Source organism: Macrosteles quadrilineatus, unplaced genomic scaffold (genome assembly GCF_028750875.1).
Source record: "Macrosteles quadrilineatus isolate MER2022 unplaced genomic scaffold, UCM_ALF_1.0 Scaffold_7__1_contigs__length_78375512, whole genome shotgun sequence".
In the NCBI taxonomy this organism is placed as follows: domain Eukaryota; kingdom Metazoa; phylum Arthropoda; class Insecta; order Hemiptera; family Cicadellidae; genus Macrosteles; species Macrosteles quadrilineatus.
The window spans coordinates 65,875,674-65,995,560 of record NW_026542600.1 but is presented as its reverse complement, the minus strand read 5'-3'; the positions used below and the strand labels follow the sequence as shown (position 1 = coordinate 65,995,560).

The 119,887-nt window shown below is 34.1% G+C and overlaps 4 protein-coding genes and 1 non-coding gene across 6 annotated transcripts; 2 read left to right on the top strand and 3 right to left on the bottom strand.

Annotated features, from left to right (window-relative positions):
- Positions 1-3,700: 3,700 nt before the first annotated feature.
- LOC128998330 (uncharacterized) lies at positions 3,701-21,079 on the bottom strand. Its single transcript, XM_054424432.1, has 6 exons — positions 20,712-21,079; positions 15,440-15,629; positions 12,787-13,008; positions 9,609-9,764; positions 7,692-7,891; positions 3,701-3,896 (listed from the first exon to the last, which is right to left on the bottom strand). Exons 1-6 carry the CDS (start codon positions 20,949-20,951, stop codon positions 3,855-3,857), a joined length of 1,050 nt encoding a protein of 349 aa, XP_054280407.1. The 5' UTR covers positions 20,952-21,079; the 3' UTR covers positions 3,701-3,854.
- Positions 21,080-22,978: 1,899 nt separating this feature from the next.
- On the top strand, positions 22,979-43,721 carry LOC128997926 (uncharacterized protein KIAA2013 homolog). The gene is made up of 11 exons (XM_054423759.1): positions 22,979-23,164; positions 25,917-26,047; positions 26,989-27,460; positions 28,175-28,307; positions 28,940-29,062; positions 31,127-31,392; positions 32,138-32,225; positions 32,910-33,049; positions 36,277-36,426; positions 37,906-38,030; positions 41,652-43,721. The coding sequence occupies exons 1-11, from the start codon at positions 23,106-23,108 to the stop codon at positions 41,858-41,860; spliced, it is 1,896 nt and encodes a 631-aa protein (XP_054279734.1). The 5' UTR covers positions 22,979-23,105; the 3' UTR covers positions 41,861-43,721.
- Positions 43,722-44,132: 411 nt separating this feature from the next.
- LOC128997927 (uncharacterized) lies at positions 44,133-50,674 on the bottom strand. The gene is made up of 2 exons (XM_054423760.1): positions 50,541-50,674; positions 44,133-45,945 (listed from the first exon to the last, which is right to left on the bottom strand). Exon 2 carries the CDS (start codon positions 45,943-45,945, stop codon positions 44,464-44,466), a length of 1,482 nt encoding a protein of 493 aa, XP_054279735.1. The 5' UTR covers positions 50,541-50,674; the 3' UTR covers positions 44,133-44,463.
- A 5,003-nt stretch (positions 50,675-55,677) lies between these two features.
- LOC128998659 (uncharacterized) lies at positions 55,678-97,510 on the bottom strand. Of its 2 annotated transcripts, none has more exons than XM_054424885.1 (20): positions 97,376-97,510; positions 80,749-80,834; positions 79,817-80,078; positions 76,051-76,180; positions 74,599-74,750; positions 74,012-74,144; positions 69,106-69,248; positions 67,153-67,467; positions 65,980-66,105; positions 65,176-65,693; positions 64,107-64,231; positions 63,141-63,307; positions 61,737-61,915; positions 61,143-61,282; positions 60,256-60,492; positions 59,634-59,784; positions 59,308-59,457; positions 58,745-58,917; positions 58,156-58,293; positions 55,678-57,316 (listed from the first exon to the last, which is right to left on the bottom strand). In XM_054424885.1, exons 1-20 carry the CDS (start codon positions 97,449-97,451, stop codon positions 57,106-57,108), a joined length of 3,612 nt encoding a protein of 1,203 aa, XP_054280860.1. In that variant the 5' UTR covers positions 97,452-97,510; the 3' UTR covers positions 55,678-57,105. The 2 variants fall into 2 exon arrangements, with proteins under 2 accessions (XP_054280860.1, XP_054280861.1); XM_054424886.1 differs by having other exon boundaries at positions 67,153-67,455.
- Positions 97,511-103,047: 5,537 nt separating this feature from the next.
- On the top strand, positions 103,048-103,185 carry LOC128999186 (U4 spliceosomal RNA). Its single transcript, XR_008491247.1, has one exon. It is a non-coding gene; the product is annotated as a U4 spliceosomal RNA (small nuclear RNA).
- Positions 103,186-119,887: the final 16,702 nt, after the last annotated feature.

Sequence of the window (119,887 nt, the reverse complement as noted above, 5' to 3'; positions counted from 1 at the left end):
AACATTTTTAAATATTGCTGTTTATTCTATTGTTGGGCCAGCAGTATGACATATGTTTGATGCATAACCAAAACTTCACCCTATTTGGCTGGATATTTAACACTTTTTGTTTGCAAAGTACTTTAGTTTCATTGACTTTCATTTACATATCAGCTTAAAACATCATTCTTATCAAAACAAAGTGAAAATAGTTTATTTGATGTAAAACGGACTACAGCTAAATACTATTTACGTACAAAACCAATGTTATAAGGGCATGATTGATATTTATGTTTAATTAGTCTTAGCTATATTTGTACATATTTTAGAGTAAGAATTTATAAATACATATTGTTTAGCAATAAAATTTTCATAACTATGTAGAAAATTAGTTTTATTATGTATGTTTTATTTTCATCTACTCCTTTAGTTCCCTTAAGTTTTAGTGGTTTAATTTCATCTACTCTAAAAGCTTTCAAAAATGTCTTCCTTGCAATTTGTTGCAGCACTGTGTTTTTAAATATTAACAATTAACATCATATGTCATTCATGAAGATGCCTATAGGGTTTTATAGACTATCAATTTGTTGTTGTATTTGACAATGGGCAAGACCTGAAACTAGTAATCTTCAGACTACTATTATAAGACTAAAGACGGACAAAGAAACATAACCTAACCTATCATATATATAAACAATGTCTATAACAGTCAACACATAAGGCCAACCTTAAAGCCACTATTTACTATTATACATAGCAACTCTGCTTTAGGATATCCAAATCAAGTTTCGGTGCTGTTTAAAGATTAAGCAACAGATTTTGTGATTTAAGATTTGTGAAATTTAGTTGCGCTTGTCTTCAGAACAGTGAAAAAATGTGCGCACATACTCAGCAACTTGTGCGTGGGTACATAGAATCAATTTCATAAAATTTAAGCCATACATTCCACAAATTTCATCAGCCTGAAATTAAGATTGTCATCTGTTTTATTGCTATGAACACAACTCAAGAACCGAGAAGTTTTACTCATTGGAACACTTAATATTTTTGTTGGATGCCTTGTGTTAACGAGATAGGTATTATCATTGACTATAGTATGTATAGTCAATGGTATTATAAATATGTATTTGCCTTTTAGCCTGTTAGGCCTGTTTGTTGCCTGTTAGGGATAGTAACTCTTAGAATAACAATGAATTAATTATTGTTGAAGGATACTTCATCAGAAATTAAATATACAATTTGTCAATTTTGTATTACTGTCTAGTAACCTCAATCATTACTTAATTTAAATCTTACGTAACCCATTGATGCCGGAATATTTGTACATACCTTTTTCCCTATTTAATTTTTTTACGTTAGGCCATATGCCCATTTATTTCTTTTATCATAAATATATTTCAATATAATATATCTAATTTAACAAAAATATAAGTCAAAAAAGGGAAATTCGGACCCTCCTCCTCCAAACTAATATAAAAAGAAGTAAAACCGGCGATGTGTGCAATCCTTATTAAATTCTCTAATGCCGTCAACATCAACCCAAGCCAGACACTGTTTATGTAAGGTTGGTCATTCACTCCAGCTAAGCCGCACATTAGTCGAACCCTCACGAGTAGAAGCACCTCAATGCTACACTCATCAGTGCAACGCCTTAGCCAACTGAGCTATCATGCAACTGTCGGCTGAACAGGTTGATTTCCACTAAAAGCACATGACAACACTAGCGCTCATAGGTTTGATTCGACGTACTACTTGAGAGCCAGTGAGTTAGCAGCATGACTATCTCGCGGAAAAATGTGGCAACGAGCTATACCCACAAGTCGTCAATGGGTTAAGGCAGAATAAAATCTTCCTTAACATAGTAAAACTACACAGAAACTGTTATAAAGACTAAACTTATTAAGAATATGTTATTTAGTAAAGTAACCAACAAATTGCAAGAAAAGAAGCAGGGCCGATTTACCGAATAGGCAAGGTAGGCACGTGCCTAGGGCGCGAGGCAATTGGCTTTTTTGGGGGGTGCCAAAAAATTGGAAAAAAGAAAAAAAATTGTGGCTGTTTTTGCATGCGACCGCGGTAAACTGATAATCCCTTGCGGCCGTGAAGACACCTTAACAGTCTCCCACAATTGCGGCAAGATGTTAATTATTTACCGCGGTTGTATATACGTCATCATCGTCCGTCTCCCGCGATCGCGTCAAAGTTCTGACTATTTCCAGCGGATGTGTGGACATGATTATCGTCTTCCTTGATCATGGCAATATATGAACACATCCCGCGGTCGTGATGAGATTATCACCGTCTACCGCGAATGAGGAAAAATTGTAATCTTTTCCCGGGGTCGTGTGGACATTATCATCTTCTTGCGTGATCACGATAAAATTCTGATAATCCCTCGCAGCCGTGTAGACATCATCGCCTCCCGTGGTCGTGAGGCATTGTCATCCTCTCCCGCCATTGCGGCAATGGTAATCATCTCCCGCGGTTGTTTGGAGATCATCATCGTCTTTCACGAATGAGGCAAATTTCTGATCTTTCCCGTGATTGAGTGGACATTATCATCGTCTTACGCGATTGCGGTAAAATTCTGATCATCCCTCGCAGCCGTGTAGAGTAGACATCATTATTGTAACTCCCGCGATCCTGTAGACATCGCAATCGTCCCCCGCTGTCGTGAAGACATCATATAATCGTCTCCCTCGGTGGTGAAGACATCGTAATCGTCTCCCGCGATCGTGAAGACATTGTAATCGTCTCCGCGCGATCCTGAAGACATCGTAATCGTCTCCCGCGGTCGTGAAGACATCGTAATCATCTCCCGCTGTCGTGAAGACATTGTAATTGTCTCCCGCGATTACGGCAAAATGTTAATAATATCCCGCAGTTATGTGGATATCATTATCGTCTTCCGCGATCGTGGCAAATTTCTGACTGTTTTCCGTGTTTGTGTGGACCATGATCATATCCCGCGGTCATTTAGTCATTACCATAGTCTCGCGAGATCGCGGTAAAATCATGATCATATCCCATGGTCGTTTAGACATTATCATCGTATCATGCGATCGCGGCAATATTCTGATTATCCTTCACGGCTCTGTGGATCTCATTATCGTATTGCGCGATCGCGGTAAAATCATGATCATATCCCGCGGTCGTTTAGATATTATTATCATCTCATGCGATCGCGGCAAAGTTCTGATCATCTCTCGAGGCCTTGTGGAGACATATTATCGCCTCCCGTCTCCCGTGGTCACGGAAACGTCACTGTTGTAAATTGTCAATTCCAGGTAGAAATAGAAAATTAACACATAATTCCTGGTTCAAAAAATTCACGCTTGGTTCCCGGATTTCCCGGTTGGTGGTCACCCTGTTATATATTGCAAAGGGGCGCTACTATTAGTTGTGCCTAGGGCGCTGACATGGTCAAAAACGGGCCTGAAAAGAAGACTGGATCTGTTAACAAGAGTGAAATTTTACAATTTTGACATGCCATGATTAGAGTTACCTGGTAATATGAGAGAGGCTTAAGAAAACTATGCCAGTGAAGTGTATCAGTATTAATTCATTTGTTTTACAAATTACTTCAAATTAAACTGCACGTATAAGGGGAGTGATCTGGTCTAGTGGTAAAGCGCTCAAGACCCAGCCTGAAGTAATGTGTTAAACGGTTTCAGGCTAGAGCCTGGTGGGAGGTAAAGGTGGCGCATAAAAAATACATGTATAAAACTGTACATATAAAAAATGTATTCTAGGTAGTAGTGATTGTATCACTTCATTAATTCAACTTAACTGTTCAAGAGGTTAGCAAGTGATCTTTTTGGTTATGTTGCACATGATGTTCCAAATAACTTTTTCAGCCACCGCACATTTAAGTTCTACAGTTGTTTTATTAGGGCCACTGCACACTCTACCAAATCCTGGAAACAAAACAAAAAGTTAATTATCAAAATCATAAATAAGGCTTATAAAGCCTGAACCTTAACTTAAAAATATAACTAAATTTGTCAATAAATCTCAAACTCTGCTTAGTTTTAGATATTATTTTGTATAGGTACATTATTATTCTTGCTTGAATAAACTTAGATTATCTCACTTTCCACCCTAACTGTGGTCAAATAAGCACCAAGTTAGCATGCTGTTCCTGCGTGGTATGACAACCTCTTTCCCAGCCCTGTCAGGAGATCTTTAGTGTCAAGAGCTTCAGACACCTGCACTTGACTGTATTTTCTGATTGTTTTAGTGTGCTGCGAACCAAATGGTTTGCATATATCTCTGCTACCAATTTTGTCTACATTACAGCTACCTATGGCTGAGTAGACGAATGTTGCTTTGTCTTATTTTTCTACTGTTACATTCTTGTGTTTTGTATGTTATTGTTTTTGTTTTTATGTTATTTCTGATGATGTTATGGTTCTGGTTTCAAAACAGAAAAAATAAGTGGTTTCAACGGGGAAAAAACTTAAAGTATTTAGGTTTGAAAACAAAGTGATTAAAATGATGAATTCTTATAATATGTATGGAATGTTTATAGCTTTTCTTATCATTTTCAGAGTTATCACACCTTATTGCTTATTTTACCTTGCTGTGGACACTATACTGTACTGCAAATAAATGAAAATTAAAATGTTAATTAAGGGCATTTAGCGAGAATTTTTATAAATTTTTAGCTTTTTGTAGTAAAGTTTGGCTGATACAAGGCTGTATAAATACTAATTATACAAAAGACCCTAAATAAGTTAACCTTATAAAGACCCTAAATGACAGTGGGATCTTTGCCCTAGGCTATGCTGATGATGTTGCAATCCTGGTGGTTGGAAAGTTCCACGGAACCATCACCTATCTTAGGGCCATGTCATACGAGCACTATCGCCGTCGCGCAGATGCCGTCGAGATAGCGCCGGAAAAAGTACATGTCATACGTGACGGCAAATGCGTCGCGTTGATACTGTCCCGCCAACGCCAGGTGCCTGTCATACATAGCGTCTTCAGGGCGCATTTGCCGTCACGGCAATTATGTTCATGATGGACACCATCCAGTTACGTTGTATCAGCTTTTTGCACATTTTAGATACATATGAAGAGTATTATCAGAAGAATCCAAGACGATGGGGAACCCATCCTGTGCTTTCTTCTCGTTTGTCGACAGGACAGTTCCATCCGATGTTCCAGGAACACAGGAAGTATGAAGATAAATTTTTTAGTTACTATCGAATGTCGGTTGCTTCTTTTGACGACTAAATAAATAATAAATTTTTTTGTATCAAACATTGTATCAAATATCGTAATAATCACTCCAAAGGTGTTCCAGTTGTTCTGAAAGTGCTCACGCGGCAAATGCGTCCCGCTGGCGCTAGCGCTCCGTATGGCAGGGTCCCGCGTCAGTCCGCGTTAGCTGCGCTCAGCGTCCGGTTAACGCGGACTCGCCGACGGCATTAGCGTCCGTATGACATGCTCCATAAGAACCCCGTTGCCGGGTTGGAGCGATTTTAATGCGACGGCATCTGCGCGACGGCAATAGCGCTCATATGACACGGCCATTATGAACAGAGTTTTAAGGGTGGTTAACCGTTGGTGTCTTGAAGTTGGGCTCTCCATTAATCCCAAAAAAGTTGTAATGGTACCCTTCACAAGAAGAAAACTGGAAGGGATCAGCCCGCTAATACTGCAGGGCACCGAACTCGAACTGCAGAATCAGGTGCAGTATCTAGATGTAATTTTGGACAGATCACTTCAATGGGGACATCTTCAAAGAGTCAATGACTGTGGTAAGTGGTCCCTAATAGCATGCAGGCAACTGGTAGGTGAAACATGGGCATTACAGCCCAGACTCCTGCACTGATTGTACGTATCTGTTGTACGACATGCCTTGACAAATGGTTCACTTGGGTGTTGGGCCAAGATGGAATCTACTGCAGCAGTCAAAGCTAAAGCAGGAGTTAGGAGACTTACTGGTCTTATAATAATTGGGGCAGTAAGCAGCTGTCCTGGAGCAGCCCTTGATTGTCTGCTTGATATGCTACCCATCGACATTTTTACCAAGGTGGTAGCAAGAAAAACAGCATTATGCCTAAGATGCAAAAACTTATGGAAAACCACAGGGAACAACAAAGGGCACTCCAAAATTGTTCAGGTGGTACACAGCGATGAGTAGGACCTGCCTTCAGACCATATGTCCAAAAAATACTCCTTTGGAAAGCCTTTTAAAACAATATTACCAGATAGGAAGGAATGGCCAGATAATGGTGGAAAGGGGCCCATCCCCGCAGGTGATTTAGAATGCTAAAAAGATAGTTCTAAGATCGAACAAGGGGGCTCCGGAACAGGTATGTAAAAAAAGGCATTGGCGTTAGCCTTCCCATGGGGGTGTACCCGACAGTTTTTCAAGCGGAGGTTGCACGGCAATCTTGGTTTTTGCTTGAGAGAATCTTAACAAAGAGATCAGATACATAAAAATTAACATCTACACTGATAGTCAAGCTACCTACCTTAAAAGCACTAAACTCATATGAATTCAGCTCAAGGCTCGTGTGGGATTGTCTTGCTTCTGTGTCTGAATCTGTGAATTCGAATTGGGTAGGAGGAATGATCATACGCTCTGCTGGGTGCCTGGAAACTCAGGCATTGAAGGAAATGAAGCCGCAGACAGATTGGCAAACGCTGCCTCAGCAGCAACAATGATTGGTCCATAACCCTTCTGTGGTATATCGCGAAAAAACGTGTGCACCTCTATTACCAATGAAAAGTGCCAAAAACCTTGGGTTGATACTCCCCTTCTTAGGGTTAGCAAGCTTACTCTGTTTAGGCATTCCAAACGGGTTGCCTCTGACCTCTTGAGACTAGACAGGAAAAGAATTAAATTAACAGTGGAACTGATAACTGGCCATGGGCGATTCAGGAAATATTTACAACGGATGGGCTTATTTGATGGTGAACCAATCTGTAGGCACTGCAGTTGGTCAGAGGAGACAGCCGATCACCTGCTCTATGATTGCGATAAGCTCTCTGACGCTAGAAGGATAACTGTTAGCAATGTGGTAGGAGGTAGATATCTTCCCTAGGAGGAACTAATCGGAAGACTACAGGCTTTCATTGGATGCCTGATTTTGTAGGGTCCATCAATGAAACAACTGTCTGAGGTGCGCAATAATTTGACTTTTTGGATGAAGTGCTTTATGGTTTCGGCCTGCCCCTGTTAGATAAAATAAGATACTAATTAGGACCTAAGCAAAAAATATAGGCCCATTTCTTAAATTTATCCAAAGCCCATGGTTGTTCTGTTTTTGCAAATCATTCTGAGACATCTCCATTCAAACTTTCAAATGAAATCCACAGCTTTTTTTTATTTATATTTACATACTTTTTGTGACGTTGACAAGGGTCAAAAGTCTTAGCCGGGTATAGACGGAGTCGCTGCGGCATCACAGCACGTTTTAGTGAAACCCAAATACTAATAGAGCAGTGAAGGGACACCATTATGATGTTTATATGATGTCGTGAGTAGTTGATATTTGACAATCCCGATGATTGAAGTTTTGATAATTGGACTTCTACTGCATCAACAATAATTCTAATTCTACATGTTTCATAGGTTTTTATAGTTTTCCGTTTTAACCGAGGCCTGGTCCCTTAAGGGTCAGTTAAGAGAACATGTACCGGTATTGTAGGCCTTTAGTATATATTGTTCATATTGTACATAATAATTAAGCTGTTACCTGGGTTTCAGGATCAGTATTTATCTCGGTGAGTGTAGAGAGGTAACTGTCTAGATTGTGTTGACGACAAATCTGCTGAGCGGCCGGATTTTCTCTCGTTATTGACAACAGACAGCGCAGAATGTACTCCTTGACAATATTGTCACTGAGACGCAGAAGAGTGATAAGATTTACAATCACACCAGACTCTGTTAGATTCCCTGAAATCAACCATAGCTGTTAAAAAAGAACAAGATTGAATCTAGTATCATGAAATTATCTTTATCTTTAGTCTTTAATACAAATTATGTAGCCAACATGATTGTCGTAATTGGTACAATTCATTACAAAATGACTTGGTTAACATTTTAAATCTTAGTGGTTACAGGATATTCATCATAATATACATATACATTTTTAACGTTTTTGATATATTTACACTTACACTGTAAACACTTATAAGACGCTAAATACCCATCAAAATATGTTACAGCGGAAATGTGTGTTACGTTTACCGCCTTGTCCATGTTTACAGGATAAGTATAAAAATATAAGTTAATGTTGGAAGAGTATAATGCTAATAAGTAACCCTATTATTTATTACCAAATTCTACAACATAACTATAGATAAAATACAAATAAGGTTACCGTACATAAATTTTGAGAGTGGATTGGTAACAAACTTCTCATTAAAAAATTTGACAACACTATAAATGGGAAATGAAGATAAGTTGAGTACAGTTTACATTTTTGAAATTATTTTGTTTGTCTATTTTTTTAATGAGATGACAGATTTCTCATAAAAAAATCACCAATATATGATGTTTCATTTTTTAAATTCTTACAAGTAAAAAAATAAAACCTGCCTATTTGCCCTATTTGCCTATTTGGAGTGTTTTGTTTTTCCTAATCCTTAAATGTATTTTGAGGAGTATCCACCACGTAACAGAGTAATTTTTTTAGTATGGTTTAAATGAAACCTATAGAAAGATGATTTTGGTTTTATTTACCATAGACGGGAACTGTACGTGAATTTTGATGACTGGGAAAAAGTCTGTGAATAATTAATTGTTCAATTGTACTCCTATAGTCGAGCGTCCATTCATCAATGTTTTTCGTTGGTACGGCCTACTCTATTAAGGATGTTATGTAGTAATAACGCAATTGCAGTAATCAATAACATTGTCCTCAAGATTGTGGGGAATGATCAAAATGTTGTTGTGATCGCAGGAGCAATATATAGCTATTTACAGTTATAAAATACACATACATTTTTTTACCATATTACTGCATTTTTGGCTTATCCAAAAAATTGGTAGCCCAAACAGTCAAGTCACAGTTGAACCGTAGTGTAGGTGTTGTGTTTTTTAAATAGATGAATAATATATAGACATAGACATATTTTATTTGCACATAACATTCTTTACATGTGTTGGTAGATACAGAATAGGTGCATTGTCAGAGTTAAATTATCAGAATATAAAAAATAAAATAGTAATCAAGAAGATAATGTAAATTAACAAAATTGAATGATAAAACTATTCTAAACTAAAGAGGTATTATGAAAATCTGCAATAAAATAAAAGGCTCTGTAAATGAAAAGTTCACCTATTTTATCTTTAAATGATTTTTTTTAACAATTTATAGTTTGCAGGCAGCACATTGTACAGCCTCAGCCCAGCATATAGCAGACTTTTTTCATAAATTATTAAATGGTGCCTTGGAAATCTAAAAATGTTTTCATTTAGAGTATTATATCTATGGTTGATTTGTAAATTGATTGTTGATATTGATCTATTGTTAATATTCCACAACAAATTACATTTAAAGATAATTTAATTGTGTTGGTGGGTGCATAGATAAGAAAACATACACTTCTTTATCATTATTAATTCATATTGCTAAAAAATTAAAAATTAAAATATTAGGCCTACTTACTTTTTACAGTCTCGTCGGTGTCGCACAGCCCCATAATTAGGAAAATGGTTTTGTTCACAATTTTTTCACAGCCACTATTTAAAGCCTTTTCAACCATTTTAATCCCATTATACTTGTTGAATTGACTAATTCCAGCAGGATTTGATCGAGCAATAGCTGTAAAAGTTACATTAAAATGTATCAACAATTCACATATCTGATACATACATCCTAGGTTTTAATGTGTAAAAGAGATTACTTTTACACTCACAGAGTATCGGCAACAAACTGTTGTACAGTCGTCGCGATATATCTGGAGCTTTGGCCTACGTCATTAGTAGGAGGAGTCTGCTCGCCCGCTCATTGAATGGTAGGCGCGCGACGTTGTACTAGCCGTACGATAAACATAGCCCCACTCACACTGACACCACACCTTCCCCCCGCACCCTTCTTCAGGGGTTGTGTGCACATCACGGCGCTGGGCAGACACATTCACCTCAATAGACGCCGCTATGTCTGAGTGCTGCGACTGACAAATGTGGTGGCGATCACAGAAATTTTATTAAATTTAAACATATTTTAATACAAAATATTGTAAGTGAAATAATACACCGTTTTGAAGTAAAAAGTGACACACTAGTCCTTTCTATATATTTTAAATGTAAAAAATTGCAAATAAAATGCCAACATTACTGGGGAAAAATACATTATATAGGCTATATATTATAAGTATAATGATTAGATAAAAAATAAAATAAAAACTTACATTCAACTTCAATCAGAGTCACATTCCATGCCTTCGATTCCTGAGGGATCAGAGTCAGGTTCAGGTTCGTCAGGGTTGTCACTGTTGGATGCATCCTCGTCGTCGTCACTATCAGGACCACCCAATTCAATAATTATTGGGTCAATGCGTTCATCCATAATGTGATCGGATTCCCAGTAATCGGCCTCAGTTTTTAATACATGACGACAAAGTGGCAATCAGTCATTTTCCGTCATGGAACCAAATTTGTCTTCACACAGCTTTTTTACGTCGGCGATTTTGTAAGTTGTGTTTCGACTGGCAACCCAACCCTTCACTATTGCCCAAATGTTCTCAATCGGGTTGAGGTCTGGGTGGTAGGGTGGTAGTCTCAAACAGGTATGATTATGCTTAGACAATATTTCGTCGATTTCATACCCTTTATAAACCGGTTTGTTTTGACATATCAGTGCGTAAAGTTGGTGTTGGTTTCAACATGTCATTGGTATAAGCAATGTTCATTTTGTCCAGCCAATTTCTCATCTCCTGCTTGGTAGATCCACTATTAGGGACTTTTTCAATAACAGTGTTATGGTAGGGGGCGTTGTCAACAACTACCACGCTATTCGCAGGTAGATTAGGGATTAACAGCTCTTCTAACCATTTTTTATAATTTCCCTTATTCATATTGTGATGATAATCACCAGTAGTTTTAGATGATTTCCACATCAACAATGCATTTGGTATGAATCCCATTTCCCCTCCTGCATGAATGATTATTAGTCTTTCTCCTTTAGATATTTGTTTCACATATCCTTGGCTGGAATTGTCGCTCCATGATTTATTTTGGACGTGTGACGAAAGAATGTAAGTTTCGTATAAATATACTATAGGTCTTTTTTCTTCCCTGTACTTTTTAATTTTTTGTAAATAGTCAATTCTTTTTTGGACAATATCAGGTTTCTCAATCAAGATTTTTCTATTACTTTTGGTTTTTTGCCACTTAAATCCCAATTTCTTGATTATCTGCCTTACACTAGTGTTTTTGCCTTGGAAATGTATACTTTCTACCAATTTCAAACGAATTCCATCTACAGTTGGACATCTTTTTTCGTCGATGTAGAAATTGTGTATGATTCTTCTCACTAGTGCTTGGTCAAAATCGTCTTAATCAGTAATATAGCATTTTTTATTTCTTTTCTTATCAGGTGTCACAAACGATGTACTTGCACCAGAATCGACTACAGCTTTTTCCCGTTTCCGTTTCACTGTACTTATTGTACTTATTGATGTGCCCGTAGCCCTGGCCGTTCTCTCCTGACACTTTTGAAGGGGAATGGTTAATGAGCCGTTTTCCACTTCAGATGACATGAAATTTAAAACATTGGCAATAACCTCTTTGGTCTGACTATGCATTTTTTTGTTCTTGACTTTAGACACAATGGGAGGCATTATTTGTTACTTTCAGCACTCACAACACTGACATAAACTATAACACAACAAAGTACAACACTGAAAACGATGAACAGCGGTAAGCATAGATGTTAAAACAGCAATGATTCGTTAGACATACAGCAGGCGGCTGACAACAATTGAGCGCCGAGCGGATGTTTTCAAGCCTGTGTAGTACAAGGTAGCGCATGCGCTGAACAACCTCCCCACCACGAGTCATTGGCTGCTGTTCAAATTACAACCGTCGTCACAGCTCAAGATATACCGCGACGACTGTATATGAGCAATATTGTACAAGTTTAGTTTGTGATAAATTAATCAAAAGCTTTACGTGCTACTATCTAATACACTGTGAATAAAATCATTTTTCAATTTTAAATGAATAAAAATCTTAAAGTTCTTCAGTGTTCTTAAAACTTACATAACAAAATCCATTAGAATCTTGATGATAATTTACAAAAGCATTGCTTTGCAGGAACCTTTTTTCAGAATAACTGTAGTATATATATATTACTAGTAAGTAACAGAGCCTGTTGTGTTTAAATAAAGCGGTTACTAGGAAAATAATGGTATGGTTATGAAATCCATACACCAGTTAAGTCACTAATTATTGGTAGGCCTATAGATTAAGCAATTAAATTTAGAAACACACATACAGTAATATAAAACACACTTTAACCACAAATGCAAATTGTGAACAACAACATCCAAACAAGGAAAAAAAGTGTGATTTATTGCAATGTATGACTGTACTAATACTAAATATTGCCTTTTTCTGATGACACGACTGTTTTAGCATTCCCTCTATAACCACAATTGCAAATATGACAGATTTTAGGAGTTCTACTGTAATTTAATATTCAATAAATGTAGTTTTCAAACACTATTACCAACTCAAATTTGGTATATTTTTTAAATGTATCGCTCATAGTCTTCTATGTTAGATAGAAAGGAATAACGACAAGATTCAAACTATGAATAGTAGTGGTTAGGATTAAATACCTGATACAGCAGCAATGGCCTTAAACATGGCATCTTTATTTGGATCTGAGGAAGCCATTTCCATCAATGGTCTGAATACTTCATCTGTTACTGAGAGCTCTTGACAAAATGGGTTGTTTTTGCAGCACTCAAGTATGATGGCTGCTGTTGAACTTCGCAAAGAAGCATGCTTGCTTTTCAGTAGGGGAGCAATAATGTTAAGTCCATCGATTTGATAAAATACTGAAAACAGAGACAATCAACAGTTTTTCTAAACAAGGTTGCTTTAAAGTAACTCCCTATACTAGGCCTACATCCCAAAATACTGGGCTAGAAAAAAAGAATGGTGCTATAATAAGCAGTTGGTACATCCGTATCTGTGATTTCAAACAGTTGATTGTTACACCAATGAAAAAGATGTATTTATAAGTTTGTTTTGACAAGGTTATGTTTTGTCTCAGTTGCTTAGTTGAGTACCACAAAGCCTGCCAATAAATGACTAATACAAAACAAGAAAAACAATTTCATATTTTTGAATTTTCTTGTATTAATGCTATTGTTAGTGTTCAGCGGAACCTTCACATCAAACTTTGGAAGGAGACTCCTCATCGGAACTGCATGGCTCGTTGGATAAGGCAATTCAAGACAACTGGATGTCTGAGTGCTGGGATGAGTTCAAACTGTCCACAGACTCCTCCAGACGCTGTGGAGAGAATCGAAGCTTAGTTTCCTTCAAAAAAGCTAAGAGTCCAAAAACCTCAACAGTCAAAGCCGGTAGGGAACTTCACATACCGCAGTCAATGGTAGCTTAGTGATAAGTCAAAACGCACACTTTTGCCATGATAGCTTCGTTTCTTGTTGACATTCCTCGATTTTGATGACAGGTTATGTGGTACTCAACAAAGCAACTGAGACACAAAAAACTAATAATCACGCCCTTTCCATTGGTACAACAATCAGCTATTTGAAAGCACAGAAACAGACGTACCGACCGTTTAGTTTTGCACCATTATATTTTAATAACATCTGTAATTGTAAAGAAGTTTGATTTGTTACATTCTGATTCATTTACCATATCTTATTATTAAATTGTCTTTTATAAGTTTCATTTTTTCAAAAGTAGTAGGCCTAATATGTGTTTTGTGCTATAGTTGCAAAAAGCTTATAAGGCAAGAACATTGCAAGACCCATAATTTTCCAGCCCGTCTAATTTAGGCTTTCCAAGTATGGGAAAATCAAGAAGGTATAAGATACTTAATTTTAAATAAACTCTCTTGGAACCACATAATACAATATCTAGTGTCCTACTGTCCTTCCTCTAGATAATCACTCTAATCCAGAATAAATAATAAGGTAAATTGCAATGATCTCTATAGTTACGGAGACTGTATACAAACGTCACCTCTATAAGAAGATGAAGGAATGCTCTAAGGAATGAGTCTAAAGTGTACCTATACAGGTGTTGACATTTGAAAAACACACATTATAAAGTTAACTGGGGGTGCCCAGACTTTGTCTTGCTTCCTCATCTTAAATTAAAATGGCCGCCATTTTGATTAGGGTGCGATATTGACCTTTGGTTTGTGCTATTCAATTTCTATTGATAAAAACCCCCTTTAAAATAAGGGGTCACATGATAGGTGCTTACATTTGAAAATTTGGGGCTGCCCCCGAAATACCCAAATTTGGGAGCTGGGGCAAAGTTGTAACTTTGATGAAAAAGTGCAATTTCTTATGTTGTAAATATGTGCCGAGTTTGGTTTTCCTACTGCAACACGTTAAAAAGTTAACTGGGGGGTTCCAGACTTTTGCCTAACCCTGTATAGATCAACAAAATAGAGAGTGTTGACGTGACGTGTCAGAAAAAGCTGATGACAGGTTTGCCGAGGTCAGATAAATAGAGTCTTATTATTTTTGTGCACGCAAAACTAAATACTTTAATTATCCCATTAATTAACATTTTTTTCAAACATGCAAAGTGAAAAGCAGTTGAATATTACAAACTATTTATCCAGTAAGAAGCCAATGAATGTACAGTAAAGGTGCCGTTTGTTTATTTTTTCAATTTTTTTTATTCATTAATTTTGTTTGCTTTATCAACCAACCAGCAAGTATTTGTTTGCTTTATGGTTGATTTCCATGTCTAATATCAGGGTGTCCACAGAAATTTTGTCAATTATTTCCCTGACTTTCCAAGACTATACATGACCATTAACCATTGATTTCCATGACTCACGCACTTAACTAAAAAATTATAATATACCATACACACACAAATAATATTGCCTAGACAAGTTATTTCACAGAAAATACTGAAATACATATTAACAGATAACAATGGAGTACAATAGGTACAACAATGAACTAAGTTTTTGCCTATTTCCATGACTTTCAATGACCAGAATTTTCTTCCATGACTTTCCATGACTATCCCTGACTTTCCAGAATGTGGACACCCTGAATATACTCCATATAGTTCAACACCCCCTTAGTCCACAAAGTGGACTAAACTATAAACTATCAAGTCTATTGTAGTTTGAATAGGACTATTACTTAAAAATATTAATGTCAAATCATAAAACAAAAATAAAAAAATTGGTAATAACTTATTGTAAGTTATAAAGTTACAAAGTTGTAAAGTTATAAATAGAAAATTGTATGATCAAATACTTACTCTGGGCAAGATCAATTTCATATAAAAATTCGACCAACTGCTCCAATGTTTCTTGATACTTGGCTAAATTTGTGTCAACAAAATTTTCTGGCTTTGTTTGAACTTCTTTCAAAACTTCAAGTCTTTTTTGCATCTCTGGTACCAAATCAACAGTCATGGCATTCAACGCATTTTTCAAAAACTCGGCTTTCTGAAAGAAAATAAGAGCAAAGTAAATATAAAAGAAAATTACTTTGTTAAGAATTAGAACCTACAAAATGTAAACATAACTATATTTGTGAAATAAGAGCAAAATTTATTTTTTCATTATTTTTTATTTTCAAATGTTGACAAATTTGATTTTAACTAGGCCTACCCAAATCTGACCAATGTTTTAGCGAACTTTCCATATAGGGAATAAGCTATTACCGTAGGTCTCATACTAAGACCTGGACCTGGGACCGATTTACCTTTTGTTTTAGAGGGGGGGCCAACAAAAAGGGGGGCCCCAAAAGGCCAAAAATACCCTCGGTTCAAATTCATATATATGTGAAATATATAGGGAAAAGGATCCGAATTTAATGAAATTTGGTACATTTAATCTAAGAAAACCTAAATTTAATCTAACAAGTTTGCGAACCAACATGATCAGACTATTAGAACGAGGGTTTATGGGGGGTTTTCTGGGTTAAAAATTGGGATTACCCATTTTTACCGTAAAAACATAACATTTCTCAACTAATTTCCAAACCATTTTGTATGCCTCAAAAAAAAAAATTTAGTATTTTAAAGCGCTATTTTATGCCTAAGGGGTACAGAGAAAATTAAAATAAAGTGTAAATTAAAAATTCCCCATTTTCTTATGGAGAGAACAAATGAACCATTGTTGATTGTTTATGGATATAGTTTAATCACCATTTGGTATTTAGTTTATTTCATACCAAGCTATCAACATTTCAATAAAAGAACACACCCCATTACCTTCCCACGTGATTTCTCATACTACTGGGTCTAAAACTTGGGTTTCGTTTACTGGACGTGCCTGTAGCAGGTCTTGAGGTGCAGTTCGGCTTTTAACCGCTTCCCCTGAGAAGACAAGTCAATGACATTGTCTTCCTTTTCAAGGTGATAAATTGGATCATTGACTGCCTTGAACTCTTGGAACAAAGTGGATTTTGACACTCCCAGAGGAACTCGATCCAGGGCTGTGTTCAAAAGGAGATATCAGCCCAGAAATTATACTCTTAGCCACGGAATCTCCAGACTGCTGAGATTTAGCGAAGATGTCTACCCCCACACCTAGACTTCTTTGGGCCATCACTAGCATCTTTTAAGCGTGATATAAAATATCTAAAAAATGGACTGAAGCAAACAACTTTCGTAAAATACCTAAAGCAAATCATAGTTGGTCAATACTTGGAGGGCTGTGATAGGCAAAACCAACAAATTCATAACTCCAATAGTGAATTTACTTTGGGAGTAAAAACAAATACAACTGCTTTTAACACTGATAGAGGATTACAACAAGAACATCAGAGAAGAAATATGAAACACAATCAACCAACACTGCCGCCAGTACTCGACATCTACCCTGCAACTGAGTCAACGGATCTACCTTCTCTACCTGAATCCTCCGAAAGTAAACAAGAATCTGAGTTGACTGTTCTGAAAATGTTAACAATCAGACCTTTGCAAGCAATGTTTTAAACTCCCAAGTATGGCCAGGGTTACCTGTGAAGTAATTGAGCCTAATTCTAAAGCAACTAAGACTGTATTAACAAACATAAATAAGCAGTCTAGCATAACTGTCTTCCACCAAAACACAGGGCCTGATTAAGGCTCTAGTCGCCAGTAGGCTGACGTTTTTTCGCGCCCCCCCCCCTCCTCCCTACCACTAGCCCTCCTCTCTGCCACCCCTTTCAAAATTTCAAAGTATATGAAAACTAATTTTGAATTCAAAAATTAAAAATTACCAAGAAGGCATTATACTACTATTCAGTTTATTTAAAAACAAAAGAAAGCTGATTTTGTTACGCCCCCAGTCCCATCTTTAAGTCTTAGCTGTCTGGCGCCCCCCCCCCCCCCCTAAAACACTTGGCTGACTGGTGCCCTAGGCTCCAGCCTAATTAGCCTAATGGGTAATCAGGCCCTGCCAAAACATACAATGTTTAGCTACTAGAATTGATTCATTACCTAATTAATACTATTGAAGAACTAAAGCCGCAAATCATGATTTTAACGGAACATAAATTAAACCAAAATGAAATTATGACACTCAAAATACCTGGGTTTCAAGTGGCTACCCTACCTGGTTTGCTAGAACTAATTTTAGAGGAGGGGGTGTTTTAATACTGGTATCAACAAATATCAATTTCATAAATGTATCATTTAATTCTTTGACAGCACTTAATCAAGATAAAATATTTGAATCTTGTACACTGAAATTAAAATTGGGAAAGAAAAATTTTTAGTTGTGGGTCTTTACAGAACCCCATCTGAAAATGCTGAAATCTATCTAGACAAATTAAATGAACTGTTGCGAATTTTAAATAAAATTAACCGTAACATTCTACTGGGGGGCGATTTTAATATTGATGTTTTGAAGGAAGACAAAAAGAAAAAAAAATTGTGAATATAATACAAATGCATGGTTTTCAATATACTATTAAAATACCAACTAGAGTTACTGAATGTAATGAATCAGCTATTGATAATTTTATCACCAACATAGATGACAAATGTTTTAAAGTAGAAAGTTTAATCACAGCTTTGTCAGACCATGATGGACACCTCTTCAAAATTTTAAATTTAAAAAGTAAAAACAATATAAATTCTAAAATACATAAATTTGAAAGAAGATTTAAAAAAAAAAACCTGAAACCATTAAACTCTTCATTCATGATCTCTCCAAGGAGGATTGGACAAAGCTTTATAACTGTAATGTTGAAGACAAATTTACTTACTTCTATAACACACTTAAATATTATTTTGATTTACATTTTCCAAAAACTAAAATAGTCACGAGTAATGTAAATAACGGCTGGATCGATGATGAAATTATCAATGAGCACCGTCAATTAATTGCAGAGCACCAATTGTACAGGAATGATAGAAGTAACATTAAGTTAAAGAATTGTATTAAAGAACGTAAAAAAAGATATAGAAAAATTATAAAGCTTAAGAAAAAAAATCATTTTAACAATAAAATTAGGAACTCGACCAATGTTAACAAAACTGTTTGGCAGATTGTGAACTCTGAAACTAAAAGTAAAAAAGATAAGGTGCATAATAATGTTATACTAATGCAGAATGGTGCAGAAATAGAGGATCCATATGCTGTTTCAAATATATTTAACAATAATTTTGCTGATATGGTGGAACATCATGTTTTACCAAGTCTGAATAAAACCCAAACTAGTTCTGAAAATTTTGCTTCAAACACTAAGTTTAAGTGAAAAACAATTGATGAACCAATTTTAATATCCATAATAGACCAATTAAAACCTAAATGGTCATCAGGTTATGATGAAATTCCGATTAGAATAATAAAAGAATCTAAATCTGTTTTATTAAAGCCACTTTTACACGTCATTAATACTTCACTTATAACAGGTGTTTAACCTGATAAGCTGAAAATTTCAAAAATTATCCCGGTATACAAAAAAGGAGACAAAAAAGATCCAAATAACTATCGACCAGTGGCAATTCAACCAGCTCTTTCAAAATTATTTGAAAAATGCTTTCTTTTTCAGCTAGTGGATTATTTTGAAATTAATAACTTATTAGATAAAGAGCAGCATGGTTATAGAAAAAACAAATCCACCACTACAGCACTTATATCTTATATTGAAAATGTGTTAGAAAAGTTGGATGAGGACAATAAAGTAATTGGTGCCTTTTTGGATATGTCTAAGGCATTTGACAGTGTGCACCATTTAAAGTTACTAAATAAACTTAAAATGTATGGAATTGGTGGCAAAGAGTTAAGCTAGATTGAATCTTATCTGGAGGGACGCCAGCAGTTTGTTAACATTGTTAATTTAAGTGGGAATAAAATGTACCATATTAAATCTGAGGTTAGAACAGTAAAATACTCAGTGCCACAAGGATCAGTGTTGGGCCCATTCTTGTTCTTGTGCTACTTGGGAGGGATGCCAAAACATTTATTGGAACATGTAGAAAATAATACTCTGTTCTTGTATGCTTGTATGACATAAGTATGTCGATTTATGATAAGAACATGGAGCTTCTTAAAAATAAAACTCATAATTCACTCACAATAATTAAAGATTACTTTAATGAAAAAATCTTTTACTAAATGAAAATAAAACAACGTTCATTGAGTTTGAATCTAAAAAATCTAGAAAAGAACTGTTTAATAATTTTGTTCATGAAACTAAATTTTTAGGCCTCACCTTAAATAGCACACTTTAATTGGCCCTCACATGTTGACAACTTATGTAATAAAATCAGCTAAAGTATTTTTGCTATTAGACGCTTATAGGCCTGTCCATTATGCAACAGAGAAATCTTAAGGAACGTTTACTTTGCTATTATTCACTCACATATTTCTTACGGTATAGAAATTTATGGAGGAACAAGTAAATTCAATTTAAACAAAATTTTACATTTACAAAAAGAAGCCATTAGGTGTATCCTTAATCTCGAAAACGAATCCTGTAAAAATCATTTTAAAGAATTAGAGTTCTTTACCGTTTTCAGTCTCTATATTTATAAGACGATAATGTATGTTAAAAACCATGAATCAGAACTTCAAAGACAGAAAGACGTACATAATTATAACACTAGAAACAAACTAAACTTCATAACTAAAAAACATAAAAAAGAAAAATTTAAGGAAAGTCCTTATTATATTGGAATTAAATTTATGCATTCCCTCCCCAGCAGTATTAGAAACGAAAGTAGCGTAAATAAATTCAAAAATAAACTTAAGGGGTTTTTAAATGATAGTGAATTTTATAGTTTAGAAAATGTTGAACACTGTAACAAAAAACCTGTATGACTAAGCAAGTAGGGAAGTAGGCCTAGGTGAAATCATGTGAAATAGTTTTAGGTTGATGACACATTCATGTACACTTGTTTTGTATGTATTGAATAAAGATTGATTGATTGATTGATTGATTGATTGATATCCAGAGGCTGCTCTTCTGACACCTCTCTGTTTGGTTACTTGATGGAGCCTTTAAAGGGCCACACACTCAATAGTGAGGAGTAATTACAGTGATACTTAAATCTTATTATGATTTTATATGGATTGGTTTGGATTACATACCTCTTGTGAAATCTGTTCTGGGGGTCTGTCATTACCCTGAAGACGAGTTGATATTTTAAGTAAATCTTGCAAAGTGTGTGGCTGTCTCATATCTTGTACTGTGGGTTCAGTAGTTGGATTGCTGATACTAGGCAACTGTGTTTGTGAATTAGGATTGTCACTGCTCAGATTACTATTTTCCACCGGAACAAGACTAAAGTTGTTAGGCCTATTAGATGCCTCACCAGGATTTCCACTCATTGTAAAAATAATTTTGCCTTAAAGGCTTACTTCCTTGTATTTATTTTAAAACACTTCAATTGCAATGGCAATTCAATGGCTATGGCAATACCCTACCACCTACCTACCTAACTAACCTAACAATATAACATAACCTCAAAGTTGTTTATTTTGACTTTTGAGTTTTTTTCTTTTTTCTAGCAAGGAAACAAAAAATGTCATGTAGCTTTCACAATAACTTTTTTTAATATTTTGCTTAAAAAACTGCAATCGTCATAGATTACTTTTGACCCTTGAATATTGTATAATAAATGTGGTTGTATTTAGCTTATCCATATTAAGGATATAATTAATCCATAAAGGCAAGAGTGTGCTTAAGGCGTTTGAGCCCTAGCGTTGGGTTCGATGTGCCCTAATCCCATAACTTACTTACTTCTGAAAACTGTTCCTCCGATAACTCTAATACTTCGACGTCTCATAAGATCGAAATACTATTAACATTGTGACATAGCCTCTAAATCCTCCTTATGACTGTCGTAAATGCCTATATCTATCAATCTTTGTTAGCGATTAAGGACATGGAAGAAGATCTTGTTTGTAACAAGGATGTCCACTTATATCTTACAAGAAATAGAAACAATGTACATTTAAGTAGCAATAGATTGAGTAAAACTAATAACTGTTTTCCTGTTGCAGGCATAAATTTTTACAATGCTCTCCCGGAAAGTGTTCGGTCATTACGGAAGTCAAAATTTACAAAAAATGTAAAAGATTGACTCGAAACGAATCCTTTTTAAGAATCTGTTGAATTTTATGATGCTCTGATGGCTGATTGTTTTAATTTGTAATTTTTATGTTTATACTCAGGTATGTGTCACAATTTTCATTCTCTTTTGTTTTTTGTCATAACTGCATGGTTTGCTGTTTTGTTTTGTTTTTTTGCTGTGAAGATTAACTAATTTCATCATGGTTTGTAATGGTGAACATTTCATTATTTATATGCATTGGTTTGTTTATTTTTAGCATAGTTTTTTACGTTACCTATTGTATTTATTACTTACTGGTACAATAAATCTCTTGAATCTTGAATCTCTTGAATCACGCAGTGTCTTCTTTATTGGACATTTATCTAAACTACAACTTTCAAATTTAAACTCTCGTAACATTTAAACTGGAATCAAAATATTGAACATACTGATATATCGCAGTAGGTTTGTTGTTTTGCATTTTAAATTGTAGTACAAATCAAAATATACCTACTTTATTTGAAAAAAAAAAAAAGTTACACAGTGGAAAACATGAACATAGACTTCCAGTGAAACAAAAATCTAACTAACTATTGCATGAAATAAATTAAAAACAAGGTCAAATCAAAAGATACAAAGAGAATATAAAATGCATGCAGATGAGGATAACTATAAGAGAAAAAATTACAAACATTACTCAATATATAATGGTCTAGGAAGTTCTAAAAAATCGTTAAGTTTGTAGAACGGGTTCTTTAGCCACATATGAATTTTAGCTTTACAAACTTTGTAAGGAAGTGATAGCAATTTGTTGGGCAATTTATTTAGACAAATCAATTGAAAATTAAATTAAATCAATTGAAATAATAAAACTCTAGTACCAATTTTTTTCTAAATTACTAATAGTTAAATTTCAAACCATTTGTAGATTTCTTTGCTGCGAGCTGCGACGTTATGTTACTTATAGCGTTACACAAATTCGAAGTTTCACGTATTTTACGCCTTACACGGAAGAAGACTTAAAGGCAATACATTTTAGTAAATCGAAAGAAATGTAACTTTAAATTCAAATGGATTTAAAAATTATTATTCAACTTCATAAACGTCGCTGAAAGGTTTAGTCTATTTCTGCTTACTCCATGAAGTCTCAAACAAGTGCTCAAACACCATGAAATCGGCTTGCTTGAATCTTTTTGATGGTTGGTTAACCTGGTTAGCCCTAGCCCTAGCCAGCCCACTGCCCAGCCAGCGAGCCAGCCCTCCTATTGGTAAATTGGTATGGTACACATTGGATTGGAAGGACAAGGAAAGGGAACGAACGGGAGATGGGAGATGTCAATTGTTAACCTAACTCTGCTGATTGTTGATTGTTATCAAGACATGTTTTAATTGATGTTTTATTTATTTTCAGTCTATAATCTGAGCAAGCATGGACTTTGTTGATTATATGAGAAGATGTCGAAGGCGAGTGTATGAAATATGTTCCAGGTATGAAAATGTTTCTGTCACTTATATTTCCACTTGACCCTAGCCTAGGTTGGAGTTTTAGTAGGCCCCTATAAGTTTCCCCTAATCATCTTCTTATAAATACTTTTAATCATTGACATTGTTCTAGCCTATCACAAATTACTTACTTACTTACTTACTTACTCCTTCTTCATCTTTTACCCAAAAAAGGGATAGATTGCGTCTCGACAAAAAAATAAAACATTTCTTTTACACGCACAAAAGAAAAATAAGTCCACAACGTGTAAAACCGTTTAGATATAAAAAATCAATATATATACATATATACAAGTTAAAAAATGACTTCCAGGGATGATGGAAAGGATGGCTACCGCATGTTTGCTATTTCCTTATCATCCATGAACTCAAAGATGCTGTAGTAGGCTCTCTCTTTAATTAGCGACATTAGCTTGTCCTTGAGATAACCCCTTTTCCAGCCCCTAATGGCCATTGGCAGTTTGTTAAAGAACTTAAGCCCCTGAATTTGGTATGTAGCAGCTGTCTTGGAGAGCCTAACCCGGGGAACATCCAGCATGTTTCTCTGCCTGGTGTTGTAGGGATGGACCATTGCACGGGACGTAAGGTCTCTATGTTTATCCCAAACATGAAGAAGGCACAGGAGAACGTAATGACCGAAGACAGTAGGTATTCCTAGTCTCACAAAAAGGGGCCTACTGTGAGCCCGTCTGTCACTAAAGGTGATGATTCTTAAGGCCCTTTTCTGAATCTTGAGAATCTCCACTGTGCCTGGAGAATGTCCCCACAAAAGCAGTTCATATGTAACGTGGCAATGGAATAAAGCAAAGTAGACCATTTTAAGGTAGTCCTCAGTCACAAATGATCTCAGCTTTAGAAGGAGGGCGCAGACACGAGAGAGTCTATTTATAGTCTGGTCGATGTGCTGATCCCAACCTAGCCTATTGTTCAATACAATTCCCAAGAGTTTGGGAAAATTGATTTTGGTCTTCACAGTTAAGTTACTGTTGGAACATAAGTTAGTTTATTTATGTTCCCATACCTAATTTAGTTTACCTCCAGCCATACACCTAACTTAGGCCTACCTAACTAATTTTAGTTTTACCAGCATTTCTATGTTTATGCTTACCCAACAAAATATTTAGTATAGGCCTAACTTATTTAGCCTTGACTTGCTTCATTACACACGATTGTTTTTTTAGGTCTAAGGTAGACTTTGTTATTTTGTCAACATTTTGTCGAACCAAGTGTTATTTAAGTTAATAAGTTATCAAAAGATGTAGGCTACATTCGTTTTGTTGTCCTAGGCCTGGGCCTATGATATATCAACTCATAGGCGGATATTTATCATCTGACTCCCTCTTATTTACAAAAATAATGAAGCAAAATCTATCAGTATCCATAGTGGTATTAAATCTATGATTAGCCTACTCAAGGCATAACTTAGGCCATTTTGCCACTCATTTCACTAAATAAAATGCTTTCACTGGGTACGCGAAATAGGCTAAATTAACTTTGGATCTCAGTAGGCCCTAACCCTAACTTAGCCTATGTTAGAAATCCCCAATCTCCAAATTCAGTCATAGAGCAAAACCCACTAACTCCTCCGGTCTCGGAACTGGATTACGAGCCGCGCTAGTGTGGGTTAGCAGAATCTGACCGAGTATGGAAGTGGCTGACCTAACTCTCGGCAGAACTCGTAACTACCAATGAGAGGCTTTGCATGCTTCCCAATGGAAGCTAAGCACGAAGAATATTGACCAAAAGCACCATTGTTTTCAAAAGTATCGTACCTCTGTCCATATGGATCCCATAATATTGCAAGTTATTTCACAAATTAAGAACCTATGTCTATAAGTTTATTTACTGTAACTTAGTTTATGCTTTTATTCAAATAGGACTAGCCTAGCATTTAAAGGTACTAGTTTATGCGTGTTTAAGTAGATAGTTTGTTTGATTCTTCCCAAATATTTTATAAAATTTGACAAAATTTTTATTGGCAGACATTTGTTTGTTACGCTCAAATATTTTCATTTTCACTACAGCATATATAATTTAAATATATGTTTAAGATCTTACTTTGCTGAATGGGATTGTTACCGAAGAATTGTGATTGACCATAGGTGTATCTTTGAATTAGGCCTATTCATTTTCTGTTACCCGGACGCATTACGAGTTTGTATATCTTTGTAACCTACTTCGGTATGAAAAAATTAAAAATCTTAAATTATTAGCCAAAAATTTTGAAACTTTTTCTGGATATTATTTCTCACGCTTTACAAGGGTTTACTAGATCATGTACGGATAAGAACCCATAAAAGATAATGGATAACTTTCTAAGGGCTTTCTAAAGCACGTTCTATTATCTGTAGAATGGGTTTTGTTCGAATTCAACAAACAATGGTCCTATATAACATTTTGCAATGTTTAACTAGGTTTTATGTAGAAAATTAACATAAAAAATATTATTAAAATATGTTCTATTAGGATTTCCTTCAAATTCATCCTACGAATAATAGAATTGAACAAGCTGAACAATAATTACCAGACATCGTCTTTAATTTTTAAAGTAACGAATCCTGGTATCGACTCACATTACTCCAACAAATTTAATCAAAATTTTAACAAACAATTTAAGATATGGTTGTAGTTGCAAAAATCTTTCTTCCACCCATCCTACACTGAGCACTGCTTACTCATTTAGATCCTTTAAATTACTATTATTTTATATCAATCACTGGTTGTTCTTCTTTTACAGTTCAGTATTCAGGAACCGGAAGTTTCTGCTGTTTCTGGTGATCGTAATACCAGTCTTGTTTTACACCTGGTCAAAAGCAAGGCAAATGATGGGACCAACCCAGGGAATGTGGAATGATCATCCAGCTAAGTGTAAGTCCAGTAACTTCAAATTCAAAAGTTGGCTATATTTGAGTAGTGTTACTTTATGTAGATCACTAGTTAACACAGCCACGCATCCCAGTAATCTAATATTCTACAAATACATTGAGATATTTTCACTGTGACAAGAACTGATTTGACTTGGATGATCAAATTGCCGACAAATTTAACATAGGGATGGAATGTCTGGTTGTATCAATAGTCAAAGGTTTCATGTATTTATTACCGTATTATTACCCTTTAGATGGACAAAATAAGAGTTATGGGCAGTTTTAGTGAGTTCTTATTTACTTTACCTCTGTGTTGAAAAAATATCAATTTCTGCTATTACATAATGCATGGATCCATATAAAATTTAATTAGATGGAAAACTACATGAAAGTTGTTGCAGCCTACACAAAAATTACTAAAGTTTTAATGGTACTTAAGTATTATACGGAGGCCAAACTTATACACACACTGCGGTGGTTATGTTAGGCTGGGTTATCTTAAATATAAAGCATGACTCATTTGGTATCGTTCGATTCATAACGAAACGAGGAAAGTCCTACAAACATATATAAGATAACCCAACCTAACATAACCACCACAGCGTGATGTATAAGGGTGGCCTCCGTATAATACTTAAGTACCGTTTTAATCTATACCGGTACCCAAACAAATCATATGAAAATTTTGATAAGATTACCAGGCGTTGCTAAGAATTAACAGAACACTTTTGTTTCCATGCCAAACAGCACGGGCCTTGAAATCTTAACGTTTCATGGTCAAGAAACCTCAACGCACTATTCCAGCTCTTAAACCTCAGCCTTTATAGGGAGCCCTATATATGGGGGGGGGCCTTCAGGGGGGTATGTGTTTTTATGCTCATTATTTAGCGTAAACATTATGCACTTTCTGTTGCCTATTTACAATGCATATTTATTTTCCAGATCTATTAGAACTAAGCTTGGAAAATAGACTGACAGCTTTACGCCAAAGTGCTGATGACTTTAGTGCACATATTCAACATCAACCTAGACTGAGTGAAGAAAATGGATATGAAAACTTTATCGGCAATGGATTTTTTGGAACTTTTATAACTGTCAATAGCGAATCATACATTTATATTAGAAATGATAGAGTCCTCAATCTCGATGTTCCTTATCGACCGCTTGTCAAGGTTGAATTTGAACATACATTAAAATCTGCCACTGCATTGGACTATGTGAATGGGATTGGATATTTAATCACTTGCTACATGAATGATATTTGTATAACTTCCGAGTATTACGCTCATAGAACCCTTCCCAACATATTAGTTCAAGATATCGAAGTTATTAATCCAGCTAGCTACAACGCCAAGGTTTACTTATCAAGACACACCTATCACGAGAATGCGTGGCTCCATGTATCATCACTAAAGTAAGTATGAAGCAGAGCAAAGTATTGAGTAGTGGTGAGTCGGTGGCTCAGTCGGTAGCGTCGCGGACTTTGGGCCCAAGGCAGCAGTGTCGTGGGTTCGGATCCTGGTCACTGCCACTAACTTTTATCAGTACAGTTCACCTTTGTACTGTACCGGCTCACCCCTTGCTTTGCTGGATACGTTCCACGCACAGATCTGTAGTCTATGTGGACGGGCAAATGCAAGGTTAAAAGAGGCCGCCAACCTCTTTATAAAAAAAAAAAAAAAAATTACTTGTACAGATGATCAATGAAGCTGTATGAGCAAAGAGGTTTTCCCTCTTAAAATTTGTTTGCTATACAGTATTGACATAGTGACCTTAATAAGTAACATACTTTTCACCTCTAGCAAAAATGATAGAATAGGCCCTTTGAGGGTAAACAATTATATTTTCCACAAAAACGTTACCTTCAGTATTAAGAAGTTAAATAGTTTAACTGTATGTACCCACCTTGTTGTTCTGTTGGTATTCTGTTGTAAGCACTGAAATTTGGTTCTTTTAGACTTTTTAACAGAAGGTATAGGCCTAATTGTAGGCTGTTGTTATTTTGTGAATAGTTGATAATAATTTACAATCTACAAAACAAAAGGAGTATTACCTATGTTTTGAATGTGTCGTATGGTTTTTTATATAATCCTCTTGTTTTATATTTTATTTTCTCACTTCATTGCAGACTTTTAAAAAGTGACGTGGGATCAAGAAATGAATCGGAAGATTTTCATACATTCATTGGCACAGCTGCAAATGTACGTGGAGAAGAATTCTATGTTTCAATAATTTCCATGAAAATACCTACTCATTTTTATGTAAGTATCAAATGTCTGGGTTAATTTATATTCTATATCATTGCTAGTTAAATATCAGTCTTTATATATGTCTTTATTATCTTCATGTAGTGGATTCCAAACTTTAGGTTCCTGTTGATACAAGTTCAAAAAGTACATCTCAGCTTAAATTTTTAATCCATACACTTTAACACCACTACACTCAACAACACAACCAAATGCACTCCAAGCGCTTTTGCTCTAAAATTGAACGGGCTGTGAGAATAGTGTGTCTAGCAAAAACTATAGAGACGCTCTATGACCAAAAAAAGTCTTTTCGCCTTACAACCCAGAGGCCTTTGATGTTCCATGAGTTTGCCGACTAACTTGAAGGAAGTTAAAAAAAAAAATAGTATCCCAGGTTCCATTGCCTGATTTAAAGGACTTACCAAAAATGATGTACTTACATTTTGATTAGGCCTAATATTAATATGAACTATCTCCAGTCCTATGTTGACAGTCTGCATTACAAGTTGTGGGATGGTTTTCCCTTGGACCCTCTCCATTGGTTGGAGGTTCAGTTTGTTTGTTTAGGCAAAAAACCCAAACAACACAGATGGCTTTAATATTTTATTCCTAAGAATATTTGTAATTTTATATTATTATTTTTCTAGGTGAAACCTCGAAGTAAATCCTCATGGCAGATTTTGGCTGCTGTTTGTGAGTCAGATCGTGACCTGCCTACTATTGTAGATAAAGTACAGTTAAAGAATGATCTTCTTGATGAATGCACTAAGGTATATGATTAACTACAATCATAATAATTTTCATTGTATGTATTGTTTGAGCTGTTGGTTTTATTGAGTATAAAGTTTTGTTTTCACAAAATAATAGTAGTGAGTAGCAAGCTATGTTGAGAAAATAGTAACTTGTAGCTGTAACATACTTTGTTTTACAAGTAGAAGTTGTGGGAATCATTAAACGACATACAGGGTGAATAAAAAGTCAAGACCCCCCCCTCTAATATTTTTCCTAGTAAATATACAGAGATATCCTTTTGGTGGTCGAGCAATCTTAGCAGGAAGTTTCATTTTATCATTTTGAAATTTTCGAGTGTCCCCCCAAAAGGGGGGATTTGGGGGGCAACTCAAATATTTTAAATGTAAACCCCCTTCAAGTGACACCTCATTTTGAAGTGTTTACAAAAACTTAAAGAATGGTGAAAACTAGAGGTCGCTATCTCTTCTCTATCCAAAATGGTAGCCCGTCAAATGTTGTGGAAAATCAATGGTAAAATTGTTAATATTGGCTGCCATTTTGGATAGAGAAGAGATAGCGAGCTCTGGTTTTCACCATTCTTTAAGTTTTTTTAAACACTTCAAAATGAGTTGTCACTTGATCGGGGTTTCTATTGAAACATTTTTAGTTGTCCCCCGAATCCCCCCTTTTGGGGGGACACTCAAAATTTTTAAAAGTAAACCCCCTTCAAGTGACACCCCATTTTGAAGTGTTTACAAAAACTTAAAGAATGGTGAAAACCAGAGCTCGCTATCTCTTCTCTATCCAAAATGGAAGCCAATATTAACAATTTTACCATTGATTTTCCACAACATTTGACGGGCTACCATTTTGGATAGAGAAGAGATAGCGACCTCTAGTTTTCACCATTCTTTAAGTTTTTGTAAACAATTCAAAATGAGGTGTCACTTGAAGGGGGTTTACTTTTAAAATATTTGAGTTGCCCCCCAAATCCCCCCTTTTGGGGGGACATTTAAAAATTTCAAAATGATAAAATGAAACTTCCTGCTAAGATTGCTCGACCACCAAAAGGATATCTCTGTATATTTACTTGGAAAAATATTAGAGGGGGGGGGGTCTTGACTTTTTATTCACCCTGTATGTTTTTTGTTTGTTTGGTTTTCCTTGTTTTGTGTATACATACATGATACATGATCTCTCCGTCCGTAGTCCTTTGCCTTCGTCTATTTTTGGGAATAGAACTCAGCAATATTTTTAACGTAGATTTAATTTTTTTTTTTAGTTTAAGCTTTATTTTGATCGGTTCATATACAACATTGTCTTCAATACATTATTACAAGGGATAATGAAAGGGATTTTTTTACAAGGGAAAATGGATGACAATCTATGTATTATAAAGAATTGTAAGAAAGGAAATGTGATGAATGCTTGGGAAGAATTATATATTTATAAGACAAATTTAAAAATAGAAATAAGTTGATAATGAACAAGTAAATTTTTACTTTAGTTGTATTTATAAAAGCTTCTTGACCGGTAGCCAATAGTATATAAGTAGGGACGCCATCATGGTTCTTGTCATTCACCCATTGGGTCTGTAGAGGATTGGAGTGTCCAATCAAAATTGATCACCACTTACCATATTTTATAGGAGGTCACGAATTGTGGATATTTATAGGCATGCACTGTGAATACGATACTCCCTGGTGTGGATTAAAGTCCGCACTAGTGAGTACTACGACTATACACATTACTATCCTGATAATTAGACCAATTCGTTAATACCAAGGCATAAATGTGGTTCGTATTTCACTATAAATTGTAGGTCCCTTAGTTGACATTAGCTGTATGGGCTATTAATTAACAGCTGTGTCTAAGGAATATGCCGGGCTTAGTCACTTACAAGACTACAAGATCACCCTACTCATCCTACACTCATTTCCATTCTTACTTGGCTTAAAATACCTACTTTGTATGGTCGCCATTTCATTGAAAAGTATAAAAATATTAAAGTTCATGTATTTACCGTCTTGTGAGTCAACAGTACAAGTGCAAAAATAATATTAAAATGTTATTTTTTCACTTTCAAGATTTTTTTGTTTTAGCGATTGAAAACTGCCTTAAAAAGACATCCAGTAAAGCTCAGGGAGGACCATGTAAATGCATGGCAGCAATCGTGGAATACAGGTATATCAATAAGTCACTCCAAGGCATCACAGGCTTTAAATGGGGATCAAATAAATGCTACTATGTACTACGTTCTGTCCAATGTTCGCTCTCCTTTTCACGAGGAAACTGGAAACGAACCCCACACTCACAGCTTGGCTATGCTCAGTGCTCCAGGCTGCTATGGAAACATACATCACACATTGTAAGTATAAGCTTGCAACTTATTTTGACACCTATTTATTTTGTATTTATTTATTTTTTTTTAACTGTTTCTATATTTTTATCTAAAGTATCCAAGATGCTTGGTGGTCTGACGCTTACACAGTTTTCTTATTGAGATCTCAGTGCAGTTAGAAAAGCTAGTACTGTGCATTGGAATTTTAGGAAGTTTATAATTTTAATAAAATAGCCTTTAGGCGTAGTTGTAGATTAACCATTTAAAAGAAATGCAATGGTTGTTAAATGTTGTAGTGAAGCCCATAGTTTGTAAGACAGTGAATAATTCTAAACAAGAAACATTTTAAATTTATGGCTATGCTCAAGTGACATTTTCAACTCCCAGTTGTCAGATAGCTTTTCTTTCACTAGGTCTATCTTATAGTGATGCAACTTCAGGGTTCAAATGTCACAGGAACAAAAAAGATATTTCTATGCAAGAAAAACTATGTAGGCCTATCAGAAATATTCCTTCATTAAAACTTAATCTTGATTTTGAAATTGAAATATCATGCTCCCCCAGAACTACAATATTTGAACAAAATTTAAACTAAATTAAGCTAAATTTAAGCTAAATTAAAGGATCAATACTGTACCTACTGTTTTAAATATCTTTCCTCTACTTTTGAGGAAATTAGAGATCCATCGGATGAATAAAATAGTCATTACCTACTACTTAAGTTTCAAAGTGTTCCTATTGCTTTACTTAATTACACTCTTTATGTTTTTAGACAAGCTACCAATCTATGGCAAGGACTTACCTCATTCAATGAAGTAATGAAAACTGTTCATTCGTGGCTTCTCACACTAGGAAAACAGGTAAACTTGAGCTGTTTACACTGTATACTACTGATTTTATATTACATAATTGCATATATTCTATATTCTAAAGACTACTTCTTTTTCTTACATTAGTTCTTGGGCAGAGTAGGCGCCTACCCATCAGTGGCGGATCTAGAACAGTCATAAGGGGGGGGGGGGGGGGCGAACCGTGGGGTATGGGGGTTTTGGGAGTACCCCCTCAAAAAATTTGTGTAAACTAAGTCTCCAAAATGGCAGTTTATACCATTTCTTTGTTCAAAGTTAGTGTGACAAATTATTTTACGCAATGTGTATTCACTACTGTATTACATGCAGTAAAAAAATACATATATGTATGCCCGAGGGGGGGCGGTCACCTCTTCGCCCCCCCTCTAGATCCGCCACTGCTACCCACTCAAACGTGAAAACTTAAAAACCCATGAATGAGCCATAAATGTTAAACCTGGATAGAGCTGGAATTTCACGGTTAATCCTAAATAAATATAGACACGGGCTGATTCCGATCCTTGAGTCTTCTAAACTCTCTATAACGTACTACCAAGGATCCTCCATACCTTGAATTAACGAATCTCCCATGCCATTTATGGAACATCAAGGTCATCTCCTGTAATTGTGTTATCGTTGTAAAAAGATAAATTGTGTTGTTTTTTATAACTGAACTCATTGTGTTCTAAATGATAGGGTTGTGACAACTTGATTACCTTGGGAGCTTTGGGAGTGACACAAGCCATGGTCCTCAGTTTTGGAAGCTTCAGATTCAGCAAGCAGCACCTGGAATTCAACATGCATCCAAAATTTCTGCACCGGGACTATACATTTAGGTGAGTACTGGTGCACACTAATGCCTGCAAAACTGTATTCCTAATATGAATACCACTTATGAAAATCGTAGAACATAGGCCAACAGATTTTAAAACATTATTCTTCAACTGTAACAGCTTTGGATCAGTAGGTCTGTAATTGATCTTTGTCCACTTTTAAATCGAAGCACGGTTAACTTTTCAATGCAATAGGCAACCCATCATTGTCTTGAGTGTACTTTTAAGCTATGGTTCCACAGAATGCGGAATCTCCGCCATGCGGTGCGATTTTTTTCCGCTGCGGAATTAAAACGACACTGGTTTAATGGAGTTCCCATGTGTGCGGTTCCACTGACGTGCGTTTCCGCATCCCGAAATTTCGGTTCCGCATGGCGGACAAATCATACTGGTCTGAGAGCAGTGGCAGTGCGGATCCCGCCAGCGGAGAAGAGACATCAATTAATTATTGTGAACTATCCTATAAGTTATTGTGATAATTTAGTTTCCTAATATTATTTCAATAACCTTATTCTTTTCGGGGCTTGTATTTTTTATTCGTGTATCAATGAAACAATTGTTATTTTATTTATGTTTACTATCACCATCCTCATAAAAAATTAATAAGGCGATTTATAAGAATTAGGTCTAAAATTAATTGACAATAAAAGTAACCACAATTAAAAATAATTAAGTCTGAATATTACCTAATATTATTTTATGGTATTATATTTGTGTTCCATACTCGTCACTAGTTTGCACAGAACTTAATTTCCGCAACCTTATTTCCGCAGTCAGTGGAACCACCCCTCCAGATTTACGCTACGTAATTTTCCGCAGCGGAAAATTACGCACCGCACGGCGGAAGTTCCGCAGTCTGTGGAACCATAGCTTTAGTTGGAAATGTATATGTTCCCCAACCATTGCTGGGTAGCTCAGTGAGTATAGTGCTCGCCTAGTATTCAAAACGTCACTGGCTCAATCCTGAGACAAGTGTAGCTTTTTGATAGTTCAAAACTGGACCCAGCTGCCCTTGATCACCGGGCTTTTAATAAATGGTCTTGAATATTGAAACAGCTGATCTTAGTCAGTAACAAAGCAACAAAAGGCATAACACTCCATTCTACATTCATCCTTTACTCATATTTAGGTTAAAAACGCACCTAGGTGGCGTCCCCATCTCAATTGTTGATAATCATAAAATAGAAATGTACTATTGTAAGGACATTCTATTAAGATAATTTTATGTATCTTACCAGTGGCAAGAACTAAAAAGTTATCTTAAGCCTTTGTTCTTGCAGGATGAAGTTATATTTCTATAATTCTCCAATATATTTCACCACAGTGTGTGGCATGATTGATGACAACAGTTCAATCATTTTTAAAACCATTTATGATATAGAAAATACTGCACCAACCGGCAACAATGTAAATTTACGAACGATTTGGCAACCCCGCAATAGTTTCACTATAGTTCCCTACCCCAACAAAGCTTAGACTCTCAACCTGCAAAACCAACCCTCCCAGGCAGTAGGTCAGTGAACAAAGACAAAGACAGCTAGTGTGATCAGTTTTCCTTCGCGCGTCGGTGCTCGCATCCGCGAAGTCGTCGCGATGTAAACGTTCCAATTTGTGATATGTATATATGACGATAGGTAAACTGTATCATTTTGTGTAAATAGAACTTCTTGACTCCCTGAATATGCCACACACTGTGGTGAAATATATTGGAGAAATATAACTTCATCCTGCTAGGCTTAAGGTAACTTAGTTCCAAAAATTAGACATTCTATTTGCGTTGCAAAGTCTTTACATGTCTCAGTGGTAGCATCTTGGGCTGACTAGCCAGACACTGGTGGTACGGAACCAGTTGCCTGCACTATACCTTATCACCTGACCGTAGTGTTTAGCTTGCCTGTGTGACTTGAACCATCACTGTCTTTGGATCACTCACAGACCAGCAGGTCGATAGTCACAGACAGTTTAGGTTCTTTAAAAATAAATATGTAAATTTATTTATAATGTGCCTCCAGGATTGATTAAATGGCATAAATAAGGTTACTGACCTGTCGTCAATCAATCCTATAATTTTTTGGATGACTAGTTTTGGGGTTTCAACCCCATTTTCAAATCCTTTTTGTCGTCAATAGTCAAAACAATCATTCAGAACTTGCTGTTGTCAAAAATACTTAATACATAAAATAACACACAAGGAAACATTTAAATTTACAAAATTGATAAGATAAAAAATTCCGCAAGCGGTTGGATCCCTCACCGCTTGACCAATATCATTAATAATCTCAATCGGTTTATTTTCCTTGTTCTTATATTTTTAATTTTCTTTATAGTTTGCCATATTTCTTTGGATTTCTTGTCAGAGCCATTGATTTCTTTTAATATCGGGGCTGATTTTGTCTGTCTTATTTGGCATCTATATTTTTGTATCATTTGAAAGTAGAACTGTCTCATGTAATGGGTTGAGTCAAGGTCCCCAACAAGTTCTGGTCAAGGTCCGTAAATTGTTCTTGCAAAGAAAAATTTTAGTGTTCAGAATTAGTACTCTTGTAGCCAGATTAGATTCTGTGTTACTAAACAGCATGTTACACAACTAAACTGCAAAGTTTCCAGTGGCTCATTACGGACTTTGCCATTTGACATCAACTGCCGTCAAATGGCTGCCCGGATTTAGCAATTAAGTATTAATTAATGAGGATTTACTGTTTCTTCAAAATGTTATTACCTACATGTTTCTTATTTATTACGCAGAGGATACGCGTCCGGTAACCGGACGTGGATTAGGCGTCCGGCAGTTACTGTCATAACCTAACCTAACCAACCAAACTTGCTGATAGTGAAAAAAATCAAATGAAGGTTCAATTCCCTTCATAACATAAAATTATAAATGCCAAAAATTCTAACAAAAGATGTACAGTTAAGAAGAAATTACATTCAAAGCAAAATCTGTGACAAAAAGTTCTAGTTACCGATGGGTTTCGAACCGGGGACCTCTCGCATATCAGTCAAGCACTCTATCCACTTCACCACGAACACTGATGGCTGAACATCGTATCATTGTGGTAATGGCGTTCCGGGACCCCCTACCGGACGCCTAATCCACGTCTGGTTACCGGACGCCTAATCCACGTCTGGTTACCGGACGCGTATCCTCTGTGTATTTATTAACCAAAATCAAGTTTAGGAATGTAAAAAAACTTAGAAATACATTTTATTAGCATTGTGACATATTTCAGGAGGATACAATATGGCAATGGGACACAAATAAATGTAACGGTTCAACTGCAAGAAGACAACAAGGCCATTTTGTTAGTTGCGTTGGACAAGTTTGATCGTCCTTTCTTTGCCTGTGATGGAGGGTGTTTGGATGGCCCTGTACAACTTGGGTAAGGAGTTCTTACGTACAGAACCTTTGTTATGATATCAAACAGTTATTAAACTTCTATTGGACAATACCTAAATCTGGTAATTTCAAAGTAGCTGTGTATACTAACTTTATGTATTATGTTTTGAGTAGGTTTTAGTTTGACAGCAGTTTTGTTTTCTATAAAAATATCCACTTTACAATCCAATAAGGTTTTAAGACTGGAATAATAGTATAAAGGTACATTTGCATCCAACCTAATCTGTAGTAGGATTGGTGCCAGAGATATCTGCTTCAAGTTTTGTTTGAAAACCAAACCACCCAAGAAAATTAGACTCCATGTAAGACAACTGCAAGATGTGTTTAAGATACATCCTGCAACATATGCATAGAAATTATTAAAATCAAAATGTACCTTTCTGGGTAATTTTTTAAATATAATTTTGCAAATTCAGTTCTTTTCAAAGTTTTTTAGAATTCCTTGAGTGTTTTGGATTTTTTTGTAAGAAAAAAATACAAAATACAAGCTATTGAAAAGATTTTTGATCTCGTTCCAAGCTATTGGGGTGAAGCCTCAACCAAAATAAGCTGAGGTAAATGCCTTTGGATATTGTCCAACCCTGAGACAACAATTCAGCTTTAGTATCACATTTACAAGCACACTCTTTATTGTTTTTTAGTGAAATATTAACATTCCACAAAAAAAACAACAATATTTTTGCTGTTCAGTATGAAATAAATAAATTTTCCACATTTGATCAAAATATGTTCATAAACAAACAAACTACAACTGTGTACTATTTTTCCACGAAAATAACATGGGAATTTGAAATTTAGGGTTTTTTAAATTTTCTCCTTACCCATTAAGCGCATAACAGTGCTTTAACAAACTAAATGATTTGTTTTTTAAGCTCTACACAATAATTCAGGGAAAAAACTGCAATATTTTATGTTTTTCCATAAAACTCTCATTCCCATTAGTCCGATCATGCCTGTTCGCAAAATTTGTTAGAATAAATGTAGGTTTACTTGTTTGTACCGAATTGCATGAAAATCTGATCATTTTTGCTTCAGTTATCAGCATCGTGCTGACAGACACACACGCACACATAAATATGAATCTGAACGGATGGTGTTTGCGGCCTCTGAAGCCTCAAAACGAAAAAGTTAATGATACCTACAGTAATAGAATATGACCTACTGTATATGAGAAATTTTCTAAAATAAAAGGAAATACAAAACCTTACGGAGAAATTAAGGCTGAACGCTATGAACAAAATATAAATTAGAATAGAATGAAAATCAAAATTATAGTTTTATAGTTTTTACTGACTGCATTTTTTACCTATGAATAATTTACTTATATGTCTTTAAAAAATTATATTCTTTCTGACTTAGTAGGCTACTATATAATCTTTGTGTGGATGTACGTTGTGACAGATAAATTTGATGATGGTTTTAATTAATTTAATACCTATTTGTAAATGAAATTGCCTTGCAGCCAACAGAAGATCCAGTTTCCCGTAAAGTTGACAGAACCAGTAACAGCCATCCTCTATATCAGTCCAGACCGAGACCATCTTGAGGATTTACGTCTCGCAATCCACGTTCATGAAGTGGGCGAGGGTAAGTCTTTAAAACATATGCAATATATTTTATGCAGTTTAAATATGTTGTGTGTCCCAATAATATATTCTCCTGTACATGTAACTAACAAATATTATCCTCATTAAGGTATGTCCCGAAAGTATAAGTTAGAGGAATTAGTGAATCATGTATTAGATAAAACTTGTTTATTTGTTTATTTATTTGTATATTTATACTTATTTATTGTTGGCCTACTCTTGATTATTTATTTATTTTATATATTTATTACATGGTATAGCACATATATACAATGAATTTACAATACAAAACTGAATAAGCCTTATAAAAAGGCTTGTCCGTAGCGGTTCTTATAATACTAATTATCTTTTCCATCTTTATCTTGATCTTGAGTCAGTGTGAACACAAAAATATAAATATATTTCCTACTTCTTAAACAGTAACAAATTTGGCTTATGGTTGAAACAAATAGGATGTCCACTGAACCAAAACTAAGAGTGTTCTTATGTAGAAACTCTGATAAATAGCAACTCAATAGTTCATTGTGATCCCTAACATTCAAAATTACTGTATAATTGATCTATTTTATGAGGATTAGCATTGTGATATTTTGGCTTTGTTTATTTGCACATTCAACACATTTTTAAGTTTAATCAGTTTTAGTTTAATCAGCAGTTTTGTTAACAATTTTGTACATTTCAAACAAAGTACAGCCTAACCTACAATTTGCCCTTTATATGCCAGATCCTGTGTGCACCTGGGTTTCTTTGTTGTTAACCTTCTTTGCCTTATCCTTATTTTCCTTGTTAACCTTTATGTCCTTATCCAAATGCAGAGCATAAAGATAGAAACATCCCAATACCATCACTCCTTGTAAACCACTTGTTGTTGGCCAACGAAGGAAATGGAAATAACAAAATTAAGAAGAACTTTAGAAAATACAGTAGCCACAGTAAGAAGAACCTGAGAAAAGACAGTAGCCAAAGTAAGAAGACTCTTAGACCCTAAGAAGTAGAAAGAACAAAGCAGAAATTAGAAAAAGAAACAATTATATACACATTTTTTATTAAAATGGTGTAAATACCGGCTTTATGATAATCTTTAAAATTGTTCATCTCAACTAGTTTTGGCACCGAGTTGATGCCATTTTCAGGCTGTACAAGAATATACTGGGACCGTCAATTCAGCAAACACGAAACAATATATGGTTGGAGAAGGCGGAAGTTGAATCTAGACTGTAGACTTGTTTGGTGGTGTGGTATACTTGTAGACTTTAGACTTGTAATCTAGAGACTCAACTTCCACGAGCTTCGCGTCCGACTAAATCAGCTAGTATTTACACCATTTTGATATTTATCGGTTCTCCGGAGTCTATAACACCAGCCTGAAACAAATTTCAGCTTTCTCAGCAAGTATAATATTTCAATATTTCCGATAATAATTTATACATGCATTCTATGTCATTTTCCTATCTAACTTCATACCATACAGTTACATATTATTGGATCTTGTTTTCCCAAACACCTAGACTATTTCTAGTACTGTTCAGAATGCAGCTTAAAATCATTATCAGGTTATCATATCATTATTCTATTTCAGTAAGTATGCTTATACGGGATGGTGCATAACAAAGGAAACCCAAACGCTAAGAACTATTTCATGAATATTGCAACAATGATCGATCAGCTGATCGTCAAAAATTGTTGAATGTGTTGCTTCTTTTACATTTTAACAGTTTTCACGAAGGCTAGGACTATGATGACTATGGGGAGCGAGCTGGCGTAGTGGTTAGAGCGCGGGACTTCAGTCCCTGAGGTCCCGGGTTCGATCCCCGCCAAGTCACCAATGGATTTTATCTAAGTGATAGTGCCGCAACCCCTAGGTCTAGCCTGAAGTAATGTGAAAAACAATTCCAGGCTCGTGACTAGCGTCTTAGGAAAAAAAAAAGAAAAAAATGATAGCCATGCCACAGCACAGTATTCAAAATCGTGTTTGCTGTGTTGAACAATATTTCAATACCTATGGAACGTATCGAAATTATGGGCCGTCATTAGCAGCTGTGAGGGAAAGGTTTGAAGAGATTTCCGCCCAACAGTGCTCTGAGATGGCCAGCAAGATCATGGACCGAATGGAACATGTTGTTACTAACGAAGGACGACACGTAGAACATGTTTTTGTTTAATTAAGCAATTGTAAGCTTTGTTTTAGTAAACTATTATTAATTTATTTTTGGTTTTCCTTTTTTTTGCAACACCCAGTAAAACCCTACAATAAAGTAAGCCTACCACAAACTTGGCACTCAATAACCTGCCAGTCTGGATATATTCCCACATATTAGACACAGGTGTTAATTATGACCCTGCGAATGTTCTTGCGGTGAACAACACAACTGTAGCTTCAATAGTTAGACAGTACATTACCTTTAACATTCAGAACTAGTGTACTTGTGGACATATGACTCTGAGCCTCGTATACTCAGAGGAGAGATGGTCACACATAACAACAGAAGAGCTTTGCCAGCAAGTTTTTCTATCAGCACCATAACCTTGAGGTTGAGTGTGTTTCCTTCAATAATTTAAATTTATTTATTTTATTACAATCATTTGGTGTCTTAAATGTAGTATCATGAGAAATAAAAGCAAAATGTGCTATATTAAGTCTCAGTTAATTTAATTTTTATTTCTTAATACTTTTTCTTAGAGGCTTGCGAGCCTGAGTTTTGATTGAGCTGAGCTCTAGCCAAGCTTTTATATATACTGTATAATGAATTTTACATAATATACCTACAACAGTTAAATTCGTCACAAACTTAATTTTCAAAAGTATAATGTAGGGTTAAATATTGGTTTTTTAGTAACTTGTATAAAAGAATGAAACAACTTACCAAGTTTAGGATTTGAACGTCATCTCATTTTATTTGCCTTATAAGACAATGTTTTATACGTCAAAGACAAATATACAACAAAATTTGGATATAAAAAACTAATTCAACAATAAATTACTTAGTTTATTGAAAATCGTTTTCTTTATCAAAATGAACTTACTAATGCATTAGCATACATTTTGGTCATTTAACAGATATGTAGGTAAGTACTTTACTTTACAACCAAATAAATTTTATATTAAAATACTCATTTAAAAAAGAACAAATTTGAATATTAATTTAAATTCTAGTACCTCTTTATACTATCAACAACAACTACAGGGTTTAAATGTTTGTAATTGAACTTAACTTAGTGTATCTGATTAGGCTATTTCCCAAGAAATTCACAAGTTTGAACCAACATGGTTGTGTAGACATCATCATCCTCTCCCACAATCGCAAAAACTTCGTCATCCGTGATTAGCAAATCATGACATTTTTGATGTTTGCACTTTGCTGACATCTTTTACGTTAGTGATTGTAACAGCTCGGCCCGAGCTCGGTTTTCTGACTTAATGCTTGATCTCTCAAGCTCTAGGCTAGGTTCGGCTCAACACGAAAATCAAGCCGCTTGCATTTTTCCTAATAATCCGGCAAACTCAACACCAAAAATTTTTTTAAACATCTTTTCAATTAGGATTACGATCATTATTCTTTTATGTATGTAAACTATTGTCTTGTGTGTGAATGGTTTGAAATTATTGTTGTCCTGATTTCAGCTCCGGCCCATGAGCATGGCATCATTGCTCTTCACAAACATGGTCATCATCTTGGAGGTCTACCAGGTTTTTTCTGGGTATCAGTTTGTATATTAATTGTAATATTTCATTTGTTTCTATTTAAACTCATCTATAATGAATATTGTGGAAGTTACCAAGAAAAGAAAAACTTTCAAGACAAACAAAAAGTTCGTTATTCAAAGTTATAACTCGGATGAGACTTGTTTTGTACTTCTTCGAGAGATAATTCTCTAATGATAGACTGGAAGTGAATAATTTTATACAAACTTAACTATTTTTATATGCAGTTAGTCATTTTGTTATTTATTGTAAATAGTAATTTAAGTAAATGTTTTGTAAGTACTTCTTCATGCAGTGGCCTAAAGTTGTGGTGAAGTTTGTAAAGTTAGGTGTGATTTATAGTAAATGAAGATAGAAAAATCATAGCAGAAATAAAATAGATAATTATTTAAACAGACTGAAAATCTTTTTGAATAGGTTTAACAGGGAGTTTATAAATACCTTAATGTAGTGTTTGTTCCTGTTAATAAGATATAATAATCAGTAGCCCTGCAAATTTAAAGAAAACTCTGCTTTTGAGTTTGACCAAGTAGTGTCTTTCTAAGCTTTATATCGCTAACAAATAGTGCAGATATATAATTTGTTGGAACAATGTCACAGTTGACATAAGTCTCTTGTTTGTTTTGTGGTTGTTTGTTTATGAATTATTGTGATAACATAGTTTTAAGTTTGAACAATGAGTGAATTAGATGGTAGTTTTTTTTATGTAAAAAGCTATCAAAACCACACTGTGGAATATTTTCTTTGTTGTTTTTTTACCTAAGTAAGTTCAATATCAAGTTTTATCCTGTAGATATCTCTGAATTTGATTTTAAAAAACCTGGAATTTATAACATCAATAAAGATAAAATTTAGAGTCAGTCATTTTTAAAGCTATATGATCCAAAGCGTTTTTAAAGTTCATAATTGCGAAGGATAATAATTTGATTTTAATTTAGTTCAATGACTTTTTCTATGCTACATAGGAAATTTAACTTAGCGTAGGAAAAGTCAATGAACTAAAATTAAAATATTAAAATAATCAATTGAACTTAAAGTAGTGTATACATTATTTTATAATCATCTTAAAAGATCATGTTCATGATTGTGCTGTAATAATTTTTGCTTATATTTTGTCCGGAATAGTTAGTTACTCTGGTCTGAATATCAAATGTTTCTGGAACCATAAAGTATTTCTGATTGTATACATTTTTTTTTATTAAAAACCATGTTTTTGTTTAAATAATTATGATTAGTTATCTTTTTTATTGCTGTTGATTACTGCTCTGCACAAAAGCTATGTGTTATCCAAAGTAATATTAATTCTTCTCCAACCATAGCACAGAAAACGTACTACTATAACCCAGAATGCCAACCGCATGGTAAAAAGCATTAAGCGTTTTGATAGAGCTTTGCCTGTCAATCCGTAGGCAGCGCCACCAGCGTTGCTATGCTATAGCATGGCAACGCTGGTGGCGCTGCCTACGGATTGACAGGCAAAGCGCTCCCAAAACGCTTAATGCTTTTTACCATGCGGTTGGCATTCTGGGTTATAGTAGTACGTTTTCTGTGACCATAGCCATAAATGTATTGTCTTGCAGACAATGTTAGAATTATTTTAAACCAGTAATTAATAGTCTTTAAAACATTCCTTTGTACAATGTGTATGATGTTTCAGCACCTAGCAAGTAGCAAACATTTCATTTCTAACTCTTTTATCTTAACTGATTCTAGAAACTGAATCTAGTCTGTGATAAACATTGTTTGACCTGTAAAGTATTGAGAGTACCTGCTTGTGTTTTCAGACCTGAAGTAGCTCACTGGCTTTTCGTTTAAACTTGATTTAAATATGTTGAGATGTAAAATGCTTAGCTGAAATAGCTATGTTAACATGTATAATAGATAGCTGAAATATTTATAATGTTGTGATTGTTTTGTTAAAGGTCCAATTGTATTCTGATAACCAAAGTTTATTTCTTCTTCTTGTTCTGTCAAATAAAAACCCAAAGCTTTTAAATGCATTTTTATTATTCCATCTATCTTAATTTCTACTAAATATGAGAGTTTTTAGTTTGAAAACGTAAACAACCCGTCAGGCAAGTTTTCATTTTATTTAAGTTTCTTCCCATAATCAGTATGTCAAATTTAAATTATTCAAGTAATGTTTCCATGACCTCAGTTATGTGAAAGATTTCAACAATAAATGATAGCTAGTACATTGAAGTATCTTCCTTTGCCATGATAAAAATTGCACATTTTGACTTGTGAGCCATATATACTATTCAAAATGCTACAATAATGAGAATGAATCAATGTAATGATTTTTTTGTCTTTCAACAACTAGGATTGAGGTTAACATAGCTTTGACTTCTGGCCTTTGTATAATCAACTTGAATACATCATCTCAATAAAATGCCAGCATTAAACCAATAAACTTTATTACATAAAATACTATAAAATGTAACACATGTGTTTACTATCTACAAGTTTAATTTTTATAAATCTTTATTGTTCCTTTTTCATACAATGTACAAACACAGAGATACAGATTAATTTACTTTAATTTAGAACATTATCAAGCTGTACTGTGTTATAAGAAGGCCTGCTGTGTTTGGACCAAGTACTATTGTCCACAAAATTGAAATTTGAATTTGAAGCGTGAAACGGTTTTTTTTTGTAAATGAAGCTACTCAATCCAGAATTTTGCAGCTTACAAATGTTATCCAGTGTTAATCTAAGATCATGTAAAAAATCAAGCCTTACACATGATACAATAATAATGGTTTTTGAAAATTACAGGAGACTCCTCATCACTTACAAGATTCAAACTAGGTTTCAAACTAGAAAAGGGATTTAACATTGGCTCACCAACAAGAGAAATGGTTTGAGTTTGTTTCACTCGCTGCACATCCAAATGCACTTCTTTGTGTGTATATGCAGTTGTGAGTACCGGACAGTCTTGATCAAACATGCTCTCTATAGTAGGACTCCACGTGTCCTCATTGTTGAAACCAGTAGTACGATATAATCCTGGGTTGAACACACAGATCAGATGAGGCTTGGAAAACTTAGGTTTCTTAGAAAATAAATGATAAAGATCCCTATGAAACTTGAGATTCATAGACTTTTTAGCTTCTTTACATTTAGAACATACTGTAATAGTCTTTTGCTCTGGTGTAGGCCTCAATTCCGGACCGATGAACTCAATCTCGAGATTTTTCAACTCTGGGATCAAGTGTAAAATGAAGTATTCCCACTTTTTAGGTTGATTTATCTCAAAATCTGCTTCGGCACCAATAACATGAATTGTAACCTTTGTTCGTTGTCTGTCAGTTTTCATATCCAATAAAGCATTCAGTGTTGTAAGTGGATATGTTGTTATTTCAGCCAACTCAAAATACTCATAAGTGTTTTTATAGTTCAAAAATACTTTAAACAACTGCTTCATATCTTGCAGCTTTGGTAAAACTTTTGACAGTTTAGTTCTTGGTACAGATGGACAGACAATACCGAATTTGCTTTGATCTCTAATAATATTTTTGTATCGTAATAAAAACTCACACCACTTGTTGTGATCATTAGTTCGATGATCTTTACAGAATCCACTGTGTTTGCAACTGCTACAAATGTCCAGAGTTTTAGAATCATATTGGTGGCAGATACCACAAACGTTGGGAAATATGAAAATCTCCCTCTCCCATCTGTCTAGAGATCTGCCCACCTTAGCTTCACACTCCACCATGTTCCGGAACCTGAAGATCCTAAACTCTTCGGCTGAGCAGTTGAGTGAACCTTCCATAATATGGTCTGTTTGTCTGTCTGTGCATAATTCTGTTATTGCCTTACATAGATCTTTGTGCACATTCCAATGTTGTTTTCTGTGGTTGTCTGAACAGTAATTTACCAGTTTACATTTTGGACACAACACTCTATTATATAGCTCTTCTTTGCATACCTGGCATAAGGAGTGGATGAAATACTCTCTACCCACTACTCTTTCAGTGTTTAAACGGTTGTTTTCAAACAAAATTTCAATGTCAGTCCCATCCATATGAGTGTCAACTGCAGATTTTTCAGTTTCACTTGATGTTCCTAACCTTGATTCACTTTCTTCAACCAATATCTGAGTTTCTTTTGAATTACTATAGCTTATTTCTTCATCTCGGTCATTTGAGTTATCTGCTTTGTTTGATGGAGTTCTATGTCCTTTTGGTTTACTCTTCTTCCTCCCCATCTGCAAAAAAACTTATCATGAGTAATAATTCACTTCAACTTTGATAGATTTAGAAAACTGTCATCACGTGTATCTAAAGCTGCATGCTCTTCAAGGGTGAATGTACAACCAAACAGATTTTAAATTTTACTAATTTATAAAAGTATTTTCTTACCAAAGGCTTATTATTGACAGAAATATACACAATAAAACCAAAAATATGTATAATTATTCCATTTTATATTGAATCTTATAAAGTAGAACATACAGTGCAACCATGATTTTGAGGGGATTGGGGTAGCAGGCAAAACGGGGATCAACCTAGGATCAAAAATGTGTACATTAAAAAAATGTTTATTGTAAATACTTAGAAGCATTTCCCAGATTTGTTTGGTTCAGATACACAAAATTATATACACTTGTGCAATATACTGTGATTTATTATACAACCACGTCACAACACAATTTATTTGCCTGTTAGTGATTAGAATACAAGGGCGTAGAAGCCAGTGACTGGGCGATCATTAATCACGAGAAGCATCATAAGAAGAAAGTCAAGGAACAAGTTTAGACGATTTTACAGGTCAAAACTCCTACTAAAAACATACAGGCTTTTTTAGTCCTACTGCTGATTTGAATTAGTAGTTACAAAAAAAAACAATTTTTGAGATTCAAATAAATATTTTTTTAGATCAGCAGCATTAATATTAAGCATATTTTACATCTCCCATTTACAATGTTTACTCAGTATGAAGTAATTTACTCAGAAATTATTATCTTGTAATCTCTTTCGAGTTTATTTTGCACATTTTACCGTTAAAGAGAATGTTTACAGTCTACCTAGTAGTATCCTAGGCTTTCTGTTGCTGGCATTTGTTGTCAGTTGTAAGATGCAGACACAATCACTGCTATTGTCTTTTTGTTTTTGTACTTGATTAAATTATATTACATTTACATAATAATATTTTGCTAGAGCTGGTCTAGACACTAGAACTGCCAATCGGTCATTTTATGGCTACTTGGGTCCTCTGTGAAGTGCCATGGGTAATACAGATCCAGTATTTGACATATACGAGTATTAAAGCTCATAATTAACTTATTGACTTATTAAGCATGGATGTAAAGTTAACGATGTTGGCTAGCAGGATAGCCATTCGGTGGTATATTTTATAGTGTTAGCGGTTGGATTCTTGTTTCCTTTGTCTGCTGACTTCAAAATTCAAGGTCAGTTGATTTTATAATAGTCATTTATATTAGTCATATCAGTTTTATTAGTCATAAAAAAAAACATTTAATTTTGTCGAAACATGTTTGACAAACAAGACTTATTTTCAGGTAGAGAAGAGTTCATATAAAATGTATATAATAAATTTTATATTTAATTATGGTGATGATTTTTTATGACCCATAAGAAATACATATAGTAACTTCAAACTACATATAGTTCAATAGTATAAATATAGGCCTAGAGTATGAACATTTTTGGTACAACCTATTAGTAAGAGGTTATAAATTTAAATTAGGTTTTATTACTATGCAAATAACATAATAATTATCTGTATTTCTTCCTGAAAAAAATAATTTTTAATAATATAGAATAACCATAATTAATAATAATATTTTTATTTTTTATTCACCTTGAAAATTCATTTTCATTTCACCTTGAGCTGATGAGTAATTTTATAAACAAAAATAAACGGTGTCAGGAATCTGACACATACTTTCTCCCATTAGTTTGTTAACAACCTTTATCATGGGTAAGCGGTGGGAGTAACTACGATATTTTATAAAACAACAAAAGCTGCAATAACTTTTGAATTGTAATTTTTACTGCAATGGGGGATTGAACTATTTTGTTTAGAATTATAAAGGCCATAACATACTAATTTTAATTTAATCAAAACCGGCTTTTAAAAAAATCAGATTTTTATGTTATTTTATGGGTTTTTATGGTAAAATAAGATTAGTTACAATATCTTTTGAGCCGTAATTTGTACACTAATGGCAGTTGTACAATTTTGTTCAAAATTTAAAGGACTATAACATACTATTTTAAACAAAACCAGCTTTTATAAAAAAATTCAATTTTTTTGTTATTTTTTTTTTGTGTGTTTATTTTATTGGAAAAATAACATTACAGTAGTTACAATAACTTTTGAAACATAATTTTTACGGCAATGGGATTTGTACCATCTTGTTCAGAATTTGACTATAACATACAACATTTTTATTAAAATCGTTCGGGCCGTTATTGAGAAACTTGGATTTTTCTGTTATTTTATGGGTTTTATGGGAAAAATCACCATTAAAAATAAATACCCCTGCCGTAGCAAACCTGCCGACTAAGTGAATTTCCATTTGTCTGAATTGATTTTTAATTAATCTATTTAAATAACATTAGGTTTAACACGTACCTAGGTTTGCTGCTACAACTAATAATGTGTGGTTTTTAGTAAACTATTAATAGCTTAGTACAAAATAAATAACTTTGCCAAGTTTGATAAAACAAGCAAACTACAACATTTTACAATATTTTCCATAAGAATAACATGGGAATTTTAAATTTTAGAATTTTCTCTGTTACCAATAACCGTATAAAACACTTTGATATACTAAATTATTTGTTTTTTAAGCTCTTTAAAAAGGTCTAGAGAGAAATTGGGAAATTTTGTGTTTTGAGAGTCGAAAATGAGAAAAACCAAATTTTACCCTATAAACCCCCCGTAAAACCCCGTTTCCATTGTCCGATCATGCTGGTTTGCGAACTCATTCAAGTTTATCCCGCCTTACACCTTAAAACCAAATTTATATATACATATAACTATATATATAAATTAAATCGGTCCCGGTCCGGGCCCACCTACGGTAATAGCTACTTCCCTATAGGGAAATTCACTAAAATTAAAAAAAAATGCCTGGAGATACCATGGATTAATACCTACTTACATAATTTCATCAAAATCGGACTACAGGTGTGGTCTGTAGCCCTGTACACATCCACACATACAAACACACGGACAGACAACTTTTCAAAAACCACTTTTTTGGGATCAGAGGGACCCAGAATGGATATATCCACTCAAACTCGAAAGTTTTGACGAAGACAATAATTATTTCCAAATTGTATAAAATATTTTCCATGAGATGTATACAATGAAATGTATATATAATTTATTGTGCATTTTTGAATAGTCCATAAAATATACATATATAATATGACATTTGGTACAACCATAAATAAAGAGAACATCAATCGTGGTTAAGTTTTATCACTATACTAAAGGGATATGTAGTAGAAACATGTGTTGACTGTTTTAATGTGTAAACTCTAAGCTTTTCTACTAAGATTTTTCCATGTTAAAATGTATACAGGTTGAGTTATAGACAAAATCGCTCCTATTTTAAACAGTTTTGTCTGTACAGAGGAATTAAGCATGATTGATTGTTGCTGAAACATGAAATATTTCTTTTAAGACTTAGTTTAATCAGAATAGCTGATTCACTTGTCATAAAAATTAGTCTTAATGTGGAAAAGAAAACTATAACCTTATTAGTCCAGATCATGCCAACCCTTTCATGAAATCATAGGCTTAAAAATAAGGTCTTGAGAATATTTAAATTCAATACTAATAAACAGTGTCTTAGCAAACAACATCTGCCGTTGAAAAACTTTAATATAAGTTGGATTGATACATTAGCAATATGCATGTGCTTGCAACAAATCAAGATACGATACATCTACACACTTTCTACACATTTTCTATAGTTTGTTGGGATTTGAAAGAATGTTTTTTGGAATAATGCCATTTGACTAGACACTAGGGTACTAAGTAATGTTAGCCCATTAGTCAAACTTCTTACAGAGTTGGCATTCCTCTCACCGACAGATATTACACTCTAACTGTTTTTTAGGACTTCTAAATCTAGTGTAGGCCTATATTTAGGGAAATAGTTTTCAAATTAGTATATCATCCAGGGTCTCGTACTAGAGGTATCAAGAAAAAAATTTTTCCATCAGGGATATTTAATTATTTTTTCACGATTCAAACTACAATCTAACATTAAGCAAGACTGTGTGGACGAGGTTTAACAGATTTTACCCACAACGCCTAAAACTACTAGGATATGTCTATGAAATACATCAAAAGTTTATACCATAAAAAAATGAAAGACAAACAGATAACTTTTCGACCATATGTGATTAAATGAAAATTTTTTCTAGTTAAATTTTTTAGTTTTGTCACAATATTGTGACGTTTTAATGCAATATTTAATATTCTTTTAATATACTATACTATAGCTATTTCTCAAATTGTTTAATTGTATTCTTTTATAAGCATATGTAATTAAATATAGAATATATTCAAATGTGTACCAAAATATGAAACCAGAGTAAAAGTATTGAACAACAGATCAATAAAGTATATTTGGTTCTTTAATATTAAAATCACAATGTTGTTGTATTAGTAACTTAGTTGTATTTTATCTGATGTGTGTAACATCCAGTAGATCTTTGTAAAAATTAGGAATATGTGTGTATTTGCTATGTGGAATAAAGCAATAATTCATTCACTTGCTAATTCATTTTCAAAATATGAAACTCAATTTATACTTACTTGAAGATTATTTAAATCCGTTCAAATGTATCCAACTATTCGGGAGGCAGTGGCACTACAATGGGCAGTTGAGTTGGTTAGTGGCAAGATCCGCACAGGACTGGACAATCATTTCAAGAATTAGTGTGGCAGTGAGCTGTTGGCAGAGGAAGATAAGAGTCCGCCAATAGCTGATATATCCAGCATGCAACGCAAACACCAACTTGATTTTATCAAACATGTCTTTTTTACTGTTGTTCAAACACTCTGAAAAATATATACTTTGGCTATGTAAATTCTTATCCTTTTTGGGATAGCTTTATACGATAAAAAATTAATATATTTTTAAACAGTGAAAAAAAATTATAGTTCTTGAGCAATATATTTTTGAAGACATTGTAATTAAAAAAAGATCCAAACAGAAAATCCACAAGTCATGGAATTGCAACAAGCCACCCCTTACCTACAAAAATTTGAAGTTTCGCAGGTTTAAAACCGTCCAAGGCAAGTCAGAGATTTATCTTCTATGATAACAATTTAAGACGTTTGGTAAATTACTTACATGTTATACATTTTAAATTTAAAATTATATAAAATGAAAAATGAATTAGGTACTCAGAATTAAAATTATTGTTGTAACAATAACAAAAATTGCTATAAATAAATCATCTTCAAAAGATTAGTTTGTCTTATACAGAGTGTCCTGGAACTCTCTACCAAAATTTTAGAGCATTGTTCCTGAGTTAGAAACATATGTAAATACCATATATAAATTGGCCGGAAGTCCTTATTTTGTACACAGCCGCCATTTTGTTTTTTTCACTTATTTCCTTTTTTTAAAGATCGGTTTAACATACCAAGTTGAAACTTTGCACAAACATTAATGACAACCAAACAAAGCTAGAAAAAAATTATGAAGATTTTCCAAATTCATAAAACAAAATGGCGGCGATTTAAATTTTTTTTTCTTAAATAACTCAAAAACCGTTGATTTTATAAAAAAAAAATCAATGGCCACCATTTTGTTTTATGAATTTGGAAGATCTTCATAATTTTTTTCTATCTTTGTTTGGTTGTCATAAATGTTTGTGCAAAGTTTCAATTTCGTAAATTAAACCATTCTTTGGAAAAAAATTAATATGTGAAAAAAACAAAATGGCGGCTGTGTAAGTAAATAAGGATTTCCGGACAATTTAAATATGGTATTTACACATGTTTCTAACTCAGGAACAATGCTCTAAAATTTTGGTAGAGAGTTCCGGGACACCCTGTATAGTTGCTGGATTAAAACTGTTAATTCATTATACTAACAAAAAAATTCCAGATTAAATAATGGTTACTGTACTGAGCTTTACTTTGGAAAGAATATTTATTTTTCCTCAATTGTAATCCGTTGTTTGGACTACAGCCAATCTAGGACTGATGACAGATACCCTGCTATTATAGTCCCTTTGTTGTAGCAGAGCTTTCCAATGTAAATTTAGAACTCAATTTCCCACTATCAATGTGACTCATATTTTAACACTGAATTAAAACTGATTTCAAAAAACAAAATAATTAAGAAATAAAACTTAATTGGTTGTGCATTGTCATTTAAGTTTCCTTATCAGAATAGGTTAGGAGGTTGGATATTAGTTGTACCCTACAAAATTAACTTACATAGAAATTATTATATTTCTAGTTACACTCACAAGATTGATAAATGCTGTTAATAATATAAATAAGGAGTTAATGATTTTGATGAACAGCATATAAATGTAGTCATAACTCAAGAATCTTTATTAATTTATTTGCACAAAAAAGAATCATTTTAATTCTACAGAAGAAAAGGATCAGCCGTAGTTTAGTTATAGCTTAGCTTGCTGAGAGAAACATGATATCATTTCAAGAAGCTAAAATACATTACAATACATTACAAAAGTAATGTTTAAGAATTGAGGACAAGAGTTGACAGAAACAATCAAATGCAACAATGGAATTAAATATAACAGTTCAACCACACAAGTTTGTGAGTTACTTGCATGCATGGAGTTTTTTCTTGTTATTGAAGAGAACATTTTCAACGTTGCCTTGTTTTAGAGAATTTCCCATACAGGGAGTATTAGCGAATTTCCCATCTAGGGAATATTAGCGAATTTCCCATCTAGGGAATATTAGCGAATTTCCCATATAGGGAATAAGCTATTACCGTAGTACTCATGGTAAGACCTGGACCCAAGACCAATTTACTTTTTCGTTTTGAGGTCCCTAGAGGCCAAAAATACCGTCCATTCAAATTCATATACAGGGTGTTTTTTTAAAAACTTGCATCTTTATTTATATAAAAACCGCAATAGATAGAAATATGCAGTTGGCGGGAATCATCTATTGACGTAGGGGGCACAATTTTTTTGAATTCAACGTTACATTCACATTCCCCCCCTTTCCCCCCCCGGCCACCAACTTAATTTTTTAAAATAGCAAGGTACCCCTTGTGACATATCAAATAAAAGAGCATGAAAAAAGAAAATGTTTGATGAAAAAAAATTTAAAATCGGTTCTTAAATTTGCGAGATATTCCCCCCCTCCCCCCCCGTAACTTAATTTTTTTTAAAGCAAGGTACCCCTTGTGACATATCAAATGAAAGAGCATAAAAAAAGAAAATTTTTGGTGAAAAAAAATTTAAAATCGGCTCATGAATTTGTGAGATAATCCCCCCTCCTTTTCCCCTACCCATAACTTGTTTTTTAATAGCAAGGTACCCGCCCTTGTGACATATGAAATGAAATAGTAGTTTACGCAACGATTGCGTTAAGTGAGTCTTTACGACACGAGTAGAAAATTTAAGGCACGAGCCTTGGCGAGTGCCTTAAAAACTTCTACGAGTGTCGTAAAGACTATTAACGCGAGTTGCGTACACTACTTTACCTACGACCGTTTTTTAATTACTATCAATCTGGATTTAATTACTAACAATAACTACTCATAACTTTTTAGAGAGGTTATGTTTTCTTGTATTGTCATTGCCACTGAAAGTGATGCAACGACTTGTTGTATAATCAGCTGATTTCCTGTAATTACGTGTTTGTTAAACTTCGTTAAATATTACATTACTAGCAGCATTCTTACCATAAATAATATTGTATCAGGTACAATTCGGCAAATATTTCATTTATTTTTGGACTTCCACCAACTTAATTAAGAATGCGCGAGTATCAACATGAACAAGTCGGATCAACAATTAAATTGGTCAACTGATCAGCTGATCAGCTGATTAGTTGACGTTCGAAGCATTACAATTTTAATTCTTTTCTCTCAATACTTGAACCTCATTGGTCCGTTACCTGTGTGGATATGAGAAAACTATGCGGATATGAAATGAAACTATGCGGATATGAAAGTAAACAGCTGTAAAGTGAAACTTTTCAATTCTAAGAACTGGACTGAAATGGCTACTTTAAAAAACGGTCGTAGGTAAAATAAATTTCACCAAACATTTTCTTTTTTCATGCTCTTTCATTTGATATGTCACAAGGGGTACCTTGCTATTAAAAAAAAATTAAGTTCCGGGGAAGGGGGGGGGGGAAATATCTCGCAAATTTATGAACCGATTTTCAATTTTTTTTCATAAAACATTTTCTTTTTTCATGTTCTTTCATTTGATATGTCACAAGGGGTACCTTGCTATTAAAAAAAAAAATAAGTTGGGGGCAGGGGGGGAATGTGAATGTAACGTTGAATTCAAAACAATTGGGCCCCCTACGTCAATAGACGATTCCCACAAACTGCATATTTCTATCTATTGCGGTTTTTATATAAATAAAGATGCAATTTAAAAAAAAAACACCCTGAATATGTGTCCGTTAGCACGATAACTTGATCAGCAAAAATGATCCGATTTTGACAAAATTTGGTATAAGCGTGTAAACCTACATTTATTCGAACGAATTCGCAAACCAGCATAATCGGACCTTGGGAACGGGGGTTTATGGGGTAAAAATTGGTTTTTCCCATTTTTGATACAAAAAACATAAAATTTAGCAATTTATTTACAAACCATTTTGTAGAGCTTAAAAAAACAAACAATTGAGTATGTTTAAGCGTTATTATGCGCCTAATTGTTACTGAGAAAATTCCAAAAAATTGTAAATTTAAAATTCCCATGTTATTCTTATGGAGAATAAGTAAACTGTTGTAGTTTGCTTGTTTATGAACATATTTTGATCAAATTTGGAAAATGCATTTATTTATTACTAAACTATTAACATAAAAAAACACACTTTACCCTCCCTGTTGCAGCAAACCTAAGTACTCGTTAAACTAATTCTATTCAAATAGGGAATAAATGTAATATTTTTAAGAAGACATTTTAGTGTAAATCCAATCAGGCAAATGGAAATTCACTTAGTCTGCAGGTTTGCTGCGGCGGGGGTATTTTTATATCTTTATTTAATGATGCATCACTGGAGGAATCACTGAGTTCTACTGACTATTAATTTAATCATACTTGCAGATATAAGATGATTGGTTGAATTTTAACATACCCACATCTCACACCTATCATCTCTACATATCTTGCTGAAAAAGTGCACTCAGTGTGTTTTGAGTTGGTAAAGATGCAGGTTCTGGTACTCAATGGACATTGACTATACATTTCACATGGGTATGAAATGTCTGTTTATTCAGATAAAAGTCAGTGATTAAATCTTTCATTTGTAGTCTTAAAAATACAAGGTGAGTTAAGGAGTTTATTAGTTTCACCCAATCCAAATTTCAATAATTACAGAGTGATTTGTTGTACATAATCTATGTCACTTGTTGTATTTCTGAAATAAACTGATTTGATATTGTCCTAATCAAATCACAAGTAAATTTGGGAATAATTTAAAATTACATCCCTGTCAACAGTATTTTATTTTTAACTCGTGTGTGTTTTTTTACGCCAGTGGCTTTTTTTTATCTTTTGAAAGGGAACGGTCCAAACCATGGTCTTGTTACTATCTAATGTTGACCTTTTTGTTAGATAGCATTATTAATTCATAGTATCTACCAAACAACGGTTTTTAATCGGACATTATATCAAGTTGTCCAACTGCCCAAAAGCAATAACAACATTTTCTATGTCAACACATTGAGGAGTTTCAATTTAAATGATTTCAACATAACGTGTATTAGTATAAATATTTATTAGATTGTAAATCAAACACTAACAATATTATTAGATTTAGTTCATTGATATTTAACATTTAAATCTTATTTTAGGAATTAATTCATTATACAAACAAAAGTAATTACAACATTAAACCTAGAAGTAGACTTACAAGAACTTTAATTATAACTAGGTAATATCTCAGTTATAATCTATAACAAGCTGTAACCAACTGTAGGTGGAAACATTATTTAAAGACATTTTTACAATTTTTATTCTATGTAATTTTCTCTTGTAAATTACTGTAGTTGCATTCGGTCCATTTGGTTAAAAGTGATTCAATAAAAGGTCATTTCTTGTGCAATTATACAAACTGATGTCCCCTAGTAAAACTAAGACATTTGAAGAGTCATAATTGACCATTTAATACTCGGCAGTTAATAGCTGGCAGTAAGTAAACGGCAGTGAGATGGCAGTTGATCTGTCATCTCGGTTTAATAGAAAAAAATCATACGGCAATTATTCATGAAACCATGCTGTTGATTAATCTTAAAAGATTTTAACTAACTAAATTTGTAGGCCACCATAGCACCTTTTTTCATTTTTGCAATAGAAATGTAAGCCATATTATTTTTAAAGTATACTTTTAATCATATTATTATTGGAGCTTGGAGACATAGTGGTATGAGTGTAATGATCAGTAAGAATAACAACTGATTGGCCTGTTGACGAAAAAGACATCACTGATGTGTGGGTAAAGATCATTCAGTTTTATGAGACATATTACATCATTATGTAAAATAAATGTTCATATCATACATAGTCTAATAGCAGTTTTTATATAAGTTATTTTAATTCTGAATTATTATTTTGGCAAATAATGTCTAAGATATCAGAGGTGAATGAAATTTTTTCTATAAACAATTACATTTTATAACCTATTGCTCTTAACGAACTAATATTAAAGCAGCTTAAAAGTTATGTATTAATAAAATATACAAGATTTCGGAAGGAAAATCAAATTTATAAACCTTGTAGATGTGTTTGGATAAGGGACAAACTTTTATAATAGACAACCAAAATATTGTTTCTAGATTGAGATCAGATAACAAATTGTATATAACTCATTAAAATCTAACTAATTGTAATTTTGAATGTTTCAATATCCTTTAACTGTTAAAATAAATAGATGAAATTTGAGCTTTAAGAGAAGGGATATAACAGGGTGACGGACGGTGGAGAGATACCCAAAACCGAAGTGCTAGAAAGTCGTGCAAACCCCTGGAGAGGAGATCTCTCGCAACTCGAGAGCCCCCTCCCCCACCGTCCGTCACTCAATTACTCGCCTCGGCTACAAGGTACAACTGGTTACAAAAAGCCGGCTTTGAGCTATCTAAAGGCCTATCACATAACACCGGTCCATTCTTGGGAATCTAAAGTCTTTAGAGTTTAGCCTCTCAGCACAAGTTGGAGATATCTTCTTTGCTGAGTGTGTGGCCGTTCTGGGACATGGCAATGCTTCTGAGGCTGCGGGACCGTTCAAATAGACTCGGGTCTGTGTAGATGGGCTCACTGGGGTCCTGGAACATGTTGCCATTGAGGATGGAGGACACCCCTGGCAGCCCCATCTCTGAAGCTCGAGGTCCTGGCTCCGCCACAGACCGACTTCTAAAGTCAAAGAAAACACCATCTTTATTCCAGTTTTGTACTTCCTCAAAGCAAATAGTGTCTTAGAGATCTTTTAGAAGCTAGCGTCTATTTTAATAAAATATTTGATTTTAATAGTCAAGGTTATGTTAAAACTTGACAACTTGTTTTTGTCTTCTATTGTTTAAAGCTGTTAGATAATATTTTGATTTACATCCTCTGTATGTGTCAGTTACTTTATTAAATTGTTTTATGTTTATTTTTAGTTTGTTTTTAGAAATACAATTGTCGTTACGTATGTGAAATGACGAGGCTTTGGCAATTTCCCCCCTACGTTATACATTCTAAAGTATCAAAGACATAATCTGTGAATATTTTTATCTATCATTTCAGCCTCTGGATTGCTTATATAATCAAATAAATAATAAAGTCTTACCTTAATAAGGTACAGCCATAATAAGGATTGCTAAGGTAAGACTTTACTATTTATTTGAACATTTTTAGTTTACCGACTCATTTTACTGAAACACTTTCCTACGCCCAACACATTGAATCTCATAGGCATATTTTGATAACAGCCAATAAGGGTTTAGTAATTATTAATTCAAATAATGAGCCAACTTCTATTGTGTCACGTACCTCGTAATAATTTCAAACATTAATTATAAACACAAAAAATGCAAATTTTAGGTTCTTGAAGCTAATTTATCACACTGCTAAAACTATGGATTGTAGATGATAACAATCGTTCACTAGATGCAACAACATAACAATACCACACAATAAGTATATTTGGTTGAACATATTAGAATACTTAGAATACACGCTGGTACATATTTCATTTGTGAATTTTAACTCACCTCAGACTAAAGAAGGTTTTTTGAGGTCCAGGATTCAATAGAGAAAATATGCTGCTCTGCCTTCCAGAGGAGACATCCTCATGGAGGTGGCTGCTGCTGTTCGCTAGTTTATTTTTCTTTGACATCGTCCAATATCTCCTGAAAAGAAAATATAGTGCTCGTATCAATAAAAAAAGTTATTCTGGAAATAGTTTACTTCATCTTTTTTTAATTGCGATTTTGTAGGAAATTTACATTTCAAAATATTATTGTTACTTTAAACAGTAATATTAGTTGCTAACAGTAAATTTAAAGCACTAAAAAAAAAAAAAAAAAAAACACAGAATAAATGATGATAAAGGGTAGTAATGAATGTGTTGGTTCTGGTTCACAATAGTTGTATTTTTTTAACCTAACTAAAGCCATTTTGGTCCATTTGTGTTATCTTATTTACATTTTTGATTGACGGTTTTTTGTTAATAATCATAATTGTTAGTTATCTTCTAGTTACTATTAAATTTCACTTTCTCATGCATTTTAAAAATTAGCTAAATGTTCTGGCCAAACTTTCTGAATGTAGCTGTAAAACCAAAGATGTTAGCTTACTAACTTGTAATAAACAGCTGATGAGGTGACAGAACCAATTAGGAGCAGGAACAAAAAGACTAGTGTAAACACCAGTCCGTAATATTCCCTGGTTGTGAGACAAACGTTTTGCATAAGAAGTCGTGCAGTCTCTGCCAAACGTTCTTGCTGGGGCATGTCATAGCGTGATTCAAACACCTGTCAGACAATAAATAAAATGAATACTGTTTATTAAAAAAACACAGAGGCGGAATTCTTTGATGTGGTGTGTTTGATCCGTGGAACATTTGAATCAGCAACAATTGGCTCAGGTACCTCAAATCAACCTAATGTTGTACACTTAAGTACTGTTCGTAGAAGTCAAACTCAAACTATTACATCAACCTGGACTGATTAAAATATTTTTGTTTTGCTTGCTCACATATTATATTCAATATTTCATAGCTTTTGTAATGTATGATAGCACAATCCTCCTGTGTGTTTTATATTTTAATGTGCATATTACAAAGGCACTAATTACACTGTAATGTTTGTGGGTAATCAGAAGGTCCACTCTCTAGGAACAAATAGGACTTTGAGTCAACTAACCTCAATCATTTCCCTGACTTGCTCCTCTTCTTCAGTCGAGTTGTCTGCTTTTCCCTCCTCAACCACTTCAGTGGAAGGTTCACTATCCACCTCCCTGCGCTTCCTCCCAAGGGAAGGCTCGTTCTTACCAGATGGAGCCGTGCAGTATGCCTGAGAAAACAATAAACCATTAGGGTTAAAATTTGAAATAAAATTAAAAAAAATTTTGTCCCAACAGTTTAGCAATAGTTAAGTTATTTATTTAAAATTTGAACACTTCAAATCATGCCAATAATATTGTGTGCTGCGACATACATATATTTAGAAAGGAGGAACTTTTATCTTACCGGCTGACATCCTTCTCGGCAGGTTTTTACCGTAGCTTCAAACACCAAAAAGTTAGATTCTGGGATTTTGAAAGCGTTGAATCTGGCCTCCAGTCCATTACCCTCTCTGGCCCTGTCTAGCCCTGGAAAGACGTAGTTGTCCACTGGGCACCTGGAAGTCAAAATGATTTGATTCATATGTTTTATAAATTTAACTAAAAATCTCATCAAAATATTGACCTGAAAAATAATTTTTTGTTAATTTCTGTTTGAAATATATGGTAGGGTAATTGTACTGTTTAAACCAAATCTTTCCGAATATAAACAACAAGAGTAAAATAAATAACAATATACCTGCCCACCCTAGTAGGAATAGGTCCTCTTTATATCAAGGACTTACTGATCTGTTAAGGATGCCATTTGTAAAAAATATTTAAACAAGAATTAAATATATACATTTATTTTAAGTCAACTATTTCATGTAGTACGTCTTTAAACTAAGTATTAATAAAATTAAATTGCATGTATAAACGAATAGACATGAAATTTATTGAACATTTATGATTTAGCACTTTAGCAGTAAAGTAACATCAGTAGTTATTATTAGGTTGATGTATGAACAGAATATTGTTCAACCACGTACCCAAACCTATCTATGAGTTGTACTGAGCGACCAGAGTAGGGATCACGAGCGATGACATTCGTAGCAAAGATGTCGGTAGCATAGTTGTATCCCTCCTGCGACTCTAATCGGAACGTAAGGGGGTCTCCAACGGCTATGGTGTTGGTCGGACGGTCTTGGAAGAGAATGTACAGTCGCACTCGTGAACTGAGAGAGTTCTCAGCTGGTAGATACTCGATTGGAATGGGGCTTCCGGAGCTGTAAGCCATTGCAACATGGTGTTAACTTTCTAAATAATAGATATTAAACATTGTTGAATTTTTTTTTCAAATTTAAATATCATCTTTAAAAATATATATTAAATTTGAAAACTACAGACAGTTCTTTTTTTGTTTATATGATGAGGTGTTAACAAAATCTTTAGAATACAATGACAACTTTCTTTTCATTTAGCCAAAGATAGAGTGAAGTATTAGTTTACTAGGTAAAGTAATGTAGAAGAAAATAATTAAATCTTAATTAATTAAAGATTAAATGTTTGTTTACCCTGTACGAAAAACCATGAAAACAACTATGATGAAACCATGAAACTACCATTTCAAAGTAGCCAGCTTAATTTAAATTAATCATTCATTTATTAGCGGAAATTTATTATACAGTATATTACTTTGCTACCAATATTATGATTGTTTAAGTATGTATCGATCAAATCCTGTCTTCAAGTTTTCGTCAAATTCAAGTAGGTAATAATAGTTATGTATTCAACAACATGTATTGGAACAAAATCAATATTATGAAACTATTAAGCTAACGTCAGTAAACAATTGTCATTTTAAATTTGCACGTATATTGGCAATTAAAGGAGTTTGAATGAGGAAAATCGTTTAAGAGATTGAAATGGCACATACTTGGCAGTCATGTAACTGGATGTGACAACGGCTTCGCCAGGTCCTCGAAATAAACATGTGAGATTGTAGCGCTTGTCCCTGCCTGTCTGTACGTAATCGCTGAACTGCACCACGACGATGTTGGTCATCGTATCACCATACTGCAACAATCAATAACTAATGTACCTCACATATTGAAATTCAATTATCTATCTAAATATTTTTTCACTTATATATTGTACCGTTAAAAATACTGCATACATTTTTGATAAAAACTAATAAAATTAGTTCGGTTATTCAAATTTTAGTTTATCTTTTAATTTTAAGTTTGTTTGGTATTTTAACTTAGTAGCTTTTAAAAAATTTCCCCTATAGGCAAACCTAAATCGTGCCTTTTACTGTAGGTAGCATGGTAAAAACATAGTCATAGAACAAAAAGGAAAAAAGAGAATTTTACATGTTCTGTACTTTTTAATCTCTGTTTACATTGCCATTTATTTTCTGTCATCATTGGACTTTAGCAAAGATCTTATGAAACGTGTGCAGCAGCTTTTCATGAAGTGCCTAAAATTATGAATAATATAAAAAAGTGAAAAAATCTCATGAATAGCTTACCCTCTGCGTCCCACAGTCAGGATAACCCTGGGCGCCACTGATCCTGAGTACATTGACAGTCCCTCCGTTGCCTCGGTAGAAACATCGATCGTAAAAGCCGTAAGTGTATATCCTCCCTACGAACGGCTCTGGTGTCCGCAGAGTAAACTCCATTCCATCTTCACTACAAACTTGATTCACTAAGGAAACAATGGGTCAAATGTAAAGTTTGTTCACTCAAAAAAGTCTAAAATGTAAATCACACTGCACACAATTGGTCCTCTTTATTAATTGTATCAGCTGATTACTACCCCCATTCTACCATAAACATCTAGAAACAGGTAAGAGAATTAACAAATTCTCAAGGGACAGATTGTATAGGGACAGTCTACTCTAATAAAAGAGTAAAATACCATAAATACAAAAATTTGTTCTACTGTAAAGGAAGTCAATTATCATTTTTATTTGTACACACAAACAACGCATTGAATATAATACTGTACAATGAAACATGTACATATGATATCTACATACTGTATATAGGAATACATGAGAAATTCATTAAATACTCTTTATTTGGCACTCTTGCGAATAATATTGGAATCCTCATTAAGTAGATGTAGACCAGAATTTCGTTAATCTTAATACCTAAATTGATCTATTATTAGATCCAGTTTTTTTATGTTTACAGGTAGAACTTTAATATTGCTTCGTTAAGTTATCTAATCTTTATAATTTATCCAACCCATTGAGTAGAAAACCTTTTTAACATCAGTGATATGCACACTTATGGTTAATATTTATGATGGGAACTAGCTTATGCTTGCCAAGTTCTTGAATTATGATATGAAGCTTGATGTATCAGTGGGGACTCCAGGAATATTATTTGGGTAGGCCTGACAAGGATCAAGAAAGAGTTTTTCAGGGAACGAGAGGGTTGAAGGGCTTTCCCCCACAAAAAGGCTGGAATTTTAAAATTTAAATGTAAAATAATTAGTATGAATGCTTTTCCTTTATTTACATACAATTAAATTTCTATATTTATTTATAATTTTGAAATATCCACCAAAATTAGGGTAGGCCTGGGCCTACCTGGCCTGCCTCTGGAGTCGCCCCTGCGATGTATATTTCGCCACTTGTGTCTTAGGTGGCATCATCAGGAGCGATGTTTATTTATTTTCAGATGTTACGAATCGTACACTGCCCCACCGAATGTAAATAAATAGGGTAATGTTAGTGTAGGTGATGCAAATAAATAAACTTTTCTCCTGATGATGCCACACAAGTACATTAGGCTTCATACCAAACTTCAAGAACCTGACAACCATTAGTAATTCATAATTAATTGTTCTCGACACTGGGAATGCTACACAAGTTTATGATGTAATTTTAAAGAAGTATCTATATGTTTCAAATAACACTCACCATCCAGACATTCTCCCCCAGGGCCGGAGCGAGCGGTGGACCTCTCGTAGAAGTCATACTCTCCATTGGTCTCAAAGAAGGCGGGGTTTGTGGGGTTCAAGTCCCGAGAATCATGGTCACTGAGCTCACAGTTGTCCCGAGGTGGACCAAAAGGAGTTGTGTAAGGTCTGCAAACAACATCTGCCTTTAATACATTACTGTTTGAAGTTATTAATATAATCAAACAGGAGTTTCAAATGTAAAACTAATACATCTGCATTCAGTGTTCTATTCATCTTCTGCTGGTAATCTATTTTGAGCTTTTGTACATATCTGGTTTATCAACGAACACGTCGATTTCTTATTACTGTAGTTGTAACTATGGGTTCATTGATTAGTAAATTTACGATTGTCATTGACTAATCAATCAGTTATTGATTGAGTGTCAAATATAATTAGTTAAAGAAATTAGACAAATTGTGCTGTTATTCTGTTTTTAAAGGGGAAAGGGTGTATACAAACGATGAACATAGAATATATTTGTTCTTTATGTCAAAATAATCTTAAAACCCGGACCATCTACTGACCAGGAGTATTCATTTCAAATCCTTTATTTCCTGTTAGTTGGTCTGTTTGTAATATCTTGACTCATTTTTTGAGATAGAACATGTTGTGTATGTTTAATATCTTTATTTAAAAAGGATGTCAAACGAATTGTCAAAAACACATTCTGTATTTGGAAGATACTGTATTAAAATTGAAACAAACGTGAAGACATATTTGTATATCATTGGTTGCTAGATTAAATGTTACTCTAACTGAAAACAGGTTTTCATTTTTTCACTTTTCAGAATAAATGGGAAGATAATAAATCATGTAAGTAAAAAAAGTTATGATAGTTTATCAATACCTAACAATAGATTCCATAAAAAGAACCTTGAGAAAAATAAAAAAAATATTTCTTTTTAACTTTTAAAATTACCCTACCTAAAATTGAAGGCTCTGCAGATGAAGTCCTGAGCTTCAGTGCAAGCTCTTTCACATACGGCGAGTGAAGGCACCGAGAGAAATCTGCGGACAAATTGACGACGAGCTCTCATCCTCACTCCAACCTGAAAATAAATCAAACATTTTATACCTAAACTATAATGACAAGAACATCAATCAAATTGTAGCAGACACATTCTCACGACTAACTTGACAACCAAGCATATATTTCAATTAACCATACAATCAATTGATGCGTGTCAACCAATTTTGTCCTTATAGGTAATGATATAGGTAATGAAATAGCAATCATTTGTTTGGAGTGGAATGTCATCCTCTTAAAGTCCTGGATATCAAGAATATTTTTGATTCATCTTAATACGAGTGAACCTCTTTTTGAGGTTATATGTAATGATTTTGTATAAAAATGTATATTGTACATAACCATGACTATTTCATGAGCAAACATCTATTAGGTATGAATCAGAACCAATGTTTCCTATCAAATTAAATACTCGACAATCAGCTAAGGTTGAGTACAATAAGAAAGGAAAGAACTTTATTTATGTGTGTCGTGGAACTTGAGAGGTCTGATACCTTTTTTTAGTTAAGTTTTGGACATATTTCTTGAAAAACCATGATCATGTACTCCGTGATAGATAGAGAACTGATCATCCTTGAGTTGTGATACCTTTAGAAGAGTTTACCTAGAATAAGGTTATCCAGAATGCACCATGGTGGGAGACTTCTTAATACTTTTCAACCCTCCGAGCGTCACTTGTCGAAAAATCGACTCACGACACACTTTGTGTAGTGTCACTTGTCGATTTTTCAACACACGAACATCGTTTACAGCGAAGGCTCTATGACTGACTGAATCGGATTGAACTGGATCGAGTTAGGTATCGTTCTTTTTGTTAGATTCTTAGCTTTTTCCAGAGGTCTGTTTTTTATGGAGGTTGATAAAAAAGCTGTACAATAGCAGTTATGGTATTTATTTGAACAGTACACTCCTATTGAACACAATTTTATATTTGGCTAGAACAAATATTTTGTCATGAACCATTACCTGTTTGTAGGTATCTCCTTCATCACAGCGAGTAGTGAAGGGTCCGGCAGGTCCAAAGTGTCCAAATGAGCCAGGGCCAACGGCGCCCCCTACACCGTGACCAAACCCAGCATGGCCGGCCCCGTAACCATAACCCACCCCTGGTCCTCCAACAGGCCCCGCAGCCCCATAACCTCCAAAGTCAGCTCCATGACCTGCCGCTGGTGGAACTCCTCCTACCCCACCTGTTCCAACTCCACCAACTCCCACCCCCGCCACACCGACACCTCCCACACCTCCCCCTGGGGGACCCCACAGTCCAGGACCATCTGCAGGAAAGGAGTGTCCTCCAGATCCGTATCCACCACCAGGATACCCTCCGACGGCTCCCACACCTCCTCCTCCGTATCCTGCCCCATAGCCTCCCCCGTAGCCTCCTGATCCTCCACCCCCACTGTAGCCACTCCCTACTGCTCCGTAACTGCCCCCAGGAGATGCAAAACTGCCAACAGGTCCTGCTGCACCATAGCCCACACCACCTGTAAAAGGTTTCACTAGGTTATGCATCAATCCTGCAGAATAAAATGTCAATCACTACAATTGTATGTACAATTGTACAATTGTGTGTTCAGTACAATTGTTTACATATTATCTATATATACAATACAAACATAGTATATTATATAGAATATATAGTTAGACAACATTGCACTAAGTCTTATTGGTATGTTTATCACATGATAGTGTACATAACATTTTATAATATAAATATAGCACTTCTTAAAACCTATGATGTTTACCTGTAATACATAGTTAATAATTTACCTGTAGGTGTGTATGAATGGGGTCGTCCAAATCCATGAAAGCTTGTATCTGAACCAAGAACATCAGGTCGATGGTGGGTACTTCCTCCTCCCCCACTCTCCAAGCCACCACCATCTCCATAGTAATCTGGAGGTAAGAAATAACAATAGAAACAAGCTCAAAAACAGTTCTAAGACTAAAAGTATACTCATAATCTACACTGGGCTGGATAGGCTTCAATTCAAAGTTGAGATACAATTCTATTGGTTTATTTTAACAATAAATAGCAGCTCATTTGATTTTCACTTAGTCAAGAATCTCATGGCAGTGGGATACTGATCAAGAATGTTAGATATGAGAGAGTATACTACAACAGTTTCAAGTACTATTAACTCGGGCGCCTACTGCACACTACATTAAATATGACAAGACTTTTTGGCAGAAGGTGAAGGGTACAGTGAAGATGGCACGAGTTTAAATGGAGCACACAGTGTTTAAAATCATCAAGAGAAGTGAAAAATGTCCTTCTGGGCATGTCCCAGAACCTTTAAGCAACAGTCTACATTCCATTATTCATCTTTTTTATAGGCATAATTCCATATGACTTGGTTTCTATAAATATTTAAATAGCAACCCAGCAGACGCACAGGCAGCACTTGCCTATGTCTGCTGTATTTCATATAATCAATTTAATTTAGTTTATACAGAAATGTTCTTTTTTATTCTTAGTCTTAGTTTTATTTTGTAAGTATTTTGTATTAAAAGTATGTTTTTGTTTTCTGTATACATTATGTGGAAATAAACATATTTCATTATTTTTTTTCATTCATGTACTGCTAATTACATAACACTCACTTGTACACTCCATTATACCGCTCTCAAGTTACCAACAGAATAGAAAAGAATAAAATAGAAATAGACTTATTATTGTGTCCCATTATAGGCAGTACAGTAACCTTTGAATTGGTACCAAGATGGTTATTCAGTTTAGCAATTTAAATAGCTGAAACTACTTCGGTATTTTACATAATATTAATTGAGGATTTTCTTAGGATCTTGTAGGAAAAATTTGTTTGGACATATTTAATTATTAAATTTAAGACTAGGAAGTCCCTCAGCTCAATAAACTACATATATAATTTAAAAATTGTAGTCAATTTTCACTTGGTCTTTAAAGCTAGGTACAGTACTCACTCATCAGGTTTTCATAGTAGTCGTAATCAGCGTCATAGATGATCCTGATGCCGTCTCGCTGGTTGAAGCGACTCAGTCGGCAGATCCTGAACCTCTCACTGTACATTGCAGATCGACACTGGAAGCTGGCTTGTCGGAGGCACTCGTCCAGGCACTCACTCAACGACCGACCTGTGATTTCCGAGTGGAACTCTGCTCCTGCCAGTCTAGAGTTCCGGTACCTCTGGAACGCCGTGTCTGGTCTTCTTCCACCCGAGAATAAATGGGAGGTTACGGAGTTCTCAGGGAACTCACTCCCTTTAGCTGCATCAGACACTGTTTTCACTTATTCATTTGATATTTTAAAACTGTCCAAGGCACATAATAATCCTATACTAATGGTGAATTGGTAAAACTATTGTGTAAAACATTCATGATCTATTTTCATATACATTCAAAATATTTTATATGTTTAACAAGTATTTTTATTTTTATGAACGGTGTTTCAATTATGATTACCTGCACATGTTTGTGGTATAAAATATAAGATCTTAGTATATAGGTAGATTTGGGGAAGAGTTGACACCAAATTTACCCACATGGCTTCACCATATTGGCAATCAGTTCTAATTTTAATGTAACAGAGGCATTTGTATGAACTCAGATGATAAGAACTTTACTAAGTTTCTAAGTATTTGAAAATTTCATATTAATGGATGTTAGCCTCCGGTACTGTATAATACTTAAAGTGGTTTAGATACCTGCATTTAAATAATCCAATTTGTTGCTCAAGTTGCAACTGGTTTCAGCTCCGTGGAGTTATCTTCAGGCTTCCAAGGATATAAGTTATCACTTCATTTGAAGGTCGTCATAGTTAAAAAAAAAAACTAAAAAACATGTAACACGAACATTGAACACTGAGCACTGAAGTTTAACATAAAAAAAAACACACACACAAAATTACTAAGAAGGTGAGCGACGCTTACTGGCTGTTTTCGTTTTTTAAAAACTATGACGACCTTCAAATGAAGTGAAAACTTATGTCCTTGGAAGCCTGAAGATGACTCCACGGAGTTGAAACTGGTTGCAACATAAGCAACAAATTGGATTAAATGCAGGTATCTAAACCACTTTAAGTATGTGAAAATGTTTAACAGATGATGTCATGTTGATACTCTCAACAATTATTTATATCATTATCTTATGGAGACAAAAATGCCTACTATGCAGGAGTGGAATAAACAAGATCAGCTGTGCCAAACAAGGTAATGCAATATAACTATTTATCCTCAGTCACTTTTCTCCAAAGGTTTAAACTAAAGATTCTTTTCATAGCCATAATAGCCTGATTATGGGCTAATATGGCTAATTTTCTTTTTTGCATTTAGTACATTACATGTGTAGATTGTGCTAGCCAGTAATTGTACATAGATTACCGTACATAAATATTTCAATGACCTGTTGAAATAAGTCTATTTGAACAATACATTGCAACTAGTTAATAAATATTAGTCACGAGGTACCTATTCACTTACAATTAATATTATGTCATCATAGTTAGTCTCTCTTAAATAGTAAAACTGTTTGGTAAAGAGTAGTCAAAATTGTAATTACTGCCAGAATGCCAAGAATACCCAACAAACATATCATCATTTTTGTTCAGGTTTGTAGAAAATCCTGATAATAACTAAATATTTTGTTGGTTTGTGTTGTAACATCAGAAATCAGATATTATTTTTTTATTTTTTGATCTTTTTTTAATCAATCTCACAAATGTAAAAAGTTGAAACAAACATATCATCATTTTTGTTCAGGTTTGTAGAAAATCCTGATAATAACTAAATATTTTGTTGGTTTGTGTTGTAACATCAGAAATCAGATATTATTTTTTTATTTTTTTATCTTTTTTTAATCAATCTCACAAATGTAAAAAGTTGATTTGGTATAGGACAAATCTGCAAAAGCAATACTTACGGCTGTCGAGGCAGACTAGGTCGTACAAGTCGTGTGTTGGACTACTGCTAGTCCTGAGGTCATCCTTCTGAGACATGGAGTCTTCCTCAAATATGATGCACCTCCTGATCTGCTCATCATATTCTATTGAGCGGCAGAAGTACCTGTTAAATAACGCAAAATTATTTTCCATTTATTTGTGCAAGTTTAGATAAAAAAGACTTTAATATTGATAATTTCTAGGTCATTCAGTCGTTATAAACTTAATTATTGTAATAGGATTATTGTTACTGTAATGGTACTAGAGTACATCATTATTAGCAAATTTCCCATACAGGGAATAAGCTATTACCGTAGGTCTCATGATAAGACCTAGCCCAAGGACTGATTTACTTTTTCATTTGATGTCTCCAGAGGCCAAAAACACTATCCTTTCAAATTACGTAAATGAATTGTCTACATGCAGCATCCTAAATCAATGGTACACCTGCTTCACATAAATGTGAAATCTACTTGCAGTATCCAAAGTCAATGGTAGGCTTACTTCTGGTTCACTTAAATGGACTGTCTATTTGTAGTATCCAAACTCAGTGGCACATTTGGTTAACGTAAATGTATTGTTACTAGCCACTGTTCTGGAAAAAGTCGATTTTCGTTAAAAATTAAAATGAAATTTCAATATATTTAACATTGGTCTTATGGAAAGCTATGTAGCCATGACAGTTTTACGAAAATGTAAATAAATGAATTGAAACGTACGGTATGGTTGTAAAAACCATCTACAACGGTGGCAAATTACTAAATACAGTACTAAAGAAAAGGCCATTCCCTTAAATACAATTTAGCATTGGTTATTTAATACACTTGGGTTTTTTTTACCAAGCAATGGGATAATTCCGACTGTTCAAAATCGTAGAATAATTTACCACACAAGATAATACACTAATGCTAAACAAAGAGTATTGAGGAAAACCCAAGGACGTTCTGTAGTTTTTGACGATGCACCATCAGAATGGACGGTTGTTTGGCGATCCCACTGATTAGAAAATAGAAACGATATGGACATAAAAAAACAAATGACCCGAAAATAAACATGTTTGTATTATTATTTCAATGCAACTGTCAAAAAACGACCAAAACACATGTAGAGATAATTAATGGATAGATTCCATCCATTGACGTAATTCTTTTATGTTTTTGATCCATACCGTTTCTGTTCTAATATCCGTGGATGGTCCCATTGTTGCGACGTTCCGCGATCCAATGACTAACATGTCGCGACCAGAGAGCGCATAATATTCGTAACTTGCAACAATGCTGGTCAACAGCTGGTATGTTATTGTAAGTATCTATGTAGTGTTGGTCAACAGCTGATATGTTAAACATTGTCACGAGTTTGTTATTGAACTTCAATGTGCATATTTTCAATATTGATAGTTCTTCTGTATGGAAATGATTGTTAATTAAATTAATAACGAAGAGTAATATTATAATGTAATATTTAATAAAATTTCATTTCCACCGAAGATAAATTGGCTTTAAAACTTAATTAAATGTGACTAAATTGAAAATGGAGATGATTTAAACGGAAAACAAATAATATGGTATTATGTTTTTATAGGTTAACTCGAGTTCTTAATTAATGGTTATATTTTAACACGTTCGTTTGATTTAGACATATTTTAAATGCGATTCAGTATAAAAACTAACCTTTTCACACTCGTATAAAAATGCTATAGACTCAATAGCATTTAAAGTAAAGGCGAAAAATTGTATGTATCGCAAACCCTTAAATTTAGCCCTTGAAACTATATTATGCAGCAGAAAACCACATCTTAGAGTAATCTGAGTTTTTACTTGCACTTTTTACTAACTATTTTGCCGTTTTTATGTTAACACTTTAACTTATTTTTGAGAGTAGATTCATCAGTTTTGAATAAAAATTTCATTTTCTTTGGCCTAGCACAAAACTGTACAATTCATCTAACGGCAATTAATTAACCAATTAATTAAAGTCAACTAATTAGTTAGTCAATTAAGTTAAGTCAATTAATAAATCGGGAAGAGGAAACCTGATGTCAAATACAGGCCGATAAAAAATAAAATATGAGATTAAGTATTGTATAACATTAATTCTCATACAACGGCCCGGATAAAAAAAATGACAATACTGTAATGATACTATTTTTAAATGCAGAAATTTATTTTGGAATTTCTTACTGTGTCAGTAATGCGGGTTTATGGGGGTTTATTTATACCTACAATGGTTTTCAATGACTTGAGACGACAGGACCGTGCACAAAATTTTGCGAAATATATAATACGTGAGCACGATAAACTGATGTTATATAATTTGTTTTATACATATTTTATACTATATTTTATAATATCATGGAAATTGTACATATGTATGCCTATGTTTATTTTTTAACGTCTCCTACAAATTACACACCACGATCAATACTCGGTCCCCTGGTACTTATTATTAAATACAAAAAACTCTCCTTAACGGGAAATAGTATATTACGTTACTAGTCCTGAAAATAAGTGTTTACCGGACGAGTGTGGTCGTTCCCGTGCGAGACGAAGTCGAGTACGGGATTACCATACGAGTCCGGTACACACATTTTGGACGAGTTACGTACGATAATTTACGCCATACTACTAAATCTGTACAAATCCTTATATATTTCCACCAACTAAAGGACTAAAAATCACTAGTCTTTGTTTATAACCACTCATTGCCACATAAATTCAGTATAATCAGCTGATTGGTGTCCGGCAAAACTCATTACAGTACAGTAATACGCAATGAAACTCCATTTGAATAAGCTGGCGGCAAACAGCTGTTTTCTGGACTAAATACTTGCGTGGGAAGTTCGTCAAAATAATTTAGTATGGCGCAAAAGCATTTGTAGTCTCAAATTATCTTTTTAAAAGCTACATAAATTAAAAAATACCCGCGTCGCAGCAAACCGGCCGACTGAGCGAATTTCCATTTGTCTGAATTGATTTTCAGTTATAGTATATTACGTTACTAGTCCTGAAAATAAGTGTTTACCGGACGAGTGTGGTCGTTCCCGTGCGAGACGAAGTCGAGTACGGGATTACCATACGAGTCCGGTACACACATTTTGGACGAGTTACGTACGATAGTTTACGCCATACTACTTAATTCGTACAAATCCTTATAAATTTCCACCAACTAAAGGACCAAACATCACTAGTCATAACCTCTAAGAGAGGTTATGTTTTTGTTTATAACTAAATCATTGCCACGCAAATACAGTATAATCAGCTGATTGGTGTCCGGCAAAACTCATTGCAGAACAGTATTACGCAATGAAACCCCATTTGATTAAGCTGGTGGCAAACAGCTGTTTTCTGGACTAAATCCTTGCATGGGAAGTTCGTCAAAATAGTGTAGTGTGGCGTAAAATATATTTTAATAACATTAGGTTTAACGAGTACCTAGGTTTGCTGCTACAAGGAAACTAATAAAGTGTGTTTTTGAGTAAAATATTGATAGTAAAATTTAAATAAATTTGCCAAGTTTGATCAAAATATATCCATAAACAAGCAAACTAGAACATTTGACAATATTCTCCATAAGAATAACATGGGAATTTTAAATTTACAATTTTTTTAATTTTCTTCGTTACTAATAATTGAACAAAAATACTTTTATATACTAAATTATTTGTTTTTTTAAGCTCTTTAAAAAGGTCTATAGAGAATTCGGGAAATTCTGTGTTTTGACGGTCAAAAGTGAGGAAAACCAATTTTTACCCCATAAAACCCCCCGTAAAGCCCCGTTCCCATGGTCCGATCGTGCTGGTTCGCGAACTCATTCAAGTTTATCCCGCTTTACACCTTTAAACCAAATTTCATCAAAATCGGACAAAAATTACTCAAGTTATCGCGTTCACGGACGTATATATATATATATTTTAATTTAGGTGTTCACTTAATAGGGCTGCTGATATATTAAATATTTAAGTAAATAAGTACAACTGAGCACCCTGAATATTATATTATATTATAAACAATATAAACAACGGTTAAGTGTTTAATGTATTTTGAAGTTTGAAAATGGACTAATGTCCGAAACATGTCACTTCTTTTTATAAAATATAATATTCAGGGTGCTCAGTTGTACTTATTTACTTAAATATTTAATATATATATATATATATATATATAAGTCTATATATATATACATATATAAAAATTTGAACGAATGGTGTTTTTGGCCTCTAGGAACATCAAAATGAAAAAGTAAATCGGTCCCGGGTCTAGGTCTTACCGTGCCACCTACGGTAATAGCTACTCCCCTATAGGGAAATTCGCTAAAAGCTGTTCACATAGTTTTTTTAAAGTCAAACTAAAATATAAACTCTTAAAGAAGAAAAGGCCGGAGAAAACATCTGATCGTACTTCTTTAGTTACAATCTTCAAAGAATAATATATTAACAGAATCACCTGATTTCATCATGCGAAATAAAACTAAGTAACTTTGACAGTACCAAGTTTAGGAAAAGGGTTTATACACTTGATTAAAACTAAGAGTTTCATTGAAAATTAAGGTCATTTACTACACTTAAATTTTAAAAATCCAATAACATGTTTATAAATTATATTTTCATTAATATAAAATATTTTAATTAGGTACCTTACAATATCTATAAATGTTGTTGATACTACATGTGATCATATTTTCTTTCATGATCACTCAATAGGTAATAATTCATACATGCATAATTTGTTGTTAGTGAAGGACCTGTTATCACGATTTTAGAGGAGGTAGAGGCTGAAGAACACTTACCACTTTTATTCTGGACAAAAATATAAAAATTATCACAATACATTTTTATTTAAAAGGAAGGAAGATTTTCTCAAATATGTGAAAGAAAGAAGTTTTACTTACTTTTCAGCTCTCAAGCATTGTGCTTGGCACTCGATGAGTGATAAGTTAGTGTAGATGTCAACTTCAAAAGGACCTCCAAGTCTTTTGTTCTCCTCCTTGACAAAGATGATTGGGCCATCACACCTTCGTTCAGCTGCAAGTTAAATATTATATCAATTTTGGAATATGGTTTTTGAATTGAAAGTAACTGTATGTGTAATCTTTTTGCTTTTAAATAGTAAACGATATATCATATAACTAATTTCTCTCTTGATAAGCAACCTGATTTTTGTTGTTTTCTAAGACCAAGCGATAAATATAAGCAATCTAAGATCATCAGAAATTATGTTAATTCTTCAAATTTGAACCTGATCACAGTAAAACTGGAATATTCTTATTTATTTTCGAGCTTATTACAAAGTAAGTTCCTCAGTTACAAAGGGGAAACTGCTCGGAATTCGGTGTTGAAAGTGTGAACTGTGCACGTAGAACCAAATGTTTAATCAAACGTTGAAGACTTTCATAACTGATGAGAAATAGTACAACATAGAGATTTTTACCAGACAAAAAGATCCAAAACCATTTAATGTGGTCAAAGACATGCTCACCATTGAGACAAGTATTTTCAAGGTAATCTGAATTTGGGTCATCTTCGAGCAGTTCCGGATGAGATCTTCTAGTAAACCTGCTCAACCAGCAACTTCGAGCAGTGGCATCGTACGTGACCGAGCGACACACGAAGTTGAACTCATTCAGACACCTGGAAAATAAAAATAATTAATGTATTCTTAATTAAATTTTGTATGTTACCGTAGGCCTACTCATGGATAATGACTATCTTCATTGTGATGCCAAAGTAGTTATTTTAGTCCCAACAATAAACAGTTTGTCTCTAGGTTTTCCTTAGTGATCTTAGTTTTTACTGTAGCTGTTTGCCAATGCCAGTCATTAATATACAATATTTGTGTCAAGGAAATTAGTAAATTTATAATCTTTATTATGACTTAACATTGTGCTTTTGTTGTTCATAACTGTCATTCGTTGCTTTATATTGGAGTCAGAGATATGAGATAAGTCATATGAAAAGTCCCACAAAACCGTTTTACGTTTAAAGTAGGTTACCAATGATAATAAACAAGGTTTGAAGTACCAACTATTTTTGTTAGTCTAACCTATTACTAAATATAATCAACGACAGATCAAACTTAGAATACATTTGTGACAGCTGTTTGTTTAAAATAAAGAATATGTGATGAATGTAAATGCTGCAAACAAAATTTTGGAGATAAGCAAGTATGCCAGAAGCCCCTCATTTCATTTTATTTTTTAAGTAAATTTAGTAAAAATTTATTACATATTACAAATTGGTAGTAATGCGATATTCTTTTTGTACTTATGACGATTTCAATTACAATTTTGTATTATTTAAAGACTGAATAAATTACTATTCATATTCTAGTATATTCTAACCATCTGAAGTAATTAGCACAATATTTTTATTTTGTCTAGCATGACAAAGAAATTTAATTTATCACTTGGCAGATTAGTGATTTTTGGTCACTCATTTTCTAGTCTCAGCTAACTTTGCCTTGCTTGTTGTGTCACAAATCAAAAATAGATCAATATTGTTTCAAATAAATTAGAATTCTTTGAATCTATAGAGTTTAATATAGGATACCATGTAATTTATTTGCTCAGCAAAATTATAATTATTTAGATTATTTTTTTTTAATTTACGTATGCATTTTAGTGGATGTAGTTCTCCTTTATTGATGAACCTTGGTGTTACGGCATCACCACATGATGTGTTGTAAGCTTTGGCAATGTTACACTTGCAAAGATACTGGACTGAAATATGTTGGCAAATATTTTGACTACAAACAGTAAGAAATGCTATTTTGTCATAAAAAACTACAGGAGCTATATCCTACAATGAATTGATATTATCAAAGCTATAAGTATTGGTGATTAACGAGATTTGAACCCTAATGTCCTGGAGAGAATTGACATTCTAATCACTAACTCAGCCACTCGCCACGCTGCCTCTGTTATAATCTCACCTGTCCTCGCAGTCAGTGCGGTTTGCTGCCACAACCTCCTTGATCTCATTTACTGGCAACTTCAACTTCTTGTGTGCATGGCGCTCAAACACATAATGTCTGTTTGGACATTCCCGTTCAATGCGGCTTGCTACAACATACCAAGATATTTCAGTTGGCTTTCCTCATAAAATTTAAATAATAGTATCATTAAAATATCGATATTTTTACGAATAAATAATGATGTTTGATAATATGATTTATTAATGATTTCTCTTATGTATTTGTGATCAGCTGAAGAAAATTTTAATAAGAGTTTTATGACTGGAAATACCAGAGCTGTAGTCATTCCAGTGCGGGAACACTTACCTTTGTCTCAGAAATACACAGCTTGTATATTAATATATAGGATTATTCCACTACACCACTGTGTAGTTGTGGAATACACCTACATTGATGTTAAGTACTTATTTTTTCTGACAATAATAACTTTAAAAGGTAATTCTGAGCAATAACTTGGTCAACCCCAAACTGAAAAAGTTTGTTTTGACCAAGTAATTGCTCAGAATTACCCTTTACAAGTATTCTGACAGATAACGTAAGGGATTTACTAACTATTGCTAAGTTTGGGTATTTTAACTGAGAGTAAAGCATCAACTAAAATGTTCACCCTCGATAAAAAATCAGTCAACATCAACACACACCATTTGTGTCTCCAATCATAAAAAATATAAAGAAAAAACCTTACAAACATACCTTTGGCAATTAGATGGAAAGTCTATTTGTAGCCACTACTCACTAGGACAGCAATAATATTGATCATTTAGCAAATTATAATGTTTTCCTAGACTCGCTGGTTCAATTTTTTTAACTTTGGAAACTTCAACAAACAAATTGAGAATATAAAAAAAATATCGTTGAAAATATTTTTTATGCGTGGACTACGGTACACGAGTACCATCATAAGACACAGACATTTGTTTTAACTCCTTACAAGCAAGTAATGAAGAGATATATATGTACTTATTTCCTCAAGAGTACATTCGTTTTATGACCAAAAAACTATAGCCAAAATTAGAACTTATCAAATTGAATAAAACTATATAATGATATGGGCCCCTAATATACAAATAGTAAAACAACTTATAAAACTAAATAAAAAAAAGAATGAAATGGATTTGATGTTCAAACATCTCACATAGACTTATTGTTATCACCCATTGCCCATTATGAGCCTTTTTATCATTGCTCATATCTGTCGAAATAGGTTAAGACCATATGGATTCAGGGATTCATTTTATTATCCTATATCCATCCCGGAGAAACCGGAATTGTTTTAGACCAGGCGCACACAGGCGATTTTGAGTCGCGCAACAGTTGCCCGACTAAAATGTTCAACATTGTTTTAAATTGGAGTGCGCACACCAAAGAAACAGTCTAGGGACAGTCGTGCAACTGTTGCAACCGTTACGCATTACATTAGGCTAAATGGATATGTGGGTTCAGGGTTTCCTTTCTTACAGCAACATACTTATCAAATCAAGAGCTGGCATGCACATTAAAAAATTGATAGTGATATTCATTATTCATAAAAGGTTGATATGGGAACCAGAATACAAACCAACGACATCACTGCCTTAATTTTGCGGTTTTAACCTCAATATCAAAGCAGCATTTTAAGTACAGTAGTTATAAAGCAGGTGCTTTATAACTCCATATCAGTTATTTAGTGTGTGATACAGTATGAAATCACCAGTTATAACATCACAAACAACATAGTAAAACACACACACACCAACATAGTAAACAACACACAACATAGTAAATTTTGATCTGTTATCAGTCAACAAATTTCAATTTGGGGAACTTCTAGCCTAGTGCACATAAATCCATTAAATTAATACTTGATTATCAGTGGATTTATTAGTAGATGTTATTGATGCTCTAGATCAGTGGTGGGGGTGCATTTATTTGGGTTGGTCGCGGGAAGAGATCTGAAAATGGAGAAACATCTGGTAATCTTACTACTGAAACGATTGAGCGAGCACTAAAACTTCATCTAACATTATTGCTTAACAATTCCTACACAAGGGGCAGTATATTAAAATATTTACAGAACATTTACAGTTCAACAGTAGTTGTATTATATTTCACCCCCAGGGCCTGAAGCGACTCTTTTACTTTAACAACCGAGACAAAGCCGAGGTTGGAAAATGAGCAGGGGTCGAAAAGACAATTTGAGCCCGTTTTATCAGCTAAATCTTTCGTCATACTGCACATTGTGCAAGTTAAATAACAAACCTGGCGTACATTGTTTTGCTGTATTAATTTGCTCCAAATAATTATTTCGCTCTTTTTACAGATTTTTATGCAACAATGTATTACTCCGCTAACACAATTACGAAAAAAACGAATAATGAATCTATTTTCAATTTCACTTTTGCCTAAATGTGGATAAAGGGATGTGTTTGTATTGAAACACACGATTTAACGTGATTTAACACTATGATAAACAAAAACTATTGTATTAATTATTCCATGATACATTTAATTGTTAATCGGAACTATTTTTTCGACAGGATCAGCGGATGAATTTCGCTGCTATACAAATATACAGCTGATTTCCTCGAATCCAGCTGATTTTTCCCTTTTCACCCTAGGGAGAAAAATAGGAGCTTCTTTAACCGGGCATCGTATGCACTTGAAACAACCGTATTGCTGCAGTGTGACGATAAAGTCAGTTGTAGCCTCAAACTAAGGATGTTTGTAATTATTATGCCGATAAAGTTTTTGCGATCGAAGATTGACAATGTCGGAAACAGACCAACCTAGCCTATGTTTTGGACTAATAATTAGGCGCAACGTAAATATGTTCCTATTATCGCCACGATCACCGAACATTATCATGATGCTGCTTTGAATGTTTTCTATGAATAATAGCTACATATAAAAACACGGAGGGAAAACAAATCGGATATTTAAAAAAATTAGAGCTTGGATTAAACCAGTATTATTTTAAAGAGCTAGTTGTATTGGCAACAACGTATTTATGTAAGAAGGAACCCGCCACTTTGATGTTTCAAACTATTAACACAGAAATAGGTTTTATAGAGAAAATGTCTAGCGCCTATAGTTGTCAGCTTTCTATCCAGCTTGGTGCAGTCTCTTTCAACTTTAGCTTTACGCTTTACGAGTCTCAATAGTTTAAGGGGTTTGAAATACAAGTGTTTTGGACTAAATATTGTACTTCAGTTGCATCATCTTCACAATTTGTATTTTATTCTTGTTTCACAGTTGACCCTGTAAGTAGACTCCCTCTTATCCGGACTCCTCGGGACCGTAGCCAGTCCGGATAACGGGTTTTCCTGTTAAACCGACGTCCCCAAAAACTTGTTAAAACGGACAGTTTAAATGCATACTGTGTACAGTATTTGACTTAAATTTAGGAGAGCATTGTTTTTACACACGTGATCACTGGTCCCAAATCTTTCCCACAAGAACAGTCGTTTTAGTAGCGGCCACTTCCTGCCGATCTAGTCTGGTTAAACCGATATGCTGATAAAAATTTTCCGGTTAAAGAGATGTCATTTCTGCCAAGTGTAGACCGATTAAACCGATGTCCGGTTAAAAGGTGTCCGGATAAGAGGGAGTCTACTATACTTCATATGAATAGGAAAACTATAACAATACAAATATTGATGAACAAAGATGAAGTTGGGTTGCCGGACCAAAAGTTTTGAGAACCCTGCACTAGATTATTATTTGCATGCTAACTGCAATCACTCACATGATAGGCAGACTTCTGTATAGTGGACGCTGTTGGGTACAAGGACCAGGTTGCCGATGCCCTCTGGGTGTGCTTGTTCTCGAGTCAAGTAGCAGGTAGACTCTTCGTACTCCACAATGCCACTGAAGGAGGCGATCCGACTCCCTGGTTGAAAGTCGAAGGAAGTGCAAGTTCTAACGAGATTGTTGGCTGCAGTTCTATCCCGGAGACAGAGCTCTTGACACTTCTCAAGCACTCTGAATGGTGGAGACGTATCTCTGACCTGCGTGGTGTAAAGTGTACATTTGAGAGGAAATCGGTAAACATAAATAATGAAAGCTAAAACACATGACGATTAAGAATACCAAAATTGTATTTAACTAAATTTAAGGTATCAATCTTAAGCTTAGTAAACAAACTTTGATGTATTAATCTTTAGGAATAGTTCGTGAACTACAGGTATTTGACCAAATTTTCATATTTCGTGGAATTATTTCAGTTTCTAAGTGAAAGATATCCAACATTGATGTGTCTTTTTATGAGTCTTAGCCTAACCATTTATTATACAAGCTATTTTCCGTTTTTGTAAACACCAGTTTGCTAACAAAACACACATCATCAAACAACTAAATACTGTTGTCTATAGATTTTTTTCGATGACAATCTCTTAGTCAAATGAAATTGTGAATAAATAGACATTGAATAGCGACTGAAGATCTATTTTTACAGTATCTGCAAAATGTTAGGGAACTTTATCTGGCGACCCGGTTGACAACAAAAAATTGGTGAATCCAAATTACAGCGGCGAACGCAAAAAAAAACACGTTTCTATTTTAAACATTTCCTGCTTTCAATTTATTTGCAAGATGAGTACGTAATCCCCTTGATCTTACCAAGACTGTTCCTAACCTAAAGCTATTTATTTAGGATGTAACTTTGATCTCTGCACTTACCACATCATCGTCAAAGCCTTGCAGTTGTTGGTCCGGAAGCCGTTCATAGACCACGCGGCCTGCGCCCTGGTTGCATGATGTTTGGGCTGAAATTACAACGAAATTACAAGTTAAACACAAACGTAACCAAGACCGTGGTACCTGACCAAAAAATCTTCATAAAGAATCTAAGAGTCTTTGGAGGATAGCGGCCATCTTGGATTATTTCAAATAGCTGTTGAAGGGTTATTTACCATCCAAAAATATTCTTTCAAATACAAAAGTGATTGTAAATTAAATATCTAGTACACTGTGAGATCAAAAATTTTCTTTTTCGTTTTTTTAATTGTTTTCCAAGGAAGTCCATGAGGGCCATATTGGATTTGATTGCCATAAGAACAATGTTCATTTATCAAATCATTTGTCAAACTACTTTCGAATCATTGGTCCTCACAATTATCTCATTATTACGATTTCAACCTGATTAAAATTTTACTGTAGAATAACAGAATCCTCATAACTTTGGCGAAATTGAATTGGTTTACTTTAGATTTGAATCATACGGGGAATATGGATCAATACATACACGCACACAAACACACAGGCAAAGATGAGATTCTAAATGATACGATTTTATCGGATCCATCTATTGCAGACCTATATCATGGATAGTATTAGTTTTTTAGTACAGTAATGTTACAGACTTCAAAAATCACAATTATTGGAAATCGTTTACTATTTCGTATACCATCCAAATATAGTTGTATAATATATTATAAACAACGATTATAATCTCCCAAACCGTATAATGATGACTATTTTCCAGCTGGTTTTCTTTGTTTAGTTTGTAGACGTTAGCAAACAATGAACCCATCTCATATCCCAGAATAGATTCGGACTTGGATGAATAATTCTCCGAATCTATTCTGTCAGTAGTACCATAAACAGCAGTTTTACTAAAGAATGATAAGACGTGGGTCCAACACTAACAACTTGAAACCTAAAAGATGAGCTACTGCAGAATTTACAAACCTTTAAAAGGATTCTAACTTTAGAATTTAAAGACGACTCTAAAATACCCGTTGTGGACTCGGTCAGTTACATCCTAGACCCTTGCACGTACATGTACATTGGTTAGTTAAAGATTATAATATATCATCGATACAAATTAGTATAATAAATATAACTAACCAATAAGCAATACCAGATCTAAATGTAATGTAACATCAATGAAAAAAGTTAATCCATAATTATGTTATTCCTTATTTATCATTATTACGTTAGCATCGATAATATAAATAACATGTTATATATTTACACGTCATAAAATTCATATTTTATTTATTTTGTGTGCCATTCTAACTTTTTCACACAGAATATAAGCAGATTCTGAAAAAGTTCCAACTGGTTAGTAGTTTAATTATCAGGACGATAATTTGATAACCTTTTTCAACCTTGCATTTTCAAGTCAATTAAGTGCGGAATCATTAGGATGGTTCCGCACTATCTTAATGATCTTCTTAGACATGAGCGGAATATATAAAAATCAAAGAAACTTATGAAACATTGTAGTTACAATAAATAGTTATTATTGAAAAAGTCAAAAATCTTTAATCTAATCCAACAACTACACTATCGTTGTTTCATTGAGCATCTCAGAGTGCGTTCATGTTTACCTCCTCCCCACAGATAAACAGCTGTTTTATAAATTACCCAAATAAAACAATGACTCGGATCTGAGTATATAAAATGTTCTTGTTATTATGGATAAATAAGCAATTAATTGATAGACTATTTTCATTATGAGGAACGACTCTATCAGCACTTAATACACGTGTGTTGTTACACTCATTTATTTATTAAGTTTTCAAAGTGTTACATTTCCTATAAAAAATCTTGTTTTTGACAATAAAAGAGGTGAAATTTTGTTCATGACTTCTTGGCGATTTCGCAAAAAACATTTCTAGCATTACTGTAGTTTCTTGAATTACAAGCATTATTCAAACGTCTCCATTTGACTCGGCCTCAAAGGAACAGGATTGGATGGATCTGGTATCAGCCCTTTTACGCAAACTCTAAAGGGATTGCATTGTTACTTATTTTTGTTAATATAGTCTATCCTGTTGTTATTGTTATATCTTGTTCCTGTACAGAATTTATCACATTGTTATTTTTCTGCAAGTTTTATCTGTTTTTCATGAAGTTTGTTCTGCCTTTTTACTGAAGTTTCACCCGGCTACTGCATTGCATCATTGTTATTGTTCCTATACTGGTTTTGTTTTTCGAATCTCTCTTTTGTCAACTTGTTCAGATAGCTTGTTATTTATAGTTGTTATTTATCTTTTTATGTCTTGTTATTGAAGTCTTGTTTTCCAGTTTTTTTTTCACTACTTTAGTACTGTGTTTTTTTCTGCTTCTTCTGTATGTAAGATTATTGTATTTTTCATGTAAAAATGGTGCAACCGTTAACAAACAAATAAATAAATAAAGGGTTCTGGTTGGCTGATATTTTTTTGTTTCATAGTGTAGTAATGCCGTAGTTCAAACATAATGTTGAAATAATCCTCCGTTCATTCCCATCTCATTGGTAAATTATTTTTCTGTTCGCCGGGCTACTGTATTTCGTAAATAACAAAGCGGCCCAAATGTTTATTTCACCATTATATTTTTACTTTTGGGATTTAGGTCACTGCTTATTTTTATTACCACACACGTAAGAACACATATACCGGTATTATACTTAACAGATTATACTAAATATTCAATACGTTTTTATAATCATCATATATATCCTACTCTAGAAGTATTAATATACAAATATAATTATTTGAAATAATGTTTTTATAGAAATACATTACCTCCATTTTACCAGTTTTGATATACGAGGTGGAAAAAAGTCCCGTGACGGTTAAATATTTCAAAAAGTAATAAATATAGTGCTTTAAAACTTGGTACACAGTTACTGGACATTAAAACCATTTTAACACATTATTCAGTGATACACTACCTAATCGGGGGGACGGCCCGCTTGGAGTCAGAAGAAAATCTTAAACGTAAGCATAGGTTGATATGCACATCAAATTATGCCGCAAATATTAACTCAAACGGACTCCCGAGTCAAAAATGGCAGCCGTTCGAAGATTTATCTGCCTTTTGAATCTTTGCACAACTGACATTTTTTACTCAGTTGTTATTTTGAGCTAAAATTTGCAGCATTGTATTCTACTAATAAATCCCTTTAATGTTATGTGCATATCGACCTATGCATAGGTTTTGATTTTCTTCCAACTTCTAGCGGGCGTCCTCCGAGGAGGTACTGTATAACATATTTGCAAATCCATTTAAATAGCTGTCATTTTGGACTCGGTTGTCCGTTTGAGTTCGGGTTTGTATTTTAATAATAAAGACCATTAATATGATGTGCATTAATATGCACATAAAATTAAAGGAATTTGTTTGTAAGAAGAAAAGCGTATTTTCTTCTGACTCATAGCGGGCCGCCCCCCCCCCCCCCACCTGAAGAGGTGGCGCTTCACTGAATAATGATATTAAAATGATTTTAATTCCCAGTAACTGTGTACGAAGTTGTGAAGCTCTATCTTTATTACTTTATGAAATATTTAACCGTCCCGGGACCTTTTCCCACCCTGTATCTAAACGTATACTGCCAACGTTTAAAGTAAATAAAATATGTTACAATTACGATCAGTTTCGATCGGGCCTGATGACGACCAGTGTGAGGGATCGAAATCAATCACCTGTATAACATATTTGATTATTTTTATTGCCTTTTTCTTGCTAACGCGACTAAGTAATCTTTTAGATTCGCAAAGGACGGTATGTCTCATTCCAACCAGTATATGCACTCTGAAAACGGCGAAGTGAAACACGCAAACTGTTAAAACCCACCCTCCTACAGTTAATGACTTTGAAATTAAAACATGTGTTTAAACACTGGCGAATAATGAGTTGTAGGCCTACGACAGGTGTGGCGGTGTTTGCTGGTAGAGCCGGGTCAGTGGCCACACTTCCGCCTCACATCGCATCACACATTCACCATTCACCGAACAACATCAATTTTGCGCTCCCTTTTCACCAACTAGTCCAAAAACCAGAGATACAACCCATGGATTTCAGCGTTGAGCTATACCTTCCGTGCTGTTTCAAACACAGGGGCGAAATCGTTGAAGCGAGTAGTAATTGCTTCGTTTGGAAACGGACACGGTCTTACGAGTTTTAACCTGTTGATTAGAATCAATATAAAGGGCGTCCCAATAAGAACGCCGGATTTGAAATATTAATGAACCATATATTTTCACGCTAAATTTACAATATGAAACATGAATCTTAAAGCATAGTATCTCCGATTAGTAATAGATTATGTCTCGTAAGTGCTTTCCTGCTGCCTGATGACAAGCCCAACATCTCTTGACAAAGTTTTCCATCACTTTTTCACACACTTCCTGTTGAATGACACGAACAATTTCCTCCTTCAGGTCTTGGATTGTTTGAGGATTATTGGCGAAAACAAGTGACTTTAAATATCCCCAAAGAAATTAGTCACACGGTGTTAAATCGCACGATCTTGCTTAAATGGCGATGCAGCGATGTGTGCTTCATCGCTGAACAGCAAAGTTTTTGTCATTTTCATCTTGATTGCCAACCACCCAGTTTACAAAATCAAGCCGTTTTACGGGATCTCTTGGCTTGATCTCTTGTGCGAGTTGAATTTTGTAAGGGCACATGTTAAGGTCTTTTACCAAAAGTACAGCCTCAACATTTTCAAAGGAGCGACCTGCCCGACAGCGCACTGGTCTTTTAATGTCAAAAACTGAGCCAATTTCTTCGAACTTAGAAATTAATCTTTGGACAGATGACTCATTTGGTGCATTGTCCCGGCCGAAAATAACGCGCATCTTCCGAACCGTTTCAGCGAAACGTTCCCCGTACTTGTAGTGAACTTTAACTATGACCAAGCGTTAATCCGTCTTGTAGCGATTCATGACTACAAATGGGACCTAATACAGATAACATAGCAGATAATTTGGGAATTCCTATCGAAATACAGATAAGGATAAGACTCTTTTGAAATCCGGCGTTCTTACTGGGACACCCTTTACTAGGTAAATCTTCTAATTATGGCTGCTAAATATAAAATGTAATTTTAAGTGCTTAACTTAAGGAAGCTGTAAAATTTAAAACATATAAATTCTAATCTGATTTCTTATGCACAAGATAAAGTCATCATATAAAGGAAATTAAACGAAACTAAAAAAACATGTAGGTACAACCATTTAACAGATTCAATTGAAGGCTCATCACCATTGAAACTCACTCGTACTTTTTGTCGATTTGACCAATTGCAACACTTATTGTCTGCAACACCTCTGTTTTCCTTGAGGTTTCTTGTTCAAATTCAGGACCGATTCTCGGATCTATTGGCTATATGGTAGGTCAGCGAATATGTCGAGACATTCTGGCAGTGATCCAATGATTGGTATTTAAAAAGCGTCGCTTTCCTCGAGATACTCCATTGCACGATTAAGTGGCCCTACCATTAAAGTGTGCCAACAATATTTGATATCGGTTCCTGAAACAATTGTAATAGGTATGAGACCACGTTTGCTACGGTAACTTCTACAAATATGTGATTACACGAGAACGGCACAGCTGAGCGCTCGGTTTTGCACCGTGAACAATCGTGGACAGGCAATTTTGCATCACTCACAACCCCCCTCAGGGATAGGGTGAATGACCTAGTAGCAGGGAATTTCGGTAGTTTCATGGGCTAAGTTTATTCTTTCGAAATTGTTTTCTTATTTTTTTATTCCATTAACCTATTCATTACCAATAGTCCTAGACAGTAAGGGACAGCTCCACAACACTTTCTTTTACCATGTGGTTTAATGATATTATTTTTTATGCTTAAATGTTTTACTATTTATTAGGATTATTTCAGCCACAAGGCTACCAAAAGCCAGGCACATATTCATTTTATTTGATTTATTTTGTATTTAATTTATATATATATTAACTCACTACTTAATTTATGAAAATTCTCACTGAAATCCATCGAATGCCAGATTAATACAACCAGTTTTAAGATCAGAAAGACACGTAAGGTGACAAAAAAGTCTTTAATCAGTAAGTTAGAGTAAATATTTGAAAAGTAGAATTTTTGCCTTTATAATTGCTATTGTACACAATAACTCCTGCCTAGGCTGATACGGTGTCATTGGAAGACAGATGCTGGCTGTGGCTAAAACTTTACCCTCATGGTAGACACGGCAGACCACTTAAACTACTTGGCTCACGGCCCAAACTCGCCAAGGTGGCGCTTTCTTAGCCAACTCTTTGTTAATCGCCACTCCCGTACCGCTGGGAACAATTGCTCTCAAATCAGATGCACCAGCTTGATCGAAGAACATGATTTATGAATATTTTTTCAATATATCTCCCTCTGTCTTTAGATAATGTAGCTAATGATAAGACGCTTATGGCTTTCTCGTCTCACTATTTTGTTATGGTGCGCACCCCTACAATTTCAAATGGGGGATGTTCACACTTAACCATCGGAAGCTTTCTAGAAACAGACCAGTTATGTAAGGATGTTCTGGGCAACTGCAGCTCCGGTATGGAGGTTTTGATACTTTTTCACATTTCTACACCAGTTTAGGAAACTTATTTGGCCACTGAATACTAATAAGCATTGTGGGCCCTTACTAATAAATTAGAATCCTCCTGGGAGGATAATCAACACCAAACAGGAAGTCAATCGAGGAATCAAGTTTAGAGAACAGTTTTAAGTTATTGTAAAGTATTCTTGGAAAGAATTTGGCTTGTATCCCTAGCCATGTCATAATTTTGGCAGCAAAAGAAAACGTGTTTCATTACTTCAATGTACACGTTTGAGTAGAAAATAAACATTGTTAACATGTGGGACAGAGCTTTCAAAGCCGAGATACTTGGCTTGGGGGATTTCTGATGTATTTTTTGGGGTGAACACGAATTGATTTAAAAGAAACGTATAGCACCATTTTATCACTTCAAACATCTATAAACACTTAAAATAAATTAAGATATTTCTAAACTGTATAACAATATATCCAGTATAATAAGCAATGTATCCTGTATCCTTATATATCCTGGATAATAAACAAGAAATAAGATGTATTCTCTGTTGGAATAATACAGGAGACCAACTTGCGTTTAGGACACGTAAAATGCAGCAAAAAACAATGTATGGGAAGAATACAAAAACATAATGTAGACAAGGTAATTGAAACCAATAAAAATCGGCAATAAAGTTAAACAAATGTTATTTTTTAATTTGAAACGACCCCAACGACTTTTCCAGTGTCGGATCGGGATGTTTTGCAAACTCTAATTAAATGATTTTGTTTTACACGTTAAATCGCAATTTTATTAACACCAGAGGAGTTTCATGTAGAAAATACTTAACGAATTAAACACTAGGTATTTTTGTCTTCTAAAGGACCTGATAACGAAAAAATGACTATCGCCCGAAGCTGATTATTAACCATGGATACTATGGTAATAACTACTTTATTACAGGGGAGTTGGCTAAACATTTCTGAAAATATAAGCACTAAAATGGGAACAAATAAAAAGTGGAAACAAGATCATTAACAGACGTATAAAATCCACCAAATAGAATGATAATTATACTTCATTGAACTATCTTTATTAGTTTTAACTAACTATGTTGGATTCTTAGCAAAGATAATTTTAGCAAACAATATAAATCGTATGCGGTCTCAATATTCAGTATTACTATTTTAACAATCGGTAACCTTTTAAAAATAACATATTAGCTTTAGTTTATACTCGCTTCAATGTTTTGCATATGAATATGTTTAAAAGTAGGCAAATAGATATAAATATATATAAATATACATAGGTGAATAGGTTATTTTTTTGTGTATTTAAGACGACAATTTGTTTAAATAATTTGTAAGAAGAAAATAGGCTAAAAATGAAACTGTTGTTTCAAAACTAGTCTAAGAGACTAAACTAGCGTATAGAGAGAGGTATGTTAACTTATTTATATGGCTATTAATTAATACTTAACATTTTATTTAGTTGCAAACACCATACGTAAGACATAATTATCTCAATACGAAATACAATTAATTGTCTTGAACATTTACAATTGTGTCGAAATATTATAAGATATCGCCAAATTATACGTTTTATGGATAACTAACAGAAATCGAATTCCATTTGTTTTGATTTACAGTATAGACATTACTGTTTTAAAACACGCAAATCAATGGTGCATGAAAACTATTTGAAACATTACACAAGCTCAGTAAGAATTATAACTAATGCAGCAATGCGAATGTGCGTAAAACAAAACATCTTTACATGCTACCAAAGTGAAACTATTTTGAGAGTATAAGCATTCACGGCAATCTAAGTTATTCGGAGAAAAACTACAAAAGAGTTTGTTCTTTCGCAAGACGCAGCTTAGGCCTAAACCGACGTTGTAGCAAACTGAACACAGACAAAGGCGACGGTATTTTGGGCACGTTTTATAATTAACTTTGGAGCGGATAAAATTAACAGCTAAACAGGCTCGAGCTTTACACGTTGGCAACCGATCTGCCCAAAGATTATATTTAACTATCAGCTGATTTTCTACCATTTTCCAACATGGAGTGTGCTTGCTATGGGTTATTGTAAGTAGGTTGGTCTGTAAAATGCATCTTACATACGTATTACTAGTTTAAAGTAAAGCTTCATACTTGATTGGTGCTAATAATTTTGATCATACTGCAATATTAAACGGGTCAAGAATAAATTTCGTACAACAAAGCATGTGTTTATAGGTTACAAGCACTACACGTTGAATTAATTATAATTGACTATTAAAAAGTAACAAGCATATAAATCATAGTTGTCTCAATGAATAACGCTACATAGTAATGTTATAAAAATATTAACGCGACTAATTTTATATTGGCAGTTTCTTGTGTCGAGTAACCTTATATCTGTGTAAATGTTTGGTTAGCGCAGTGTTGATTCTGGCACTAATGTTTAAAAACAAACACTAGTTATTAGCTTGAACCATTTCTCTGACATCTAACCGTTTTTGTTTTCTCGATCATCTTATGTGTCAAGATGCAATACTCAATGGTGCTATTGAAAAATTAAATAGTATATTTCGCCCCCTATTTTCGTACAATATTTCATCGTTACTTCGTCATTCTTTCAGAGTCGTGACATCATCTTACATCTTTCAAAGTGACTCTTTTCGACACGAGCTCAAATTGGGAAAGAGGTTGGAAAATGAGCGAAGATCGAAAATAAACAATCTTTCGTTACACTGCGCCATTATTTAAACTAAATAAGCCATTGTTGCTGTTGTCGCAAGCCACTGTTTGTCATACAAAAACTAATTATTAAAATAGCTTTTCAATTCAACAGGAGTTTCCCTACAAATTCGTTATTCAATAACATATAATTAATTTCGGTGCGTCAACTCTTTATAAAAACTTAACTAGTATATACACCAATCAAGATCTGATAGTGACGCCAATCACGCATAACTATCCAAAGGAGTACGCATCGCATCGCATCTCATAAAAAAATAAATAACATAATTTGACGTTCTTTTTTTTAGAGGAGCTGTAGATGTAGGTATGCAGGTACCCAGAGTTTTCAAATCTGCAAATCTTGCCAATGCTTTTTATATTGCAAATTTTTGTATAGGAATATATCCTATACAATTTTTGTATAGGAATATATCTCCATCACGGATTAGAGATCTACAGGTATCTCTCCCAGTTTACAAACGTGCGGTAAGCAGTTGGCTGTCGGAGATTGGGCTCGATCAGTCTGAGACACTTATCAGTCCAGTATTGAGTATACAATACCAAACGAGATTAACACCAGTACACTGAGCAACTCCATCCACTCGACCACTTGTTACTTAGCATTGACTGTTCCTGTAGCTGTCGCATAGCTTAGTTGCAAATAATATTTTTATTAATTTAGTTTATTTTTATATTAATTTCAAATTTGTAATAAAGCTCATACCGTGCACAGGTCTTGTTCGGCCTATGTGACTACCTAACATTCTTTCGTATTTCATATGTATATATATTGTAAACAATTTTTACAATAAACAGATTTTGATTTGATAAATAAATCATAAAACTGTGATTTCCTATATTGTTGACCTTTTTTAATAGCTTCCAAAACCATTCCCGTCTTGTTTTGCCATTGTCTATGAACAGCTGTTTATTTATTTATAATTACCTTTATCAAATTAATTATTTAGTTTACCATTATATTTATAAGTACCATGTGTTACTCCGCAAACAATAATACATTCAAATTTCGTAATACGATAAACGTGAATGTGGTGAAACATACAATGTGACAAATATGAACACAAACACATTTTGATAATGACGCAGTGATATTTTCAAACGATCGGGACTTTGAGGTAAAATTAGCGGACGAAATATTATGGTCAGAATAATATACAGCCGATTTCATTGACTCCATCTAAAACTCCACTGCCACTGCATTATGACGGAAAGTCCTGTACTTTTGAAGGGAAAGGTGGGAGTTAAATTTGTTTTACGCAGAATGTAGGCACGTTGTCCTTTGGGTCGTGTTAGACTATACGAACTACTGGCTTAACCGAACCCCTTGGAGATTCAAGAACTACTCATCTCCTGGGACTGTTAATACATTGCTTCGTAAAGGGCTTATATGTTGTAGGTATAGATGTAAGAAGAATTAAGGTAGAGGTTTTGGCCAAAATAAGTCCAAAAGAAGCCCTTCGCGCATTTCTAGGCTCATTCTCCTATGGTGTTTTCACCATGGTTGCCATTTGAACCAAATAGGAAGTTCGTCATTTATGCCACCTGTTGTTTAGGTAGTGGTTAAATAAAGTATGTTTATAAAATAGTATGTACAACGGTATCTGTATTGCCGGAAAGTACAGATACTCTAATTTGAGTTGTGTTATCTCTGGATCACTGAAGAAAACTATGAAAGGTATAAAATTACCTGAGTGCTGCCAATTGTATACCTTTTATAGATACTCCGAGTTTGCGACTTTGCCTATCTTATGCAAGAAGCTTGATCATAGGACCCATGGTCTGAGAGTAATTTATTAATTCACCTCACCATGCTAACGTTCCAACACACAATCAAATTATTAGAATCCGTTTAAATGTCACCACCCCCAGACTCCGCATCGCATTTGCACTGTCATCAGCTCACAAAAATGAAATACAAATACATCATCAGCTCACAAATTGCACAAAAATGCAAATACACAGAAAATGGAAGCTATGATCGCGTTCTTTGGTGGCAGGTGTCCCCTTGCATTGTACGGTTGATCACTAGTAAATTCGTCCCTGGAAAAAATTAGGGATGACCAAAACTGTGGCATGAAAATTGGACCAGATTGGTAAGGAGATTTTTTAGGGCGTGAACCAAAACCTTGATTCCGCATATTGCTTTACGCAGGAGGCGTTCTTGACGTTTCGAGTTTGACTTAAAAGCTGATCGTGCGGCGTAACTCCGTCCTCCACTTTGCGTCAACCTCCCAGTTGTCAACCGTCACGTCACCGGATCAGAATCTATGTTAACGGGAAAGGGGGGGGGCAAAGGTCATAGACGATGATATTATAGTTATCAGTGTTAGAAAAAGATTACTTAACAGTTACAAGTGTTTTCGAGTAACACCAGAGTAGAATTGAATAAGATATCTTCCGTACGCTCTCTGCCTTCGGTACCAAGTCCAGTCACCTTCCACGTGAAATGAAATACAACTCCCATGAAGAAATACCACAAGTCCTTAGGAAAATATTAAGAAAATACAATCAAATAAATAAATACCCCCACTGCAGCAAACCTGCAAACTAAGCGAATTTAATTTTACCTGGCTGGATTACCACAAAGATATTGCCTTACAATGTCAGATTTATATTCTAATTAAATAAATACATTTTAATTAGCAATTAGGTTTGCTGTTACAGGGAAGGTAAAAAGTTGTGTTTTTTATTGAAATGTTGATAGTTTCGTTTGAAATAAAGGAATTTGCCGAACTATATTTAAATATATCTAAAATAAGATAACAAACTACAACAGTTTATTAATTTATTCTCCGTAACAATTAGGCTTAAAATAGTTTAGGGGGCAATTCACTAAAATAACATACACAATTAGTTCATTATTCTGTTCTGTTTTTTCTTCTGTACGATTAATTTTCACTTAGTTTTTAGTTTACAATTAGAAAGTAAACGATATCGACCAGTTTTTATGTTTTATTTTTCTCTTATTTTATTACTTAACATAGCTATAATGCTATCTTTAATTTTATCATTCTCAAGGACACAAGCCCAAAATGACTTTGAAACTGAAATGACCGAATTGACTCAACTGAAAAAAAAAAAATAATAATTTCTAGCCACCTTATACTAAATAATTGAGACATTGATAGTGTCATTTAAAATGCAATTTCATTCCAGTTTCTAATACATCCACCCTTTCATTGTTATCTCAACTGTACTCTACGATATTGACAAGAAAATTGTTGACTTTTATAATTACTTTAAACAATATTAATATTTATGAACTTTTCACATTCAAATACAAAAAATTACTGTGGTCATGATGTTTTCCTGTACATTTTCGCTTGAGCTACGATCATTTTTTCAGTACTGTACTTTTTTGACCTCTACAAAATAAAAAAATAAAAAGCTTTTGAAGAATTCAAATTATAAAATGAATTAAATGTTCTAAGGAGAAAGCTGAGACGTCTATTATGTTATGGGTTTAACCTAGCTATAAGTAGGCTAAGCATTTGAAATAAATAAAATACAGTGGTTATTTTTACTAAAAAAAATACAATGATAGCTAATACTACCACAATTGCTGGTCTGAGGTTTTTCATTATGCAAACTAGAATTGTTTAGGTAGTAGGTAGTATTATGGCCAACGGATTGTTTAGGTAGTATTAAGGCCAAACCAGGATTGTTTAGGCAGTATTTTTGCAAGAATGGATAGTATACTTATGACAACTTATGATTACTTGAAGTTAGTTATTTAAACCTTATACTCAAATAAGTGGTATTTTTTCAACAACGATAGTTAACATTTTATTTAAAGACACTTTTTATAACAAATAAAGTTTATAAAACAAGTAGTGTTATATTATGTTATTTCAATATAAATGACACAAGTATAAAATATTGGGGAGAAAAGTATGTTTAAAAACAAATTCACTTTGTTATAATCGGTATTTTATGAACGCATGCCTTCTTTTGACAACAATCTCACTAAGAACATTACACTTATAATTAATTGTACCTATAACACTTATACGATAGCTTGTTGTGCAATTATATGATATTAAATTATTTATAGTTAGACTAATTTATCAATTTAAAAGAGTAAAAAATATATTTAACAATTAAAAAGTAAATAGATGTGGTTCATATAAGGAAGGAATGCTAAGCAAGTATTTGTTGTAACATTCAATTAGTATTTTTATCTAACACTGTAATCGCCATTCAATTTGTAACATCCGTTGAACGAATAAAGTTTAGTATGTCTTTACACAAATCTGTACAAGCTTTACGTTTAAGACTCGTAGTAGTTCAATGATCAAGAATTAGATTTGTAAGAAGGCCGTATTTTTATTCCAAGTTCTTCGTATATGTTATATATGCATTATGCAACAATAACCTTATCACTGCAAACCTACATACCAAGCGAATTTCAAGTTAAGATTGCAAAAACTATTTAGCATATTTGCTCTGTCATACATGCCTAATATAAAAATATTTGCATAAATAGTATTACGGTTTGTTGCTTCGTGAAATGAAAACATACCGTACTGCTTTGATTACATTTAATACAACTTACATTTTAAAAAGTAGTTTACAAAACGTCCAGTGTGTTCAATGTCCAGAAATAAAACAGCAATTTACAGGATTTAATTTACCATACATAATGTTAGCATGGGAGGATACGTACCGCATGTAGATCTTTTAATATAACTTTTAATACCGAATAGGTGTAAATAAAAAAAAATATAATAAAACGTCTGTTTTTAGGTTGCATTGAGGCAGAAAAAATTGATTCTGTTTTTTTTCTGGTTAGTTTTTTATTTCACCAAAATTAAAGAACTACGCATATGCATATTTAAGATTTCTGATACTTCGAGATATATATATTTTTTATTATTTTTCTTTTTTGGAATGAATTTTTTTTATTTGATTTTCAACTATCAATGTAGACGAATGGTGTTTTGGCTTCCGATTAAATGATAATTAAATGATTAAATGACCTAGGCAACGGAAATAGGTTCAGCACTTAAATCTGCGGATATTTTCTAAAAAAACAACTACGCGTTCAATAAGTTTTCTGTTTTTTACAAGTAATGAGAATCCAGCTTTTTTAAATATTTTACGGCTACAAAACACAATGCAGCTTATAATTCATGATTGAGCAAAACTCATTTAAGTATAAGGATTAACGTTAAAAATAAAAATAAACCATAATCTATATTCTTGAGCTAGTACAAGTAGAGAGAGAGTCGTCATATTGACGAGTTAAACATATTTAAATAACAATCGAAGAAATATACATTTAATTAATATACCTTGGAATTGCATAACCATATAACTGTAGCTACTTTGTCGAGACATAGTCACCAAGATATTTATCAATTTTGCTGATTTGTAATAAATAGTAAATATCGTTGATTTTACTAACGTAGTAAAACAGTAGAGGATACTTTATGACTGTGTGGTTTAAAATTGAGACAGCTTAAAAATTAGTACCTGCGTAGCTTAAAATTATAGTTTTTTAAACAGAGCAAAATTTTAGAAAGCTTAAAAGCTGCATTGTAAAACCAATGCAAACGTACTTATTTCCTCGCGACTTAAATTAATTAACTGAACAAATTATGACTGCTTTAAGACTTAAGTCTTAAATTGATAAAACTCATAAAATATTAAATCGCAATTTTTCCATAAAGGAATTTCATACTCGTAAACAACACAGTTAAAAGGGAAAATCAATACCATATTTTAGACCATAATTACTTTGTCACATAAGAAATTTCAAACAATGTCCATAGCAGCTAATAAACAAAACACAATACTGAGAAATTATAATTTCAATAATAAAAATTTGCCAACGGTTCAGTCTTTTATTTGACCAAAACCTAAAAATATTATGTGTTGAAAACAAGACTTGTTTATCTATATTTTAATTTTATTTTTACATAGGATGTATCATAAGTTGGGAAAGACGCACGGACGAAGGAAATGTAGTGCGGACGGAGGGGGTTGCGACAACATTCCTATAAATGTAGTAAAATATTGTAATTTGTATATTAAAGACGTTTGCATGGTTCTATATTCTGATATTTAATATTAATTTATTTAAGTCATATTGAATAATGAACTTCTTAAGTTTTTGCAGTGCCGCAAAACATTCCAGTGAAAGAAAGTGTTTTGATTTATGCACGATTTTGTGTAGTCTGACAGCATAATATTTATTTATCATTGCATGTTACCAATGATAGAACCTCCTATTACATTTGCATACTATAAACTCATTGATAAATTATTGTCGTAGCTAAATTATTTTCGAAATACCGAATTCTCTTGAATGATGTTATACGTATAGTTTTGATGTGTATGTACTCATTAAATCTGTTTATCCCTTTTTATTTACCTCAATTTTATGACGAGTCATATTTTTTTTTGTCACCGATGTCCAAAGGCCTTTTATTTACATCCATAAGAAGTTGTTTTATTTGTTAAACATTTTTCGCCAATTGGCTTGTTAAGGTTTATTTAAAATTACATTTATTTAATTTAAAAACTAACACGCTTGAAAAGCCAAGATGTTAGTGGAGAACTTGCGGAACACACGAAGAACCTTCTCATGTAATTTATTTATTTAAGAAGTAATATTTTAAAATAATTAGCTATAAGTGAAATTTGTATAATGATTGCATTTAATTTATACAACGTATAATTAAATACATCGTAACAATATTAATTTATTACGAAGACAATTACTTACATTAATATTTACTCTATAAATTGTGAACTTTTTGTCATTTTTATGAGTGAAAAATAATAAAGCGCTTGTTTTAATTAGAAAATTATAATTAGCTATTTATGTGTTATACTATTTTACAATATTGTTTAACCCACTTATTTAGCTAATTTTAACAAAATATTACTTATAGCCACGAATGTGCTATTTAATACCCAGGATTTTCACAAGTAAATTGTTAACTAAAACATTGTTAGATATTTCATTAATCACGTATTAAATGCATCAAAAGTATCAAACCTCTTTGTTTGCAATTTTACTAGAGCAATACTAATTCACTTTAAGTATTTATAGTAGAGTAAGAGACGCGTCTGAGGTGGCGAGGGAGGGGAAGAGTCCAGGCTCCCCTCTCAGCTCCCAAGGCCGCCTCTTCCTTCTCTTCCTTGACTCAGTCTAGACGTCCAAGAGCCGACGACCCGGTCTCCACCGCCGCTGCCCCTGAGATACCCGCGGCACCACCCGACACTCGCGCTTTACACAATCTCTACAACTCGACTTTAAACCTACAGAAGGTGGTACTTACCGTTGGTAAGCATCTTGAGCACGGTAAGAACAGTGATAGCCTGCACCATACTGGGAAAGTAAGTCCTCCTTATCATCTTGACCAATCACCGGCTGTTCATGGCCCGGACGACGGTACGGGAGCTGGCCTACTGGACCCTCGGACTCCCCGCACTCTCTGACAGGACGATGGCCTTGGCGCCCGTATGGAGCCGGATGCCGTGCTATTGTTTCCCATTTCCGGGAAAAAGGCAGAGGTCCGAGTACTGCGGGGTCAGTGAATGGCGGCTCAGTGATTCGCCCCGCACCCCTCTCCCACCATGAGTCATGGGACGGCGCGGCGCGGCGGTTGCGAAACTGAGACTGTCAGTGGACTATCACCCCCGGCTAGTTCCGGCTACCTGTAGCTACCTGGCGTCAAGGAGACTTATAACCATTCCATATATCATTCCTTATAGTCATTCCCTACTGTTCTTGAAAAATCCGAGGTTATTCCGTCCGACACTACGTTTCAAGTTGAGGTTTACTATTTTCAAATTTTTAGCCAATAATTTATTTTTTCTACGGACGATGGCCGGTGTCGGAGGAGCTTAGTATTTTCTTATTTATATAGAAAATAAATTTTCAAAGGTCGGTGTAAAACTAAATTACAGATGATACAAAGACATGATTTTGAGCTGTCTGGCAAAATTGCGTTGAAATTATGTTCAAAAGCTCAGTGGCTAAAAACATGGATCCTGAATGTTCCAAGGTTCTTTAATCTGAGATGGGTTAATATAGTGTGTAATGCATCTTAAACACTTATTTACTCTCCAAACATTGTCGCTTAGGAGCTGAAGGATGTAAAATGTACACAGCAAGCCACTGTTTCCCAGGCGTACCACGTTGTAACTCCTGAACAAGTGACTTCTGAGCAAAAATGTAAATTATAAACACTTTTTAAATGACATTTACTTTCTGAAACAATCATAAAAACGAAGTGTTCCATTACAGTTTCGAAACTAGCTACCATATCAGAAAATGGTGGCAACTTTTGAAAAGTGGAATTTATCTTTTTAATGTCATAAGAAAATAGTCGAAGTTCTCAATTTAATGAATTTCTCTAATTCTAATAGGTTTTGAGATACCAATGGAGGCACAATTAAATTGTTCACCCTGTATATCTTTCAAGGTTTTGCATGGCCTAAGAGGGACTATTTTTTCGTAATTCTAATACTGTGTACAAATTGTAGTTTTTTAATTAAAAACATATTTTGATTTGATATATTTGGCAAGTCTTAAATTTAATTGCGTATGCCCTTTTCAAAATTTTCAGTGGCTGTCCATAGATTACTTGTAGTTTGCAAAATATTGGTTTTTCGATCAATGATAAAATAATGGCTATAAATTTACCTAAACATTTTCGAGTGAAATAAAAACTATAATAATAATAGTTTCTTACAATAGTTAACCATAATAGTACAACTATAATTTAAAGCAATAACAGATTATTTCAAAGTAGATATAAGTATATAGAATATACACCAAACATACATTTAGGATGGAAAACGTATTTCATCGAAAGGGGATTTAAGTTCTTATAAATTTCGTATTCTTATAAAAATTAGTATTAAACGCGTGAATCGATATTCATTCTTAATAAAGTTACTAAAAATGTACTGCAGTATGGACTTTGTCAACATTCTTTCTTAATTCTACATGCAAATCTTCTAAAACATAGTATATAAAAAAGCTCTCGTAGTATATCTATTCACGTAGCTGTACAACCATAAACTCAGTGTTTTTTGTAGATTTCCTTATTTTGTTGGATAATGCTAAGTATCAGCAACCATACTAGGCCATTTTATTTTGTGATACAATACAAAACACTATTAACAAAAATTTAGATAACTTAAGGTTTCGTTTCGTATATTTTATTATGACATAACATTGTTTGATATAGCCTACCTTTGATTTATAATTGTAAATAATATTTATAATTGTTAACTATCGCTTGTTTTAATTTTCTCTTTCTTATTGACAATGCAATTTTCTTATTGTAAAGTGGCTATTCCGTTAGAAAATACAAATTAATAAATAACATATTGGGCAGATCTATTTAGACGACTTTTTTGTCGCACTATGGGCAATAATTTATTTTCCATTAATAAATACGTTTTCGTCACGCTCAAATTGACTTAGAAATTGAGTTTCAATAATTTCCCGTAAGTTGACTTAAGTTCTTATGACGTTTTAAGACATTTACAGTTTTCTGATTTGTATTATCTAATTCACGGCCTATCGAAATTAAAAAATACTAAATTTGATCTAGTAAGTGAGTAAAATATAAATAGGACCTACCATTTAAATCCGCCACCTAATTGTTTGTAAAATACAAAACTCTATTAATATTAGTGTTTTTGTTACTAAACAAATTACGAAACAATTGCAATTATTTCAATAACATATACATACATTACATCATATAAATTAATAGAACTTTTTAGGAAATACATTTTTATTTTTATTTTCAAATGAACTAGAGTCCTGCAAAGAGGCTGAATCGCATGCCTTCTACCAGAACCAGTATAGCTGCATAAGAAAGTATCACGGCGCAAGACGCAATTTAGGTACAGAAGTCGTCACACAAGTTGCCTAGCGCCTTGAGAGCGCGGCGCGGCCTAGCGACACTTCGCCATCACTAACACACTTGAGAATAAACACTTACTTAGTTCGAGATCACTTTATTGATGGAAAAACAGAAATATGAACCAGAAGAAAAATAAGGATATGTTAGAAAATATTTAATCAAAACTCGAAATATAGAAAAATAAAGGCAAAATAACATGCCTTTGAGAAATCTTCTGAGTCGTTACTAGAAATGAAATACGTACCGAAATATTAAGAACACAAATTTAAAATATATAGTTTACTTTGAACAGTAAACTTCTTATCATATTATTAAATCTAAAGCTTGTTTTTATATGAGGTTCATGTAGGTAAAATTTGATCACTATTGTTGATAAAATGTTTTACTCTAATTTTGGTGTACACTTAATGATTTGTGTTTTGCTCGTTCCTTACAATACCATTGGACCAACAATGGTTTATAAATAAATATGTTCAGTTTTATTCAGTCAAAACACTTTTAAATTGGTTAAATGGTAAAACAAATGCATACTAGAGTCTATACATGAACCACATTAACTAGACGGAGCTAACATTTGAAATAGTCTTAAATCGTTAAATTCTTTTCCATAAGGATAGAAAATTGATTACTTACTTACTTGCATACTTGAAGGTATCCCACTTGTAGCATTTCAGCAGTGGTCGTCATTTTGGATTGGATATTAGGCTTACGTCATGTCTTCATCTTTCCAGAATTCATCCATTGAGTAATAGGTCTTTTCCGTTAAATATGTCTTCAGTTTTTTCTTAAATGTCTTCTGTCCAGAACAACTTCTTATTTCATCTGGTAATCTATTAAAAACTTTACCGGCCAAGTATTGAACTCCTGGTTGAATCAAAGTAGTCCTATGACTGTTTAGGTGCACATTGTGTTTACTTCTTGTGTTGTAACTACGTACTTCTTTGTTCCTCTTGAATATTTCAGGAAATTTCAATACTAATAAAGAAGATTCCAGAATGATAACAGATGTAAGAGTCAATACTTTGAGATCTTGAAATAAAGGCCTACAATGCTCCAGGTAATGAACTATGCAAATCATTCTTATGATTTTTTATTTTTAAAGAAAAACTCTGTTGGCCTTTCAACATCCTCCACAAAATGCAACTCCATAACTGAGAATGCTATGGAAACACCCGTAATACACCTTCAAAAAAACATCCTATTCTACCACATTCCTCAGCCTACGAGCCAGGCAGCAAACCACGGTCAGTCTCTCTATTACATATGGTCATTCCTTTTTTATATACCACTACCACCTGTGATCTGTCCTTCAGAAATGACTTAATCCAATCTAATGGTTGGTTTTTTATACCAAACATTATTAATTAATTAAAACAGGCTATGAATAAGGCAATCAAAAGCCTTAAAGCTCACCTCATAAAACAAAGCAAATAAATCTTCCATGCGATCAATCTTGTTATGAACTGAGGTCAATAACAAAAATATAGCATCTGTAGTCGATTTATTTATTTATCTACCACACTGGTGGTAGATTTATCTTTTACAAAGCCATGTAGGGATTAACTAATTATTTCATGTTTTTCTATAAATTTTGTTAGGCGCAATAATACTACTTTTTCAAATACTTTAGATATAGCTGTCGAAATTTGTATTGGCCGATAGTTGTCGAGATCTTTAGAGTCACATTTTTTAAATACTGGTCTGACTATTGCAAGCTTTAGTGAGTCGGGAAAACAACCAGAAGAAAAGGAAAAAATTATGAGGTGGCTGATGGGTTCTGCCAGTAAGTCAGTGATATTCTTTAACATTCTAAATGATATTATTTCATCAAATTCAACTCCAGCTGAGTTTTTGTTTTTCAGGGTTGCTATGACTAACTTATTAATTATTTCTTTCTCATATGTAGGGTGGAAGAAAAAAGATTCCTTTGGCTGTTTTTACATGTTTTCTACATGTTTTTACTGATTTATCATTGTACTTCACAAAGTATTCATTGAATTTGTTGGCAATGTTTAAGGGTTCGTGGGTTAGTTCTCCATCAATGTCTCTAATACACATATCATCAAATTTATTATTCTTCATTGGCCTTCTGCTGTTAATAATTTGCCAAATCATTTTTTATTTATTATCAGCTGACTGGATTTTGCGTAATATATCATTAGATTTTTCTTCTCTTATAACAGAACGATAGCGATATTTTAGCCTTCTGTAATATTCACGCATGAAATGAGTTGACTCTAGATCCCTTGATCTAGATTCTGTGGTAAAGACTGCCATAGCTCACTCCTAATATTCAACGCTTGAGGGCTAAGGGTAGTTTTCCTATTATTTTATTTATGATCTTCTTTGTCAATTTTGGGAAGGATATGTCGAAATAGTATTTTACTTTGTCGATGAATAAATTGTATTTTAGATTCATATCGTCTGAACTGAATACATCAAGCAAAGTTTCTTTAGAAATGTGGAATCTGAAAACGTTAAAATTTGCCTCATCAAACCTTCTACTAACCCTGTATCTGATTTCATTAATGTTTTCAGGGGGATAAGTTATTGTCTGTCCTAACATGAGCAAGTAAAATTGATTATCATAGTTTTTACTCGATCGCCCAATTACATAATAATAAACCTAGTAACTTGTTATGGAAAAATTCGATACACATAAATCTGTTATGCCTATTTGATTTACTTAGTGGAAATGCTAACCTGAAGCACGTGCCTCACACAAAAGTAATGCAATGGGTGGAACATCCGAATCACCAGCATACGCAATCACGCCTTTCATTGGGCACCGTCTTTAATTGTTATCTCTTTAAACCAGCTGATCCAATTGTAATGGTGAAAGTCCCATTGATCTACAAATGAGCTGCCATTTGGGTGTGCGTGGCTTTGGTTTCGTCAGAGGCGTTCCATTGTTTGTAACTGTTCCAAACGTTTTTGGCAGGGCTGGGTCTTTACATAATCTACTATTGAGGAAAACGTATTTATATACTATAATGCTATGCCTAGATATTTGCTATTAGGATATTAACCTACTAATATGTGATGAAGTGTAACAATATAATTGTAACTTTGCGCAGTGCCAATATCATAACCAATGAAGTCAAACTGAGTTTCGATTATTGCTGATTGGAAATATTTGACTCGAAGTGAATAAAAATGCCTTGCAACAAAGAAGATGGATTTTTTGTCATATTATTTATAAATTTTTGCTACTGTTGTTCTATTGTAATTAATTGTGCTTGTCCATCATAGCTGGTAGATGGATGTATTATATTATACATGCTAAATTGTCCATCACTGCTGGGACTCATTCTTGTAGTGGGCCCGGGTTCCGGCTTCTGTTAAGTAAACAAATATTATCAGGGCTTTAAAATATTTTTGTCACGGTATTGTGGATTGTATTAACTCTCAGTGTTTGTCGTTTGCTGATTATATCAAGATTTCCAAGAATATCAAGTTTCAGGCCAACTTCTCCTTCCTTCAGCAAAGTTTGCACTCATTCGATAACTGTTACATGGCAAACAGCATGGACATCAATGTTTTCATATCTGCTGTGGCATCTTATCACCGTACCTAGTGACTTATTGACTACTTCTACACAATAAATAATGCCTATTATAAGAACTAATAAAAAAATACTTCTTTTAATTTTTAACATTCATTTTATTTATTAACGACGTAAGAAATGTGTAAGATTAAAATAAATTAGTTTGTTGGATTGCCAAGTTAAAATTTCTATTATAATAAATATAAATTCTACTGAAACTTAAATAATAAAAGCCAAATTAGTTATAATGATAACGCAAGTTTCTATGCCAAGCAATGGCTCGGTCCCCTGGTACTATTTTATAAAAATACATTGGTTAAAATGCAATTTTTGTGCATATAAGTATATTTTAAATAACCCAATGTCACGAATGTTGTTATATTTAATCCCTACAGTACTTTGATCATGGGTTTATTAGTGAGACGAATATTACGTATATTATTTAGTTATTTTATTCAAACCTATTGTCATTCAAATTATTGTATTATTCTAGACCAAAATAATAAAACAGAGTTGGTCAAGATGAAATTGGCAGTTCAAAAGTCGAGGTCAGCCAATGGCGTTTGGAAAACATTTGCTGAATTACTTCCAACTTTGGTCTTTGGCAACATTTAAATGGACTATATTTTATACCCCTAAAATACTTTAAAAATTAAATACTTTAAAAACTGGTTAGGGATTTCATCTTTGGATCTATCTTTAGGGACAAACACAAGAGTGTAACCCCATAGTTTCTGCATCCATATTCATATTTATTTGAAAGGTCTAAGAAGTTGGTTTCAACTAAATACCTGCACCGCACTAATGACATTAGTTGCTGGCCAAAGGCCGAATGAGCTTGGAAATAGAATCCCGTTCCTTTCCAAGACTAAAAATATTTTAAAACCATAGCTATTACAACTTTAATACATGATATAAAATGCAACGGCCTCTATTGTTTAGCGGTTGGATTACGTTTCTTGCGTTAATGTCCCAGAGGACAAACACCATCCGTTGAAATTCATATACAGAGTGATTGATATAAGTGTGCCAGCCGTTTTATTCGAAGACCATAAGAGATATCAAAAAAAAGTTAAATGGTAAGTGCCTTGGATTTTATATTTTAAAAATTGTAGTCAAGTCAAAAAAATTATATTAGCAACCATTTTTTCAATATGGCCACCAACTTTGATTTTTCTTATGGAACACCCTGTATTTTATGATGTATTCAGGTAGAAAATATAATTTTAAGACGATTTTATACTTGTTATTTTTGTCATAAACCTAACCGTTTCAAAAATAATAATAATTTAAATTGTGAAATTTCGAATAGTTTTCGAATAAAACAGCTGGCATGCTTGCTTAGGCCTTTATCAAAACTCTTTCTCATGCCGAAAGTTCAAAACTTTAACCATTATTATCTTTAATATACATCATAAAATACAGGGTGTTTCATAAGAAAAATCAAAGTTGGCGGCCATATTGGAAAAATGGCGGCTAAAATATTTTGTTCGACTTGACTACAATTTGTTTAGTAAAAAACCAAGGCACTTACCCTTTAACTTTTTTGATATCTCTTATAATGTTCGAATAAAATGGCTGGCACACTTATATAAATCACCCTGTATATTACCTTATATGTGAATATGGTATGAGTTGATTTCGCGAGCACAACTCGAGTAAAACTGATCAGATTTCGCTTAAATTCGATACAAACGTATAAACCTATATATTCGAATGAGTTCGGGAACCAGCATGATCGGACTAAGCGAACTGCGTTTTATGGCGTGGAACTGTTTTTCTCATTTTTGACCCTCAAAATAGAATTTCCCAATTTATCGGTAGCCTATTTTGTGAAGCTAAAAAGTTGCATATTGAAGTATTTTTGTACGGTTGATAGCTTACAAGGAAGATAAAAAATAATTTAAAATGTGTATGTTATTCTTATGGAGAATAAGTAAACTGTAGTTTGATTGTTTAAATGAATATATTTGATAATATTTGGTGAATTGGTGTATTTCATACTATGGTATTAACATTTCACTAAAAGGCACACTTAGTATACTACTACTTACTTTATTACCATGTAGCAGCAAGCCTAAGTACTCACAAAAATTAAAGTTATTTTAATGGAAAATAAATTCAACAATTTTAAGGGAATAATTTAGTGAAAATCCTGTGAGGTTAGTGGGGATTTGCTTATTTTGCAGGTTTGCTGCGGCGGGGGTGTTTTTTTTACTTTTTTTGTCAATGTCCCACCTTTACAACCTTGAAAGCTGAGCTCTAGTCCGAACCCGTTATAAGCATTACATCGAACTAGGCATAGAGGCTCGTGGATCACATAGCTAAACAAAACGTTCCGCTATTGGTGTTTGGCGAAATTTGAACCCGAATCTTGGAAGGCCCGCGCTCTATCCCTACATCATCTTGCTTCCCATTAGACGTATACATAATTTATTAAATAGTGTTAGTAATGGTATTAAAACATTAGCCATGTCTGGGGTACCGCAGATGCTAAACCCTTGCAATGTCGCGCGGCTAATAATTCCATCATAGCCTTAACAATTATTTCCTCAACCATTAATGAGACCAAAATTAGCTTCAAACATAAAAACTGCAATAAGTGGTACATTTATGAAAATAAAACAATTGAATACAGGTAACTACGCTATGTTATTTTAGTTACATTTTCAAGCGCTTGGCTGTCGATTGCACTTATGCACAGAGCTGACAAAAACGAGATCAATAAGATTTTAAAATTCCTATTTTATGCAATACCTATAGTCTTTGCATTTAAAGTTGACTTGACTTTTCATTCCTTTACCAATTGAGTCATACTTTCTGAAAAGATATAAATTGTGCTTATGTTATAAAAAAATGGAATACATTTTTATTCCCCATGAATAAAATACAAACAAATACATGGTATTTGTCTTTATTCAATTACAACAAATCAACTTAACTACAAACTTCTAAATATAACTAATATAGTATATACAATCTGATAAAACCATTTAAAGAAAACACCAGCAGTTTACTACGTTAGACTAGATTAGAAAAACTACATTAGACTGGGGTGGATGTGCATGTTACATAAATTGAAGAGACAGACGAGCCATGTGGCTGTACAGCTGAATTCAAACTATGAATCATTAAGTCAATTAATTATTGCCCTCCATCCGATTTCCCAGTGTTCATACTATATGGCACTCGCTGAAATGCATTGTTTTATTGTCTTGGATTGAGCTATATGGAAGGGAGATCTTTTAGTTTTGTTTATGTATATGGTTTTCATCAAATAATTTGGTAAAAAGTTACAATCACAGCTGGATAAAATGTACAAAAAAGTTTTGTTATGTAAACGATTTGAAGCTTTATTTAAAACATTTCGGTATGACGAGAAATGGAGGGCTAAGCGTTAAATACTTAGCTGTAAATACCTTTGTAATAAGAATAGCCACGGGTGACTATATGTGCTTGTATCTTTGATTTTGAACTTGCATTAAGGCTACGGCCACACGGGCGTTTTTTCAAGCAAGAACGCAGTGTGAAAAAACGCAAGAAATATGAGCAGCATTAAATGTAATGAGGTATGCCACATGCAGTGTGTTTTCCCGCATTAGCGGTCGCCTATTTGTTTCAATGCTACTCTAATTTTTCGCGTGTTTTCACGCTGCGTTTGTGCGTGAAAAAAACGCCCGTGTGGCCACAGCCTAACGGTTAAAAGAATAACAAAATTGAAAAATTTTGAAAGCCCTCCTCATTTGAAAAGTAATCCTCTGGTCAGCGAATCTCTGGTGGGGTTTTAGTTGGTGGCAGGGTTTGAACATACCTCAAACGAACTATTGAGATATCTATCTACGCCAAAGTAACAAAATCAACGGTAAAGGCGCTCAGATGGAGAGAAGGTGGGCATAAGCGCGGGAGTTGAAGCTAAACGTACGCGAGCGCGGGAGAACGGAAGGCAATTGTTGCGTGCAGCGTACTCTACGCTCTGCTGCCTCTCGCTTTTGTTCCGTTAAATTTTGTATAGCTTCCGTCTATATATTCGCCGTAATAATCCACACGTGAAAATTTCACGTATTCACACAGCAATTTGACAATGATAACGGTATTATATCAGCGAAGTCAAACTAATAATTAGCACAAACGATTGAAGCGCGTGATCGAATGCAAACCCACGGTAGGTCTGCCGTATGTTGGCAAGCCTTTGGCCTGTCTTATTTGGATCTTGATGGGCCAAACTAGATTAGGGATCATTCGGTTTCAGACCTTTAGATGAGTACGTTTTCTGAACCACAACAATATCTATAAAAAACGGTGTGTTGGAAAAAGTAGTTTTGATATAGTAACTGTATTTAGCACAGAAAAATTCAGTGTTACCCACATTGTTTTAAAACAATAATTTTTGTTAGATACGGCGAACAAATGTGTCCGCGGAAAATGTATATTTTCCTTCCAAAAACATTTCACATAACATTCCTACACCAGTAGTGTGGTCAGAGTACTTAGACATAGAGTAAGTTGTTGACTGATATGTTACTATTTATAATTGATATACTAAACAGTGTTTAAATTAAGTATGGAAATAAATCTGTATTTTTCAAACCGAAATAGATAGAAATATTATGTTTGTGGCATTGATTGTTAACAAAGGTTCCGCGATTTTTTACATTAAAACTATTTTAACCCCCCCCCCCTAACAGGGAAGGGGTTAGGGGGCGACTTATTTTTTTCAAATAGCAATTCTTATTAAGTAAGTGGCCCTTCATTTTAAGGGGCAGTTAAGAGAAATGCAACGACGCACATTCTATTTGAATATCTCACCCTAGCCTAAATGGCAGGTATTCAGAAATTTAATTTATGTAAATATATATATTTTATGTAATTCCACAAATTCAAAATTTGGAATGTCATAGGAGACCGAATGGCCTTATAAACATGTTAATATAAGACCTAAATACAGTATAAATTAATACATTTGGGTTAAGACCACGGTTCAAAGAATACAAAGAAGGTATTACAGGCCATTTGGAAACCATCACTCATCAAAATAGACTCAGTATTTATTTACTAATCAATAAGTTATTTAATCGAGTAAATATTTAAATAGTACCCAAGACTAACTAGGAATAGGATGAGGTGCGACCTGGTCTAGTGGAGTGCGGGACTTTCATCATTAGTCTGCACTTTCTTGCATAGGACAGTTAAGTGGTTACCTTTGCAGAAAATACACTTAACTTGTAACTTACATTTACTTGCTAAATGACATTTTCTTAAACATCTTAGACATGCTCCTTTTTTCTTTACTATCTCAACCCATTCATCTACGTTCAAGTCGATCAATAAAAATCGTTCATGTGACAAATGAGATCCTTTTGAACAAAATATACAGTTGGATTTAACAACTGACTCCGGTTTGGAAAATGACACAAGAACAGCAGCAGAAGGTAAGCTTGTCTTTGGCTTAGTACTTTCATGTATTCTGCTTTTTCACCCGAGAGGAATCACATTTAAGAACATTAATTATCTTAATTTATTTTAATTTATTTAGGCAAAAATCGCAACAACAATGCTCGAACGTTGAGACAATGACTTATATTGTATTTGATGTTTCATTGGAACCTACATAAAACCATCGGACCAAAAACACGAAGCTTGACGTGTAATTAACATTTATGACACTACACGAAGGTCATTACTATCTGATCATTGTTGGAACGCAAATGGATAAAATTCCTGTTTAACTAATAAATATGTGGGCAAACCTAAACATTTTAGGCGAATCAGCAGACTGGAGCGGGATAACGTACGTTGACTCACAAAGGCAACGCTCTGGTCTCAAGGTAAACCTTTGTTTTCGTTTTGAATGATTACCTTTGCATTAATGCGTTCGTGCTCATTGCCGTGTCTGGTGTGCAAGTTTCAAGGTAATGCGACCATATTGAGACCTTGAGCTCAATACCACTGGTTATATGGCATCCTGGCTTACATGGCCATGTCATGCTAACGGTTGTAGCCAAGGAAAAATTGTATGGCCACACTGTCTGAAATTTATAGTCATTGAGGTAGACTAGTTACAAATTATTTTGAAGATTTGGAAATATGTTTACCAAAAACTGTAGATAAACTTAGCTTAAGCAGATACAATCAATTAGTGGGAGTGGGTAGCAGAAAATATTTCGGTTCTGGCGGAGAACATGCCACTCTTGGTAGTGATAATATTACAGGGTGGCTGAAAAGTAACTTGCACCCCCCCCCCCCTTAACTTTTCAACCATTTGAGATATTTGAAATCGGTTTGCGGCAACCTTCTTAGATATGAGGGGCTACAATTATTATGGTCAATTTTGAAAATTTTGCCCTTAGGGGTAGCGAGGGTAGGGGGTAGCTCAAAGTTTTCAAATGACAAGTATAGTCGAGTTTGGTATCATTTTACAGGTCTTGACGAAACATAACAATTAACACAAAGAAAATAGAAATCGGACCATTAATAAAAAAATGGCAGTTCAAAATTACTTTAAATAACCATTGTCTCAATCATGTATAGCTCCCATTTTGTTATTAATGGTCTGATTTCTATTTTCTTTATGTTATTTGTTATGTTTCGTCAAGACCTGTAAAATGATACCAAACTCGACTATACTTGCTATTTAAAAATTTTTAGCTACCCCCTACCCCCGCTACCACTAAGGGCAAAATTTTCAAAACCGACCATAATAATTGTAGCTTTTATTTCCAAACAAGTTGCCGCAAACCGATTTCAAATATCTCATATAGTTAAAAATTTAAAGAGGGTGCAAGTTAATTTTTTGCCACCCTCATAGTTATTTGAATTTGAAACGTTTTAGGGCGCCATTTTGTTATTAGTGAGCCGATTTTGGTTTTCTTTATGTCAATGTTTATGTTTCGTAAAGACCTGTGAAATGATACCAAACTCGACTATACTTGTCAATTTGAAAATTTTGAGCTATCCCCTACCCTCGCTACCCCTAAGGGCAAAATTTTCAAAATTGACCATAATTATTTTAGCCCCTTATATCTAAGAAGGTTGCCGCAAACCGATCTCAAATGGTTGAAAAGTTAAGGGGGGGGGGTGCAAGTTACTTTTCAGCCACTCTGGATAAGACCAAGAACGTAAAACCGCCCAGACCCCAATTTTTAAGGACCTGTGTCGTCCGTAATGACGTCATCAAGATGGCGGCCGTAAGAGGATGCTAGATCGCCATAAATTGGTTATAACACCCAAATGCCTGAACCGATTTTAATTAAATTAGGCATACAAGTGCGTGGGTACAATTTCTCAGCCCAGGTTAAAAATGGTGAAGTTTGATCAAGTCATTTAAAAATGGCGGCCGTTCTAAAATAGAGGTTGTTCAAAACTAATAGAATTATGCGAATAATAGTGTGAATTGTTATAAATAAAAATTACGATTAGGTATGTAAATACAAAAAGAGTGTATACATTCAGGAAAGTACGTTTTAATACAAGAAATAGTAAGTACCCTTAGAAAATTCAATTGTTTACAAACAATGAAGCTACTACTTCAAACGAATAAATATTAAATAAGTTAAGGGTTACCAACTTCCGCCTGAAAAATAAAAATATGCATGATAAAACATTATAAGTACGCAAATATAATGCAATCTTATTTCGCAACCAATGGCTCTCTCATGAGCATAAAAAGGGTACACAATGGCATAGCACCGTTTCTTGCAGACACACGAGTTCTATACAACCTTTTGAGGCCTCAGGAATGGTTGGCCACACTGGTGAATAATTTTTGTCACATTCTTTCCATCTTCAGGTTGGTGGAGGCGTAAAGTTGGTTTTCAAACCAACCCACATCCACATCGTAGCTTGCAGAGTAGTTCGATTCACATGCTGCCATAGTGCATTATCGGTGGGCAGAATGTTCTAAATAGCTCTTTTCTTGTTATTAAAAAGTACACGTCTACAGTCATTAACGCTGTTAAGGTGTGATGTTATGCCATATAGAAGTACAACAAGTCGGACTCACCGGCTCTGTTAATATTTGGGAAGGCCATCTATACTTTGCATCCTTTTTTTTAGCAAATTTTTCAAATAGGGATGAAGCTTTTACCGTAAGTAGGCTACAGTATCATGGTAAGACCTAGCCCGTGGACCGATTTACTTTTTCATTTTGATGACCCCAGAGGGTGAAAATGCCATCCGTTCAAATTAATACACATATATATGTGTGTGTCCGTTAAAACGATAACTTAAGCAGTACCTACTGATCCGATTTTGATGAAATTTGGTACAAACGTGTAAACCTACGTTTATTCGTACGAGTTCGTGAATGGGGTCAAAATTGGATTTTCTCATGTTTGACCCTCAAAACATAAAATTTCCCGATTTCTCTCCATACCACTTTGAAAAGCAAACAAATAAATTATTTAGTATATTGAAGTGTTTTCAACGGTTATTGGTTACAGAGAAAACTGAAAAAATTCTGAATTTAATATTACCATATTATTCTTATGGAGTAAACTGTTGTAGTTTGCTTGTTTATTGATATAGTTTTGTCTAACTTGGCAAATTTATTTATTTTATACCAAGCAATTAATTTTCATAAAACCCCAATTCACCCTTCCTGTAACAGCAAACCTAGGTACTCATTAAACCTAAAAAATGTTATTGAAATAGATTTAGTTGAAAATCAAATCATGCAAATGGAAACTTACTTAGTGTGCAGGTTTGCTGCGGTGGGGTTAGGGGTGGGCGCCGGCGAGTAGTGATTTTTCAATTCTAGTCAAGTATTTGAATAAAAAATCGAGTATCGAGTCGAGTCGAGTAGTTGCACGTAAAATAGGCTTAGGCCTAATAGGTTAGTTTTTAATGGCTTCTTACATTTAAGTATACACAAAACATTGTTATTAAAATTTTTCTACTTCTAGGATGCTGCATTTAATATACGCATCATGAATTATAGTGTGTTTTATTTATGCTTACATTTTCTTCCTCCACTGAAACATGATAATTAACCTTTAAGAAACTTTAAGAACAATCATAATAAATATACAGAGTGTGTACAAAGGAATTTATTTATAAAACTGGAGTAGAACTTCATAAAACTTATCCTAAATTTAAATTAATGATATGCAAAGGGTATTGAAATAACTTGGATTACTCATTAGTTAGTTAGTACTTTAATGAATAAAAACTGGAGGAAAGTTAAAAGAAAACTTTTTGATAAGTCACGAAACCATACAACCCTATTCCTTAAAACAGAACATAAAAGATACATTTCAAAACTTAAAAGAAATAATATTCTGGAGCCATAACGTTGTAATAAAAACACACACACAGCCAACATAAAAACAAGATTTGACACAAAACCATAAAATTACAAAAATATCACACTCTAAAACTTATCACACAAAACAAGAATTGGTAGACTGAGACCCTATCATGAATATTATCACAAATGAAATCAAATATTATACAACAAAGAGTGATACCAAAAATAAAGTCTAAGGGGTTTTGTCATTATTGCTGCTTAGTGTGTCAACATTAAAATCATAAGCAAAACAATAAACTAATAAAAAGATAACCAAAAACAATAACATACCAACAAAGTTTTTAAATAAGGATAATAACTTTTGTACATAGAGTACAATAACAATATAAGGGATAAAGTATAAAATAAATAATATACAAAAACACAGTCAAAATGTGAAACAGCTCAATCGACTAGATAATTGGAAAAAAGATCTATTTTGTATTTACTAAAGGCTATATCAAATATAAGTCTCATGATGGTTTGTATCAGTTTTAAAATCCTTCGTCAGTCTCAAGTTTAAGTAATTTTAATAGCCTACCAAGAAAAATAAATAACTCAATGATACACTACCAAAAATAATAAGTGAAAATCAATTTTTTTTTAAGAATAATAATAACAACAATAGGACGTAAATTTCCAATTGTCTGAATTGAGTTTCAATTAAATCTATTTAAATAACATGAGGTTTAATTAGTACCTAGGTTTGCTGCTATATAGGGTGTCTTACGTAAGGTGTCTCAAATTTATCACGGAAAATTGGTATAACGTAAAAGGATGAAATAACACTATTACCCACTGAATCAACTCCAAGGAATAACGAAAAAATATTTTTAACTTTTTTCGATACAGAGTGTGCCAAAAACTGAGGGTCACTAGTTCGAATCTCGGAATTTTCAAATGTAACATACGTCATGTTATGCACCAGTTTAAAGGTATTTAATAGACAAACATTTTGGTGGAAACAGAAATTAATTATCTTTTTCCGTTTCAAAATGGCGGCAGTTTTTTGGGGGAAAATTGATATTTTTTAATACTGTGTTTCCTATACCAAGCACTTAGCCATTCTCCGATTGAAATTTCTTACTCGTTATGGATGTTCTTATCAGCTTTACTGTGATATGCTACAAGTAACCTTTTTTTATTTTTTTTAACTTTATTTTTTTTTATTCCCCAAAAAATCATTTTAGAATGTTTTGCAAATGCCCATTTTTCAAAATTTGCTAATAGCAACATATGTCAAGTTGCACATTATTTTATGGGGGTTTTAATTTTCAACAACTTTGTAATTTACGCTTACTTCGTAACGTACGAACGTCTCTTACGTCTCTTTTAGTTTTTGTGTAAACAACATAAAATCTAATTTTCGCATGCTATGTGGGTTTAACAATAAATGAAATGGGGCCACGTTTGTTAAATTGAGTTTGTTAAAATTTCTCAACAAAAAAAATCTTCAATGTAGATAACAGAACAAAAGTTTCAAAATGTATAAATTAAGCTTAAGCATATTTTTTATTTTAAATATAGCTAATCTGTATAGGCATACCTAATTAATAATTAGGTCTATTGAAGTAGCAGGCCTAATCAAAATAATCATCCTAGTAATATTTACCTATTTCCCGTGGTTGACTATGTTGAACTGAAACCTCCGTTGTCTTAGTCTTCTTTGAATAAAAAGATGTGGCTTCACTTACAAATCTATCTTTCAATAGTAATTTTTCATGTGGTTAAGTAAAACGCACTTAAAATGTGGGTCCACTGCCATACACGCTTTATACAGGTTTTCTGATTTTATGTGGGAAAACTTAGTCTTCATTGCTGAAAGTAAATTTCTACAAAAGGTAGCACCAGGTTTCTTTTCGCGCAATCTTTTCTCAAAAATATCTTCAATTGTTGATACTAATGGGTAAACCATTGACATAGTCGGCAACTTGCTGGACGACGCTTTTGTAGTTGCCTCATCTAAAGGGCATAAAATGTCAATACATTGCTCAGTCATCTTACACTCGGTCATGGACATATTGTTAATATTGCTTCTTGAGGAAATCAACTCACCACCAGAAATGGCCTCTTTCTGTTGAACCAGACGACTGAGCATCTGGTACTCCGAGTTTCAACGAGTTTCACAGTCTTGCACCAACTCGACTTCTATTTTACCTAGATTCTTTTGATACAAATGCCTATGTTGAGCTGAAGAGCATCTTTTGATAACATTAGGACATTAGTCCTACAATGTACCTGGCTGCAGACAGCATATACTGATCATTCCAGTTGTACTTTTTGCGTCTTTAAGTGCCAACTGCAGTGTGTGGGCAAAACATGTCACATGTGGCCAAGGGAGGAGTTTCATTGCTGCAACCATATTGGCAGCATCTGTGACTGAAAATATCAGAACGGTTTCATCGCTGTACATGAAATTAGCATGTGTTGATCACATATCAATCACATATCAATTGTCGAATCACATATCAATCCATTTGATTGCGATGTGTTTTATCATCTCAGCGATGTGAAGCGCACCGTGCTCACCAGGAAGATATTCGTTTCCTAGGCAAAACCGTTTCATCTTTTAATCTTCTGACACACAATGGAGGGTTAAGGAAATAAAGGGATCGTTATTTCTTGATGTCCATAAATCTGTAGTAAATCTTGGTGACATCACATTGGTTAGATTGTTTTCTATTTCTTTTGACAAACTTAGCTCGGTTACTTCGTAAAGCTAGAGTATTACCCGTCTAGAAAAAGAATTCCTGGAGTTTGTATTTAGGAGAGGCTTCCTTTAGTTAGTCAATACTCAATAAGTCCTTCCTCCTCTACTAGTGAATATGTGTGGAGATTCTTGGCCATCCATATCCCTATTTTGTTTGTCAAGGATTTCGTCTTGGGATGATCATATAACCAAGTCGTTTGCAGGTCAAGGCGTTGTCCTAGGGTTTGTTGTTTTTTATTATCATTTTTAAGCTTTTTTGTTTTGTTTTTATAACTAACGTCATAATTCACTTCTCTATTGACACGCATAATGTAGTATTTAGCTACAGAGTTGCGGTTTTGCTTTAATGGGATTGTGGCTACTGTACTAATAAAATGTAACAAAGTAAACCTTTGTAAGGCCGCCATTTTGTACTGAATCAACCTTTTTGAATGCGGTTTGCGGCATTAAACTCTGCTAGCTAAGCCCTTTAAAATGATGTGCATATTGACCTATGCTGCTATTTAAGATTTCCTTCTGACTCCTTGTGGGACAAGTTTGGAAAGTAAGCCCGTACACCCTTTTTAAATGGCCACCATTTTGTAACGGGTGATCCTTTTGAGGCGCGGTTTCCGGCATTGAACTCTGCTAGCTAAGCCCTTTAAACTGATGTGCATATTGACCTATGCTCCTATTTAACACGTTCGCTGCGGGCCATCAAATGGCAGGCGTAGCCTCAGCGCGGCGCAGCCCGCAGCGTCGAACAAACCCGATTGCCGGGTGTTTGGCTCTCATATTTCGGTATGACGAATAGCAAATAACGTGCTGTGATGTCCTGTTTTATAACAAGAGTCGACGTAGTTCACTAAACACTCACATATAGCAGCACTGCTTGGAACGTAGCCGGTCCCATCGTATTGCCAATTGGAGGGAGAAAGACGGGACAACAAGTTGATTTTTAAGTTTGCCAGACGGGGATTTTATGGGGAAATTTTACTACCAACCTACACCACAACAAAACGCAAGTCACCCACTACACGATAACGTGGAATTGGTCTGCCTTCGACCGACACTAGAGCAAAAACGATGATATACGAAAGGCATTGCCGAGCGTATCCGATCGGTTACGGCAGCGTCTGAACAGTGCTCGGCCCGTATCCGATCGGATACGCCCGCAGTGAACGTGTTAAGATTTCCTTCTGACTCCTTGCGGGACGTCCCCATGATATGACAGAAAATTCATAGTTCCTTGAAAAAGTAGATTTTTAGGTTTGGTGTTGATGTACCAAATCTTATTGATTTGTCTGTTTTCGTTTAGAAAATATTAAGCCCGTGCGGGACTTTATATACACCCTGTATAGTCATTTTATTTTATTTTATTTACATGCTTCAATACAGTTTACACCATTTACATTGAAGCAATTCATGCACTTATAATAATTTCTTCAGTGGGTTTCTTATTGTCCATTCACTTTAATTTAACTTTCATGCCATGCAATAATAACATAAAAAATAAAATTTTCAATAACTATAACAACAGTACAGTATATAAATATAAAAAAATAGACTAACAATGATAAATTATATAAATACATAAATACTGAATAGTAAAATAAATACAACAGTAAATAAGAAATATATTAATGATGAAGCAGGGTACGCGATAAGACAGGCTGGCCAGGCTAGCAGCGTCGTCAACCTCTCCACGCCAGTTTGTACAGGAACACCTGACCGATCTTTCTCCTCAGGTCTAGACTCTGCAGCCCAAACAGTTGTAACAAATCATGATATGGAATTTCGTATGTATAAATATTGAAACATTTGTAAAATAAAAATCTTAAAAACTTTTTCTGGACTTTCTCCAAACCATCTTTGAACTGTAAATAATATGGATTCCAAATTATGGAACAGGTTTCTAATCTTGATCTGACCAACGAATGATAAAGCATAATTAAAGTTTCAATGGTTCTAAAATGTGTACTTTGTCTAACTATATCCTATCATTTTACTTGCAGCAGCAATGCATGTTTCAACATGAAATTTAAAAGATATTGCAGAATTCATGTGAACACCTAAATCTTTAATTTTGTTTACTCTACTAATTAAAATGCCTTTTAAGAAATAGTTATTTTGTAAAAAATGTTGAGTCCTAGTAAAAGTCATTAGTTGGCATTTGGAAACATTAAAAGTAATTTTGTTTGAAACACTCTATCTGTAAACATTATCAAGATCTTCCTGTAAGATATTTGCATCCTCAAGACGGTTGATATGCTTAAACATTTTTAAATCATCGGCAAATAGAAGTGAATTTGAATTTAAAATACAGTCCCTTAGATTATTAATTAGTATTGTAAAAAGACAAGGCCCTAGATTTGAACCCTGAGGGACCCCAGATTGGACATTAAATACAGCAGAGGAAAATCTATGATAGAAAACAAATTGTCAACAAGTTTCCTTTTCACAATGTAAGATTTGAAAAAATGCAATAAATCATTTGACATGCCATACCAATGTAGTTTTTGCAACAAAATTGAATGCCAAACTAGAAAGTCTGCAAAGGCTTGGACGCTACTGGCCACTGGAGCCTTCAGGAGCAGTCCATCAGCTACTCTAGAAGTCGCTCTTGGGCTGCTACCTCTGACATCTTTATCTGATCTGAAGCCCTCAAGGCAGCTTACCGTCTGAGGGTTGCAATCTGTGGAGGGAGGCCTGTCAGGGCCAGGCCACTGCGCCATTGCTAAGACTTTGGCTGCAAGTCCTGAGCTTGACATGACCTTGGACTTCCTAAGCAAGGAAACAGTTTTCACCAAACCCTTTAATGTTGAATTCTGCTCCAGAGATGAGTGGAAACATCAGGAAGGGCATTTCCAAGATATGGAGAGCTTCGTCTGGTACACAGACGGCTCCCTAATCAATGGAAAATTTGGCTTTGGAGTATACAGTTAATCACCCAGAACAGAACTGTCAGGTAGTCTGGGACGATACTGTACCATCTTTCAGGCAGAAATCTATGGTATCTTGGCTTGTACCAACCTAGGACTAGCCAGATGCTACCAAGACAAGAGAATAGTGATTTTGTCTGATTGTCAGGCTGCTCTTGAAGCTCTTGACTCAAATGAAGTCACCTCAAAACTGGTCTGGGAGTGTTTCAACACCCTCTGCAAACTTTCCACACGGAACTCTGTAACTCTCGGCTGGGTCCCAGGCCATGTAGTTATTGGCGACAACGAGAGTGCAGATAAGCTGGCAAAAAAAGGTGCTAGCATGCCATTCTTTGGACCAGAGCCTTTTTGTGAGAGTTGAACAGTAGCATGAGCGTCAATTCTCAAATTCTTTTCCCAGCTGACGTGAGCTAGGCGATGACCGGTGTAGGACTGACTTAGAGAAATGTTATAGCCTATCGGTAATCAGCCAATGAGAAGGTCTAATGAAGAAGATGGAGGGGTTACAAGTCTTGGAGTTGGAGGACCTGGGAAGAAAATCAAGAGGAGATTACCGCGGGCTGCAAGGAAGTTCGGAGTGCGTGTGTCTGTGGGTGCGTGTGCTTCAAGGAACCTTTGTCAGTTTGTAAAATCATATCTAAATTTATAAAGATGTAAACAAATCAAGTCACATAACTTGTAATTATCTCAACCTTTCATTTTCAACTTTTTCTTGTGTTGAACCTTGTAATAATTTTTCTTAGTTATTTTTGCTCTTTTTTAATTTTTTCAAAGTTTTTATTTAGTGTTGCCACCCTTTGTAACTTCTCTTATTTTTCCAAATTTGTATTTGTTGTATCACTCGTTTTGTAACACCTGTAGCATTATTATGTCTCTTACACCCCTTTACCTCTCTAGAACAGCCAAGCCATAGTATAACTTTAATTTAAGAGAGTCGTGGGACTCGCAATATTGTATATACATTTGAATAGATGTTTTTTTTGGCCTCTGGGGACATAAAAACGAAAAAGTAAATGGGTCCCAGGTCTAGGTCCTACCACGAGACCTACGGTAATAGCTTATTATACCCTATATGGGAAAATCGCTAAAACTGCACGACTCATAACTTCTAAGAGATCTTATGTTTTTAGTTGATAACCACTCATTGCCAATTCATAATCAGCTGGTGTCCCGTAAAAGTTTATTAACGTACATAATGAAATCCCATTTGATTAAGCAGATGGCAAACAGCTGTTTTCCGGTCTAAATCCTTGCGTAGAAAGTCTATTTAAACATCATAGTATGGCAATATAGTATATTACGTTACTAGTCCTGAAAATAAGTGTTTACCGGACGAGTGTGGTCGTTACTGTGCGAGACGAAGTCGAGTATGGAATTACCATACGAGTCCGGTAAACACATTTCGGACGAGTTACGTACGATAGTACGCTATACCTACTACTAA

Coding starts and splice junctions, on each gene's coding strand:
- LOC128997926 (XM_054423759.1), top strand. CDS start 23,106: ATGGACTTTGTTGATTATATGAGAAGATGTCGAAGGCGAGTGTATGAA. Junction 26,048..26,988: donor GAATGATCATCCAGCTAAGT/GTAAGTCCAGTA, acceptor TTTATTTTCCAG/ATCTATTAGAACTAAGCTTG. Junction 29,063..31,126: donor TTCTTGATGAATGCACTAAG/GTATATGATTAA, acceptor TTTTTGTTTTAG/CGATTGAAAACTGCCTTAAA.
- LOC128997927 (XM_054423760.1), bottom strand. CDS start 45,945: ATGGGGAGGAAGAAGAGTAAACCAAAAGGACATAGAACTCCATCAAAC.
- LOC128998659 (XM_054424885.1), bottom strand. CDS start 97,451: ATGATAAGGAGGACTTACTTTCCCAGTATGGTGCAGGCTATCACTGTT. Junction 63,308..64,106: donor TGCAGAGCCTTCAATTTTAG/GTAGGGTAATTT, acceptor TGTTGTTTGCAG/ACCTTACACAACTCCTTTTG. Junction 58,918..59,307: donor AAGTCAGGGAAATGATTGAG/GTTAGTTGACTC, acceptor ATTGTCTGACAG/GTGTTTGAATCACGCTATGA.
- LOC128998330 (XM_054424432.1), bottom strand. CDS start 20,951: ATGAGTGGAAATCCTGGTGAGGCATCTAATAGGCCTAACAACTTTAGT. Junction 13,009..15,439: donor TGAAATTGATCTTGCCCAGA/GTAAGTATTTGA, acceptor CTCTGTTTTCAG/TATTTTATCAAATCGATGGA. Junction 3,897..7,691: donor ATACTGATCCTGAAACCCAG/GTAACAGCTTAA, acceptor TTTTGTTTCCAG/GATTTGGTAGAGTGTGCAGT.